We start from the raw sequence: 120,565 nt of genomic DNA, 5'->3' as shown, positions 1-120,565 counted from the left end.
GCACTTTCTTTGCTATAAAGTGTGTAGTCTTGGTCTAAGGAAATAATATACAAGATTTCATATTGGAAATCAGACACTGTGAACACTTGGATAGTGGTACTGGCCAGAACATTCGAGGTAGGAAAGATAATACATACTCATATATATGAATCCCCACGAGGATAAATCTCTCTCTCCTCCAGTTTAGAAAGGGCTCAGTGTCAGTAATTACTCTCAAGTGATTGATTTCAGCCCTCAAAACATGGTACCATTTCAAGGATCTACTTGTGCTGCTGAATAGGTCAAACATTCTACAGTGGTAGTAACTCGTAAAAATTCATGTAACAAAAGCTCATTCTAGGACCTATATATAGCTTTCCTTTCTACCATGATGTCTTCTTCATTCATGGGTCCATCGGGAAAACATTAGGTTAGCTAAGGAAAGCTAACCATTTATTCTTTCAATTACCTAGTTCAATACATTATATCTAATGATTCTTTAAATTATCCATGTTCAAATAAGTTGAGTAATTTCAGGCTCCTAACTGAAACCTGACCGAAACATTCCATTCCAATAAAAAAGAAAAAGAAATACTTCAACAATTCCACTAGGGAATTCTCCAAACATGTAAGAAGAAAAAGCAATCTAAACTTACTCCTTTAGAAATATGTGTATTTTTTAAAAAGATAAAACAGTTTATATGACTGAGATAAAATAAAGGGTCTGTCACACCAAGACACAACAATCAGAGTTCTTACTCAGTTATAAACTTTTCTAGGAGGAGGATCAAGGGAAGATGGCGGCGTAGGAGGATGTTGGGCTCACCACGCATCCTGCTGATCACTTAGATTCCACCTATACCTGCCTAAATAACCCAGAAAACCGCCAGAAGACTAGCAGAACGGAGTCTCCAGAGCCAAGCTCAGACGAGAGGCCCACAGAAGAGGTTAGGAAGGGGGGCAAGGCAGTGCGCGCTCCACGGACTGGCGGGAGGGAGCCGGGGTGGAGGGGCGGCCTGCCGACAAGCAGAGCCCCCGAGTCTGGCTTGCAAAAGCAGAGGGGCTGGACGGAGTGCATTCCGACAGCAAAAGGAACTTGACATCTGGAAGGTTATAAGCTAACAGCTCTGCTCGGAGAACGGGAAGGCTGGAGGACAAAGGGAGGGAGAGTTGCTGAGCCCCAGGACAATAGAGCTCAGTTTGGCGGGGAACAAAGGCGCTCGCCAGCGCCATCTCCCTCGCCCATCCCCCAGCCAAAATCCCAAAGGGAACCGGTTCCTGCCAGGAAACTCACTTGCACCACGCAAACAACCCAATGCTTCTGCGGATCTGCTTCTGCGAATCCATCCCTCTGGCGGGTCTGACTCCCTACCAGTGCCAGAGGGCCCCTCTCGAAGAGGATCTCCGAAGGAAAAGCAAGCTGAGCCTGCCCCTCCCGCCCCTGTGCACCTTGCCGATCCACCCCAGCTAATACGCCAGATCCCCAGCACTACAAGCCTGACAGTGTGCAAGTAGACCAGACAGGCCACGCCACCCCACAGTGAATCCCGCCCATAGGAGAGGGGAGGAGAAGGCACACACCAGTCTGACTGTGGCCCCAGCGGTGGGCTGAGGGCAGACATCAGGTCTGACTGCGGCTCTGCCCCACCACCGCAAGTTATTCAAGACAGCACAGGGGAAGTGCCCCACAGTCCCGGTTCACTCCAGGGACTATCCAAAATGACCAAACAGAAGAATTCCACTCAGAAAAACGCCCAGGAAATAACAACAGCTAACAAACTGATCAAAAATGATTTAAACAATATAACAGAAAGTGAATTTAGAATAATAGTCATAAAATTAATCGCTGGGCTTGAAAACAGTATAAAGGACAGCAGAGAATCTCTTGCTACAGAGATCAAGGGACTAAGGAACAGCCAGGAGGAGCTAAAAAATGCATATCAATGAACTGCAAAATAAAATGGAGACAACTACGGCTCGGATTGAAGAGGCAGAGGAGAGAATAGGTGAACTAGAAGATAAAATTATGGAAAAAGAAGAAGCTGAGAAAAAGAGAGATAAAAAAATCCAGGAGTATGAGGGGAAAATTAGAGAACTAAGTGATGCACTAAAGAGAAATAATATATGCATAATTGGTATTCCAGAGGAGGAAGACAGAGGGAAAGGTGCTGAAGGTGTACTTGAAGAAATAATAGGTGAGAACTTCCTGGATCTGGGGAAGGAAAAAGGCATTGAAATCCAAGAAGCACAGAGAACTCCCTTCAGACATAACTTGAATCGATCTTCTGCACAACATATCATAGTCAAACTGGCAAAATACAAGGATAAAGAGAAAATTCTGACAGCAGCTAGGGATAAACAGGCTCTAACATATAAAGGGAGACCTATAAGACTCGTGACTGATCTCTCTACTGAAACTTGGCAGGCCAGAAAGGAATGGCAGGAGATCTTTAATGTGATGAACAGAAAAATTATGCAGCTGAGAAACCTTTATCCAGCAAGTCTGTCATTTAGAATAGAAGGAGAGATAAAGGTCTTCCCAAACAAACAAAAACTGAAGGAATTCGTCACCACTAAACCAGCCCTACAAGAGATCCTAAGGGGGATCCTGTGAGACAAAGTACCAGAGACATCGCTACAAGCATGAAACCTACTGACATCACAATGACTCTAAACCCATATATTTCGATAATAACACTGAATGTAAATGGACTAAATGCGCCAACCACAAGACATAGGGTATCAGAATGGATAAAAAAACAAGACCCATCTATCTGCTGTCTACAAGAGACTCATTTTAGATCTGAGGACACCTTTAGATTGAGAGTGAGGGGATGGAGAACTATTTATCATGCCACTGGAAGTCAAAAGAAAGCTGGAGTAGCCATACTTATATCAGACAAACTAGACTTTAAATTAAAGGCTGTAACAAGAGATGAAGAAGGGCATTATATAATAATCACAGGGTCTATCCATCAGGAAGAGCTAACAATTATAAATGTCTATGCACCGAATACAGGAGCCCCCAAATATATAAAACAATTACTGATAAACATAAGCAACCTTATTGATAAGAATGTGGTAATTGCAGGGGACTTTAACACTCCACTTACAGAAATGGATAGATCATCTAGACACATGGTCAATAAAGAAACAAGGGCCCTGAATGATACATTGGATCAGATGGGCTTGACAGATATATTTAGAACTCTGCATCCCAAAGCAACAGAATATACTTTCTTCTCGAGTGCACATGGAACATTCTCCAAGATAGATCACATAGTGGGTCACAAAACAGCCCCTCATAAGTATACAAGAATTGAGATCATACCATGCATACTTTCAGACCACAATGCTATGAAGCTTGAAATCAACCACAGGAAAAAGTCTGGAAAACCTCCAAAAGCATGGAGGTTAAAGAACACCCTACTAAGGAATGAGTGGGTCAACCAGGCAATTAGAGAAGAAATTAAAAAATATATGGAAACAAACGAAAATGAAAATACAACAATCCAAACGCTTTGGGATACAGCCAAGACAGTCCTGAGGGGAAAACACATTGCAATCCAGGCCTATCTCAAGAAACAAGAAAAATCCCAAATACAAAATCTAACAGCACACCTAAAGGAAATAGAAGCAGAACAGCAAAGACAGCCTAAATCCAGCAGAAGAAGAGAAATAATAAAGATCAGAGCAGAAATAAACAATATAGAATCTAAAAAAACTGTAGAGCAGATCAACGAAACTAAGAGTTGGTTTTTGAAAAAATAAACAAAATTGACAAACCTCTAGCCAGGCTTCTCAAAAAGAAAAGGGAGATGACCCAAATAGATAAAATCATGAATGAAAATGGAATTATTACAACCAATTCCTCAGAGATACAAACAATTATCAGGGAATACTATGAAAAATTATATGCCAACAAATTGGACAACCTGGAAGAAATGGACAAATTCCTAAACACGCACAAGCTTCCAAAACTCAATCAGGAGGAAACAGAAAGCTTGAACAGACCCATAACCAGTGAAGAAATTGAATCGGTTATCAAAAATCTCCCAACAAATAAGAGTCCAGGACCAGATGGCTTCCCAGGGGAGTTCTACCAGACATTTAAAGCAGAGATAATACCTATCCTTCTCAAGCTTTTCCAAGAAATAGAAAGGGAAGGAAAACTTCCAGACTCATTCTATGAAGCCAGTATTACTTTGATTCCTAAACCAGACAGAGACCCAGCAAAAAAAGAACTACAGGCCAATATCCCTGATGAATATGGATGCAAAAATTCTCAATAAGATACTAGCAAATCAAATTCAACGGCATATAAAAAGAATTATTCACCATGATCAAGTGGGATTCATTCCTGGGCTGCAGGGCTGGTTCAACATTCACAAATCAATCAACGTGATACATCACATTAATAAAAGAAAAGATAAGAACCATATGATCCTGTCAATCGATGCAGAAACGGCCTTTGACAAAATCCAGCACCCTTTCTTAATAAAAACCCTTGAGAAAATCGGGATAGAAGGAACATACTTAAAGATCATAAAAGCCACTTATGAAAAGCCCACAGCTAACATCATCCTCAATGGGAAAAAACTGAGAGCTTTTTCCCTGAGATCAGGAACATGACAGGGATGCCCACTCTCACTGCTGTTGTTTAACATAGTGTTGGAAGTTCCAGCATCAGCAATCAGACAACAAAAGGAAATCAAAGGCATCAAAATTGGCAAAGATGAAGTGAAGCTTTCACTTTTTGTAGATGACATGATATTATACATGGAAAATCCGATAGACTCCACCAGAAGTCTGCTAGAACTGATACATGAATTTAGCAAAGTTGCAGGATACAAAATCAATGTACAGAAATCAGTTGCATTCTTATACACTAATAATGAAGCAACAGAAAGACAAATAAAGAAACTGATCCCATTCACAATTGCACCAAGAAGCATAAAATATCTAGGAATAAATCTAACCAAAGATGTAAAAGATCTGTATGCTGAAAACTATTGAAAGCTCATGAAGGAAATTGAAGAAGATATAAAGAAATGGAAAAACATTCCGTTCTCATGGATTGGAAGAATAAATATTGCCAAAATGTCAATACTACCCAAAGCTATCTACACATTCAATGCAATCCCAATCAAAATTGCGCCAGCATTCCTCTTGAAACTAGAACCAGCAATCCTAAAATTCATTTGGAACCACAAAAGGCCCCGAATAGCCACAGTAATTTTGAAGAAGAAGACCAAAGCAGGAGGCATCACAATCCCAGACTTTAGCCTCTACTACAAAGCTGTCATCATCAAGACAGCATGGTATTGGCACAAAAACAGACACGTAGACCAATGGAATAGAATAGAAACCCCAGAACTAGACCCACAAACGTATGGCCAACTCATCTTTGACAAAGCAGGAAAGAACATCCAATGGAAAAAAAGACAGTCTCTTTAACAAATGGTGCTGGGAGAACTGGACAGCAACATGCAGAAGGTTGAAACTAGACCACTTTCTCACACCATTCACAAAAATAAACTCAAAATGGATAAAGGACCTGAATGTGAGACAGGAAACGATCAAAACCCTAGAGGAGAAAGCAGGAAAAGACCTCTCTGACCTCAGCCGTAGCAAGTTCTTACTTGACACATCCCCAAAGGCAAGGGAATTAAAAGCAAAAGTGAATTACTGGGACCTTATGAAGATAAAAAGCTTCTGCACAGCAAAGGACACAACCAACAAAACTAAAAGGCAACCATGGAATGGGAAAAGATATTTGCAAATGACATATCAGACAAAGGGCTAATATCCAAAATCTATAAAGAGCTCACCAAACTCCACACCCAAAAAACAAATAACCCAGTGAAGAAATGGGCAGAAAACATGAATAGACACTTCTCTAAAGAAGACATCTGGATGGCCAACAGGCACATGAAAAGATGCTCAACGTCGCTCCTCATCAGGGAAATACAAATCAAAACCACACTCAGATATCACCTCACGCCAGTCAGAGTGGCCAAAATGAACAAATCAGGAGACTATAGATGCTGGCGAGGATGTGGAGAAACGGGAACCCTCTGGTACTGTTGGTGGGAATGCAACTTGGTGCAGCCACTCTGGAAAACAGTGTGGAGGTTCCTCCAAAAATTAAAAATAGACCTACTCTATGACCCAGAAGTAGCACTGCTAGGAATTTACCCAAGGGATACAGGAGTACTGATGCATAGGGGCACTTGTACCCCAATGTTTATAGCAGCACTCTCAACAATAGCCAAATTATGGAAAAAGACTAAATGTCCATCAACTGATGAATCGATAAAGAAATTGTGGTTTATAGACACAATGGAGTACTACGTGGCAATGAAAAAGAATGAAATATGGCCCTTTGTAGCAACATGGATGGAACTGGAGAGTGTGATCCTAAGTGAAATAAGCCATACAGAGAAAGACAGATACCATATGTTTTCACTCTTATGTGGATCCTGAGAAACGTAACAGAAACCCATGGGGGAGGGGAAGGAAAAAAAAAAAAGGTTAGAGTGGGAGAGAGCCAAAGCATAAGAGACTCTTAAAAACTGAGAACAAACTGAGGGTTGATGGGGGGTGGGAGGGCGGGGAGGGTGGTTGATGGGTATTGAGGAGGGCACCCTTTTGGGATGAGCACTGGGTGTTGTATGGAAACCAATTTGACAATAAACTTCATTTATTGAAAAAATAAATTAATTAATTAAATAAAAATTAGCTTTAATGGAAAAAAAAGAGAAAACTGATCTCTTTAGTCATGAAAGAAATACTAGAATTCATACTTACCTCATAAGTTAAGTGTATAAAAATTAAGCCACAAACAATATTAAAAGGCAAAAATGGACTGGAAAAGATTTGCAGCAAATAGCATAAGTATATAGACTTACGTGGATAATCTTTATGTATACAAGTTTAAGAAAAACATAAGTTCAACTATAAAAATAAAGAAAACAAATTACCAAAACTCAATCAATAGGGCAATAACCACTTGGAGAACTGTTCAACATCTGTAACAACTAAAGCAATGCAAATTGACAACAATTTTACTTGCCAAACTGGTACAAATTTGACAAATAATGATGTAGTAAGAAAGACAGTGATATATATCATAGGAGTTGGAATGTTCATTGTAATAACTGTGCTGCACATATATACATGGATAAAATAAAAGTAGCCTTTAAACATAAAAAAAAATAAACTTTTCTAATAAATCAAGCATACAAGTAACTGTAAGACACAGATGAAGCAGATGTGGAGACTGCCAACATAACTCCCCAGGTTCTCCCTTGTTGCAGTAGGATGCTCTCTGGCCCAGATATATATATACATGAAGGATATCACTTACAAAAATGGAGGTATTTTTGTCATGACATATCTCCCTTTAATATTCTAATACTTACAGAGTAAACATTCATATATTGCTGTAGGCTGTGCTTCATAAAACATAAACTCCATGTTCATTTACCATGAGCAAACTAGAATGACAAGGTAGATCCTGCTAACATTCCATTATCTATCTTCTAATAAATAACACTAGGAAGAGATCTAGTTAGCATATTTTCATGGAGATTTGACCAGGCCATTTGCTTCTGTTATTCCTATCTATTCTTTCCCCCTCCCATATCTCTTTCTTTGTGCCTCTCTCTCTACTTACCCTACCCCTTTTTCTTGACAATGAAACAGAGAATGGTTATAGAGCAGTTACTAATACTTTCCTTCCAATAACCAGAATTTTTAAAGAGTATAACATTATAAGAAAGGAAAACTAGGGGCGCCTGGGTGGCGCAGTCGGTTAAGCGTCCGACTTCAGCCAGGTCACGATCTCGCGGTCTGTGAGTTCGAGCCCCGCATCAGGCTCTGGGCTGATGGCTCGGAGCCTGGAGCCTGTTTCCGATTCTGTGTCTCCCTCTCTCTCTGCCCCTCCCCCGTTCATGCTCTGTCTCTCTCTGTCCCAAAAATAAATTAAAAAACGTTGAAAAAAAATTAAAAAAAAAAAAGAAAGGAAAACTATAAACTAATTTATATATCCCTCCAACACAGATACAAAAATCTAAAAGGTAATAACACAAAAACAGTGATTTATAAGTAAGATAAAATACCAGGATATGTTAGTTCTATCCCAGAATGCAAGCTTATTTAAACATTTGGAAATCAATCAAAGGAATTCACCATATCAAGCATATGGAGGGAGAAAATCATACTAATATTTTTATAGCTACAGAAAAGGCATTCTAATAAAAGGTATACTGGGTTGAATACTGTCCCCGTATCATGTCCACCCAGAACTTCAGAATATGACCTTCTTTGGAAATAGAATTTTGGTAGCTGTAATTAAGGTAAGGATCAAGATAACATCATACTGAACTAGGATGGACTTTAAATCCAATAGGTGTCCTTATAAGAGGCGGAAAAGGACACAAAGAGACTCAAGGAAAGAGGCTATGTGAAGACTTAGAGGCAGAGACTGAAATTATGTTGTCACAAGCCAACAACTGCCAGGAGTCACCAACAGATGGAAAAAGCAAAGAAAAATTCTCACCTAGAGTCTTTAATGGGCATGTGGACCTGCCAGCTCCTTGATTTTTGGACTTCTTGCCTCCAGAACCTTCAGAAAATAAATTCCTGGATTTTTAAGCTACCAAATTTGTGGTAATTTGTTACAGCAGCCCTAGAAAAATAGTATAGAAGAGAACTCATTCTGATAAATAGTATTTACACAAAAACTACAGGACACATCATAGGTAATGTGATATATAAGAGCTTTCCCCCGAGACCAGAAATATATCCACATTCTTCTTACAATTACTTCTAGTTTGTATTTTACAAAAGGTTTCACAAGCAAAGTATTTAGTATACTATTGCCTGTTTCTTTCAACAAGTGGTAAAATAAATGAATTTTAAGAAGTGCTAAGGAATACAACAAAATGGAAAGACAGTTTCCAAAGTGTTTTAAAAGCAAAAAAAACCATAAGCAACAAAAGTTGAACTGTTATCAAAGCAACACCAAAATCACAAGATTTTCAAAAACACAGACTATGTCTTAATATCAACTGAAACCTATGACATGAGGAATGAAACTCACATTGTTTTGAATTGAAAGTATAATATGATTTGCAAAACACTAAGAAGGTAACCAACTTATATAAAGCAGGATATCTCAACCTCAGCACTACTGGCATTTGGGGGAGTCTAAATCTTTGTTGTGGGAAGCTGTTCCATATGTTGTGGGATATTTGGCAGTAGTTCTGACCTATACTCAATAGATGCCAGTAGTAGCAAAGTTTAACCACCACATTGGGACAACCAAAAATATATCCAGACATTACCAAATGTTCCCTAAGGAACATCATTATCCTGGGTTGAGAATCACTATTTTAAGAGTAATTATGGATCTTCACTCAGTTCGTTCTTATGGAGCTCACATTACATGATACCTTCAAGCATTTAGTCTATACTAAGAACTAGCAACAAGTCAAACATGTCCTATTATAAGATTGCATCCAGGTGATATGATTTGCACCCAAATAATCAAGGAAGAAGTCAAACTTTCACTATTTGCAGATGATTTGATACTCTATATAGAAAACTCAAAAGACCACCAAAAAAACTGCTGAAACTGATACAAAAATTCAGTAAAGTTGCAAAATACAATATAAACATACAGAAATCTGTTCCCTTTCTATACACCAATAATGAAGCAGCAGAAAGAGAAATCAAGGAATTGATCCCAATTACAATTGCCCCCAAAACCATAAGATACCTCGGAATAAACCCAACCAACAAGGCAAAAGATCTCTGTTCTGAAAACTATAAAACACTGATGAAATAAATTGAAGAGGACACAAAGAAATGGAAAGACATTCCATGCTCATGGGTTGGAAAAACAAATATTGTTAAAATGCCTGTACTATCCAAAGCAATTTACACATTTAATGCAAATCCTATCAAAATATGACTAGCATTTTTCACAGAGCTAGAACAAACAATCCTAAAATTTGTATGGAACCACAAAAGACTCCAAATAGCCAAAGCAATCTTGAAAAAGAAAAACAAAGCTACAGGCATCACAATTCCAGACTCCAAGTTATATTACAAACTTGTAATGATAAGGATAGTATGGAACTAACACAAAACAGACACATGGATCAATGGAAGAGAATAGAATACCCAGAAATGGACACAACTCTATTGCCAACTAATCTTTGACAAAGCAGGAAAAGAATATCCAATGAAAAAAAAAGACACAACAAACGATACGGGGTAAACTGGACAGCAACATGCAAAAGAATAAAACTGGACTACTTTCTTATACCAAACACAAAAATAAATTCAAAATGGATAAAAGACCTAAATGTGAGACCCAAAACCATCAAAATCCTAGAGGAGACCACAGGCAATAACCTCTTCGACATCGGCTGCAGCAACTTCTTACTAGATCTGTGTCCTGAGGCAAGGGAAACAAAAACAAAAATAAACTATTGGGACTTCATTAAGAGAAAAACCTTCTGTACAGTGAAGGAAACAATCAACAAAACTAAAAGGCAAACTATGAAATGAGAGGGGATATTTGCAAATGACATATGATGAGGGTTAGTATCCAAAATCGACAAAGAACTAACAAAATTCAATACCCAAGAAGCATATAATCCAGTTAAAAAATGGTCAGAAGACATGAAGAGATAGCTTTCCAAAGAAGACATCCAGATGGCTAAAAGACACATAAAAAGATGCTCCCATCACTCATCATCAGGGAAATACAAATCAAGACTGCAATGAGATATCACCTCACACCTGTCACAATGGCTAAAATTAATAACAGAGGAAAACAACAGGTCTTGACAAGGATGTGGAGAAAATGGAACCCTCTTCCACTGTTGGTGAAAATGCAAACTGGTGTAGCCACTCTGGAAAACAAAGCTACTATAACTAAAACAGCATGGTACTGGCATAAATAAGTAAACAAACAAACAAACAAAACAAAAACAAAACATAGAACAAAAACAGAACAAAAACATAGACCAACAGAACATATAGTCCCTTTAAAAAACCTCACACGTACATAATCAACCAATCTTTGACAAAAATACAAAGAATACACAATGCAAGAAGGAGAATGTCTTCAAATAGTGTTGGGAAAACTGGATATCCAAATGCAAAAAAAAAGAAAAAAAAATGAAATTGGAACTTTATCTTACACCACACACAAAAATCAATTGAAAATGGAATACTTAACTTGTAAAACTCCTAAAATGGGAAATGCTTCTATGCACTGTATTTGGCAATGATTTCTTGAACATGACACTAAAAACACAGGCAACAAAAAACAAAATACACAAGTGGGACTGTGTCAAACATAAAAGCTTCTGCAGAACAAAGGAAACAATTAATTAAGTAAAAAGTCAACATACAGAATGGGAGAAATATTTGAAAGCTATTTGAAAACTATGTATCTAATACAGATAAATATCCAGTATATACAAAGAACTCATACAACTCAATAGCAAAACAAACAAACAAACAAACAAAAACCCAAATAATCCAATAATTTCAAAATAGGCAAAGGACTGGGGTGCCTGGGTGGCTCAGTCAGTCAAGTGTCCAACTTCGACTCGGGTCATGATCTCACAGTTCGTGAGTTCAAACCCCACATTGGGCTCCATGCTGACAGCTCAGACAAAGCCTAGAGTCTGCCTTGGATTCTGTGTCTCCTCTCTCTCTACCATATCCTGCTCTCACTCTGTCTCTCTCTCTCTCAGAAATAAACATAAAAAAAAATCTTCTTAATGGGCAAAGGACCTGAATAGACATTTATCAAAAGAAGAAATATAAGTGGCCAATAGGTACATAAAAAGGTGTTAAACATCAGTAATCATCAGGGAAATGCAAATCAAAATCACAATGATGTATTGCCTCACACATTACAGGGATTATAAAAAAAGACAAAAGAAAACAAATGTTGACAAAAAATGTGGAGAAAATGGAATTCTTATACAATGTTGGCTGGCAGGTAAATTGGTACAGTCATTATGGAACACAGTACAGAAGTTCTTCAGAAAAATTAAAAATTGAACTATGTTATCATCTAGAAATCCCCTTCAGGTATACATACAAAGGAAATAAAATCAATATATTTTCATTTCATAAAGATATCTACAGTCCTACATTCATTGCAGCATTGTTCACAATAGCCAAGATATGGAAATAATCCAATGTCCATCTAGGGATGAATGGATAAAGAAAATGTTTTATATATATATGCAATAGAATATCACAGAGTCTCAGAAAAGAAGGTAATCTTGTCATATGCAACAGCACATGTTACCTAAGGACATGATGAACCTGACGGACATCATGCTAAGTGAAACAAGCCAGTCAAAGAAGGACAAATGCTACATGATTCCACTTACATGAGTTGCTTAAATATCAAGTCACAAAAAAGACAGTAGAAAGCTGATTTTCAGGGACTGGAGGGGGAAATTAAAAATTGCTATTCAACAGATAAAAAGTTTCAGTTACACAATATGGGTGAGTTCTAGAGCTCAACTGAACAAAATTGTATCTATAGTTAATAATATTGTATTGGACACTGACAATTCTGTTTGGAGAATAGATCTCTTAAGTATCTTTACCACAATTAAAAAATAATCTGTATCTTTGACATCCTTGATGGTAATACTAATTTCTACAATTCCTTCTAAAATGCAGCATTAATTTGCTTACTATTTTAGTAGATTGATTAGGCTTTATTTGCTTCCACTTGGCCTTTCTTAGCATAATAGCTTTTACTATGCTTCTTACGTAACATGTCTGGAAATTATGCCAATTTGTTAGTAAATCTATGCTGATCTGTATCTCAAGCTATAGACATAACCAAAGAATGGACTTAGGAAACCACAAAGCACACTGTGAGATGGGTACAGCCAAAATTTCATTGGCCACCTGACCTCCATAAACGTCTGTTTTTGACCTGTGGCCCACAATAGCATTTTGATCCTCCAGAAATTTGTCAAAGTTCAGAGTCAGTATATAATAATCCCTCAAAATTCTGATTATTTCAGAGCTCCTCTAGAGAGAATAGGAAAAATATTTCTAGTATAAAATAGTGACAACACAGAAGGGTCTTCCCTCAAGAGGATCCAGCCTTCCGTTTGCTCAAGGAGATTTAGGTTGGTAAACTAGGTCAAGTCTCAGAATTTTTTGAGGGGCCACAATTCCCAATTATAGTGATTCAAGTCAGATTTCTGTTCACCAGACGTAAAGCATTTCTGCTTTTATATGCTCATCTTTCAGGGCTAGAAACACCATGATGACCTAACCACTGCCAAAGAACTCAGGGGCTCAAACCATTCTGACTCCTGCTTAGGCTCTGGTACCCACTTGAATAACAATACCTACCTTGTCTTTGCAACTTGGTACCACTATTTGGCATTTACCACTCAGGAATTCTATTAAAGAGCCCATGCAATGGCAGCTGTGCACACTGTTATTTCTGGCCTAGAGAGAATAGTCATCACAGAGCTATTCAGGGATATCAGGACTTTCTTCAAGAATCTATTTCTCAAAGTCTTGATAAAGGGAGTGTTCCCTGGGACGTGATTTGATGTGGGATCCAGGAGCAAATGGTCAAGAAAGAATTCTTGAGACATTTTCATTGCAAAAAAAAAGGTGGTTTTATTAAAGCTGGGGACAGGACCCATGGGCAGTAACAGCCATACTGGAATTGTGAGGAGTGATTAGTTATATACTCTTAGTTGGGCGGGGAGGTGGAGACAAAGAAGCTTCCAAAAGGATTTTCATATATTAAAGACGGGATCTAGAGGTCCGGCTATTGTAAAGCTAAGTTTGCTTTTTGCCTCTAGCAAAGCATTAACATTGAGACAGTTGGGAATTCCTGAAGGAATGTCATACTCTGCCTGTCTCTAGAATTTGTAAATGGGTTGCAAGTTGTTTTTTAATTTAATTTCATCTACATTTCCTTTTGCCTTTGTTCTCCACATCACCTGTACAGCCCTCCCACCCACCCTATGGTTTAACAGGTCTTACATGACAAATGATAAAGGTCTTACATGATAATACATGCTAGCATTCCAATTTGTATAAATGTTTGAATACCTTCAATAGTATAACAAGGAAATTCTAAAATATCAACGTAATTATATGTAGTCTGCCTTGGGGCACAGATTTCAGTGAGCCAACCAGGTAAATCATTATAGCTGATTCCAGACCCTTCAACTGACGCATTGATGCTAGAATCTCTACTTAATGAGTCCATGTAAAATGGTCCTAATCCTTTCCTTCTCTGCCAACTGACTCTTATCTTCTATCATTAGGTGACTGATTATATAGTGGGAGCTGAGGAAAATAAGGACAAGGGGAATTTTTCAAAAGGACTTTCATATGCTTAAGAGGACTCACAAGATACTGGAAGCCTAGCTGTGTCAAGCTGAGGCCCTTTTTGCTCTCCAGCAAAGTATTAACATTAAGACAGAGCTCCTGGAAGAATGTTATACTCTGCCTGTCTCAAGTATTTGTCAATGGGCTGCAAGGTTATAGGGAAATTTAATTTTATCAACATTTCCTTCTGCCTTTGTTTCCCACATCACCCACCTCCATTACCATTGTGGTAGTTCTACCAGGACAGGAAAGCCATGAAAATCAGAAGTTTCACTGCTACTACCATAAAGGGCTGACTTGATTTGGAGCATGGAAAAAAAAAAAAAAATCTCCCTGGTGTGTCAGAAATAGTAGTAATCCCTGTGGCAAAGGAATGTAAAAGGCCACAATCATAGCTAGGCTGAAGCTACTATTCTGATGAGAACAAAAAACCAACTGGCAGACTAACCAGAAATTAATAGGGAGACTCAGGGAATGAAACATTCAAAGTAAGATCTGATAAGTTCTAGCATTTATCTGGTGTCTTAGTTTCTTATTGGTGCTATAATGAATGACCACAAATTTAGTGGCTTAAAACAACACAAATTTATTATCTTACACTTTTGGAGGCCAGAAGTCCAAAATGGATCACTTGGGCTATGTTCCTTCTAAAGGCTCCAGGAAAAAATTCAGGAAAAAATTAATTCCTTGCTTTTTACCATTTCAGAATGATACAGTTTTGGAGTGATGGGTTCTGGAGCCAATGGCCAAGAAAGAATTCTTGAGACGTCTTTGGTGCAAAAAGGTGGTTTTATTAAAGCATGGGGACAGGACCCACGGGCAGAAAGAAAATCTATAAATATCATTTGTAAAAATATAGAAACTAAGATTTAATATTTAGAAAAAAAATAAAATCACCTAAAATTCCACAAACTAGAGACACTATGTTGTAAAGTCTAAATATTACCATATATATATTTATATGAATGTTTTATATTTTATAATTTTTAATTAATCATAAATATATTTTTGTTTCATTTATCTGAAGTTCTAATTTGTTTCATGTGTTTTAAAATCTTACAAACATAGATTTAAGTGTATATAGAAGTTCTCTTTCTTATTCATGTAGCAAGTAGCTTTTCATAGGTTATTATGATAACTATACTGTCCTTCTCAATTAGTGAATTTTTCCAAATATAAGGTGATGGTTTTTGTTCAGCAATATTTCTATAGCATGCTTTATGCTAACAGTATAATCTGAGGAAAGTTCCAGATACTCTGTAATGACTATACATATTTTGTTTGAGGAAAAAAACAAAGAGGAAAGTGTACTTTTTCTAGTTTTACTGTATTTGATTTAGGATCTACTTGGGAATGTGGGATGCTGAGGTTACTCTGTTAGGAGAGTATCATGACAGAGAGTGGCTGTCTGGCTTCCACACTGGTTACCATTCTTCCATCTGTGTGTAGGTGTCAGTGAGTTCAATTCCCAAAGTCACTTGTTGAAGATGGACTCTCCATCAAATCTCCCACAGGGGCTTCTTGGCCCCTAGATTTTGCTTACTATGTCATCTTGAACTTTGCACTATGAATGTTAATGAAGACTGTCATTTAACAGTGCCTACCTTGTGTCAGAAATTGTGCTACCGTTGTTTACAAAGTTAGGTAAAAGCTCCTTTTCTCAAAGGAATCATAGTTGATAATGAAGAACTAATATGCATAAGAAATTATAATATACTTTATTATAAAGATTTACAAGATAGTTCATAGACAGTACTCTGCTTAGGGCGGTCAATGAAAACTTCAGAGTAGCTGGCTTTTAATCTAAATTTTGAAAGATAAAGGAAGAGGGGAATAAACATTTCTGCCAGATAGTTTTGCCCATATAACCTCAAATATTCATGACATCTGAGGAAGCTAGACACCTCCCATTTTATAGAAAAATAAATACCATCAGCATAATTGGCTAGCCTTCCCTAGTTTATATAGCTTACACATGGCAGAACTACGTGATAAGCAAGTCTATCAGGCCTAGGAGCCAAAGATGGTTCCACTTTGTTATGACCAGGAATGATACAAATAAAAGTACATGAAAGAGCTGATAAATGTGAAAAATACAGCAATGTGTTCAGTTCATAAAGGGTCTTCTGTAATATGCAACTGAATTTTAAATATCCTGAATGATAGAACCAAAAGCTGAAGTTGGAAAGTAATATGACCACATTTGATTTTTAGATAGACAAATCTGAACGCAGACTATAGAATGGACTAAACTGAGCTAAGAGTGGAGGCAGATAGGTCATTCAGAAATGAAAAATACATAAACTTAAATAAAATGGACAGTGAAGATGAAGAAGAGGAAACAAAACAAATATTCAGGAGGTGTAATTTTCCACCTGGCATATAAGGTGAGAGGGGAGAAAGGGTGCCTCAAAGATTCCTGGATTAAGCATCTGAGAGAACAGTCAAGATATTTCCTAAGGCATTAAAAAAAAAGAATAAAATCATGAGTTCAGCCTTGCATATGTTGAGGTGCTTTCAGCATGTCCATTTATGTAACATAGTACAGTCCTGGATATATTATTCTAGAGCCCAGGCATAGAGCTATAGGTACAGAAATCTTTGTAAGTGGGGAGTAGTTAAAACAGCAAAGCACGTTTGAAATTAAAAAAAAAAAATTAGGTCTCATGAGTTATATTAATACTCAAAAATAAGCAGGAAAAAAATCCATGCATCAGTGAAAGACACAAAAAAGGTGTTAGAAATACAGGAGAAAATTGAGTTCTCTGCTATACAAATATTAAGATGCATTCAGCTTAAAGTAACAATGGCTTATTTACAGTCTCTTAAAAAAAAGTAAGTTTTTATTTTTCTCACGTTACAAGATACCAGAAGGTAGACCCTTGCTGATATCAAAGACCTTTTAGACTGGATTTTTTTTCCCCATCTGTTCGTACTACCGTCCTTAACATGTGGACACCCAGAGCTCAGGATTGCTGCAACTTTAAGCACTGCATTAATATTGAATGCAGGAATAAAAAAGCTAAACAAAGAGCCTTCTCTACATCAATCTTTAAATTTTAATCTGGGAAAGAAAATCTTCCACAGAAGGCATTATTCTGTATCTCATCAATTGTAGGCTACATGCGTGCCCCTCTTACACCAATCCATGGCCAAGTCACATAGATTATCATATTTCATCCCAGGGCTAAGATAAGAACCTACCCTCTCCCAAAATTGAGAAATCTCCACCAAATGCCTAAACAGATAAGCGGTCTCTTAAAATGGACTGGGGTGGAAAAGGCTTTGGGATAAGAAACATATATAGTAACTAATGACAGAAGAAATCTCCAAAAAAAAATGCATGCTCAATAGTACCAAATTTGGAGAATAAGTATGTAAAATAAAGAGTGAAAATGAATATTATATGTGAGATTTTTACATGCAGACTATTGTGTGCTGAATCCCTGGTGATATTTCTAAAAGGTCTTTCTGAAGTGCAAGCTTGTTTTGGCTTGTTCAATAAATAGAATGTATAAGTTAAATAAACTTAACCGTGAAGGGTTTGGGAGAGAAAGGAAAAATAAGAAGGCTCCCACCATTCCGTCCTTGACAGATCTGATTTCTGAAGGAGTGACTCTATGTGTAAGAGATCAAGGGAAGTGAAAAGTTGAGATGAAGGAAAATGGCTGATTGATGCATCTAGATCTTTGGGGAGTTCTAAAGTATGTTTGGAAGTGCTAGCCTTGAAGAGCGCAGAGCATTGGTTAGGAGCATGCATTTTCAAGTCCTAAAACTCTTGATACAGTCCTAGCTTTGCCACCTCATCTTTATAAGGCTCAGTTTCATTTGTGAAACAGGGATAATAAAACTGAATCTATCTTATGAAGTCATTAGAAGGCTTGAAAGAGATAATGTACTTAACACAATGCCCTAAATATTGAAGACACTTAAATCTGTTACCTGTGATGATTAAAACTGATTAAGTATTAATTATAATTTACTAACTTTTACTCTCAGATATACAGTAAATTACTAATTTACTAATCTTTACTCTCAGATACACAATATTTTGATTTTAGCTTGTCATTAAGTAATCTGTATATTAAAGTAGTCATGGACCAATGGTGATAATCATGTCATGAACCAAGTATTAAAATTATTGACCCTGTGTCCCTGAGTTCCATTTAAATTTAGAAAGCCCAATGTAAGAAATGATGGGATATGTTCAAGTAATTTTGTCAAGGTAACCTCTATAAGGCCAGTGAAAAGGTAAATATTAAGGGGCTAAGAAAGGTTCAGGTAAGAGAATATAGAATTAGTGTGGAAGTATTAATAAGGATGTGACAGAAGAGACAACATTTACATTGTGTGAGAACACTTAGGGGAAGGGTCAGGAAAATGATCAAGAAATCTTTGAGAAAAATTAAAATGAGGTTTAACTATGGAATTAAAATTAAAATAACCCCTTTGGCTCTATCTGCAAAATTTACAATCATATTTTTTTCTTTCAAATATCCCTTCTATATAGTGATTTGTGGCTAACCTTATTTCTTCCAAATTCTTCATTTTTCTCCTTTCAGTCAATTATATCTAACTTAATTAGCAAGGAAAACAGGAAAGCTATGTTTCTGCCAGTGATACTTACCCTTTTTAATTTTTATCATCCAGTCACTTGAAAAATCAGCTCTCCTGTTCCAGTCAATGGGTGGTCTAAATGATTCTGTGGTCACTGAGATTGTGTTACTGGCCTTTCTTGCTCTTGGGAGAAAAAGGGTGTTTGTTTGTTTGTTTTTATCTTGATATGTTCTTTGCTCTATTTAGTGATCATGCTGGGAAATCTTTTTATTTTGTTTTTGATAATTTTTGATTCTCACTTACATTCTCCTATGTACTTCCTGCTGGCCAACTTGTCCTTCATTGATGTGGGCCTCTCTTCTATTATAGTCCCCAAGACAATCAAAGACCTTTTAAGTGAATGCAAAGTAATTTCTTTCCAAGGTTGTATGGCACAGATATGCTTCATCCACATCATAGGAGGAGTGGAGATGGTGTTACTCATCGCCATGGCATTTGACAGGTGCACAGCAATCTATAAGCCGCTTCACTACCTGAACATGATGAACCCTAAAATATGTGTTTCATTTGTAATCACTGGATGGGTAACTGGGCTGATTCATGCTATGTCTCAGTTTGCTTTGATTATAAACTTGCCTTTTTGTGGTCCTAATGAAGAAGACAGCTTTCACTGTGACTTCCCAGGATCATAAAACTTGCATGCACAGATGCAGCCAAGTTTGAGTTTATTATTGCTGCCAACAGTGGCTTCATGAGCATGGGCACCTTCTTCCTGCTACTTCTTTCCTATGTCTTTATTTTGGTCACTGTCTGGAAACATTCTTCAGGAGACTTATCCAAAGCATTTATCACTCTGTCAACTCACATCATTGTCGTGGTTCTTTTTTCACTCCATTCATGTTTCTCTATGTATGGCCTTTCCCCACATTATCAACTGATAAATACCTGTTTGTTATTGACTTTGCTATCACCCCTGTCACGAATTCTGCCATCTGCACATTACTGAACAAAGACATAAGGCTATCAATAAAACAACTGTGCAAAAAGATAGCATATTCCAGAATTTGTTGACCACATATATTTTTGAAGCTTTAAAACAAAATACCCAATTGCATGCTGGCCGTCTCCACTTAGGTACTCCAAATGTAACATACCTTGAACAAACTCATCATCTGCCATCCTAATCCTGCTACTACTTCACTTGTGGAGTATAAGACCATTACCATGATGGAAAATGTAAATACATCACACTAAAAATTGATATTCTTACAGCAAACAGCATCATCGGACAAAAACGTTTTAAATTTGAATTTCTAGTTATTTTGCAAATGAAAGGATATAATAACATGGTTTCTGCTATTCATAAAGTCTAAAAATAATCTGTAAAATGTCATAATGAATCTCAAGCATTATCAAACCAAATTGTTACATATGTATGTGTGTATGTGTACATATATGCGTGTGTGTATATGTGTGTGTCTGTGTGTGTGTGTGTGTGTGTACACAGTGGCTTTAAAAGAAGACCGAGAGACAAAATCAGAAGGTAAGGAGTTTATTTAGAAGGGACTGCTAGGAGACTGGTTCGGAAGTGGAGACATGAAACACAGAAAACAAAGACAGCAGAGGATGTATTAACTAATATCCTACTACTGTGAACATTAGGGTACAATCCTACTGTGGCCCTCTAAGTGACTGTACATATTCTATGACATTTAATTGCTTCACTTGAGAGGGAAGCTGTTTACTTCTGTGTTGGGGTAGCTCTGAGGCATTGACTCCATGGCAGTTACAGGCTTCCCCACATAGTGGGTTAAGCAGTTATGACATCTAAAGAAAAGTCTTCAGGCAGAATATCTCTGCAGCTTATGGTGTAAAACAATCTACATTCTTGGGAATATTATGTGCAGAAGGATATATGCATGGCATCAAAAGCATCAGAAACAGTCCACATCTTCCCATGCTCAGAGACATTCATGCTCCATATAAATTCACTCCATCATTATCAAACACAGGAGTATTAATGAAACAAGTGTTAATGGGTTCTATACACTGCACATGTTCCCAGGAAGATATTCACTATCTTCTTCCTCCCTAATCCATTCTAGATTTCCCACACATTTGTCCAGTACTTCTGCTGATCTAGATAACGTGTCCAGATCCATATCTTCTTATCTAAGAAGTTGAAATCCATGATTACCATTCTCTTAATCAGGCTGTAATCACTGCAATTGCCCATTTAGAGTTACGACCAAGTATAGTACCAATTCTATTTTTCTGGGATAATGACAGTTAATTATACTTCGCATGATAGTAGCTGTTCTTTGCTGATCTATAAACACAAGGAAATCAAAATGACCAGTGAGCTACTAAAACTTTAGGTTTATTAAAATGCTTACTCTGTCCCCAGAAGAAACATTCACTCACCCCCCAGTGGAGGTCAAAGTTGTAGGTCCACAAAGCTCCAGTTCTCGAAGGAAGTGATGGTTAATGGAGCCACTTTCACCATCTACTTTCATTTTCCAAAACTGTGCATTCTAGAACGTAATACTTTATAATGTCCATTGGTTCAAAGTATGTATTGCATGTTCAAGCACAAAGTGTCTCCCCAAATGCACTTACTTATACCTTTACTTGCACCATTAAAAGGCTATTCTCATGTTCTATCATACTGACAGCTTCTGCATAACACAGCATATTATTGCACCAATGGATCACTTGTTTGTGTGCTCACTGTTGTACTTTCTAGGCTGTAAAGATATTTCTTTGCCCAAAGCAATGTTATGAAGGATATTAGACATTCCGTATGTCTTTGGATCACTTAATGGCCAAGGTACAGTTGTAAGGATAGTCAAAGCCATACATGGAAAACATGTTTATCCCAGTAAGAACTATCGGCTCTTCTTCCAGCGTGAAAAAGACCTCATGTAAATAACTAGTCATCAAGTTGCTGATTAAATTCATCCAGAGATAAAACCACATCAGGGTTCAGCATGTATCTGTGCTTCTGGAAGGACATTCAACAGTGGTTGTCACTATAACTGCCTTACTGAGAAGAAACCATACTGAAAGAATCCATGCAAAGACTTCATCTTTAACATTTAAAACTACTTCATTCAAGGGCTCAGGGGTACAGAAAGGAACCATGAAAAGACTTCATCCTTACTATTCAGAACTAACCACTTCATTCATGGGCCTATTATATAAGCACTAGAGTGGCTGAGCCAGGTGATCAGCTCTGCTATTTAACACTATTCTTGGAGTGTAGTAAGAACAGAAACATAAATAAGAATTTACTTGTATTTCTTCATGCTTTCTTCCAGCTACAGAAGCAATTATATCACATATCAATATGGCCCGTGTGTAAGTAACCACTATTCACTTTAAGTGACAATCCCAGTTATACAGAAATTTAAAAACTGATCCACACTTATGAGGACAAATATCATAGACTAGAGTCATTTGACAATTCCCAGCAAAATACAAGGTTAATTATGTTTTTTGTGTGTGTGTTTTTGGTGTTTTGCTTTATTTTGTTTTTTGCTTTCCTTAAACACATGAAATAAACAAGTAACCCATTTGGTATGAAATGGAGAGAATAAATGAAATATCAGCCGCAGAAACCAATATGTTAACATTTAAGAAAAGGTTGAGGTAGGAAATACGTTGAATGTACACTCATAATAATGAAAATACAATGATTAGAATAGTAAACAAAGTCCAGGACGGATTTAAGTTTTATCCTATAGTAAATGTGGATTCCCAAAACAGGAGTGAATAAATCCATATACACACAAATAATTAAGCATTTGAACAAACAAAATGGTTAGGTTCTTCACACCATACAAGACACGTGTTCAAAATAAATTGGATCAAAATATTTTTTATATTGTGTCATAAAACAGCTTTTTTTTTTAATACATGAATTTTATTGTCAAATTGGTTTCCATACAACACCCAGTGCTCATCCCAAAAGGTGCCCTCCTCAATACCCATCACCCACCCTCCCCTCCCTCCCACCCCCCATCAACCCTCAGTTTGTTCTCAGTATAAAACAGCTTTTAAAACTGTTGGTGGAATTCATATAGTTGTTCTATAAAATATGGAATTTTAAACAAGGCAACGCAAAGAGAAAACATGAACAAAGACTATATTTTGCCAGACTAACTTTAAATTTGTCAAAAACAAATGGAAAGACTTCTGCTTTTTAGTTCTGCATGTAAGAAGTTTGGAATAATTACTCTATCCTAACAAGTTAAAAGTGGAACAGACTGAAAAATCAACAACTCTTCTTGGGTTCAAAAGAGAGGGGAGGACATGGGGCAAACTGCTACCCCAAGATTAGAGAGACAGACAGGCAAATATGGGCCATCATAGCTTATTGAAGCAGATACAAACCTAAACCATGATTGATGAATTCCTGGAGGGTAGACAACTCTGAGAGTTAAAAACTGTCCAGGAGGACATACCCATAGAGAGCATCAATAATACTGTGAAATTTACTTTAGGCAGCTTGACCAGATTCACCTAATAAATATTTGAGAAAAACTTCCTCAGACTTTTGGCAGAGGGAGAGGAAAAGGAGCCATTTGGAAATATGCCAGAGCACTCTGATTTTCTCAAGAATCCCTGCCCTCAGGGAAACTAGTTAATCAAAATCTAACCTACTAAGTATAAGAGTCTAACTGACCTGGGAAGGCAAATAGCCAACTCTAACCCACTCCAGCCATCATGTCCCATCTAAGAGAAAAGAAAAAAAGTGAGAAACACTTGTGAAGTTTACAGTTCAGAAACAGACTCACTCAAAATCAAGACTTAATTATAGCACTACATAAGTCTTCCTCTCTACTCACACCTCACCACCACATTACCAAATGCCTATTTATAGCAGTTTCTCTTATTGAGTATGTCATGTCTACCTATCAAGAAGAAATCACAAGATATACTTAAAGGCAAAAGCAAAATTTGAAGAGACATAACAAGCATCAGAGCTAGACAAAGCAAGAATGTTGGAATTATCAGACCAGAAATTTAAAACTATGATTAATATATTAAGAGCCCTCATGGATAAAGCAAACAGCATTCAAGAACAGATGGCCAATATAATCAGAGAGATGGAATTCCTAATGGAAAAAAAGAAATATTACAGGTCAAAAACACTATAACAGACATAAGGCATAAAGAATGCCTTTGTTGGGCTTACCGGTAGACTGAACACAGATGAGGGTAGAATCCCTGAGCCAGATGATATATTAATAGAATCCTTGAAAACCAAAAGGCAAAGAGAACTAAGAAGAAAAAAAAAAACTAGAATGGAATACCTAAGACCTATGGGATGACTAAAGAAGATGTAGCATGTGTAATGGGAATATCAGAGAGAAAAAAACAGAAAAAGAAACAAAAATATATTTGAAACAGTAATGACTGCGAATTTTCCCCAGCTTAATGTCAGACAACAAGCCACAGATCCAGAAATCCCAAAGAAGACCAAGCTGGATAAATCCCCCCCAAAAATACACCTACGCGTATCATTTCTGAATTGAAGAAATCAAAGGTAAAGAAAAAAAATCCACAAAGAAGTCAAAGAAAAAATGTCACCCTACCTATTAAAAAAATAAATAAATAAATTACATCCAACTTTTCCTCAGACACCATGCAAAAGAGAATAGAGTACAACATTTAGAGTATCGAAAGAAAAAAAAGTAGAGCCCTAGAATTCTGTACCTTTCAAAACTATTCTACAACCGTGAAGGAGAAAGAGATACATTCTCAGAGAAATAAAAATTGAGTGAATTTGCTGCCAGGAGACTTGCCTTGAAAGAAAAGTTAAAATAAGTTCTTCAGAGAGAAGAAATCCCAGCAACTTATTTTATAGGTACTGAGAAACTGATTCTAACGCTTACATGGAGAGGCAAAGACCCACCATAGCCAACAAAATATTGAAAAACACAGTTCAAGGAGTGACATTACCTGACATCAAAGCTTACTATAATATTACTTACTCTGGGTATTAGTGTGAGGTTTTAGCAAAATTTCCTCCTTCTCTAATTGTTTAAATTCATGTTATGCAAAAATAAAGACTAAGTTTTTAAAAACGTACTATAAACCTATAGTAATCAAGACAGTGTGGAATTGGCACACACACACACACACACACACACACACACACACACAAAGATAGGTAAATCAATGGAATAGAACACATAACTCAGAAATAAACCTGCATAAATATTCTCAGCTGATTTTTTACAAAGGAACAAGACATTATAATGCAGCAAAGATAATCTCTTCAACAAGTGGTGGTAAAAAAAAAAAAAACCCAAATACCCACATGCAAAAAAGGAAAAAAAACAAAAAAAAAATCTATACACAGACCTTACACTCTTCAAAAAAAATTAATGCAAAATTGATAATAGACCTAAATGTAAAATGAAAAATTATAAAACTTCTAGAAAATAACATGAGAAAACTTGGATGATCCTGGATATAAGGATGCCTTTTTATTTTCTTACTGAGGTATAATTTATATATAATATTATGTTAGTTTCAAGTGTGCAACATTATGATATTTGTATATTTTGCAAAATTATAGTAATGTCCTTTTAGATACAACATCAAAGACACAACCAATGAAAGAAATAATTGATGAGCTGGACTTTACTAAAGTTAAAAACTCTGCTCTGCAAGAGACTATATCAACAGAATGAGAAGATTAGCCACAGACTGAGAAAAAATATTTGCAAAAGAGACATCTGATGTTGAACTCTCTATTAAAAGAGTTAAGTGGCTAAATGACTGAAAGAAAACCTGCCTAAGTGACATATCAGATAAAGGTTTAGTATCCAAAATCTATGAAGAACTTATCTAACTCAACACCCAAAGAATAAATAATCCAGTGAAGAAATGGGCAAAAGACATGAATAGACAATTCTCTAAAGGTGACACCCAGATGGCTAACAGACACATGAAAAGATGTTCAACATCACTCATCACCAGGGAAATACAAATCAAAACTAGAGTGAGATAACACCTCACACCTGTCAGAATGGCTAAAATGAACAACTCAGGGAACAACAGACGTTGGCGAGGATGTGGAGAAATAGGAACCCTTCTGCACTGCTGGTGGAAATGCAAACCGGTGCAGTCACTGTGGAAAACAGTATGGAGGTTTCTCAAAAAATTAAAATAGAACTACCCTACAACCCAGCAATTGCACTACTAGGTATTTATCCAAAGTATACAAAAATGTGGATTCAAAGGGGCACATGCACCCCAATGTTTACAGCATCACTACTGACAATAGCCAAAGTATGGAAAGAACCCAAGTGTCTATCGACTGATGAATGGATAAAGATGTGGTATATATACACAATGGAATATTACTCAGCAATCAAAAATAATGAAATCTTGCCACTTGCAACAACATGAATGGAACTAAAGTGTATTATGCTAAGTGAAATAGAGAAAGACAAATACATGATTTCACTCAAATGTGGAATTTAAGAAACAAAACAGATGAACAAAGGAAAAGGAAAGAAAAAATAAGATAAAAACAGAAAGGGAGACAAACCATAAGAGACTCTCAATTACAGAAAACAAACTGAGGGTTGCTGGCGGGGTGTTGGGTGGAGGGATGGACTAAACGGGTGATGGGCATTAAGGAGGGCACTTGTTGGGATGAGTACCGGGTGTTACATGTAAGTAATGAACCACTAAATTCTATTCCAGAAATCATTATTACATATATGTTAACTAACTTGGATTTAAATTTAAAAAAAGAAAACCTGTCTACATGAGACTAACTTCACCTAAGAACATACATAGTCTCAAAAGTACAGAAAAAGATACTCCATGCAAATGGAAACCAAAAAAGAGCAGTGGTAGCTATACTTATATAAGATGAAATAAACTTCAAGTCCAAATGTATAACAAGAGACAAAAAAAAGGTCATTATGTAATAATAAAGGGATCTATTTATCAAGAGGCTATAACAATGGATAGATCACTCAGACAAAATCAATTAGGAAACATTGAACATCAACCAAACTTTAGACCAAATAGACCTAACAGACATATACAGAACATTCATCAGAGGAACAGAACACAAATTCTCAAGTTCACATGGAACATTCTTCAGGATAGATCATATATCAGGTCATAGAACAAATCTAAACAAATTTTAAAATATTGAAGTCATACCAAATGTCTCTTCTAGCAACAATGATCTGGACCAGATCAATAATAGGAGGAAAACCGAAGAAATTACAAATACATGTAATTTAAACAACATAATCCTGATCAACCAATGGACCAAAGTAGAAATCAATGGAAAAATCAAAAACTATTTTTTAACAAATGAAAATGGAAATACAACATAGCAAAACCTATGGGGTGCTACAAAAGTAGCCCTCAGGGAAAATCTACAATGACAAATGCCTGCATTAAGAAAAAAGAAAGATCTCAAAACACCTCACTTTACACCCCCAGAGAACCAGAAAAAGAACAAGCTAAACCCAATTTCTCATAAGGAAAGAAATTATTAAGATCAAAACAGAAATAATAGGATAGAGACCAGGAAAATAATAGAAAAAATCAACAAAAATACAGAAATCCTCTTTTCTTCACAGTTTAGCTTTATGCGGTTTCAGCTGTCTGTGGTCAACCATGGTCTGGAAACAGATGATCCTCCTTTGATGACTCATGAGAATGTTAACAGCAGCTTCTGTCACAATGCCTATGTATATCATTTGTCCCACTCTATCTCATCACGTAGGCATTTTATCATCTCATCATCACAAGAAGAGTGGATAAGGTACAACAAAGTATTTTGAAAGAAAGAGAATACATTCACACAACTTTCATTACAATATATTTTTATAACTGTACTATGAATATTTTACTGTTGTTAATATCTTACTGTGCCAAATTTGTAAATTAAACTTTATCATAGGTATGTATTCACAGAAAAACACATAATACATAAAGGGTTTGGCAGTATCTGCAATTTCAGGCATCCACTGGGGCTCTTGGACAAATCTCCCACAGATGGGGGGGGCCTACTGTCAGATTTTTTTCCAGGTTTATTGAGAAATAAGTGACATACATCACTGTATATGTTAAGGTGTACAACATGATTGTTTGATTTTCATATATTGTAAAATGATTACAATAGATTTAGTTAATATCCATCATCTCATATAGACACAATAAAAAGAAAATTCTCTTTGTGATGAGAACTCAGGATTTACTCTCAACTTTCCTACATATCACATAGCAGTGTTAAAAGTCATAATGCTGTACATTACATTCCTACTAATTTATAATTAAAAGTTTGCACACTTTAACCACTTTCCTCCAATTCCCCTTCTCCTACCTCTGGTAACCACAAATCTTATACCTTTTTCTGTGATTTGGGTGTTTGGGGGTTTTGTTTTATGTTTCACATATAAATGAGATCATACAGTATCTGACTTTCTCTTATTTCACCTACCAAAATGCCTTCAAGGTTCATCCATGTTGTCTCAAATGGTAGGATTTCATTGTTCTATAGGGCTGAATAATAATCCGTGGTATATATATACACATATACCACAACTCTTCATCCATTCATTATTCACTGGACACTTAGGCTGTTTTTATGTCTTGGCTCTTGTAAATAATGTTGCTATGAATTTGGTGGTGCACATATCTTTTCAAGTTAGTTTTTATTTCCTTTATTATATTCCCAGAAGTGGAACTCCTGGATCATATAATAGTTCCATTTTTAATTTTTTGAGGAAACTCCATACTGTTTTCCGTAATGGGGTTACCAATTTATAATCCCATCAACAATATACAATGTTCCCTTTTCTCCACAGACATACCAGCATTTATTTCTTGTATTATTATTATTATTATTATTATTATTATTATTAATTATTATTGCCATTCTAACAGGCATGAGGAGCTATCACATTGTGGTTTTAATTTGCATTTCCACAATGACCAGCAATGAGCATTATTTGTGTACTTGTTGGTCATTTGTACATCTTTGGAAAAATCCCCACACAACTCCTTTCTCCATTTTTTATTGGAATATTTGGGTTTTTTGCTCTTGAGGTGTTCATAGATTTTGAACATTACCCTCTTATCAGATACATGGTTTGCAATTTCCCATCCACAAGTTGTCTTTACTCTTTGTTGATGGTTTCTTTTGCTGTGCAGAAACTTTTAAGTTTGATGTAGTCCCACATGTTTGTTTTTTACTTTGTTGCTTATGCTTTATGTATGATTTCCAAAAAATCATTACCAAGACCATATCTAGGAGCTTTTTTCCTAATTTTCTTCTATGAGTCTCATGGTTTCAGGTCTTACATTTAATCTATTTAGAGTTAATATTTAAGTGGTATAAGATAGAGACCTAGGCTCATTATTTTATACCAGAACACCCAGTTCCTCCAGAATTTATTGAAGACACTGTCTTTTTTCCATTAACTATTCCTGGTTCTTATTTCAAATACTAGTTGAATATATATGGCTGGCTTTCTTTCTAGGTTCTCAATTTTTGTCCATTAGTTTGTCTATTTTTATGCTAGTACCACATTTGTTTTTGAAGGCTACATAAGATAGGTGCCTGGGTGGCTCAGTCGGTTAAGCATCTGACTTCGGTTCAAGTCATGATCTCACAGTTCGTGAGTTCAAGCCCCGCATCAGGCTCTGTGCTGAGAGCCCAGAGCCTGGAGCCCGCTTCAGATTCTGTCTCCTTCTCTCTCTGCCCCTCCCCAGCTCACACTCTGTCTCTCTAACTCTCTCTCAAAAATAAACATTAAAAAAAAAAGAAGGCTACATAAGAATGTGCTCACAAGTACAAGCACTGTACTTTAATGCCAACATGTGGGTACAGAGGAAAACAGAGAAAGTCAGAGAGGACTAACAGGGTAGGGGGGATTGCACATGCTGAGAAGTGCCAGTTTCATCATGCCACTGGCCTTGGATTCTTTGAGGACTTACCCAGTTCTCTGACTGATCTCTCACTGGGAACTGCACCTCTGTGGAATGGTTCCTGGTAACAGACAGGGGCAGGGAGCAAAATGTGGGGGGGCAAGAACAGAAAATAAACCATGGACTGAATTCCTTCTTTTTTTTTTTTTTTTTTTTTTTTTTTTTTTTTATAGGAATCAAGAACATCTGATTTACCCTAGCACTTAGCACACTGCCCAGACTTTCAGGGGTAAGAGCTAGATTATTGCCTACAGAAATGAATGAATTGACAGGAGCAGTTATTCTGCACTCCACTCCCCCATTCTTACCCCCCCTCTTTGTTAGTGCAACTACATTCTAAGGGAAATCTTTAAAAACTTTTTAATGTTTATTTATTTTTGAGAGGGAGACAAACAGAACACAAGTTGGGGACAGGCAGAGAGAGACGGAGACACAGAATTCAAAGCAGGCTTCAGGCTCTGAGCTGTCAGCACAGAGCCCAAGATGGGGCTTTAACTCCCAAACCGTGAGATCATAACCTGAGCGGAAGTCAAATACTTAACCAACTGAAAATCACCCAGGTGCCCCTAAGGGAGATCTTTAAATCAGAGTGGGTATAGTGGAGGGTAAATCTTTGACATAATAAAACAGAGAAAGTCTGCTGTAATTAAGCCCTGCATACATCATGATCTGTTTCTAGTTTTAAAACTAGAACAAATTGGAAAGAGGAATTAAGATGGCAGAGAAGTAGAGAGAGCCTGGGCTTTTCTCATCCCTCAAAAACAGCTGTAGTGAGGTCAGATCACTTGGAACACCCAGGAAATCAATCTGAGGACTGGCAGAAGGATCTCCAAGATTGGAGGGAGACAGTGTGACAGGTGCAAAGGGCATGAAAGTGAATTGGGGAGAGAAAAATGGTGGTGCCATGGAGGGAAGGGAAACATTCCCATGAAGAGACAAAGGGAGAGAAACAGAGAGGGGTTGAGAGACTGTGGTGTCAGGTTAGCACAAGAGGAAAGCCTCTCTGGACCATGACTGGGGAGGGAGAGGTACTGAATGTGGCAAGTTTTTTGCAAACAGTGTGTGGAGCTCGAACTCTGAGGTTTTGGAAGTGTGTGACTTTCTCCAGAGTGGAGCTGCAGTGTGCACTCCTGTGGAGGAGGGAGCTGGCCCTGGAGTACATAGCATGGTGTAGGGACCTCTTGGGTTGCATTGGGAAAGGACATTCCCCTTCCTGGAGTACATTTGGAAGAGGGTATATTTCCTCTACAAAGACAAAAGACCCTGCAGGTGCCAGCTAAAGACCTTCCTTCAGCAGGAAACAGTAGCACAGAACAGATAACCTGGTTGCTGCTTTTAGCAGTGCTATACCATAGATCCTGGGTACCATGCAGGAGTAGGACTGTTTTTCTGGGACAAAAGACATCAGACACAGCAGAAAGAGGCTATACTCTGCAGGAGGCGGACAGATCCATGCAGTGCTGGGTCCTTTAAATTTTCAAGTTTTGGGGTGCCTGGGTGGCTCAGTCGGTTAAGCGTCCGACTTCAGCTCAGGTCACGATCTCGCGGTCCGTGAGTTCGAGCCCTGCATCGGGCTCTGGGCTGATGGCTCAGAGCCTGGAGCCTGCTTCCGATTCTGTGTCTCCCGCTCTCTCTGACCCTCCCCCATTCATGCTCTGTCTCTCTCTGTCTCAAAAATAAATAAACGTTAAAAAAAAAATTTTTTTTAATTAAAAAAAAAATAAATTTTCAAGTTTTGACTCCCATCCACACACCAAAGGTAAAATGCAGCAGAGCTGTCCTGCATGGTACACTGACAGCCCTCACTATTCTATGAGGGCTTCCTGAACTGTGGGGGGTGTGAGATCTCCTGTCCAGGGACCAGAGAGGGGGGTGGCTCCAGGTTCTCCTGCAACACTTTCAACAACAACTTCAGAGAGCGACACTGCAGCCCCAGTGGAGGTAACCAAACCCCACACCCCTGCGCCTGGCAACTGAACATTTAATGGGGCAAGACTGACTCTGAGCCAGCACAGCAGAGATCTTCATATGTAGATAAGAACATAAATAGATCACTTATGTGAGCAAATCAGAGCAGAAAACTTTCCTAACCTGGGGAAAGACACAGACATCAAAATCCAGGAAGCACAGAGGACTCCCATTAGATTCAACAAAAACTGACCAACAGCAAGGCATATCTTAGTCAAATTCATAAAATACTCAGGCAAGGAAAGAATCATGAAAGCAACAAAGGAAAAAAAAAGTCCTTAACCTACAAGGGAAAACATATCAGGTTTGCAACAGACCTACCCACAGAAACTTGACAGGCCAGACAGGCCAGAAAGGAGTGGCAGGATATATTCAATGTGCTGAACTGGAAAACCATGCAGCCAAGAATTCTTTATCCAGCAAGGCTGTCATTCAAAATAGAAGGAAAGATTAAAAGTTTCCCAGAAAACAAAAATTAAAGGAGTTCATAGCCACTAAACCAGCCCTGTAAGAAGCTTTAAGGGGGACCCTCTGAGGGAAGAAAAGACAAAAGAAAAAAAAAAAAAGACCAAAAGCAACAAAAATAAGAAAGGACCAGAGAACACCACCAGAAATTCCAACTCTATAGGCAACATAGTGGCAATAAATTCATATCTTTCAGTACTCACTCTAAACATCAATGGCCTAAATGCTCCAATCAAAATACATAGGGTAACAGAATGCATAAGAAAACAAGATCCATCTATATGCTGTTTACAAGAGACCCACTTTAGACCTAAAGACACCTTCAGATTGAAAGTAAGGGAATGGAGAACCATCTATCATGCTAATGGTTGACAAAAGAAAGTTGGAGTAGCCATACTTATCTCAGACAATCTAGACTTTAATATAAGGACTGTAAAAAGAGATGAAGAAGGGCATTATATCATAATTAAGGGGTCTATCCACCAAGAAGTCCTAACAATTATAAACATTTATACTCAAAACGTGGAACCACCCAAATATACAAATCAATTAATCACAAACATAAAGAAACTCAATAATAATACCATAATAGTAGGGGACTCCAACACTCCACTTACAACAATGGACAAATAATCTAAAAAGAAAATCAACAAGGAAACAATGGCTTTGAATGACACACTGGACTGTATGGATTTAACAGATATATTCAGAACATTTCATCCTAAAGCAGAGTACACATTCTTCTCCAGGGCACATGGAACATTCTCCAGAATAGATTACATATTGGAACACAAATCAGCCTTCAACAAGTACAAAAAGATCGAGACCATACCATGGATATTTTCAGACCACAACGCTATGACACTCAAAATCAACCACAAGAAAAAATTTGAAAAGATAACAAATACTTGGAAACTAAAGAACATCCTACTAAAGAATGAATGAGCTAACCAGGAAGTTAAAAAGGAAATTAAAAAGTACATGGAAGCCAATGGAAATGATAACACCACAGCCCAAAACTTCTGGGATGCAGCAAAGACACATGAGAGGGAAGTATATAGCAATCCAGGCCTTCCTAAGAAGGAAGAAAGGTCCCACATACACAACCTAACCTTATACCTTAAAGAGCTGGAAAAAGAACAGCAAATAAAACCCAAAACTAGCAGAATACAGGAAATAATAAAGATTAGAGCAGAAATTAATGCTATCGAAAACAAAAGAATAGTAGAACAGAGCAATGAAACCAGAAGCTGGTTCTTTGAAAGAATTAACAAAGTTGATAAACTCCTATCCAGTTTGATCAAAAAGAAGGGACCCAAGCAAATAAAATCAAGAATGAAAGAGGAGAGATCACAACCAACACAGCATAAATAATACCAATAATACAGAATATTATGAGCAATTATACACCAGTAAAATGGGCAATCTGGAAGAAATGGACAAATTCCTAGAAACACATAAACTACCAAAACTGAAACAGGAAGAAATAGAAAATTTGAACAGACCCATAACCAGTAAAGAAATCAAATTAATAATCAAAAATCTCCCAAAAAACAAGAGTCCAGGGCCAGATGGCTTTCCAGGGGAATTCTACCAAACATTTAAGGAAGAGATAACACCTATTCTCTTGAAACCGTTCCAAAAAATAGAAATGGAAGTAAAACTTCCAAATTCTTTCTATGAAGCCAGCATTACCGTGATTCCAAAACCAGACAAAGACCCCACTAAAAAGTTTCAGAGAGGGAGGGAAGCAAACCGTAAGAGACTCTTAAATACTGAAAACAAACTGAGGGTTGATGGGGGGTGGGGAGAGGGGAGAGTGGGTGATGGGCATGGAGGAGGGCACCTGTTGGGATGAGCACTGGGTGTTGTATGGAAACCAATTTGACAATAAATTATATTTAATATAAAAAACATAAATAAAATAAGTAAAATAAATAAATAAAAAGGACAACTATAGACCCATTCCTTGATGAACATGGAAGCAAAAATCCTCAACAAGATATTAGCCAACTGGATCCAAAAATACATTAAAACAATTATTCACCACGACCAAGTGGACTATATACCTGGGATACAAGGATGGTTCAATATTCACAAAATATTCAATGTGATTCATCACATCAATAAAAGAAAGGACAAGAATCACATTATCCTCTCAATAGATGCAGAGAAAGCATTTGACAATGTACAGCATCCTTTCTTGATAAAAACCATCAAGAAAGTAGGGATAAAAGAGATGGATCATACCTCAAGATCATAAAAGCCATGTATGAAAGACCCAATGCTAATATCATCTTCAAGGGGGAAAAACTGAGAGCTTTCTCCCTAAGGTCAGGAACAAGACAGGGATGTCCTCTCTCACCAGTGCTATTCAACATACTATTGGAATTTTTAGCCTCAGCAATCAGAAAACACAAAGAAATAAAAGGCCGGAAGGAGGTCAAACTTTCACTCTTCACATATGACATGATACTCTATATGGAAAACCCAAAAGATTCCACCAAAAACTGTTAGAACTGACCCATGAATTCAGCAAAGTCACAGGATATAAAATCAATCCAAAGAAATCAGTTGCATTCCTATACACCAACAATGAGGCAACAGAAAGAGAAATCAAGGAATTGATCCCATTTACAATTGCACCGAAAACCATAAAATACCTAGAAATAAGTCTCACCAAAGAAGTTAAAAATCTATACACTGGAAACTATAGAAAGCTTATGAAAGAAATTGAAGAAGCCACCAAAAAATGGAAAAAGATTCCATGCTCCTAGATAGGAAAAACAAATAATGCTAAAATGTCAATATTACCCAAAGCAATCTACATATTCAATGTAATCCCTATCAAAACAACACCAGCATTCTTCACAGAGCTGCAACAAACAATCCTCAAATTTTTATGGAACCAGAAAAGACCCCAAATAGCCAAAGCAATCCTGAAAAATAAAAACAAAGCTGGGGCATCACAATTCTGTACTTCAAACTGTATTACAAAGCTGTAATCATCAAGACAGTTTGGTACTGGCACAAAAAACAGACAGATCAATGGAACAGAGTACAGAACCCAGAAATGGACCCACAAAGGTATGGCCAACTAATCTTTGACAAAGCAGGAAAGAAAATCCAACAGAATAAAGACAGTCTCTTCAGCAAGTGGTGCTGGGAAAACTGGACAGCGACATGCAGAAGAATGAACCTGGACCATTTTCTGACACCATACACAAAAAAAAACTCAAAATGGATGAAAGACCTCAATGTACGACAGGAAACTATCAAAATCCTTGACGAGAAAGCAGGCAAAAACCTCTTTGATCTTGGCCGCAGCAACTTCTAACTCAACACGTCTCCAGAGGCACAGGAAACAAAAGCAAAAATGAACTACTGGGACCTCATCAAAATAAAAAGCTTCTGCACAGCGAAGGAAACAATCAGAAAAACTGACAACTGACAGTTTAAAAGTCAACTGACAGAATGGGAGAAGATATTTCAAATAACATATCAGATAAAGGGTTAGATCCAAAATCTATAAAGAACTTATCAAACTCAACACCCAAAAAACAATCCAGTGAAGAAATGGGTAAAAGACATGAATAGACACTTCTCCAAAGAAGACATCCAGATGGCCAACCGAAACATGAAAATATGCTCAATGTCACTCATCATCAGGGAAATTCAAATCAAAACCGCAATGAGATACCACCTCACACCTATCAGAATGGTTAATATTAACACCACAGGCAACAACAGATGTTGGCAAGGATGCGGAGAAAGAGGATCTCTTTTGCATTGCTGGTGGGAATGCAAACTGGTGCAGCCACTCTGGAAAAGAGTGTGGAGGTTCCTCTAAAAATTAAAAATAGAACTACCCTACGACCCAGCAATTGCACTACTAGGTATTTATCCAAGGGATACAGGTATGCTGTTTCCAAGAGACACATGCACCCCAATGTTTATAGCAGCACTATCAACAATAGCCAAAGTATGGAAAGAGCCCAACTGTCCATCGATGGATGAATGGATAAAGAAAATGTGGCATATATATATGCAATGGAATATTTCTTGGCAATCAAAAAGAATGAAATCTTGCCATTTGCAACTATGTGGATAGAACCAGAGGGTATTAGGCTAAGCGAAATTAGTCAGAAAAAGACAAATATTATGACTTCATTCACATGAGGACTTTAAGAGACAAAACAGATGAACATAAGTGAAGGGAAGCAAACATAATATAAAAACAGGGAGGGGGACAAAACATAAGAGACTCTTAAATATAGAGAATAAACAGAGGGTTACTGGAAGGGTTGTAGGTAGGGGGATGGGCTAAAAGAGTAAGGGACATTAAGGAATCTACTCCTGAAATTATTGTTGCACTATGTGCTAACTAACTTGGATGTAAATTTTAAAAAATAAATTAAAGAAAAAAGAAACCTGTTGCATTTCTATAAACCAATAACTAAGCAGCAGAAAAAGAAATCAAGGTATTGATCTCATTTACATTTGTACTAAAAACAACGTTACCTAGGAATAAACCTAACTAAAGAGGTAAAAGATCTGTACTCTGAAAACTTAAGAACGTTTATGAAAGAAACTGAAGAGGACACAAAGAAATGGAAAAGCATTCCATGCTCATGGACTGGAAGAAAACACATTGTTAAAATATCGATACTATCCAAAGCAATCTACACACTTAATGCAATCCCTATCAAAAAACCACCAGTATTCTTCAGAGAGCTAGGAAAAGCAATCCTAAAATTTGCATGGAACCACAAAAACCCTGAATAACCAAAACAATCCTAAAAAAGAAAAGCAAAGCTGAAGTCATTACAATTTCACACTTCAAGGTATATTACAAAGCTGTAGTCATCAAGACAGTATGGTGCTAGCACAAAAACAGACACACAGGTCAATGGAACAGAATAGAGAACATAGAAATGGACCCACAACTATATGGTTAACTCATCTTTGACAAAGCAGGAATGAATATTCAGTTAAAAAAGACAGTCTCTTCAACAATAGTGTTGGAAACACTGGGCAGCAACACGGAGAAGAATAAAACCATACTTATACCATACAAAAAAATAAATTCAAAATGGATGAAAGACCTAAATGTGACACAGGAAGCCATCAAAACCCTAGAGGAGAAAACAGGCAGCAACCTCTTTGACCTCAGCCATAGCACTTTCTTACTAGATACACTGCCAAAGACAAGGGAAACAAAAACAAACAGGAACTATTGGGACTTCGTCAAGGTAAAAAGGTTCACAACAAAGGAAACAATCAAAACTAAAAGGCAGTCTATAATGGGAGAAGATATTTGCAAATGAAAAATCTGATGAAGGGTTAGTATCCAAAATCTATAAAGAACTTATCAAAATCAACACCCAAAAAACAAACAACCCAGTTAAGAAATGGGTAAAAGACATGAATAGACACTTTTCCAAAGAAGACTTCCAGTTGGCTAACAGACACATGAAAAGATGCTCAACATCACTCATCATCAGGGAAATACAAATCAAAACCATAATTAGATACCACCTCACACCTGTCAGCATGACCAAAATTAACAACACAAGAAACAACAGGTGTTGGGAAGGATGTAGAGAAGGGGTAAACCCCTTGCACTACTGATGGGAATGCAAACTAGTACAGCTACTTTGGAGAACAGTATGGAGGTTCCTCAAAAAACTAAAAAGAGAAATACCCTACAATCCAGTAATTGTACTATTAGGTATTGTACTATTAGGTATTTACCCACAGGATACAAAAATACAGATTCAAAGGGGTATACACACCCCAATGGTTATAGTAGGATTATCAACAATAGCCAATGTATGGAGAGAGCCCAATGCCCATTGACTGGCGACTGGATAAAGAAGGTGAGATGTATACTCAGCAATCAAAAAGAATGAAATCTTGCCATTTGAAACGTGGATGGAGTTAGCTAGACCAATTATGCTATGTGAAATAAGTCAATCAGAGAAAGACAAATACCATATGATTTCACTCATATGTGGAATTTAAGAAACAAAACAGATGAACATATGGGAAGTGGTGGGGAGAGCAGGGAGGGAAATAAACCATAAGAGATGGTTAATGATAGAGAACAACGGATGCAGGGAGGTGGGTGGAAGATGAGCTAGGTGGGTGATGCATACTAAAGAGAGCACTTGTGATGAGCCCTGGGTGTTGTATGTAAGTGATGAATCACTGAATTCTACTCCTGAAACCAATATTGCACTGTATGTTAACTAAATTTTAAATTAACAAATAATAAAAATGTAATAAATTGAGATGAAACTTCAGATGAGTTTGAGATCTCACAGGTTCTCAGATAACTCTTTACATCTCATCATCATCTATATCTAAGTGTGGACCAGACTGGGAGAAGTAAAAACAGAACGTCATAAATTTGGTGTTGACTTTTGTCAGCTGCTTTTTCTAGGTCTCTTGAGATGATCATATGATTATCTTCTTTCATTCTATTAATGTGATTTATCGTATTGATTGACTTGCCTATGTTGCATCATCCTTTTGCATCCCAGGGATAAATCCAACTTGATCATGGTAAATGATCCTTTTAATGTGATACTGAATTTGGTTTGCTAGTATTTAGTTCAAAATTTTTCCATCTATATTCATCAGATATATTGACCTGTACTTTTCTAGTATTATAGGTATCAGAATTATGCTGACCTCTTAGAATGTGTTTGGGAATGTTCCTTTCTCTTTAATTTCTTGGAAGGGTATGAGAAAGGCTGGAGTCTTAATAATTTTGTTAACCAAAACCCCTACATATTCACTTCACATTTGGCCCCACAAGTATGTACTCAGCCCTGAGTATGGGGAATGATCTACATACAGGACTTCAACTAACTTAGTTTGCAACCTTCATCTTGAATATATATGAAGATGATGAAGATCGATGTGAATGATTCTTCTACTGTACCATATTCTGCCTAACTTGCTTAATGTAGGGTGAGATCATCAAACTTCTTATGTAACAGGCCAAAGACTTTGTGGGCCATATGGTGTCTGCTACAAGTATTTGACTGCTTTTTATAGCTCAAAATGCCATAGATAATACATAAACAAATGGTTATGTCTGTGTTCCAATAAATTAAGGAAGAGGCAGTGGTCCAAATTTGACCCATGGGCCATAATTTGCCAACACTTAATCTAGAATAACATTTTTAAGCTTTTTATTTGTCCAACAATTTAGCATGATCTCATAAGCCTTATGTCCAGTCAGATTCAGTGTGTTTTAAGGAAAGAAAAGCTACATAAAGATATTTATTTATTCCCTCATTTCACGCACTTTGTGATGAATTTTGGAATAGTTAATAGATAAAAAATGTTAAATGGGGACAAATCACAAATGCTGATGGGAATGCCCCCCTTGCATAAAGCATCTTGCTTTTTCTGGAAAAAAAAAAATATTGATACATAGGGTTGACTCTCTCCCACTCCGTAAATGAGGGCATCTGCAACAATTGTGGGAAACTTCTCACTCTTTCCAACTCAGTAAATCTAAGTAAGCTCATATTTCCACGTATCTTGTCCTAAATGAGTTATCACTCACACACCCGGGACATTGTGTAATATACAAGAGATATTCTAACATCTTCTATCCTCCCTTACCTCCTATCTCCAAATAACTCTCCTATTTTTCTCTTGAGCCAATTAACATAAGCATAGCCATCATTCCCGGGAGAAATCAATAAAAGGTTTGTTATTAGAAATCTCAGAATCATCAGTAGGTCACTAACACCTACTGCTACTAAATGAACTGTATTTTCACTGGAAAGAAACACATTTTGTCTGAGAGGTGATTATACTACAAAGCAGAAATCAAAATTATAGAGTTTCTACAAATGCTGCACACTCTAGAACAGAACAGGTAAGTTAGAAAAATATTCTTAATATTGAACAATACCACAGAAATCTCTCTCTTATACTTTGATTTCACGTTTTTCTTTTCTACTTGCATATTTTCCTCCGGTCTCTAGTTATTCTAATGCTTTGAACACTGTTCTATTTTAATCAAAATATATACAAAACCATATTATGCCTGAAGATACTTCAGAAATATCTGAAATGACTGACATTTATGATGTCCCTTTGCTGGTTTAGTATCTTAAGGCTCTTTGATCTGTCACCACTTTCTTCATCATTTTATGTGATACTTCACATTTCTCACTGTGGGGACCAAATATATTCAAGTATATCTTGCCCACCCAATTCCCACCCATTCTCCTAAGAGATTACATCAATGGAAATGATTCTCTGCCCTCATACAGGGAATGCTGGGGTGAGTCAGTTCGTTCCACTTGGCATATCTGATAAAGCATTTGATGATGTGAGCCAATGACTGAGTCAAGAATTAAAGGGAGAATGATAAGAATGAGTATGACTTAGTAGAACTGGTTTCCATCAGTTCTGAAGAGAACTGCTATTAGAAGCAATCTCAGATGGTTAAGAGTAGAGATTAAAAGACAAATTCATGAATATGGATTGGCAAAATGAATTTTAAACAGCTTTGCTTCCTGTGTTTTCAGTCTTAGGATGGTTATAATTCCTCTTAGAGGAGAGGGAATATTCAATCACTAAAGTCAAAAGACTTAAATTCTGATTTTCTGTACCACCTACTTGAAAAATTTCCCTCCTATGTTCTGAATGTTAAAGCCAAAATATCTGGCAAGGATAGCAACCAACTCTTAGGGGACTCTGCTTTCACAGAATTTCTGATTCTTTAAGTTCTTGAAGAAAGAAAAAGAACTAATTTTTTTAACAGGTTTGAATTAACTCTCCCCATGCTCTGAGCATGAACTCAGTATTTCAGGATAAACTAAATGTGAGAACTAATTCCTCATAAGTCTTGAACAAAAGATGGGGTCCTCTTTAGATGATAGCTATAGTTGTGGTAAACATAGCACAACATATAAATTTGTCAAATCACTAAGTTGTACACCTAAAACTATGGTAGCATTGTATGTCAACTATACTCAAATTAGAAAGAAGGAAAGACAGAAAGAAAAGGGAAGGAAAGAAAAGAAAAAGGAAAGAAAAGAACAAAGGAAAGGAAAGGAGAGGAAGTAAAAGGAAAGAAAAGGGAAAAGGAAAGGAAAAGGAATGGAAAGAAAAAGCAGGGTGATCACAACATAGTATTGTGCAGGGTTACTGGTAAGTCTGTTTTCACTACACATTTTTAGCTTTTCTCTTTAGACAGATTTCATCAGTCTTTAATATGTTTTAGCAGCTATAAAGAAATATTAGGAACCATAAATTTCAGTGGGCAAAGTAGAGTGGCTTATAATAGTGCTTTCCTGTTCTTGAAATAGCAAACACACCAGTATTCTGTAAAATGCCATTCAGTTACCAATCATTTGTATTCCTTGACCCAAAACTCATTCACATATATTAATTTTCTTTAAACAAGAAAGCATTGTAAACTTCTGGTTAAAATTAAGTGTAAAACACCAAGGTTTTCTTCATAGTACAGCCAGAAATTGTCATTTATTGACTGAGAAATGTTGGTTTAACAAGGACAAGTAAAACTATAAAACTAGTAACAAAATAATAGTGATAAAAATAATTAATCTAACTATCACATATATGCATACTCCACTCCCTCCATTTAACCTTAAACTTAACCTCATTTTTCCCATCTTCCAAACCCCCTCCCCTCAAGCAACTACCATGTTCTTCTCTATATTTATAGGTCTGTTTCTTCCTTTACGTAATTTTTATTGCATAACATATATTCTTTTGTAACCAATTTCTGTTATTTAGTAAGTTAGTGGAGATTTCAATAAATCTAAATTTGCCTCATTTATAATGGCCATACCCATGTTGGTATTAGTTCTAGAAATTCCCCTTCCTGCATATCTTCTCATATCCTATTATATCTTTTAAATGTACCTTTAATTTTTCACTTTAGGTTAAATAATGAATGGACCCAAGTATATAATATACATACACATCTTCAACCTTTATACTTATTCAAAGTGATAACAGATACTCCCCCTGAAAAAGTTGTTGGTAGCAATTTTACTCACCTTCAAATAGCATTTCAGCTGAACTAAGCTTCAAATATTTGAAGATAAGCTCTCATGACCTTTATCTTTGATGACTTTTGGGGGTCTTGTAATTTTTACATGCTCTTAGTGTATCATAATTAAATATTTTGCTTCAGTGAAAACACCATTATTTCTCAGTTCTGTATTTGAATTGCCACTCCTTAATCCTAGAACAGACTTTTCAAAAGCACAAAATCTCTCCCAATCCTAGAAAAGTACTGAAAAGCCTTTTCCTGAGTCTGCTGACAGTCCAGGGTTTAGAGTTTCACCGATTTAAAGTACATTTTAACTCTTTGCAATTAACTGGTTGCAATATTGCAACCACAATATTGGAAACTATCAGAGGACAAGCCTTTTTCATTTTAAGCTATGATTGCCCTAATATTCAACACTCTTTCACTCATTGGCTGGTCACAATTCCATGAATGATTAATGCCTGAGATTTCACAGGTAAGAAATAAAAGAATAATCAGAGAGTACATTCTGCTACAGTATGTGTGCACAAATATGATTAAGAGTATGAACATTCAAATTATGGCTATTTATGACATGTAAAATGTTTTCTTTAATGTATACGGAGAAGACTGAAGAAGCCCAAACTATTGCACAATGAGCATGGTAAAGAAACTCTCCACCAGGAGATGTTACTCTCTGCTCCTAATTCCTCCATTTACCTGATATACTCCCACATGACTTCTTTCCTTGACACTCTAGCCTAACTTTTGATTATTTCATTTCTATTTATTTTTCTTCCTTTAGCCTGCCCTTTCTGTATGTGTTCTAACTTCAAAATTTGACTTGTAACATATTTCCCACAAAATCACTGAGGGGCAAAAACATATCAATGTGAAATATCTATATTTCTCAATTCTTCCTTATTTTCTACCTTCAGAATACTTCAGCGTCTTCTCTACTGACTGAGTCAATGGATGGACCAAATGACACTGTGGTATCTGAATTTGTATTGATTGGTCTTTCAAATTCATGGGAGATGCACCTTTTTCTCTTTGGGTTCTTCTCTGTGTTCTACATGGGAATTATCCTGGGAAACCTCTTCATTGTGTTCACGGTAATTATTGACTCTCATTTACACACCCCCATGTACTTCCTATTGGCCAACCTCTCCCTTCTTGATCTAGGTCTGTCCTCTACCACAGTGCCCAAAACAATCTCTGATCTTTTCACTGACTGCAACATCATTTCCTTTCCAAAATGCATGATACAGATATTTTTTATTCACGTCATGGGTGGAGGTGAGATGGTGCTGCTCATAGCCATGGCATATGACCGGTACACCGCAATCTGTAAACCTCTCCACTACCTGACCATCATGAGCCCCAAAACGTGTGTCTCCTTTGTAGTGGCTGCCTGGATAGTGGGGATAATCCATGCTGTATCTCAGTTTGTTTTTGTCATAAACCTGCCCTTTTGTGGCCCTAATGAAGTAGATAGTTTTTACTGTGATTTTCCTCGCGTCATGAAACTTGCTTGTGTAGACACTTACAAGCTAGAGTTTGTAATCACTGCCAACAGTGGATTTATATCCATGGCTACCTTCTTCTCCTTAATTATATCCTATATCCTCATTTTGGTCACTGTCTGGAAACGTTCTTCAGGGGACTTGTCCAAAGCATTTGTCACATTGTCAGCTCACATCACTGTAGTGATTTTGTTTTTTATGCCATGCATGTTTCTCTATGTGTGGCCTTTCCCTACATCATCACTGGATAAGTATTTGTTCATTGCCAACTTCGCTATCACCCCCGTCTTGAATCCTGCCATCTATACATTAAGAAACAAAGACATGAGAGTGGCCATGAGAAGACTGGGCAAGCAGATTATGGATCCTACCAGTATCTAATAATGAATGAAACAGATCTAGATATCACATGATGCAGGCTTACCAAGGACACTGAAAGTTACATGTCTGTCATCATTACTATAAGAACTATTTGGGGAGATACTTCAACAAGGCCCACCAGTAGAAATTGATTGTGAAGTCACAGGTGACTTTATGTTGCTAACCACAGAAAATAAGTTGACTTAGCAGGGGAGGGGCAGAGAGAGAGAGAGGGAGAGAGAATCCCAAGCAGGCTCCAGGCTGTCAGTGCAGAGCCTGACATGGGGCTCAATCTCATGAACCAGGAGATCATGACCTGATCCAAAATCAAGAGTTGGACACTTAACTGACTGAGCCACCTAGGTGCCCCAAAAGATTTTATTTTTTAAGTAATATCTACACCCAGCGTGGGGCTCAGACTTACAACTCTGAGATCAAGATCGCATGTTCTACCAACTGAGCCAACCAGATGGCCTATGGTGTCACTTATGTTAATGCCCCATGTCACTAAACCAATACTTAATACCTAACTAACCGTAGTTTCAATACTCACCCCAGGAATGTAGGCTTTAACCACCCAAACTGTCAACACTAGTAGGTCATTTCCTAGTAGACCCCTTTGATTCCCCTTAGGATGGTGACATGCCTAAAGCAATGCATTCCTTGGTAATAATACATTCCTTTTTTTTACACCCCTTCTCTGTCTTTAAAAATCTTCCATTTTTGTACAGTTCCTTGGAGCCCCCTGTATTTGCTAGATGGGATGCTGCCCAATACATGAATCACTTAATAAAACCAATTAGATCTTCAAAAAAAAAAAAAAAATAAGTTGACTTTACTTACTTCCATTGAGAAGAGAGAGGAGAAGAGAAAACTGAGCTAATTTGCAGAAATAAACTTAACATTCAAATGCCATTTTCTGGAACTTATTAACTGCATTCATTCTCAATTATGATGATATACCTCAAACAATTGATAAATATATCTCATAGTAAACTAATGGATTTAATAAATAAAATGTGACTTTGAGTAAATCAAAATCAATAAATTCTGTTTTCTAATTCCTATTTTAATTTTAACTTAGAATAAGAAGAAAATCAACTATTTGTTACTTATGTCGAGGATGCTCTTTTAGCTTTTTGTTTAAATTTGACTGGTTGTAAGTAGCGAAATTCTTTAACATTATGAATATTTTTTTTAATTTTTTTTAACGTTTTATTTATTTTTGAGACAGAGAGAGGCAGAGCATGAACAGGGGAGGGGCAGAGAGAGAGGGAGGCACAGAATCCGAAACAGGCTCCAGGCTCTGAGCGGTCAGCACAGAGCCCGACGCGGGGCTCGAACTCACGGACTGTGAGATCATGACCTGAGCCGAAGTCGGACGCCCAACCGACCGAGCCACCCAGGCGCCCCTATGAATATTTTAAATAAATACAAGCCAGGATTTCTGAACTTTTGTCTATTATTCTAAAAATGAAGACTTTAAAAAATTCAGTTATCTTACCTAATTTTCATTAAAAAACCATAAAAGTAATAGCTGTTTCACAAAAGAATAATCACCCAAGGGTATATGTTTAGACACTCTGGTTTCTTTTAATATGGTCTGCTGGTCAGACAAAATATTCCCCCAAGAGTTTATATATATCTGAGTTTGATAGTCTTGGATAAATGTAAGCCAAAAGTTGTGAGGCATATTCAATTTAATTTAGCATTTCTACTTTTGGAATACTTTATTAAGTTACACATGACTTTTTCATTTATTTGTTTCTACTGCTCTGTAAGTAAAATATGCTCCATCAAGGCAACTACTGCCTATATTTTTTGTCCTGTGTTTCTCTAGGAACCTTTCCAATAACATCTCTGCTTCCTCCATGTAAATTAATCATGAATACTTCTTTTAATGCTTTGGTATTCATCTTTTAGGTATTTCTCCTTTGCTTGATCATTGCTAACTACTCCCTCTTTCAAATATTCCACTGGGCTTCCAAGAAACTACAGTCTCTTGCTTTTCCCCAACTCTTTGGGAACTCCTTCCCAGTATTAGTTTGCTGTGTTTGTCTCATCTGCTCCACCACCAAACTCAGTGTTAATCAGAATTATATCTCTGGCCTTTTCTCATGCCACATTCTATCCCTAGCTGGCATCTATTCCCTTAGCTTTAATTACCATCTCAGCTAGGGGCTTCAGAGCTGGGATATTATTTGAGTTCCTATTTCATAAATCTAACTGCCTACTGGCCTGATGCCTCAAGGACATCTCCCACTAAGCAGGTCTAAAACTAAACTGATCCTCTCTCTTTGAACCTGCTGCTCTTTCAGGTCCCCAGTCACAGTAAGTAACACCAATATTTACCCAGTTCCTCAATGCAAAATCTAGGAGTAATAATGAACTCCTCCTCCCTTCCCTGATGCTGAATATTCAATAAATCTGCAAATCCTATTAATTCCAACTTAAATGTTTCCTGGTTTTCCTCCAAATGTCACCATTTTTTTTGAACTACCAATTTCTATATATTTAACATTTAAACATAATGAATGGGTATTGAATTTGACAAAATGCCTTTTCATGTGCTCTTGGTCCCACCCCATCACATCCTCTCAGGTATTTCAAATCCTCAAAGTTCCATTTTCTTCCTTATACCTTTAATATTGCCTTCTCTACTAACTCTTTTTCTCAGTGTACAAGCTTAAGCACACCTTCATTACACTAAAAATGTTCCTCCAGTACCTCTTCCCTTTTTCCTTTATTGTAAAAAAATTTTAAACAGTAATATATACTTACACCTTCCGTTTCTGTCTACCTTCAAAGGCTGGTGTTCATTTTTATTTTGCTTTTTCATGCTATTGACCTCTTTTTAATTTAATTACCTCTTATAAACCCTATTTCCTAATACAATCACATTCTTTTTTTTCTAAACACAATTTATTGTCAAGTTAGCTAACATACAGTGTATAGTGTGCTCTTTGTTTCAGGAGTAGATTCCTACGATTTATCACTTACATACAACACCCAGTGCTCATCCTAACAAGTACCCTCCTCAATGCCCATCACTGTGCCCCGCCCCCCGACCCTCCTTCAATTCTAAGTTTGTTCTCTGTATTTAAGAGTCTCTTAGGGTTTGCTTCCCTCTCTGTTTGAAATTATTTTTTCCCTTCCCCTCCCCCATGGTCTTCTGTTAAGTTTCTCAAATTCCACATATGGCTGAAAACCTAGAATATCTGTCTTTCTCTGACTTATTTCACTTAGCATAATACCCTCCAGTTCCATTCCATGTTATTGCAAATGGCAAGATTTCATTCTTTCGCATTGCCAAGTAGTATCTCATTGTATATATAAACCACATCTTCTTTATTCATTCATCAGTTTATGGACAAATGTCACCATTCTTATCTAAGACTTCACATGTAATTTTTCAAATAGAATATTAAGTCACCTATGTGTCTTCCCACTCCAAATCTTATTTGCCTTCATTCAATTATCTACATTCAGAATTAGATTCTTTTCAATATAAAATCTAAGCATGTGACTATTCTCCTTAAGACCCTTCACATACTTGCCACTACTCTTAAATTAAAATACAGATCCCTTTTCATGATTTATCAGGCCATCCAAGACTTGGCCCCCATCCTCCTCTCTAGTCTCAGAGGACAACATGCTCTAGCCCTGCAATACCAGAAGCAATTTAGTTTTCATTTGTTTGCCTGAAAAAGTCATTCTCTCTCATCTTGAGGCTCTGCAGTAGCTAATTATTCTGCCTGAAACATTTGTCCTTCATGCTTTGCCTATTAACATCTATCCATCCTTCAGATCTCAGTTTCAACATCATATTGTTAGGGAAATCTTCCCAGAACCTGGGCGAGGAGAGCTCTTTCCATCGTTTATTATATACTCCCTAGTACCCCTTCTGTGACACAGCTATACTCATAATTTCTAATTTGATGTATGTCTTCCACATTATATTTTAAGTTCCTTGTGAGGAGGGGCTGTGTCCATCAGGGTTAGTACTATAAATAAGTAACAACTCTACAGAAATTGCTCAATAAATACTTATCATTAAATAAATGAATAAAGTCAACAAAGAGTAAAAAAAATGTACATGATTTACTGAAAACTGTTTGGGTTTTCTTTGTACACTCAATCAAAGATCACAGGATTATAGTATTTCCTTTTCTTTTTCCTTTTCTCAATTTTCTCTGCCTGTATGTCCTCAATACCCTACAGTGAAATCTACTAACGAGTTCCTTTTGTAGACTTAAGCCAATTCATATCGTGGGCCAATCTCAGCTGATGCACAGTGTAAATCAATAGTCTCAGCCCTGATGCTTCTAGGTCTCTTAAACCCTATATTAGCAACCCCTGCTCCTGTTGACCCAGCAGCCTTCTCTTCTGCCAAGCCCATGATCCATGCCCCAGTGGATGACTATCAAATTACAGCATGCTTTGTGTATGGCTGGGCAACTCGTTAAAACTTTATTTCTACCTAGATTCTCCTCATTTGTTTTACTATGCTGTTCTGCCTGGTATCCAGTGTCTGACTTAGAACACAGGCATATTAGGACAGGAGCATACTGACCTGAAAGAATGATTTTACCATGCACTGTGGTGCAGAAGAGTCCTTGGGGGGTTGGGAGACAACAGAAGAAACCTTCCTGTGACCTTAGAGTAGTTGTTCTTTTCTAGGCAACTAAATTGTTTTATCTCATCTTATATATACTATGATTCATGTAACTGACCATGCATCCCTATTTATTTTTTTAACATATCTTCCCAGATTATTATCCAGTTTTTATCCTTGTTTATACATTTTGGAATTTCAATACTTTTCAAAAAATAACATGAAACTATCATTCTGCAGCCAGAGAATTATGATTTTCCTTGTTTCTTAATAAGAAAAAATAAAATATAACTAAACACATAAAACTCTAAACAAAGATAGAGCCTTGACACTTGGAAGCCCCATGATAGCCTGGAGATCAGATTATTTCTATGTACATATCAAAGATAGATAAAGCCTTACTTCTTTACAGAGATACACTGGGCTTGTTTCAAAGCCTTGTCATAAGTCCTTTGAATGAGTTTCTCTCTCAGATAAACAGGCTCCTCTTACAAACAACTCAAAATAATTCCCTACATTTTTTCTTTTGTGTTTGTATCTGTTTTCCACTGACATCTTAAGAAATTTATCCAATAATAGACAAATTTTCCTTGTATCCAGTCAACTCGGGAAAATAAAGGTCAAATGTTTTCAAGAAGAACTTCATCCTCAACACTCTAAAGTTTGGAAACATAGGCAAACATACACAGGTAAACATTGTCTATAATTGATAAGAGGAAAATGATCAATTTATTCCCCCACTGTCATTTGTAAAAATTATCTTCACATATCAAGGGCTTTACATCTCTTTCTTCAAGTTTGGTACTATGACATGCTTCACACAAGATATGTCTGTCCACACAAGATATGTTTTCACACCCTCATCCCCTCATCTCAGTGCTTCCAAGTTATTCATCCCAAAGACCATGTAACCTATATAGGGATATTTTTATACAAACTAACATATTGCCTCAGAACCTTCTCTCTTCCCTCTGTTTCATTATCAAGCAATTTCTCTTTCACAATTTCTCTCATGGGGAAACCAACGTGACTCAAAGACTTAGTCCCCCGAGAGAAACTAATGATGGGCTGGGTGTTGACCTTCTCTGACACAACAGGTCATTCTCCTGTGCAGCTAATTAGCTTTATTTCCCATTTTGAAGAATCTTATATATCACTTTGTCTTTGAGGGAAGAGTATGTACAGAAATTAAGGCTAATCTCTCTCAATTTCTCTTCTCCTAAAAATGTACATCCTGTGGCTGAATAGACAGGTAGGAAAGATGCTTTCAATCACAAAATTGCACCTGTCGTCGTTGCACCTCTCTCTCTATCCTATTCAACACCGCCCCTTCAGTCTCTGCTCTTCTGTAAAATATTTGTGTCAGAAATTCTTTCCTTTTGAAAACATTTTTGTCCTTTTCTCCAAACCATCACTCCATTATTCTCAAATTTCAGTCATCAAATTGCTTTGTCTTATCAATTCTACACACACATGCACACACACACACACAACCTTTTGATATGTTCAATTTGTCTCCAATTTGAAGGTTTCTCAAGATTCATGTGTTTCTTACTTTTGTGCTCTCCAACTCATTTTATCTTTTTTTTTTTTTTAACTGTGTAAAACAGATATCTGGCCTCAGCTATTCCCACCCTATTTGAAAACCAAATTATCTATAAACCAGAGGAAGGAAATCTCAATCATTATCCTCAGGATTCTGGAGACTAGTGAGCAATATCCAGTGGGAGTGGAGGGGGTCTTTAAGGAATGAAAGGCCAATTTTATTTTAAAAAAAAAATTAAAACTCAGGGATGAATATGGACTTTCAATTAGGTTACAGTGATCCTATCAAATATAAATAATTCTAGCTTTTTCATGACTTTTTCTACTAAGGATGGGTACAGTATTATAGAGGGAAGACCATAGTTATAGTTCTGGCTCTGGAAATGTATTGCTGTGAACACACTGGCTAGCCATTTAACCTCACAGCTTGTCTCTCTACCTATAGAATGAAGTAACTGAACAAGATCCTCTCAAAGTTCTTTCCCACTTCTATACAAATCTACAATTCTGATCATCTTTATTTAATATGTATCTATATTTCCTGTTTAAAAATGGGTCTCCTGGGGCCCTCAATGACTGAAAAAAGTTTATATATCTAAAGAGGAAGAACAGAAAATTCTATGGCGACTTGGCTTCTGAAGAACTCCTGAGAGCTTCAAAAATCCACCAGGGTTTTCTTTTTTTTTTTTTTTTTTTTAATTTTTTCATGTTTATTTATTTATTTTGTGACAGAGAGCAAGCTGAAGAGGGCCAGAGAGGGATAGAGAGAAAATCCACACTGTCAGTGCAAAGCCCAACATAGGGCTTGAACTCACAAACTGTGAGATCATGACCTGAGCAGAGACCAAGAGTTATATCCTTAACTGATTGAGCCGCCCAGGCACCCCAGCACCAGAGTTTTCTAAAAAGTCAGAGAAAAGAAGTACATGGTCTTTTTCTCCAAACAAGCTCTCTTAGGTCAACAGGATTTCCTCAACAATGATACATGCTGATACATACAGATGTTTGTAACAGAAAGGGTAGAAATCTCTTCATTCAGGTAAATACTCATTTTTTATTTTTTTAATTTACATCCAAATTAGTTAGGATATAGTACAACAATAATTTCAGGAGTAGATTCCTTAATGCCCCTTACCCATTTAGCCCTACCCCCCTCCCACACTCTCTCCAGTAACCCTCTGTTTGTTCTCCATATTTATGAGTCTCTTACACTTTGTCCCCCTCCGTTTTTATATTATTTTTGTTTCTCTTCCCTTATGTTCATCTGCTTTGTCTCTTAAAGTCCTCATATGAGTGAAGTCATGATATTTGTCTTTCTCTAATTTCACTTAGCATAATACCCTCCAGTTACATCCATATAGTTGCAAATGGCAAGATTTCATTCTTTTTGATTGCCGAGTAATGCTCCATTGTATATATATACGCCACATCTTCTTTATACATTCATCCATCGATGGACATTTGGGCTCTTGCCATATTTTGGCTATTGTTGATAGTGCTGCTATAAACATTGGGGTGCATGTGTCCCTTCAAAACAGAACACATGTATCCCTTGGGTAAATACCTAGTAGTGCAATTGCTGGGTCATAGGGTAGTTCTATTTTTAGTTTTTTGAGGAACCTCCATACTGTTTTCCAGAGTGGCTGCACCAGCTTGCATTGCCACCAACAATGCAAAAGAGATCGTCTTTCTCCACATCCTTTCCAACATCTGTTGCTGCCTGAGTTGTTAATGTTAGCCATTCTGACAGGTGTGAGGTGGCATCTCATGGTGGTTTTGATTTGTATTTCCCAGATGATGAGTGATTTTGAGCATTTTTTCATGTGTCGGTTGGCCATCTGGATGTCTTCTTTGGAGAAGTGTCTATTCATGTCTTTTGCCCCTTTCTTCACTGGGTATTTGTTTTTGGGGTGTTGAATTTGATAAGTTCTTTATAGATTTTGGATACTAACCCTTTATCTGATATGTCGTTTGCAAATATCTTCTCCCATTCTGTCAGTTGCCTTTTAGTTTTGCTGACTGTTTCCTTTGCTGTGCAGAAGAATACTCATTTTTTTATGTATATATAACTGGGTTATCACCAGGAAGTATGAGCTTGTGGAGTAGATATTATTAAATTCAATTTCTCTATATATTTATGAGGGATACCATTATCTTATGAGAACAAATTGGTACCTATTTCTAGGAAGTTCCTTCATCAAATATTTCCTGGGATTTTTCTATGTGCCAGCCACTATTTTAGGTGGATGATACAGTGTTAGACAAAGTATAAAGGGTCCCTATATCATAAACTTTAATTTTATATTGATTAAAAGGTATAAATTTGTCTTTTAAGATTTTCTTATCCCTTCTCCTGTCACTCCTTTTATTCTCCTAGTTGCTTTCCAATAAATCTTCATTCTTCCTTGTTCTTTTCTGCCTGTTCCTTACACATGCTACTGACTGATTCCACCACATTGATTACACTCACAGCTCCACATTTCGTATTGTGATTGCCTCATTCTAGAATGATTAAAGATCATTAATAGATTAAATTATGATATAAATAGAAGTTTTGAGTCTTTAAGCTAATAAGTTCATATGTTGTAGGATTTTCCTGTTTAAAAAAGTTAATTATCACTCAAACTCAAGACATTTATTTCAGCAGTGTTAATCTAAGAGTAATAAAAATTTTCAAATCCAACAAATTAATTCAGACTTCAATTTATTTGTAAGATGCAATACCTACTTTCGTGATGAGACTCCTGAAGTGTTAGGTTTATATGTTTTATCTCAGTTTGAGAGAATAAACCACGTAATCTTAAGAAGTCAACTGATGCATCAGCACTCTTGTATCCCTTGGGTAAATTCCTAGCAGTGCTATTGCTGGGTCATAGGGTAGATCTATTTTTAATCTTCTGAGGAACCTCCACACTGTTTTCCAGAGTGGCTGCACCAGTTAGTAGATAAAGAAATTGTGGTTTATATATACAATGGAATACTACTTGGCAATGAGAAAGAATGAAATATGGCCTTTTGTAGCAATGTGGATGGAACTGGAGAGTGTTATGCTAAGTGAAATAAGTCAAACAGAGAAAGACAGTACCGTATGTTTTCACTCTTATGTGGATCCTGAGAAACTTAACAGAAGACCATGGGGGAGGAAAAGGGGGGAAAAAGTTATAGAGGGATGCAGGCAAACCATAAGAGACTCTTAAAAACTGAGAATAAACTGAGGGTTGATGGGGGTGGGAGGGAGGGGAAAGTGGGTGATGGGCATTGAGAAGGGCACCTGATGGCATGAGCACTGAGTATTGTATGGAAACCAATTTGATAATAAATTTCATATTAAAAAAAAAAGAAGTCAACCTAATTCTTCAACTGCAACTTTATGAAAGGGATGAAATGGGTGGTGTGTTTAGGAAGTCACCTTATGCTCAGCAGTGTAGAGGGTACTGCCATGAAATCTTCCAAGGATAATGTCATCAATTCCATATGCTCCCCAGATTCAATTCTCTTCCCCAAATTCTTTGTCCTTATGTCCCTGTAACGTGGGTGATTTAAATATGGATAAAAAGTCCACTGACAGTAGTATGAATGAACTGAAAATGGTAAAACATAAAAGGGGGTTCCAGTCCACAATGTGATTTAGGAAGATCCTGAACTCACCTCCTCCTCAGACACACCAAATCTATATCTATTTATAGAGCAATTCCTCCTGAAGAACTGAGGGCTCACTGAATACCTTGTGCACAACAAAAGATTGAAGGCAAAGAGAGAATAGCCAGAGAGCAGAGACAAAGACACAGTAAGGAAGGAAACTTCCACCCTAGATGCTGCATACCGCAGTGGGGAAGCATAGTACCCAAGGGACTAGAAGCACATTTGTCTACCCTAGGGCACAGAAAGAAAGCCATGGTTTAAAAGAGCAACCAGTATGTAATAGAGCCAATGTTAGAAATTCATCAAATGGCAAGGGAGCTGCTGGAACTCTCTCTGGGTTGGAGGAGCTAGCAAATGCCACAGTTTACACTCCCCTCCATTTAGAGTGCAGACCAGAGCAGGGTCTGGATGCCATACCCAGTCTGCCATCTCAGACTACACTGGGCCTCTAGTCCACCCCAGCCCCAGCCATCCCACCAAGGCATCCCCAGGGTGGTGCACCAGGACACTATAGCTATATAACTCCAGCAGTTGCACCAAGGTGACACAGGCACAAAGCTCCGTGCCCATACTACTGCAGCTTCAGATAGCTGGCAAAGGCACTCCTGGTACAGAGCACTCAGGGACTTCCCAGCTAACACCTACTTCAGCTCCAATCACCCACAAGGGCATCCCCAGGCTGAGCACCCTAAGACACCCCAGCTTGCAACCACTTCAGCATCAGCTATCCTGCCAGGGCACCCTCAGTGTAAAGACACCCTGGACGCTCCAGCCTCTGCCCACTTCAGCTTGAACCATCCTTCTAGGATACTCTCTTTGCACAGAGAGACCAAAGATCACACTGGCCCACACCTGCTTCAGTGTGAGCTGTCCTTCCATGGTTTCTTCTATGTAAAGAACCCCCAAAACCACCCTAATCAATAACCACTTCTGCTGTCCTTCTAGGGTGCCCCCTGCACAGAGTGCCCCAGGATATCCTGACCCACACCCTGCCTCAACTCTAGCCACCCTACCAGGTCACCCTCTGAACAGAGTCCTGGCTTTTACTCACTTCACCTTCAGTTATTCTGCCAATGTGCCCTCTGTGTTCGTACAGCCCTAGGACCTCCCAGCCTGTACCCACTTTAGCTTTAGCTGTCTTCCCAGGGTATCTACTGCAAGGAGAGCCTTGGGATCTACTGTCCTGTACCCTGCCTCAGTTCCAGCCACTATACCAGGGAACCCTCTGCACTCAGCACAAGACACCACAGCTTGGACCACTTCAACTTCAGCTGTCATACCAGAATGAGCTCTATGTAGAGAGTCCCAGGACCTCCAGCTTGCACCCATGTCAGCTTCAGCTATCCTGCCAGGGCACCTTCTGCACATAAAGTCCTAGGACATTCCTGATCTCAGCACACTTTAGCTTCAGGGGTCCTTCTAGTTCTCCCTTTTAATAGAACCTCAAGACTTCCCTAGCCAAAGCCCACTTCTGCTCCAGCCATCCCATCAGGGTAGCCCCAGCAAAAAGTGACCTCTGACCTCAGCCCATGCCATCCACAGCTTCAGCTAGCCTACAAAAGTCACCAAGCTCACACAGTCTACATAGGGAACAAATACACACAAGACTATTCCTTCAAGTTTAGAAGTAGCTTTTCCACCTAATTCAAAGAAACAAAAAAAGTCAATAAGTTAACACCTATTCTCCTCAATCTATCCCAAGATAGAAGAGGAAAGAAAGCTTTCAAATATAATTCCAGAAGGCCAACATTACCATGAAACCAAAGCCAAAGACATTACAAAAAAGAAAACTACAGGCCAATATCACCAATAAGCACAGATGCAAAGATCCTCAACAAAATATTAGCAAACTGCACTCAACAATACATTAAAAGGATCATTCACCATGATTAAGTGGAATGTATTCCAGGGATGAAGGATGGTTCAATATTCATAAATCAATAAGACACAACACATTAACAAAATGAAGGTTAAAACTCATACGATCATTTCAACAGATGCAGAAAAAGTATTTGACAAAATATATTCGTTCATAATAAAAACTCAATGATGTGGGTTGAGAGGAAACATATCTCATACATAATAAAAGTCCCATATGAAAAACCCACAGCTAAGATTATACTCAATGATTAAAAACTGAAAGCTTTCCTCTAAGATCAGGAACAAGACAATGAGGTACACTCTCACCACTTTTATTTAACTTAGTATTATAAGTTCTACCCACTGCAATCAGAAAGAAGCCATAAAAGGCATCCATACTAGTAAGGAAGAAGTTACATTGTCAGTATTTGCAGATGACATGATACAATACATAGAACACTCATCATATACTGCACCAAAACAAGTTCTAGCACTGATAAATAAATTCAATAAAGTTGCAGGAAACAAAATTAATATACAGAAGTCTGCTGCATTTCTATACACAATAACAAAGTAACAGAAGGAGAAATTAATAATATTACTTACAAGTGTACCAAAAAGAATAAAATACCTAGGAATAAACTTAACAAAGGACCTATACCTCAAAAACTATAAAACACTGATGAAAGAAATTGAAGAGAACACAAGTACAAAAATATTACATGGATTGGAAGAAGTAATTTTGTTGAAATATCCATTCTACCCAAAGAAAGCTACAGATTTAATGCAATCCCTATCAAACCACCAACATTTTTTACAGAACTAGAGTAAATAATCCTAAAATCTGTAGAGAACCACAAAAAGCCCTGAATAGCCAAAGCAACTTGGAAAAGAAAAACAAATCTGGGGGTATCACAATTCCACATCTCAAGATATACTACAAATCTGTTGTAACAAAAACAGTATGGTACTGGCACAAAAACAGACACATAAGGGGCAGCTGGTTGGCTCAGTCAGTTGAGTATCTGACTGTCGATTTCAGCTCAGGTCATGATCCTAGGGTCATGGGATCAAGTCTTGCATCGGGCTCTGTGCTGAGCACGGAGCCTGCTTAAGATTCTCCCTCTCTCTCCTTCTGTCCCTCTCCCCTGCTCACATGCTCACTCTCTCTCTAAATAACAAAAATAAACAAACAAAAATCAGACACATAGATCAGTAGGATAGAATAGAAAGCCCAGAAATAAACCCAGACTTATGTGCTCAATTAATCTATATAACAAAGAAAGCAAGAATATACAATGGAGAAAAGAGTCTGTTCCCTAACTGGTTCTGGGAAAACTGGATGGCTACATGCAAAAGAATGAAATTGGACCATTTTCTTACACTATACACAAAAATAAACTCAAAATGGGTTAAAGACCTTAGTAAGACCCCATAAAACTTCTTGAAGAAAACAGAGGCAATAATTTCTTTTACATCGGTCATAGTAACATTTTTCCAGATATGCCTCCTCAGGCAAGGAAAGCAAAATCAAAAATAAACTATGGGGACTACACTAAAATAAAAAGCTTTTGCACAGTGAAGGAAAAGATCAACAAAACTAAAAGGCAACCAATTAAATAGGAGACTATATCCCCAAATGATATATCAGATAAGGGGGTAATATCCAAGATATATGAAGAACTTATGGAACTCTACACCAAAAAAAAAAAAAAAAGCTAGTAATCTGATTTAAAAATCAGAACATCAGAATAGACATTTTTCCAAAGAATACATACAAAAGCCCAACAGATACCTGAAAAGATACTCAACATCACTCATTATCAGAGAAATGCAAATCAAAACCACAGTTATCACCTCACACCTGTCAGAATGGCTAGAACGAAAAACACAAGAAAAAAGTGTTGGCAAGGATGTAGAGAAAAAGGAACCCTCATGCACAGTTGGTGGGAATGCAAACTGGTGCAGCTACTGTGGAAAAACAGTATGGAGGTTCCTCAAAAACTTAAAAATATAAATACCATATGATCCAGTATTTCTACCACTGGACATTTACCCAAAGGGGGAAAAAACACTAATTTGAAAAGATATATGTACTACTATGTTTACTAAAGATTATTTACAATAGCCAAGATATGGAAGCAACCCAAGTGTTAATCCATAGGTAAATGGATGAAGAAGCCATTTCAATGAATGAAGCCAAAATGAATGATATTTTGCCATTTATGACTTCATGCATGGGTGGACCTACAGGGTATTATGCTAAGTGAAATAAGTAAGACAGAAAAAGGCAAATACCATATGCGTCACTTATATATGGAATCTAAAAAAAAATAAAAGAAAAACTAAAAAGTGGAAACAGACAATAAACAGAACTTGATGGTTGTAGGGATGTGGGGAAGGGCAAAATCGATAAAGGGAAACAAGAGACACAGACTTCCAAATGATTAATTCACAGGGATAAAAAGTACAGCAGAGAGAATATAGTCAATGGTAATTTAATAGTGTTGTATGGTGATTGATGATAGCTACACTTGCGGCGAGCATAGCCTAATGTATAGAGGTTTCACATAACTAAGTTGTACACCTGGAACTATATAACAGTAACATTTTGTGCCGACTACAACTTTAAAAAAACACTGTAAGGGAAATAAATGACCAGTAACTTCTGTGACAAAAGATTTTAATTGAGGCAAATTCTACATCTCTGAAAACCAGACAGGAAAAACCGGGGAGAGATTTCTTTTGGAAAATGAATATAATAAAAATCACTCATTTGTACTTGGTAATTGAAAAAATCATGTGCATGCGCAGTCAGGACACATGCTCATAAAATGCCTAAAAAGACGCAAAAATTCCATCCCTGGCTGATTTCTAGGATGGTACAAGAGAAAAGTACAGGTTAATGAAGGTTTTTTATATGGCCTACGAGTTTAGGGAGTAAATTAACTAATACTGGGAGAGGCTTTTTGTTTTTTTATCTTTTATCCTATATTTTTGTTAATCCAAACGTGTTTGGTCAAAGCTCTGTATCCAGCTGCCATTTGGATGATCCCAAGTTCAGTGGAAATGCTGAACTGCAATGAGAGTCTGCAATGACCAAAACTCAGAGGGTGGGAAATCAAGTGTCAAAGACCCAAGTTTTTCAACAAATAAATTTATGGAAAAGAAAAAGATTGGAGGAAAATCTACACTGAAAAGATTGGAAAGGCATGTCAAATGAAAAAGAAATGGGCAAGACAAACTATGTATTGTCTTGGGATGCATATTTGGAAGACAAAGCTGCAAAAAAAGAAATGGAAGGAAGTCTTTAACAGAATCACAGTTACTTTTGAGGGGAAAGCTGGTTGTGATTTGGACAAGTTACAGGGATTTCTGGGATGGACTATTTGACTTAGTTCTGTATCTTGACTTAGGTGACAATTACTTTATAAAATTTTATTAAGAAATAAACTTGTTTTGAACCATTATCTGTATCATGTTTTATTTTCTAATTAAAAAATAATGAATAAATAAAATCAAAGCCAAAGCATGATGAATGAGTGGTAGCACAAAACCTCCCACCTATAACCACCCTTGTCTAGAGACCTACATTCAACTATTGTTCATAGAGGCTAGTCCCACCAGTGCACCTGTATTTTTAATACTAAAACACAATGGGCAAGGGAAAGTGTGCTCTTCTGCCTGAGGGCATACAGCAACTGTATCTTTAGGGAGTCAGAACAACTCAAAAAGTTTTTGTCTGCTGCACAATTCTCCCCTGTGCAAAGAGTTACACAAAATACTGCAATCATAAAAGCAGTTAATTAACAGCACTAATTGTGCTTGGGTAGTGACCAAGTTCAACTTGGAAACTTGGTGCTGCCAGCCAGAAATCAGTCTGTTATGGGAATTCTCTGCTAGAATCATGTTGGTTTTCCCAGAGTAACTATGGGGAGAAGTGGTTAATGAGTCACCTGGGAGGTCACATCTCTTTCTGTAAATTACCATTTCCTTCCCCTACTTAAAAAAAAAAGGTGGTCATGAAGGCAGAAGAAAGCTCTTGAATAACAAGGAAAGCAAGTAATAAAAATAACAGGAAAGGGAAAATTGCATTAACAATTACAGCACTGCAGTGTCCCTCAGCCTTTGAATAACTTCTTCTAACAGTATAAACTAACAAGGTTCTGGTCGATCAGACTCATTCTATGTATTCCAATTTGGGTCTAGGTTTGTAGTCAACCAAATGAATCAAACTGTTATGGTCACTCCAAGCCTTCTGAGCTAACAAAGAACCATTGTTTAGTGTAATAGTATCATTAAATGTGGCCCAATCCAACATTATTTTACTTCTATCCTAGTCCAACACCCTTAGGATCCATTCCCATACATATGTTACAGGTGTAACTGTATTTATGTATGTATTACATACATGTATTATGTATGTAATACATACATATGTATGTAAAATATGTATTTTACATATGTAAAATCTTAGTTATTTTGGAGTGTACTGCATCTTGTCATAGATTCCACTTTGTCCCTGACTCACTGGAGTTTTCTAGGACTTGAGCCTGACTATAGGACTATGAACAATGTGAAGAGGTGGGAACAGGCACTGATAATTGTCAGCAATCCACTGTCTGGTAACCAACTCAGGAGAGGTCGTTATAGTTTTCAGATAAGCACAGACAAATTTCTTCAGATAGAAGAAAACTCTTCCACCAGGAAGAATAATTTAGAAAACTTATGAATTCAAGTTTTCTTCTTTTATTAGAATCTGCCAATATTCCCCATCTTGATTTTCAAAGGTTTACCCCTTCCCAGCCAACCCATAACTTTAAAGGACAGTATGAGATTGTAAATTCAATTTACCTTGTAACTCAGCAAGCCACATATCAGGATTTTCCCCCCTAAAATCCATGACCCTGCAGCTATAATAAAAGTATCTTTGAGGGCAATCACAGAGGCTTTCTGGTCCCTTACTTGGCCTTTAGATGGGAATTTAAAGCCTTGAACTCTCCCATTTTCTTTCCCCATGATCTCCAGTCTACTATAAACAACCAACCAAACCCATTATACTCCATGTTTTTACTGAATGATTCTGTAACAATGTCTTGATCATCCAAAGACTTGCCTTCTATGAACACTCAATTGCTAGTGTTTACAGGTGATAATTGATGTAATTGTTTTCCTACTGCATGGTAATGACTACCTATATCCCCTTTATTGCTGACAAGGTCATTAATACTTTTAAATCTAATCTGATCAGAAAACAAATTTCCAGAAATAGAAATAATATAAAACCAATTTAGAGAACTCATTCTCTTTTTTATTGCAATGTAATTGATGTATAAAATCATATTATTTTCAGGTGTACAACTTAATGATTCAATATTTGTATATATTGCAAAATGATCACAATAAGTCTGGTTAACATCACCACACACAGTTACTTTTTTATTATTTAGAGAGAGAGAAAAAGCGCAAGCTGGGGAGAGGGGCAGAGGGAGAGAGACAGAATCTCAAGCAGCCTCCACACTCAGCATGGACAGAGGACTCAATTCCACAACCCTTGGATCATGACCTGAGCTAAAATCAAGAGTCACTCAACCAACTGAGCCACCCAAGCACCACTTTTTAAATTTTAAAAAAATTTTATTTCTCATGGTTACATTTTTTGTTCTTGTGATGAGAATTATGATATATTCTCTTAGGAACTTTTAAATATACAATATGGTTTTATTAACTATACTCACTATGCTATACACTTATATCCCCAGGACTTACTTTAAAACTGAAAGTTTGTACCGTTGACTACCTTCACCCATTTTGCCTACACTCCATCCCCCAACTCCCTGCCTCCGGCAACTGCCAATTTGTTCTCTGTATCTACAAGTTTGTTTATTTGATTCCACATACACATGCATCATAACTATTTGTCTTTCTCTGACTTATTTCACTTTACATAAATCCATGTTGTCACAAATGGCAAGATTCCCTTCTTTCTCATTGTTGAATGATATTCCATCGTGTATATATGTCACATGTTCTTTATCCATTTATCCTTTGATGAACACAGGTTGCTTCCATGTCTCAGCTGTTGTGAATAAGGCTGCAGTGAATATGGGAGTGCATATATCTTTTCAGTATTTTAGTATTTAGTATTTCATTTCCTTCAGTATAGACCCAGAAGTGAAATTGCTGGGTCACATGGCAGTTCTATTTTTAATCTTTTGAGGAAACCCTGTACTGCTTTCCATAGTGGCTGCACCAGTTTACATCCCCACTAACAATGCACACAGGTTCCCTTTTCTCCACATTCTTACCGACACTTGTTAGCACTCATATTTTTGAGGATGGCTATTCTAACAGGTGTGATAGGTCAGGTATGAGATATCACAATGAGGTGATATCTCATTGTGGTTTTGACTAGTATTTCCCTCATGATTAGTAATGCTAGGCAGCTTTTTATGTGCCTGATGACCATTTGTATGCCTTCTTAGAAAAATATCTATTCAAATCCTCTGCCAATTTTTTAATCAGATTTTTTTTCTATTAAGTTCTGGGTTCTTCATATACTTTGGATATTAACTCTTTATTAGATACATACGTTGCAAATATTTTCTCCCATTGTGTAGGTTACCTTTTCATTTTTTTTCTTTTGCTGTAATGAGGCTTTTTAGTTTGACATAGTCCCACTTAATTTTGCTTTGTTGCTTGTGCTTTTGCTATCATATCCAGAAAATTGCTAAAAAGAGTAATATCAAGGAGCTTCTTCCCTATTTTTTTCTCCTACTTTTAGTGTCAGCCTTACATTTGAATCTTTAACCCACTTTGAGTTAATTTTTAGTATGGTGTAAGATAGGAGTCCAATATCACCTTTCTGCATGCGCTTCTTCAATTTTCCCAGCACCATGTGTTGGAAAGACTGTAATCATTTGCTTTATTTTGTTCACATCATACTTAGACCCAAAGTTAGGATACACAGAATGAAGCTGATTTGCCATAACCTCCTTAGTCTACTGTAGAAGATATTCGAAGGCTGAGGGAAACTGTTATGCTGCTCACTCATTTCCAACCACGTTCCCCATGAAATCCACAGAATACTCCATCAAGACTAGAAGAAATAAAATCAGAAAGGAAGTTCTAGCATTATGGAAAAGGTGTAGGTCAAGAATGTCAGCACTGCCTTTAAACTTGGCTCCCTGAATTCAATAGGGCTGATGAGGTAACTAGGGTATCAGTGGCCAAGTGGCAGCACTTAACTGCCAGACATAATATGGGTGTGGTACCATAAGAAGCAACAGAACTAAACCAATAATAAAATAGTTTGACCTGACAATACCTTTGGCATTAGATAATTAATCACAGTACCTCTATAACTGAAAAAAGATGGGTAGCCTAATAAAAGTCTTATTTGATTTGTATGAACAGAAAGTATTTCTATCTGGTCACCTGGTCACCAAGAATGTGACAAATAAAAGCAACAGAGATTCACACTGTCTCTACAATTTCCAGACTTTAGCCACTTGACAAATACAGGACTCTGTGAATTAAAAAAAGACTGGATCTCTTTGAAGAAGGACCTAGTACAGGATAAAAAGAAAATACACTGTAAATATTTCTCATTGCTTTTATTAAAGCTAGGATCATTTACCAGAATGATTATACATTAAGGAAGGAGAAATAACCAGACTTCTGGAGAATTTCTGGACTGTAACTCTGAATTTACGCTAACTTCTGGACACTAAAATACTACTGTGGTCCACCAGTCAGAGGAGGGCCTACTGGAGATGAAGTTAAGGGAATTTTGCTTGGTTCTATCTCACAGTGGGCCCAGCGGGTCCTAACCCTTTTGGGTCATTTCAGGAGTCCTAATATTCATAGTTGGAATAGACATACATGGCAAATGGAAGAATATTTGCATTGGTTCTCTGATACATGTGATATGAACTATTATGGTATCAGTGGTGTAGTGTAAGCCACTATTACTCTCTCTTCATACCAAAAGAGAAAACTAGACACAAAACCAAATTCCTGGAGCAGTTTCAAGGATTAGTGACACCATCATGGACTTGAAAGATATAAGACTGGTGACTCCTAACATATCCTTATTAAAATTACCTATGAGCCTGTGCAGAAGTCAAAGGATCTTAATGAAATACTTTGTCAACTCACAAAAGTGGTGATTTAATTGCAGCTTCTTTACCAGATGCATTTAACTGTCCTGATACCTGGTAGGCAGCTATTAATGTAGCAAAGAGTTTTTTTTTCTCTATACCTATTAGCAAAGATCATAAACAGTTTGCTTCCAGCACCCAGAACCAAAAACAAACCTTCACTGTCCTATGCTAGAGTATACCAGAATTCCAAGTCCTATGTCATAATCTAATCTGCAAGGAACTTCATTTCTTCTCTATTCCAAAGAACATCACCATGGCTCACCATATTGTTAGTCTGACAACTGGACCAGAGCAAGAAGTAGCAGCTACTCTAGATACCTTGGTAAGATATACATGTATATCATAGAATGGAAAATAAATCTCATAAGTATTCATGGGCTGTCACGGCAGTAAAATTTCTAGGAGTATAGTGGTCTGGGGACAGCCAAGATATCTTATACAAAGTGGACAAGTTGCTGTATCTTGTGCTGCTGCATCTACCACAAACAAAGAGGCACAATTTTCTGTGTGACTTAATATTTCGGAGGTAACATATGCCTCATTTTGGCATAATATTCCAATCTAATAACCAAGTAACTCAAAATATTTCCAGTTTTGGTCAGGGCATAGAACCAGAGAAGGCTTTACAGCAGCTTCAGACTATCTTGAAAGCCTCTCTGACATTTGGTCTCTCTGATCCAGCAAATACTACGAAGAATGTATAACATATAGGACCACTGAATGCTGCCTTTGGAGGTTCCCTATGGGTGAATCATAACCTCAGACCTTTAGACTTTGGGAGCACCCACATACCATCTTCTACAGATACTCAATATACTTTTGAGAAAGAACTTTTAGCTTGCTTCTAGGCTCCAGTAGAGACTGAACAGTTGAACAAGTGTCACCAAATGCGATGCAATCTGAGCTTTCCACCATTGTATGGATATACCAGTTTATTTATGCATCCACATATTTAAGGGTATATTGCTTGCTTTCGGTGTGGACAATTGTTAATAAAGCTCTATAACCAGCCATCGCATGTTTTTGTGTGGACATAAGTTTTCAACTCATTTGGGGAAATACCAAGTAGCATGACTGCTAGATAGTACATTAAGAGTATATGTAGTTTCGTAAGAAACTGCCAAACTGTCTTCCAAAGCAGCCATACCATTATGCATACTTACTAACAAAGAATGGGAGCCCTCACAAACATTTGGTGTCACAAATGTTTTGGATTTTAGCCATTCTAACAGGTATGTAGTGGCATTACATTGTCTTATTTTACAGTTCCCTAATGATGATGTTGAGCATCTTTTTATAATCATTTTCTTACCTTTACCTAGCTCATAATTTATTATGTTTACTCTTTTCCCAGCTAATTGAAGTCTAAATGAAATATAAAATTGTACATATGTAAGCAGTACATGGTATTTTGATATACATGTACACTATGAAATGATTACCATGATCAATATTAACATATCACCTCAGTTACCTTTGTATATGTGTATGCGTGTGTGTGAAGAGAACACTGAAGTTATACTCACCCTGTTAGTAAATTTCATTTATATAGTACAAGATCATTAACTACAGTCAACTTGCTGTATATTAGAACTCCAAGACTTATTCACCCTAAATAACTTGAACTTTGCTCCATTTGACCAACATCTGCCCATTTCTCCTATTCCCTGTATCTTGGAAACTGTTGGTTCTTCTTCTATTGGTTCAAAGTTTTAGATTCCACATATAAGTGAGATCATATAGCATTTCTGTCTTTCTGTGTCTGGCTTATTTCACTTAACATAATAACTTCCTGGTTCATCCATGTTGTCATAATATTCCATTCTCTGTTTGTGTCACATTTTTGTTACCTACTCATCCGTCACAAGTTTCCATATCTTGGCTACTGTGAATAATGCTGCAATAAACAGGGGAATGCTGTTATCTCAAGATACTTATAGTTCTATTTTTAATTTTTAAAGAACTTCCATACTGTTTTCCATGATGGCTATAGCAATTTACATTCCTACCAACAACATACAAGAGTACCCTTTTGTCTACATTCTTAAAAACACTTGTTGTCTTTTTGCCTTTTTTGTATTAGCAATTCTAATAAGTGTGAAGTGATACATCATTGTGGTTTTCATTTGCATTTCACAGATGATTAGTGATATCGACCATCTGTTTAAGACATTTGTTCATTTTTTAATCAAGTTATTTATTTCCCACCTGTTGAATTGTAGGTGTTTCTTACATATTTGGATGGATATTAACCCCTTGTCAGACTTATAGTTTGCAAGTATTTTTGCCCCATTCCATGAGTTGTCTCTACACACTGCTGATTGCTTTCTTCACTGTGCAGAAGCTTTTTAGTTTGATACAATCCCATTTGTCTATTTTTGTCTTTATTGCTTTTGCTGTTGGTATCAAATTTTTCAAAAACATGCCTAGACCACTGTCAAGAAGCTTTTCCGTATCTTTTCTTTTAGCACTTGTCCTAATTTCACAGTTTATGCTTTAAGTCTTTAATCAATTTTGCATGTTTTTTTTTTGGGGGGGGGGATAAGGTGTGAAACAAGGATCTCATTCTTCTGCATGTGATACCCAAATTTTCCAACACCATTTATTAAAGAGTCCTTTACTTACTGTGTATTCTTGGTGGCTTTGTCAAAGATTAGTTGACCATATATCTATGCTTTTATTTCTGGGCTCTCTATTCAGTTGGTCCATTTTCCTGTTTTTATGCCAATACCATACTGTTTTGATTACTATAGATGTGTAATATAGTTTGAAATCAGGCAATGTGATGCCTCCAGCTTTGTTCTCCTTGCTCAAGTATGCTTTGGCTATTCAGGATCTTTTGTGGTTCCACACAAATTTCAGAGGTTTTTTTTCCATTTCTGTGAAAAATGCCATTGGAATTTTGGTAGGATTGCATTGAGTGTACAGATCACTTTAGGGAATATAGATATTTTAACAATATTAATTTTTCCAGTCTATGAACATGTGATATCTTTCCATTTCATTTGTGTCTTCAGTTTCTTTCATCATTGACTTAATAGTTTTCAATGGACGGATCTTTCCTCTCCTTAGTTAGATTTATTCCTGAGTACCTCATATTGTTTGATGCTATTGCAAACAGTTTAATTTCTTTTTTAAATACTTGTTAGTGTATAAAAATGGAAGTGATTTGGGTATGTTAATTTTGTATCCTGCAACTTTATTGAATTCATTTATTACTTCTAATGGTTTTTTTTTGGTGGAGTCTTTAGAGCTTTCTCATATCATATCATGTCATCTGCAAATGGAGACAGTTTTACTTTTTCTTTTCCGATTTGGATGCACTTTGTTTTTCTTGTTTAATTGCCCTGGCTTAACTATGTCAAATAAAAGTGGCAAGACAGCATCCGTTGTCTTATTCCTGATCTTAGAGGAAAAACTTTCAGCTTTTCATTATTGAGTATTGTATTACGTGTGGTTTTGTCATATATGGCCTTTATTATATTAAGTTATATTCCTTCCATGCCTAATTTATCACCTTTATTATGAAAGGATATTTTGTCAAATGCTTTTTCAGTATCTATTGAGATGATCATATGATTTTTATCCTTCATTCTGGTAATATATGTCACATTTATTGATATGCATAGATTGAACCATCCTTGAATCCCAGAAATAAATCCCACTTGATTATGGTATATAATTTTTTAATGTGCTGGTGAATTTTGTAGACTAGCATTTTGCTGAGGGTTTTTACATGTATATTCGTAAGGAATATTGGCCTATAATTTTCTTTTCTTGTAATGTCATGGTCTAGCTTTGGTATCAGAGTAATGCTGTCCTAGTAGAATAAATTCAGAGTATTCACTAGTCTTCAACTTTTTAAAATAGTTTGAAAAGGACTATTAATTTTTCTTAAAATGTTTGGTAGAATTAACCAGTGAAGCCATCTTAACCTGGGATTTTGTTGTTGGAAAGTTTTTGATTATTGATTCAATCTCCTTTCTCATTATTAGTATATTCAGATTTTGTATTTCTTTTTGATACAGTGTTGGTAGATCACGTTTCTAGAAATTTGTCTATTTCTTCCAGGTCATCCAATTTGTGGGCATATCATTTTTGATAGGAACCACTGTCATTCTTTGTATTTTTGTGGTATCATTTTTTGTGTCCTCTTTCATTTGTAATTTTACTTGTGTTTTTTTTTCTTAATACTCTAGCAAAAGTTTTGTCCATTTTGTTTATCTCCTCAAAAACCAGCTCTTCATTCCATTGATCTTCTCTATTGTTTTTTTGTTTTTCTACTCTGTATTTATTTCTACTCTAATCCTTTATTATTTCCTTCCTTATGCTAATTTGGGCTGGGTTTGTTCCTTTTCTAGTTCCTCAATATGCAAATTTAGGTTGTGATTTTGAGATCTTTCTTTTTTCTTAACATGGACATTTATCATTATAAACTTTCCTCTTGGAACTGCTTATGTGCATCCCGTAAGTTTGGGTATCTTGTGTCTTATTCTTTTTGTCTCAATTTATTATTTTCCTTATGATAATTTTTTGCTTCCTTTTTGATTACTTCTTTCATCCATTGGCTGTTTCCTAGGGTGTTGCTTAATTTCCACAGATTTGTGAATTTCCAAATTTTCCTTCTGTTATTATAGTTTCATACTATTGTGGTCAGATAGGATACTTGAGGGGCACCTGGGTGGCTCATTCAGTTAAGTGTCTGACTCTTGGCTGCAACTCAGCTCATGATCTCACGGTTCATGCCCCACATTGGGCTCTGCGCTCACAGCACAGAACTTGCTTGGGATTCTCTTTCTCCTCTCTCTGCCCCTCCCCGACCCTCTTTCTCAAACTTAAAAAAAAAAAAAAAAAAAAGATGTTTGAAATTGTTTCAATCTTATTAAAATTTAATGACTTGTGGGGCACCTGGCTGACTCAGGCAGTGGAACATGCAACTTTCGGTCTCAGGGTTGTGGATTCAAGCCCCACACTGGGTGTAGAGATTACTTAAAAACAAAATCTTAAAAAAATTTTGTTGACTAGTTTGGGGGTTTAACATATGATCTGTCCTGGAGAAAGTTATGTGTATATTTGAGAACAATGTGTACTGTGCTGCAGTTGTATGGGAATTTCTGTACCTGTGAGATCCCTGTGGTCTACACTGTTATTCAAATTCACTGCCTTCTTATTATTTAGAACTGAATGATCTACACATTGCTCAGGAGAAGGTACTGAAGTCCCTGACTTTTATTGTATTGCTGTATATTTCTCACTTTATCTCTCTCAATATATCCTTTATGCTTGTAGGTGATCTGATGTTGGGTGCATATATATTTACAACTGTTATATCCTATTAATGAATTGACTCTTTCACCATAATATAATGACCATTTTTGTCTCCTTTGACAATTTTTAAGTCTATTTAATCTGAAATAATAAGCATTCCTGTGTTCTTTTCATTATCATTAATGTGAAATATCTTTCTCCATCCTTTCAATTTCAGCCTATGTGTGTCCTTAAAACTAGTCTCTTGTAGGCAGAATTTATTTGGATCATGTTTTTTATACATTCAGTTATTCTATATCTTTTTATTGGAGGTTTTAATCCATTTACATTTAAAATAACTATAGATGAGAACTTATTACTACCACTTTTCTGTTTTGTATTTCCTTTGTTTCTTTCTTTCTACTCACTGTCTTCCTTTATTATTTTATAGCTTTTTTGTAGTGTTATGCTTTGATTCCTTTCTCTTTATATTTTGTGTATCTGCTGTGGGTTTTGTGTTTACAAAAAGACTTATATAACACATCTTATAGTCCATTTTAAGCTGATAACAAATTTGATTACATACAAAACTTCTACACTTTTTTTGGTGTATACGTAACATTTATTGTGGTAAAATATACAAAAAAAATAAATTTACCTGCCATTTTGAAGTGTACAATTCAATGGCATCAAGCACATTCACACTGTGGTACAACACTCCCCACTATCCATTTTGAGAATTTTTTCATGATCCCAAGCTGAAACTTTGTATTCATTGACAATAACTCTTCTCATTACCCCTTCCATAGTTTCTGGTTGCCCCTACCCATCCCATACATATTTTATGATAGTGATTTGACAATTTACATCTTTTGTGTATCCATTAAATTATTGTACTTATTTTTATTATTTTTGTCTTTTTACTTTTATGAAAGGGTTGAAAGTGATTTATATACCACCATTATAGTTTACACACCACCACTATAGTATGGGTATATTCTGTATTTTAGTATATATCTACCTTTACCAGTGAGTTCCATACTTTTTTATCTCATGAATTAGCATCCTACACTTGATCTTAGCCAAAAGACTAACAAGAAATCATGAATTAATACCCTTTTGTTTCAGTCTGAAGAAGTACCTTTATAGCATTTTTTATAAGGCAGAACTGGTGGAGATGAATTCAAGCTTTGGGGAAACCTTTCTCTCCCCTTCATTTCTACAGGTGAGATTTGCTAGGTATAGCATTCTTGTTTGGATTTTTTTTTCTTTCAGCATTTTGAATATATTCCACCACGAACCACCCCTTCCCTGCAAGGTTTTAGCTGAAAAATTCACTGACAGTCATATGGTGGCTCCATTGTATAAAATGAGTCATTTTTTTTCTTGCTGCTTTAAAAATTCTCTTTGTCTTTGACTTTTGACAATGTGGTTATAATGCATCTCATTGTAAATGTTTTTAATTTCAACCTATTCGACTTTGAGTCTCATGATTGTGGATATCCATTTTCTTCCCTAGATTTAAGAAGTTTTCAGACAATATTTCTTTAAATAAGCTTTTTGTCTCTTTCTCTCTCTCTCCCTCTCTTTACTCCTCTCATCTTTCTCCTCCTTTTCCTCTTTGGTTAGCTCCCATAATGTATATATTAGTTCACTTGATGGAGTCCCATAGTCCCTTAAGCTTTCTTTACTCTTTTTCCTTCTTTTTTTCTTTTTCCTCCTCTGACTCAGTAAGTCCAAATGACTTGTCTACAGGTCACTAATACTTTCTTCTGTTTGATCTATTCTACTTTTGAACCCCATCCATGCTTTTTTCAGTTATCATATACTTAAGCTCCAGTATTTTTGTTTTTTCAATTCATATCTACTTCCATGCTAATATTTGCATTTTATTAATGCAGTGCTTTCCTGATTTCATTTAGTTGTCTATCCTGTTCTCTACCTAATGAGCTTCATTAAATGATTGTTTTGAATTTGTTAGGCAATCTACAGATCTCCATTTCTTTTGGATTGGTTACTGGAGATTTTTTGTCCTCATTGGACTGTGTCATATTTCATGATTCTTCATGTTCCTTGTAGGTTTGCTTTGTTTTCTTCATTTAGAGAATCCACTTTCTCTCCCAGTCTGTATGGACTGATTTTGACTGGGAGAGACCTTCACTAGTCAGCAGTGCTCAAAGTGAAGCAAGAGAGAGACCAATCCATTATAGCATGTGTTAGGACTGGAGGAAAGCATCAGTTCTGTGCTTTTTCCCAATCTCACAGAACAATTCCAGCTATAACAGCACATCCACCCCTTTCCTTTTTTGCTAGTGGAGCCAGAAAACTGAGCTTTTTCATTTTTTACCATTTGATATAAGTGAGATAGAAATTGGCTCCACAAATAGCACTCTGAATTTCCGGGGATTGGGCCCCCTTTGTTTCTTTCCTTTCTTCCTAGAAGAAAAACCTCAGTTCTGTGCTCATTTACAATCTCAAAGAGCATCAGCACCAGCTGTAACTGAATGGCCTCACCTTTTCTATGTTCTGAGCAGTCCCAAAGGACCAGGCTCTGCAGGTTGTTCAGTCCTCAGCATAAGGTGAGACAGGATCTGGCTGTGTTATGGGCCATAGGACAAGTCTCCATAGATTTAAAAGCATTCAAATCATACAAAGTAGGTTACTGATTACAATGAGAATCAACTAGAATCAATAACATAATTATATCTGGAACTTTTCCCCTGGGAATTATAACCTGTGTGTTAAAGAAATTTAAGTTGTTAAAGAAATTACAAATAAAATTAAGAAATATTTTGAGCTGAATCAAAAGAAAACAAGATCTATATAAATTTATATATGTAGTTAAGGAAGTGTTTAAAAGGTAATTAATGGAACTAAATACCTATATTAGAAAGGTATCAGATGAATGACTATGGTTTCTACCTAAAGAAAGGAGAAAAGGGTCAGGGAAGATGGCAGCAGAGTAGGAGGACCTTAGGCTCATCTCATGCCACAAATACAACTAGATAACTATCAAAGCATCCTAAATAGCCCAAAAACTGACCTGAAGACTGGCAGAACAAACTCCACAACTCAAGGTAGAGAAGAAGCCACATCAAACAAGGTAGGAAATGCAGAGACATGGCTTGAGAGATAAACAGATCATGGGTGCTGCAGAAGGGCAAGAGACAGACTAGCCCATAAGGAAGCACAGGGGGAAAATAAATCCCCATAGCAATCAGCTTGGAAAGCCACAGGGGCTGAATTTCATGAGTTCTTGCAACCAGCAGGGCTTAAAGCTTTGAGTTTTAAAGGTCAGTGGGTAGGGCTTGGATAGAGCTCAGAGGACAATGTACCCTTCTAGGAGAAAATTCAAGATGCTGATATACAGCATGGAAATAGTGATATGAAGAATGCCTGGGGCACACAGTGAGGAGGTTATCCACCTGTCTCAGAGCACATCCCAAAGAGGCAGCATTCACAGAGAGACCCCTCTAGAAATAAAGGAACTGGCAAGTATCATTTCCCTCTCCTACCCCTCAGCATAAGCACAGGACCACCTGCAGGAATGAGCACAGTGCTGAAACATGCTACCTAACTTGCTTACACCAAGTCCTGCCATTCCCCACCCCACCCACCCAATCTAGTGGAAGTGTCCCTCTCAGTGACACTTGCCTTAATCTCAGCTCAGGAGGCCACTCCTCCAGAAGACCAGCCAAAACCCCTACTAACACTGCATCTCCCAACTTGGGAATTTTTCATGGCCTCAGCTCTAATGGTGTTGTGGACAGATATCATTTCACAAACAGACCAGAGGAGACCTACTTAAAATGTGGCACATTTAGTCGAGGGACCACACACTGCACACAAGAAGTAAAGAGAGCCTCTGCAGACAACAGACCTGAAGTGGCCAGAACAAAGCTGCAGAGTACACACAGCACACACTGGAGACATTCTCAGAAGTACTAAGCACTGAGGAACAGGGGGTACCTCTCAACAGGGCACCACGGGACCTCTTCTTCATAAACAGGAGACATAGTGACCTTCTCAAGAACAGGAGACATAGTGACCATCCTAACCACAGACAGGCAGAGAAACTTAGGCAAAATGAAAAGACAGAGAAATTTATCCCAGATGAAAGAACAGGACAAAGCCATGGTCAGAAATCTAAATGAAACAGATATAAGTAACATATGTGAGAAAGAATTTAAAGTAATGATTATAAGGATACTCACTGGACTTGAGAAAAAAGTGGCAGACACATGTGAGACCCTTAACATAGAGATAAGGAATAAAATAGAAAAGATAAAGGGCTCCATAAATGGAAGTGAGAAACACTCTTGATGGAATGAACAGAAGGGTGGGAGAGGCAGAGGAATGAAATAGTGACATAGAAAAGAGAGTAATGGAAAGTAATCAAGCTGAACAAAAGAGAGAAAAAAGAATTATTCAAAAAAAGAACAGACTTTAGGTACTCAGGGACTCCATCAAACATAATAACACCTGTATTATAGGAGTCCCAGAAGAAGACAGAGAACAGAGGGCAAAAAATTAATTTGAATAAATAATAGCTGAAAACTTTCCTAATGTAAGAAAGTAAATATCCAACCAGATTCCGGAGGCACAGAGAATTTCCATCAAAATCAACAAAATCAAACTGACATCAAGACATAATTAAAATTGCAAAATATAGTGATAAAAAATCTTAAAAGCAGTAAGACAAAAGAAGTCATTAATTTACAAGGGAAAATCCATTAGACTAGCAGGATATTTTTCAACAGAAACTTTCCAAGCCAGAAGGGAATGGCATGATATATTCAACGTGCTGAATGAGAAAAGTTTACATCCCAAAACACTCTTTCTAGCAAGGCTATCATTCAGAATAGAAGGAAATATAAAGAGTTTCCCAGACAAACAAAAACAGATGGAGTTAATGTCCACTAAACTAACCCTGTAAGAAATATTCAAGGGGACACTGAGTGGAAAAGACAAACCAAAAGGGACAGTATAAAAGTTGGAAACACAACAGCAGCAAAAATGAATATTTCTGTAAAAAAATCAGCCAAGAAACTCACCAAAAAAAAAGGGTATTAAATATAATAACATACACCTAAAACATGGAGAGGAGAGGAGAGAAGAATGGATTCAAACTTAAATGACATCAACTTAATATAGGCTACTATATGCAGAAGTTATATACAAAACTAATGATAACCATATATCAAAACCACTAATAAACATGCAAAGAATAAAGAGAAATAAATCCAAATCTATCACTAAAGAAAATCAGCAAAACATGACAAGATAAAGGCAAGAAAGGATCAGAGACAATTTTCAAAACCAACCACAAAACAAGTAACAAAATGGCAACAGATACATACCGATCAATAATTACTTTGAATATAAATGGACTAAATGTTCTAATCAGAAGACATATGGTGACAAAATGGATTAAAAAATAAGATTCCTCTATATGCTGCCTACAACAGACTCATGTTAGACCTAAAGACACTTACTGAATGAAAGTGAGAGGAACAAAAAAATGTCTATCACGCAAATGGATATCAAAGAAAGCCAGAATAGCAATACTTATTTCAGACAAAATACCCTTTATTTCTATGATTTTTCTTTGGCTGTGTACTGTATACTTTATTGATGGTACAATGCAAGGTGGAGCTCCACAAGCCCCTCCTTTTCTTCAAGGACTCTTGGATGGAAACTGTGGAGGTCAAGAGATATTCAGTGTGTTGAGGGATGAGTTGGGGCAAAGACTCCCCAGCATCTGAGAGCCTTTCTCTTCCTGTTGTTCTTGCTGGGGCTGGTGGTCCAGGGGGCTCTTACTCCTTGAAGGCCATGTGGACGATAATGTCTACCACCCAGTCACTGTAGCCAAATTCATCATCATACCAGGAAATGAGCTTGACAAAGTAGTCACTGAAAGCAATGCCAGCCCCAGCATCAAAGGTGGAAGAGTGCATGTCACTATTAAAGTTGATACTCAGTGTAGCCCAGGATGCCCTTCAAAGGGCCTTCTAATGCCTGCTTCACAACCTTCTTGATGTCATCATATTTGGCAAGTCAAATCTATGACTGACATGCTGTGGGTGGGGGCATGGAAGGCCATGCCAGAAAGCTTCCCATTCAGCTCAGGGATGACCTTGCCTATAGCCTTGGTGGTGTCAGTAGAAGCAGGGATGATATTAAGGGCAACCCCTCAGCCATCACACCACAGCTTCCCAAAGTGGCAGTCCATGGTCTTCTGGGTGGCAATGATGGCATGGGCTGTGGTCGCATGTCCCTCCACGATGCCAAATTTGTCATGGGTGACCTTGGTCACAGAGGTCAAGTAGTTAGTGGTGCAGGAAGCATTGCTGACAATATTGAGGGAGTTATCATACTTCTCATGGTTCACGCCCATCACAAACATGGAGGCATCAGCAGAAGGGTCAGAGATGATGACTCCTTGGGCCCCACCCTTCTAATGAGACCCAGCTTTCTCCATGGTGGTGATGACCCTAGTGGACTCCACAACATACTCAACACCAGATTCATCCCATTTGATATTGGCAGGATCTCACTCCTGAAAAATGAAGATGAGCTTTCCATTGATGACAAGTGTCCTGTTCTCAGCCATGACTGTGCCATGGAACTTGCCAAGGGTGGATTCATATGAGAACATCAGGAACATGTAGACCATGTAGTGGAGGTCAATAAAGGAGTCATTGATGGTGACAATATCCACTTTTCTAGAGTTAAAAGCAGCCCTGGTGACTAGGCACCTAATACACCCAAATCCATTTATTCTGACCTTCTCCATCATTTCTCAGGGACACTGCTGGCACTACACCAGAAGAAGCAGCTTTCTGTTGAACAGGGAGGAGCAGAGAGCCCAGACAAAAAAGACTTTTAAATCAAAAACTGTAACAGGAGACAAAGAAGAACACTGTATAATAATAAAGGGGACATTCCAATAAGAAGTATAACAATTATAAATATTTATGCACCCAAGTTGGAAGCACCCAAATATATAAAATAGTTAATAACAAATGTAAAGGAAATAATACAATAATAGTCCTGACTTTAACACCCCACATACAACAAGGGACAGATCATCTAAACAGGTTGTCAACAAGGAAACAATGGCTGTGAATGACACACTGGAACAATTAGACTTAATAAACATACAAAGAATATTCCATCCTAAAACAGAATACACATTCTTTTCAATTGCACACGGAACTATCTCCAGAATAGATCATATATTAGGTCACAAAACAAACTCAAGAAATTCAAGAAGACTAAAGTCATACCATGTGTCTTTTCTGACTACATCCCTATGAAACTAGAAGTCAACCACAAAAAATATATCCAGAAAGAACACAAATACATGGCAGGTAAATAACATGCCACTAAACAATGAATGGGTCAACCAGGAAACCAAAAAACAAATTAAAAAGCACATGGAAATAATTAAAATGAAAACACTACAATTCAAAACCTCTGGGATACAGCAAAGCAATTCTAAGAGGGAAGTTTAGAGCAATACAGACCTATCTCAAGAAACAAGAAAAATATCAAATAAACAACCTAATTTTGCACATACAGTAGCTAGAAAAAGAACAACAAAACCTAAAACCAGCAGAAGGAAGGAAATAATAAAGATTAGAGCAGAAATATATAGAAACAAGCAAACAAACAAACAAAAACACAACAAATCAATAAAGCCTGGAACTGGTTCCTTAAAAATAAATCAAAATAATTGATAAACCTCTAGCCAGACTTATCAAAAAGAAAAAGGACTCAAATAAAATCAAAAATGAGAGAGGAAAAATAACAACCAACACCACAGAAATACAAATAATTATAAGATAATATGAAAAACTATATGCCAAAAACTGGACAATCTAGAAGAAATGGATAAATTCCTAAAAAACATATAAACTACCAAAACTGAAACAGGAAGAAATAGAAAACTTGAGCAGATCAATGATCAGCAAACAAATTGAATCAGTAATTTAAAAAAAAAAACAAAACCCAACAAACAAAAGTCCAGGATCCAATGGCTTCACAAGCAAATTCCACCCAACATTTAAAAGGCGAAAGATTTATACAATCTGAAGAGAAACCAGAGTATTCCACCCAACATTTAAAGAGTTCATACCTATTCTTCTAAAACTGTTCCAAAAAATAGAAAAGGAAGGAAAACTTCCAAATTCATTCCATGAGGCCAGCATTACCCTGATACCAAAACCAGATAAAGATACCACTCAAAAAGAGACCTATAGATATCCCTGATGAACACAGATGCAAAATTCTCAATAAAATACTTGCAAATTGAATCCAACAACACATTAAAAAATCATTCACCACAGTCCAGAGGGATTTATTTCTGGATTGCAAGGGTGGTTCAATATCTGTAAATTAATCAACATGATACACCACATTAATAAAAGAAAAGTGAAGAACATTATGATCATTTCAATAGATGCAAAAAGAATCCATTCATGATAAAAATCCCTCAACAAAATAGATTAGAGGAAAACATACCTCAACAGAACAAAGGCCATACATAAACTCAGAGGTAATACCATCCTAAATAGGAAAAAATTGAGAGCTCTTCCTCTACAGTCAGGAACAAATAGGGATGCCCATACTCAACACTTTTATGCAACATAGTAATGGAAGTCTTAGCCATAGCAGTAAGATAGCAAAAAGAAATAAAAGCATCCAAATCAGCAAGGAAGAAGTAAAACTTTCGCTATTTGTAGAAGACAGTATACTATATATAGAAAACCTGAAAGATTCCACCAAAAAGCTGCTAGAACTGACAGATGGATTCAGTAAAGTTTCAGGATACAAAAATCAATGTGCAGAAATCTGTTGCATTTCTATATACCCATTATGAAGCAGGAGAAGGAGAAATTAAGGAATCAATTCCATTTACAATTACACCAAAAACCATTAACATATCTAGGAATAAACCTAACCAAAGGGGCGACAGATCTATAATCTGAAAATTGTACAAAACTTATGAAAGAAATTGAAGAAGACACAAAGAAATGGAAAAGCACCCCATGCTCATGGACTGGAAGAACAAATATTGTTAAAATCTCTATACTATCCAATACAATCTACACATTTACTGCAGACCCTATCAAAATACCAATAGCCTTCTTCACAGAACTAGAAGAAACAACTCTAAAATTTGTCTGGAACCACAAAAGACCGTGAATAGCCAAAGCAATATTGAAAAAGAAAAGCAAAGCTGGAGGTATCACAATTCTGGACTTCAAATTATATTACAAAGCTGTAGTAATCAAAACCTTATGGTACTAGCATAAAAATATACATATAAATAGAACAGACTAGAAAACCCAGAAACCCACAACTATATAATCAATCTTCAACAAAGCAGGAAAGAATATCCATGGGAAAAAGTCCCTTCAACAAATAATGTTGCTAAAACTCAACAGCTACCTGCAAAAGAATGGAATTGGACCACTTTCTTACACCAGACACAAAAATACATTCAAAATTTATGAAAGACCTAAATGTAAAACCTGAAACCACCAAATTCTAGAAGAGAATGCAGGCATTAACTTTTTTGACATCAGCCACAGCAACTTCTTTCTGGATATGTCTCCTGAGGCAAAGGAAACAAAAGCAAAAATAAACTATTAGGACTACCTCAAAATAAAAAGCTTCTGCACAATGAATGAATCGAAAAAACTAAAAGGAAACCTATGGAATGGGAGAAGATATTTGTAAATGACATATCCAATAAAGGGTTAGTATCCAAAATATATAAAGAACTTATCAAACTCAGTACCCAAAAAACAAATAATTCAGTTAAAACGTGGGCAGAAGACATGAACAGACATCTCTCCAAGAATACACAGAGATGCCCAACACACACATGAAAAGATGCTCATCATCATTTATCATCAGGGAAATGCAAAACTACAATATCACCTCACACATGTCAAAATGGCTAAAATCAATAATACAAGAAATAACAGGTATTGGCAAGGATTTGGAGAAAAAAAGGAATACTCATGCATTGTTGGTTGGAATGCAAACTGGTATAGCCACTCTGGAAAATAATATGGAGGTTCCTCAAAAAGTTAAAAATAGGGGCATGTGGGTGGCTCAGTCAGTTTAGCACCCGACTCTTGATTTCATTGTAGGTCATGATCTACCAGTTCATGAGATCGAGCCATGTGTTGGGCTCTTCACTGAGCACAAATCTGCTTGGGATTCTCTCTCCCTCTATGCCCCTCCCCCACTAATGTGTGTGCACCCACTCTCCAAATAAACTTTTTTAAAAAGTTAAAAATGGAACTACCCTATCATCCAATAATCACATTACTGCGTATTTACCCAACGAATACAAAAACACCAATTGAAAGTGATACATGAACCCCTCTGTTTATAATAGCATTATTTACAATAGCCAAGATATAGAAGCAGCCCAAGTATCCATGGATTGATGAACAGGTAAAGAAGATGTAATATACATATATAGGAATATTACTCATCCATAAAAAAGAATGAAATCTTGCCATTTGCAACAACATGGATGGAGCTAGAGAGTAGAATGCTAGGTGAAAAAAATCAGTCAGAAAAAACAAATACCATATTTCACTCATGTGGAATTTAAGAAGCAAAACAAATGAACATATGAGAAAAAGAGAGGGAAAAATCAAGAAATATACTCTTATTTATAGAGAACTGATGGTTACCAGTGGGGAGGAGGTTGGGGGTATGGTTAAATAGGTAATGGCAATTAAACAGTGCACTTATGATGAGCACCAGGTGACGTATGTAATTGTTGAATCACAATAACATACATCTGAAACTAACAACACAGCTAATTGGAATTAAAAAATTAAATAATTAGAAAGTAGAAAAGGCAAATTAAAAACAAATAAAGAAGAATATAAACAATACAAACAGAAATTAATGAAATAGGTAACAGAAAACAACAGAAAAAAATAGAACCCAAAGGAAAGAAATAATAAAGAGCAGACCAGAAATAGAGACTCAAATGACAATAGAAAAGATCAATAACACTAAGAGCTTGTTCTTTGAAAAGATAAACAAAATTTTCCTTTAACTAAACTAACCAATAAAAAATAGAGGGCTCAAATAAATGAAATCGGAAATAAAAGAGGTTGCAACAGATACCATAGAGTATGATTATAAAAAAGTACTATAAACAAGTATACACCAACAAATTAGACAACCTAGAAGAATGGATAAATTCCTATAAACACATAATCTTCTAAAACTGAATCATAAAAAAATAGAAAATGTGAGTAGACCAACTTCTAGTAACAAGATGAACTGGTAATCAAAAACTTCTCAATAAACAGAAGTCCAAGACCAAACATTTTCACTGGTTAATTCTACCAAACATTCAAAGCAGATTTAATACCAATCCTTCTCAAACTCTTCCAAAACACTGAAGAGAAGGAAATGCTTCCCAAGCATTACCCTGAACCAACACTACACCAGGAAAACATAAAAAAAAACAAAAATTACACGCTGATATCCTTGATGAATATAGCTGTGAAAACCTTCAAGCAAATTAATTTCAACAATATATAAAAGAATCATACATAGTGATCAAGTGGGGATTATTCCAGAGATAAAGGTGATACAACATCCAAAGAAATCAATCGATATGATACAGGTTAACAAAATGAAGTATAAAAATCATAAGATCATCTCAATAGATACAGAAAAAAAAATCATATGACAAAATTCGACATTTATTTCTGATAAAAATCTCAACAAAGTGGGTATAGAGGGAACACACCTTAACATAATAACTGTCATGCATGACAAACTCACAGCTAACACCACACTCAATGTTGAAAAATTACAAACTTTCAGTTTTTCACTCTCATCACTTTTATTCAACAAAGTGTTGAAAGTTCTAACCACAGCTTATATACACAATGGAATACTACGTGGCAATGAGAAAAAATGAAATATGGCCTTTTGTAGCAACATGGATGGAACTGGAGAGTGTGATGCTAAGTGAAATAAGCCATACAGAGAAAGACAGATACCATATGGTTTCACTCTTATGTGGATCCTGAGAAACATAACAGAAACCCATGGTGGAGGGGAAGGAAAAAAAAAAAAAAAAAGAGGTTAGAGTGGGAGAGAGCCAAAGCATTAGAGACTGTTAAAAACTGAGAACAAACTGAGGGTTGATGGGGGGTGGGAGGGAGGGCAGGGTGGGAGGGAGGGCAGGGTGGGTGATGGGTATTGAGGAGGGCACCTTTTGGGATGAGCACTGGGTGTTGTATGGAAACCAATTTGACAGTAAATTTCATATATTAAAAAATAAAAAAAAAAAAAAGAAAGTTCTAACCACAGCAATAATGCAAGAAAAAGAAAAAAGGCCACTCAATTATGAAAGGAAAAATAAAACTGTTACTATTTATAGATCATGTAATACTATATATAAAACAACCCTGAAGCTTCCACCAAAAACCTTGAGGAACAGTTAAACAAATTCAGAAAAGTTTGAGGATACAAAATTAATACATATAAATCTATGGTGTTCCCTATACACTAATAATAAAATATCGGAAAGAAAAACTAAGAAATAAACCCCAACTCCAATTACATCAAAAAGAGGGGCTCAGGGGTGGCTCAGTTGGTCAAGCATCCAACTCTTAATTTTGGCTCAGGTCATGATCCCAGGGTCATGGGATCAAGTCCCACATTGTGGAGCCTGCTTAAGATTCTTTCTCTCCCTCTGTTCCTCTCCCCTGCTCACACACTCTCTCTCTCAAAAAACAAAACAATCAAACAAAATAGTAATCAAAACAATATGGTATTGGCATAAAAATAGACACACAGATCAATGGAACAGAATTGAGCACCCGGAAAAAAACCCACACATATACGGACAATTAATGTATCACAAAGGAGCCAAGAACATACAATGGAGAAAGGACAGTCTCTTCAATAAATGGTGGTAGGAAAACTGAACAGCCACATGCAAAAGAATTAAAGTAAACCACTGTCTTACACCATACATAAAAATCAACTCCAAATAGGTTAAAGATTTGAACATAAGACCTGAAACCACAAAATTCCTAGAAGAAAATATAGTCAGGCTTGACATTGGTCTTAGCAATGTTTATGAATCTGACTCCAAAGGCAAGAGAAACAAAAGTGAAAATAAACAAATGGGCATACATCAAACTAAAAAGCTTCTGCATAGCAAAGGAAACCATCATAAAAATGAAAAGACAACCTAATGAAGTGGAGAATATATTTGCAAATCACATATCTAGTAACAGGTTAATATCCAAAATACGTACAGAATTCACACAACTCAATAACAATAAATCAAACAGATTTTTTAAATGGACAGAGGATCTAAGTAGACACTTTTCCAAGAAAGACATACATACTACCAAAAGGCACGTGAAAAGATATTTGTATATCACTAAATATTAGAGAAGTGCAAATCAAAACCACAATGAGACATCACTTCACGCTTGTTAAAATGGCTATAAGCAAAAGACAAGAAGTAAGGGTTGGAGAGAACATAGATAAAAAGGAAACTTCATACACTGTTGGTGGAAATGTAAATTGGTGTGTCCAACATGGAAAATAGTAGAGATTCCTCAAAAAATTTACATCTACCATCTGATACAGCTATACCACTTCTGGGAATTCATTCAAAGAATATTAAAACACTAATTCAAAAAGATATATGTACCACTATGTGCACTGCAGCACTATTTTCAACAGACAATATAAGGAAGCAGCTTAAGTATCCATGGATACTTTATCCAATGGATAAAAAAGCTGTGGTATATATAAACAAGATAAAACTACTCAGCCACAAAGAAAAATGAAATCTTGCCATTTACAACAACATATATGGACTTCAAGGCTATTATGCTAAGTGAAATAAGTCAGAGACAAATACTGTATGATTTTACTGATCTGTGGAATCCAAAAACAAAAAAGTAAAACAAACAAACAAAAACAATATAAACCCAAACTCATAGGTATAGTGAAGAGATTGATGCTCACCAAAGGGGAAGAATATGGGGGGTGGGGGGTGAAATGGCTAATCGTATACTAATGAACAATAACTAGACTTTTGTTGGTAATCACTTTGTCATGTATACCGATGTCAAATTATAACACTGTACACCAGAAACATATATAATGTTATATATTAATTTTACCTTAATAAAAATAAGCTGAAAAATCTCTGGAATGCTGACAATATCTTTTTAAAAGGTACAAACTACCAATAGACAATGAAAGAGAGGAATATACTGAAAGTCATAGATATATTTCTTTTCTTATTATTATTTTGAGAGAAAGAAGAGCATGTGCAAGCTCAGGAGAGGGAGGGGAAGAGGAAAAGGGAGAGAGGGAGGGAGAGAGGGAGGGAGAGAGGGAGGGAGAGAGAGACAGAATCCCAAGCAGGCTCCACACCCAGCACAGAGCCCAATGCGGGACTTGATCCCATGACCATGAGATCACGATCTGAGCCAAAATCACGAATCTGATGCTCAACCAACTGAGCCACCCAGGCGCCCCTTGCAGATATTCCATAACGAGAGAATATTTAGGAACAGCTTTTCCAATAATGATGACAACATAGATTAATATGCACATTCCTCTAAAGACACAGACTACCAAGAATTGAATTTATAGTTGAAAACTTTCTCCTAGAGAAAACTGCAGGCTAAAATTACTTCTCTGGTAAATTTTACCAAACATTTAAGAAAGAAACTACAACATTTCTACAAAACTTCTTCAGTAAATTTAAAACAAGGAAATATATTCTAAAAGGCCACCATTATCCTGATACTAAACTAGATAAAGCACTGTTTCATAACCCAACATCCACTGCTGGTTTTAAAAACTAAATAGAAAGGAATTTCCTCAGCCTGATAAAAAGCTTGTATTAAATACAAGCTATACCTAGCATCATACTTAACAAAAAAATGAAAGCTTTTCTTATAAGAATAAAAACAAGTTAAAGATGTTCACCCTAACCACTTGTATATTCAACACTACACTATTTGACCTGGCAAGTACAATAAGGCAACAGAAATGAATAAAATTATCCATACTAGAATAAAAGAAGTAAAATGTGTTTATGCACTGAAAAAATGACCATCTATGAGGAAGATCCTACTTACTCTGTAAAAAACCAAGAGGAAGTGAACGATTTTGCAAGTTTTCAAAATACAATTTCAATAAACAAAATATCTATTATATTTCTATAATTAGCAATAAACAATTATAAACTAAACAAAAATGCCATTTAAAACAGCACCAAAAATTAAAATAATTAGGAACAAATCTCAAGAAAGATATGCAAGACCTGTTCACCAGAAACTATATAACATTGCTGAAATAAACTAAATAGGACTTCCATAGATCGCGAGATATACTGTTTCCATGGCTCACTCTTCATAAGGATTAAATAGATTCATCATGTAAGAATTATGTCACAGCTGTGATAACACTCATATCAATATTTGATGTCCCAAGTTTTCTGAATCCAAAATATCAAAGATAGAAACAAAAGGCTATCCCATGATTAGTGAGAAGTCATATATCACTTATGAGATCTTCCCGTAAATCACTAGCTGTCTGCATACTCTTTTGATTGCTGCTTTCATCTCCTTATTCCTGAACGTGTAGATGACTGGATTCAGAAAAGGAGTGATGACTGCATCAAAAATGGCAAGAAATTTGTCCATCTGGGAATTGGGATGTGGCCATGTATAGACAAACATGGTTGGACCGAAAAACAAAAGGACCACAGTGATGTGAGCTGACAGGGTGGAAACGACCTTGGATGAACCACCTGAGGAATGTTTCCAAACAGAAAACAGGATGATGATGTAGGAGATGAGGAGTATGAAGAAGGAACCCACACAGATAAACCCACTGTTAACAGTGACCATGAACTGCAATCTGTACGTATCTGTACAGGCCAGTCTGAGGAGCCGAGGAAGGTCACAGTAAAAGCTATCCAATACATTAGGACCACAGAAGGGTAAATTAACAATGAATGCTAGTTGAAACAGTGAGTGACTGACACCAAGGGCTCAGGCAGCAGCCAGAAACAAAATGCACATTCGTGGGCTCATGATGGTCAAGTAGTGGAGAGGCTTGCAGATGGCAACATATCTGTCAAAGGCCATGGCGATGAGCAGCACCATCTCCACACCACCAATGACGTGGATGAAGAAGATCTGGGCGATGCAGCCTCCAAAGGAGATGACTCTGTGCTTTCTGAAAAGGTCATAAATCATCTTGGGTGAGGTGACAGAGCAGGCTCCCAAGTCAATGAAAGAGAGATTGGCCAGTAGGAAGTACATGGGGGAATGTAAGTGAGGATCAACGGTCACAGAGAACACAATGAGGATGTTCCCAGTCATGCTTGCCACATAGAGCACAGAGGAGAACACCAGGAGGAGAAGCTGGATCTCCCATGAATGAGTGAGTCCCAGAAACACAAACTCAGACACAACCGAGTGATTCCCTCCATCCATTGATCCAGCCAACTGGGCTGCCAATGAAATAAGAACTAAGAAAATGAGGAGGAAAATGTGATTATGGAGATAATAGGTCATAGAATTACTAATGTTTCAATATTCTTATGAATGAAAAGGATATAGTTATCTACTTCCTCAAATATAAAAAAACAAAAATCAACACACTACCATCACATGTGTGAGTTAAGACATAATTTTAAACTATCACCAATACTCTTACTGCAACGTTCTGTTCTCAAGTGAACAGATTAGCCATGAACATGGACAGATGAGTACCATGACATTCATCACCTGTTTAAATCACTTTTGAGGGGCGCCTGAGTGGCTCAGTCCTTTGAGCATCCAACTTCAGCTCCAGTCATGATCTCATGGTTCGTGAGTTCAAGTCCCACATCAGTCTCTGTACTGACAGCTTGGAGCCTGGAGTATACTCCTGATTCTGTGTCTCTCTCTCTGCCCGTTCCCCCCACCCTCAGAAATAAATAAAAAACATTAAAAATTTTTTTATTTAAATCACTTCTGATATTGACTATTTCTCACTTCTAACATAGTCCATCTTGCTTTTATGTATGTCCTCATAATCTACTCCTCTTCCCAGAGTGCTCCCACAATTTTCTGATAAAAAGTAGGATGAGAGGAAAGCATGATTAACAAATCAATTGTCACCTTGAGTGAGAGAGTGACTAATATATGAGTTGAGACTAAATTAAGACTGGCTGTAGATTAAGATTGAATAAAGACACTGACTGGGGTATGTGAAATTGAACAGCCCACTAGTAAAACACTTGTTAGGTGGACTCTAAAAATGGAACAAGTGTTTTCCATCACATTTTATTATGTTCACTATCCTGGGTGCCTCTAGTTCCCATGCAATTTTTCATAACTACAAAGCCCTAAACTGGCCTCAACATTCAATAAAAATGTCATGCCACTAGGATGCAAGGCTTTTTCCAAACCTAATAAATGTGTATTTGAAAGATTTCACCAGATTCTGCTAAGGTGCATGCCTAAAGTGGCCACCAAGGGTGTAACATATTTTTGCAAACAGCTTTTCCCTACCCATCCATATGAAGGTATTAAAGATCAGCACTTGGAATAGCTAGGATTGTACATTTTAATTCATCAGTGTCTCATCCTCCCTTTGGTGTCAACCTTTACGTCCACTGACATCCCCACCCACACCCTTTAAAGTGCTTAGTACCACCTGCAGGTAACCTGTTGTTGTGTGGTATTTTCCTGCTTACTGTGAAATCTATTCAGATATTTTATCTTCAAGGCAATTTGTATTTTGTACTTTTGATTTAGGATTATAAAATAAGAACGTCAAACATTAATAAATCACATTTTAAGAAGAACAGAGGATCTTTCTTCTTGATCTTAAACCATAAAATACAAAATGTGACACTGGAGATTCAGTCCTTTAATATTTATAATATTTATATGTGAAGTGGATGGTGAGCAGGCAACAGTGTTCTATTTGTCTCTGTGTTCAGATACCTACCTCGATCATATCATGTAATAGAGAGTAATTTCCAAAAACAGTAATAAGGTTGATTATTTTAGGAATTGACGAGGTACAGTAGAACGGTATAATGACATCCTTCATTTTTACAACTACAATTCCAGACTTTCTCACACAAAGGAGCATCTAACTGATGCCCTCAGTCATCCCAGACTGCAAAAACACATGGAGACTATCACTGTGTCCTGCCCCCCATTCTGGGTCTCCACCACTAGCATGAATCTCTATTCTCATCCACATGTAGTGATTATACTGTTACCTCTTGAACTAACAGTCTACAGTCTCAAGGTGCACACTTTCTATTCCCAGAAAACTGGGGCCTAGAGTAGGGGGTACTTATGCTGCTCATCCAGGGAGGAAAAGACAGCTCCAGCTCAGAAAAGGACTGACAGGATGGATGTGCATGGGGAAGTGATAAAGGCACTGGAGAGGGAGTCAGGAAACTCAGTAATTATTGAAAAAGTCCTAAGGCCTTGATGAGGAAAAGCACATGTCCCCAGCATAATGAGATGAAAATTCTCATGGAACTATATAAAGTCTATTTTGTCCAATTGGTCATCATTCAGATGAAAAACATGAGACCCAGCAAAGTAAACAGAGTTTCCAAGATTCGCACAAGTGGCAATCTGGGGACCAAAACTTATGTCTCTTGATTCTTATTCCAAAAAGAAAAATCCTAGGGAAAACAATCAAGTAAAAGAAAGCAAAACTCAAAACAGTGATTTTTTTCTTGGTTAAAATCAAAGCTAACTAGAGACATTCATCCATAATGTCCATTATTCTATAGCAAACTAACAATAATTAAATATTACATAGAATGTGTACTCAATTAAAGATTAATTGACTAGTACAATAGGAAATTATACCTGGGAAAGTGATTATTCATTGCTATTAAATTTGTATACTGATTCTTTGTATTTTGGTGGTTATGTAACTAGTTGCTACAATGGTAAAAAACTTAATATAATGTTTCTAGGAATTCCATCCTTTGGTCTCTCTAAAAGATTTTTTTAAAGTAGGGGCGCCTGGGTGACTCAGTCAGTTAAGTGGCCGACTTCGGCTCAGGTCATGATCTCACGTTCCGTGAGTTCGAGCCCCGCGTCGGGCTCTGTGCTGACAGCTCAGAGCCTGGCACCTGTTTCAGATTCTGTGTCTCCCTCTCTCTCTGACCCTCCCCCGTTCATGCTCTGTCTCTCTCTGTCTCAAAAATAAATAAACGTTAAAAAAAATTGAAAGTAATCTCTATACCCAGTGTGGGGCTCGAACACATGACCCCGAGATCAAGAGTCGCATGCTCTACCAACTGAGCCAGCGACGCACCCCCATCTCTCTAAATTTTATTGTCCTCAAAGGTCAATTAAAATCCCAAATACTTCTTGCAGCTTTTGTTAACCATTTTCCTTGATACTGATTTATTCTTTTGCTAACTCCTGTAAGTCAAAGAAAACAGTTGGAAAAAAAACATGAATTGTACACATACAAATACAAATCTAATGTATTATACAACACATGTCAAGTGAATACTAAAATAAATATGTGGTCAGTTGAGGCGTGGGAAGGGAAATGTGCTATAGACATTCAAAGGTAGATGGTAGCTGGTATCAGCAAGAGCAGATGGATAGCAGATGGCTATCCTAAGAACACAGATATTGATCTGGTCCTTTGGGAATTATAATTGAATAAAAAGAGATACACAATATGTGGAAAATACCTTGAATTATATAATATGAAAGTAACTTTTAATAGTAACCATCATTATGCATGTAGATATAGCCCATACTATGAGAAGTTAGAGTAACAACCCCAGGCTATAGTAAGGCAATGCCTTTAGGTCAGTGATCTGTACTATTTTTTATTCTCTCATTTGTTGGTCTTCTTTTCCAATTGTTTTAAAAGACGCAAGGGGAAGTTTTTCATTTGAAAACTTACAGTAGCCATGACTAATAGTCTCCCCATGAGAAGGCACCTAAGGCCTTGTAGCATATTTCTTGGTAGGGGTCAGATAGCATTTAATCTTCAAGCCTATACTCAGCACTCAGTTTATTTTCTTGAAGTCTTGAAACAATCTAGGATGCAGAAAAAAAATAAAGCAGAGAGAAAAGAGAAAGAATGAAGATTTTAAATGTGGAGGGAAATAAGAAAAGAGGGAAATTAGGAAAGATATTTATGATAAAGGGAAAAAAAGAAACTGTTAGAAAAAAAAGAGAAAAAGCTAAACAAGTTTCAGATGGTATTAAATATGGCAGCCAAGGTTAGTAACAACACAGGTAAATTAAAGAGAACACCAGTCTCTCACCTTTAATTCACTGATTCAGGGTTGCTCCTGACTTTGACACTGGATAGGATTTAAGGTAGGCAGATGCTTCTATTACTTGCCTTATTCAGGCTCACAGAGTTTCTGTGAAAATCACACATGATAATAAATGGATAGACTGCCTTTTATACTGTATAATGACATACACAAGTAATTCACTGTAAAATATTTAACTGTTTTTTAATGATTTGAGTGGTCATATACTAAGCAGGAAAAAGAGGCATAGAGAACAACAGAAAATAGCCATGTGAAATTCTCCCCACTGTGTGTTTTCTCTGGGTTCTACTATCCCAGTAGGGTTATCTGTCCAGTCAGCTTCTCCTGCTGAGGGTCACAGTAACTTCCAAAGGTGGTGTTCTTCTACATAGTGGACTTATCGTACAGTGATAGGCTCACAGTCAAAAGTCCAGAAATCATTTCCAAATTTTCATCTCTATATTCTTCAATCCTAAAAACACAAAAATTCACACACTGCCTTTCACACATTATAGAATGATTAGCAGCTTGGGCTTTGATGGCAGGCATCACCATTCACTTGCTATGTGAGCACATCAAAGTTACTTGACCTCTGTGAGCTTCAGGATTCTCATTACTAATGTGGAGATCATAATACCTCTTTGCAGGGTGTTGTGAGAAATGAATGATATATATAAACTTACCTAAACTCAGTGCCTACCACATAGTATGGCACAATAAATGTTTTCTATTATATACTGAAGAATATGTACATGAGTGACTTTTTAAGTACAGAAAATCATTCCTCAAATTCTGAAACTTCCATTATTCTAAAGCATTGAAACTAGACCTGGTTTTAGGCAAAGCTTTCATATCCATACTTGCATTCAATCACTTGAGCATATTTCCCAAATAACAATTTTGCTTCTTAGTGGAAATACTAATCACTTTCACATCTGCTGTTCCCAGAATCCAAAGCCATAAATTTCAATTTAAAAAAAAAAAATTTTCTGACCACAGAGAACACTGGACATTTCCCTTGTCATTAGTGGTAAGAGGGAGAAGGGAATGGAGAAAGGGCCAAGGTGGGTGCTTTAAGAAATTTTTGAAGACTCTGCCCATCCAGGCTCAAATATGTGCTGATCTGCCAGCACAGACTCTGTGGAAAACAGACTCTTCTTTCAAACTGCCTTTTTCACACAAAATTCTTTCATTTTTACTTCTACTTTAATTGTACGAGTGGAGAAAGCAGGGGTACTTCAGGTAAATTATAGTCACATTCAAAACCAAAGTCTTAGGTATGTTATAGTCCCCATTCTTCTCACTTATTCATTTTGTTAAAATGTAAATGCTTAGTATGTGTCAGACCTCAAGATGGACCAATGTTGTACAAAGTCAATCCTTATCCAACCTGTATATAAATATACTTCAGGCATTGCATGACACATGTCATAGAAGTGTCCTCTAATACATGAGGAGAGTGGGAAAAGACAACTATAGTAATGAGAAAAGGCAGCATACCAGATGTGGCATTTGTGTATAGCTTTAAGAGTTGGTAAATATTACAATACACAGCATCCAAGACAGTCATTTCAAGCAGATGGTAAAATATGAAAAACAGGTAAGTTTGGTGCTCACTGGGTTAAGGGTCAAGCATGCAGATTATCTACAGAATAGATATTGGTTTTGGAGAAGAGAAAAAGTAAGATGAGAAAAAAATGGTGGAGATTAGTTTGTGCCTCACCTTAGGAACTAATACAGATATTCAAGAATTATTAAATAAATGTACAGAGTCAATGAAGAAGAGGATGCAAGGAATTGGTGATAAGGCCAGTAATTAGGGAAGATGCTCCATCTGAAAGTGTGATGGGTCATTTGAAGGAAAGAAACAATGGAAGCAGGAAGTCCTCTAAAGAGAATGCTGAAATAAAGCAGACCTTGGGGGGCTATACAGATGTACTAAAATTTAAGGTTTTAGCTTTAAGACTGTCAAAGAAAAAACGAAAATACTAAGAAATACACAAAAAATTGGTGGCCAGTTAAAGTTGGAGTGAACCTGAAGAGTGACGTCAAAGATGACATCAACTTTAGACCATGAATAGATAGGACAATGGCAGATTCATTTTTATAAATAAGGAAAACGGACACAGAATTTGTGAGGATGGAGAAAATAGATGATTTTATTTATATTAAACAATTAGAGTTTCAGATACTAGTAAGATATCCAGGTGGAAATATGAGTCAGGATGTATGGGAAGAAATATAGGTTCAAAATATAACTGTATAACAATCCATATGAGTAATAACTAAATGTACAAGAGTGAATAAGGTCCCTGAGGGAAAGAGTATGAAGGGGGAAAAAAAGCAAAGACCCAACCATGTAGAAATTCATAGTGAAAATGTGAAAGGAGATAAAGGAGCCAACAAATTGGACAAAACAATCACAGAGGTCAGAAGACAATAAGTGGTGAGCCAGAGAAGTCAAAATTGAAGAGACAAAGTGAAAGATGAAACAGAAGAAAGGGAAGGAGTAGAGAACTTTTATTACAGTGAAGAAAATGTGATGAGAGAGTAAATATATATATATAAGAAAATTGAGATACCAACTCACATAAATTTATTTGCTTTGTAAATGGGCAGTTTGGCATATCAGAAGCACACATTGTAAATATCAAGTGGGTTCATTAATGAATAAATAATATAATAAATGAGAGAGAATTGTCAAAGAAGGATGAATGAGGGGCGCCTGGGTGGCGCAGTCGGTTAAGCGTCCGACTTCAGCCAGGTCACGATCTCGCGGTCCGTGAGTTCGAGCCCCGCGTCAGGCTCTGGGCTGATGGCTCGGAGCCTGGAGCCTGTTTCCGATTCTGTGTCTCCCTCTCTCTCTGCCCCTCCCCCGTTCATGCTCTGTCTCTCTCTGTCCCAAAAATAAATTAAAAAACGTTGAAAAAAAATTAAAAAAAAAAAAGAAGGATGAATGAAAGGTCTTCATTAGGGGCTGGATGACAATGTTTTCGAAGAACCTACATGCCGCTGTGTTGTGACACACACTGTTAATATTCAGCAGCCTGAAAGCAATCAAAGAGCTGTGACCAATAGGAAGAGGGAGGAGCAGCTCAGTGGCAGGTGAGGCAGAAGCTTACAAAGGGATGAAGTTTCTAGGTCCTGAATAGATGGACCAGGTGGCTAAGCTGAACATAAATCATAGGCCATAAAGGAAGTCACAGAACCTGAAAAAATAACTAAAAACAACACAAAATTAAAAAACACAAGCTCAAACAGTTGGGAAACTTGAAAAGGAAGATAAATAGTCATGTGATAAACTTTGAGTCTTCTGTGATATTCTTCTGTAGCTGTATTCTTATTCTTTGAGGCCTAGATGTACACTTTCCCCTACTCGTATCCTCATCTGCCTATACAGAGCGACTCTCCTTCATGGGCTTGGTTCCTGCTCCATCCTCCTTCTCTAGGATGCCAGCAGCAACATGCCTCATGGAAGGCTGACATCAGAGGGGAGTTGAGGAAAGCAATTTTTACATTCCTGGAACACAGAAATCTTAGCTTGCTGATTTACTCACTAAAGAGTGTCCTTCTGTCCCTCCCACTTACCTGCTTTGCCAAGAAAATTGAGAGGATAGCATCATTAAAGATTCAGATAGATTCTAGTTCTTCCGAAATCAAAGGGATCCTATACAGGATCATTAAAGACACTCACAAATAGCTGTATAAAACAATCAGAGTGGCAGCTAATTATATCCCCAGGAGGTAGTGACCAAGTGATGCTGCAGAGATCTGGGATTGCCAAACTGAAATTACTTGGCCTGGGGAATTATTGCTTATAGTTGTTTCGGTTTTCCCAATGAAGCCCAGCAGAAAAGCTAACTGTTAATAAGAAAACAATGAGAGGCGTTTCGCCTTGTAACACATAGGCCTTTTCCATTTTTTAGAGTGGCTTTAAATCTTTATCTTATGATGACTAAAGGTGAATTCCAGAGCAACATTAAAAACTGCCCTTTACAATTTTTAATCATTTTATCATTTCTATGTTGACTACCATAATACTATTCAACTTAAACAGAGAATATATCAAAAAGTATGAAGAATACATGGAGATAAAACCATATTATATGGCATGAGAAAAGTAGAGAGAATATGTAAGAAAATGAGATTTAAAGCGATTTCAAATATAATGATTCTATACATACACTATTGAATGCTCACTGCAAAGCAGGTGTTGCCACCTAATCTGAAATTATATTTCACTTAAAATTATAGAGATATTAAAAGTCTGGTGTATATACGAATTTAGAACAGTCCCAAAATTTTCTTCTCTTTCTCCTACAGCTAACCTCCTTAAATTATAGAAAAGTCAGTATTGCCCAACATATTCATGAAGCACATATGATCCTGAATCCAAATTTGAAGTACAGCAGCAAAAATAAAACTATGTTAACCTCAATTATGTAAATAAATGCAGACTTTCAGACTAAGAGTCCAAACTTGAGATGCTTTTTTCCTCTTCCTTTATGCCAGAAAAAAACATAAATGCAAACTCCATCCTTAGGCTAGGAAATATATCTACAATTCCAAACCACAAAACATGAAGAAAAAAAAACTTATGTGCAACAAAAATTGAAACAGGGCAAGAGTGAACACCAAAATAAAAATCATGCCTCCTAAAATCTTGAGCTAGGCACCAAACTCAGCAATCTCAAAAAGAGGTGGATACACTTCGAAAACAACCAGCGATCTTTCCTTTGAACAGAAACATGGGAGTGTGTGAACCCTCACTCCACAGAGTAACCGAGGAAAGAATCTTAAAGAGAAAGACACAGATACAGCATCTTTGGCGTAAGGAGGCCATTTGTGGAGGAATGAAAGAAAACTCAAGGCAAGAAGCAGGGGGTGGGGTGGGGGGAAGCAGCCAAACACCTGACTGTTCCCATTATGTAATGAAAAGGATAAATCTTAAGACACACGACCAAAATTAACAAGTATGGCTGCTCTGTGCCAGGGAGTAGTTAGCCAAGGAATCCATGAGAGAGTCGTCCCAACAGGTGAGAGTGTATTTGCAGACAACATTCCAAACTCAGATGCCTTCTATCATATCCATTAAATCCCTTAGTTCCTCCTTCACACTATTCTTTCACATTTCTAGTATATTTAATTAGTATATGAGATTAATAATTCAGGTGCCTGACTGGCTCAGTCTGTAGAGCACAGGATTTTTTTTTAATATAGTTTATTGTCAAATTGGTTCCATACAACACCTGGCGATCATCCCAACAAGCGAGAGCACATGACTCTTAATCTCAGGGATTTAAGTCTGAGCTCCACGTTGGGTGTAGAGATTACTTAAAAATAAAAACTTAAAAATTAATCATATTATGTATTATAATAATTTTATTATAAAATAAAGCAGGTGATGACCTATATGAAAATACTTCAGGGGCCCCCGGGAGGCTCAGTTGGTTACACATCCACCTCTTGATTTCGGCTCAGGTCATGATCTTGCAGTTTCTGAGTTTGAGCCCCACATCAGGCACCATGTGTGGAGCTTGCTTGGGATTCTAGCACTCTCTTTCAAAGTAAATAAACTTCAAGAAAATCTTCAAGGAGAAAAGGGAAAATGGCAAAAGGTATATACAACAAACATAATAGAAGGTTTTATGCCATGAAGTAGTGAAAGGAACAAAATTTTCTATACATTTTTCAAGATATAACTTCTTTCTAAAATGACAGAAAATATACATGGGTTATGCAAAGAAGTAACTGACCGAAAATACGAAATGGTAAAAAACAAATCGGACAAATTCAAGAAGCACAGGCATACCTCATTTTATTGCACTTCATTTTATTGCACTCGGCAGGTATTGCACTCTTACAAATTGAAGTTTTGTGGCAACCCTGCATTAAACAAGTCTATCAGTGCCATTTTCCAACAGTATTTGTTTACTTCATGTCCCTGTGTCACATCTTGGTATGCTCACAATATTTGAAACTTTTTCATTATTATTATATTTATTAGGGAGTTCTGTGCAATAATGCTGGAAAATAGTACGGAGGTTTCTCCAAAAAGGTAGAAAAGGAACTACCCCATGACCCAGCAATTACAGTACTAAGTATTTATCCAAAGGACACAAAAATACTGATTCAAAGGGGCCACATGCACCCCAATGTTTGTAACAGCACGACCAACAATAGCCAAGTTATGGAAAGAGCCCAAACGTCCATCAATTGATGAATGGATAAAGAAGATATGGCGTGTATATATATATATATATATATATATATATATATATATATATATATATATATACACACACACACATACATACACAGTGGAATATCAGCCATCAAAACAAAGAAACCTTACCACTTGCAACAACGTGGATGGAATTAGAGTGTATTATGCTAAGTGAAATAAGTCAGAGAAAGACAAATAGAGTATGATTTCACTCATATGTGTAATTTAAGAAACAAAACAGATGACCATAGGGGAAGGGAAGGAAAAATAAGATAAAAACAGAGAGGAAGGCAAACCATGAGAGATCCTTCAGTACAGAGAACAAACTGAGGGTTGCTGGAGGGGAGTGGATGGGGGCATGGGCTAAATGGGTGATAGACATTAAGGAGGGGACTTGTTGGGATGAGCACTGGGTGTTATATATAGATGATGAATCACTAAATTCTACTCCTAAAACCAATACTATACTGTACATGTTAACTAACTTCAATTTAAATAAAATCTTGGAAGAAAAAAAAGAAATAAAAAATACAGATTAAAATAAGATCTAAGAAATGAAAAATTAGTGTTCCTTAGCGTTCACTATAATTGGTAAAGAAAAAAATTCAAAAGAAAACTTCTCTGAAATGAAAGAAGCATTGAACTACAGTCTAAAGAGCCTGTCATGGGGCGCCTGGGTGGCTCAGTCGGTTAAGCGTCCGACTTTGGCTCAGATCATGATCTCACGGTCCGTGAGTTCGAGCCCCGCGTCAGGATCTGTGCTGACAGCTCAGAGCCCGGAGCCTGTTTCGGACTCTGCGTCTCCCTCTCTCTCTGCCCCTCCCCTGTTCATGCTCTGTCTCTGTCTCAAAAATAAATAAATGTTAAAAAAAATTTTTTTAAAGAGCCTGTCATGACCCAGGGGAAAAAATGTTATTGCATGGGCCACATCAAGGCCAATCCAGTTGAAGTTACCAGACTTCACATACACAAAATAAACAGCCTACAAAATAACAAAACAAGCAAACAAACACCTTAGGAAACAGAGTTCCCTTGAGGTCTTATAAAAGAAAACCATCAAAGAATAAGCTCCACTAATCAAAAAGTGACTAGAGATGACATATTCAATTATAAAGCCTAATATTAAACAATTCTGGGGATTATGGTTAAAGAACAGAATACAAACATTACAAACTATGGCAGTATTAAAGAGTAATTAACTTAAACAAAAATTAAAAAAAACATTTCTACTGAAAAACTGTTTTTCCTCACCTTTTGTAGTCGAAGAAAATCAACACATCACTTTAAGGATAATTAAGTATGTTGAAGTATAAGGATAATGATTAAAAGAACTAGGAATACTAAAATCAAATCAAATTGAGTGAAGGGAGATGGAGAAGGGGGTAAAGGGTTAAAGTTTAATAGTTTCTTTCTCATAGTGAGAAGTCAATGGATACTGTCTGTGGAGGTAATGCAAAATTAAAGAATTAACTTATAAACAGTGAATAATTAAAAATGAACTATAAACCTTCAAAACTGTTAAAGCATTCACACACAAAAGAAATAAAACATCACATGGAGAAATCTTAATGACAGGATTAAATGGATGCGTAAAATTTATGCATTTACTAATATTTACTGAGCACCCTGTAAAAGTGTGTTAATTTCCAAATATTTGGGATTTTCCCACATGTCATTCCATTCATCTTTAACGTAATTCTGTTATTGCCAGAGAATTAATTTGTATGATTTCAATTTTTAAAATTCTGGTAAAGTTTGCCTTATGGTTCAGAATATAATCTGTCTTCATGAATATTGCATGTACACTTGAAAAAATGTGTGTATTTTGCTATTGTTGGGTAGATTGCTCCAGAAATGATTATTGGGTCCACTTGGTTAAGAGTGTTACCTAGGTCTTCTGTATCCTAATTCATTTCTCTACATACCTTTTCCATCAAGCATAGGTGTGGACTTTTCTATTTGTCTTTTCAATTCCACCCATTTTTTACTCATGTATTTTAAAGCTTTTTCATTCAGGACATGAAAATTTATGATTTTTATGCCTTCTTGCTAAATTTACCATTTTATGATTATGTCATGTATATTTTCTTCCCTAGTAACGTTTTCTGAAGTGTACTTCAGAAAAGTAATTAATATAAGCTATTAATATAACAACTCCCATTTTTTTCACCATTTGTATGATACATTGTCCATCCTTTTTAACATATATATCTTTATATTTAAAATGGGTTTGTTGTAGACAGCATATAGTAGGAATTTTTTTCAATCTGATAACACGTCTTTCATTAGTATGCAGCCCCTATAGTTAATGAAATTATTAACACGGTCACTTAGGTCTACCATTTTATCATTTATTTTGTTTTCTCTCCCCATTGTTGTTCTTCCCTTCATCCTTTTGGGTCTCCTTTTGGGTTATTTGAATATTTTTTTAATTTGATAAATTTTTATATTTACTTTTTTTATTATTATTATTATTATATCCCGGTTACCGTTGCTGCTGCTGTTAGTGCTACTCTGGAGATTACACATACCTAATTTTTGACAGCTTATATTTAATATTGTGCCACTTCAAGCAAAATGTAAAAGGCCTACCATAGAGTTCTCTACATTCTCCCCATTTTATGTCATGGTTGTCATATGTATTATACCTAAAAGTTCCTTGATCTGAATATCCCACATCTGAACATCGATGATTCAATGTGATGATTTTTACCTTTAATATTCATACATATTTTAGAGAACTTAAGAGGAATATTGTAATATTATATTTTTATATATACCATTCCTGACCCTCCTGAAATTCCACTCTCTTCTGGCCTTTATGGGATTTTTTCTGAGTAATCTGTTAACATTTATATCATTTCCCTTCTATATAATGTGTCCTTTTTCTCAGACTGCTTTCTGTAATTTTTTTCTTTTTTTTTTTTTTTTTTTTGGTCAGTATTTTATGAAGTTTCACTGTAATGATTCTGGCCATGTTTTTCTTTGAGTATATCCTGCTTCGTTTTGCTGGGCATTTTGAGTCTATACGTTTATGTCTTTAAATATATTTGGGAAGTTTTCCACCATTGTTTCTTCAAACATATTTTCTATACTAATCTGTCTCCTCTTCCTCTGGGACTTCGTGAAAAGAATGTTAGACCTTTCCCTATTGTCCCCAGACCTTGAGAATCGTTCATTTCCTTCCAAATTTTCTTAATCTCTCTTCTTCACAGTGGATCATTTCTACTGATTCATCTTCCAGTTCACTGTCTCTTCCTTTTACCATCTCCATCTGCTATTGATCCTATCCTGTAATTTTTTCATTTCAAATACTGTATTTTAAAGTTCTAAGTCTTCCATATCATTTTTCTTTATACTTTCTATATCTCTGCTGAGAGATTTATTTGTATTCATGTAAGCCATCAGTTTATCTTTCCTCAAAAATGATAGCAGAAATAGTTGCTGTAAAGTATTTGCCCCTTCCAGCATCTTGGTAGTCTTGGGGCATCTGTTGATTGTTCCCTTCGGAACAGATCACACTTTCCTCATTCTTATGTGTCAAGTCATATTAGATTGTATCTCAGACATTTTGAATATTAAGTTGTGACATTCTGGGTAATGTGGAATCCTCTGGAGAACTGTTTGTTGCTGTTTGCTTCTTTTAGGAGGCAATAAATTGGATTCAGACCAGAAGTGCTGCTGTACCTTCAAATGGTAGGAGATCCAGTGTCAGCTCCGCTTTCAAAGCCTTAGCTATGCTGTTTTGAGTATGCCTCACTCATGGGACACCCATTGGTTTGCCTGGAATTCTGGAAGTAGTTTGTACCATAGATAAGTTCTCAAGGGTCTTGTTATCCTATTTTCGATAGGTCTCACATGTGCACAGCTCAGAAACCAGCACAGGATGTGTACTGCTGCATACACTGAATTAGTGGAACTCTCTCTCCGGGTTGTTCATCTCCAAGAATCTTCCCACACTTTTTGAACTGCAGGGCCTATTTTCATCAGCTGACCAGAAATATGGGGTTTCTCTTAGAGTGTCAGCTGCTTCAATTCGGCTGAGCTGCAACTCCATAACTGGGTCCTTTCCTTGGGTAAGGCAGCAAGATAAAAGAGGCAGAAAAAATATGGAAAACTTATTTCACACTCTTCAGACCACAGGGGCTCTCCCTCAGTTCCCTTTTCCAAAAGGATGTGGTATCATCCCTCAGAATTTGAGCTGTCTGCGACACTGTCACTGCTCTGTAACAAGAGCTGCCTTGGATGGGCAAACAGAGAAAAGAGAGGGAAAGAAAGAAAAGAAAAGTATTTCCCTTATACTCACCAGTTTGCAGGGACCACTTTTCACAGTTCCCTGGCCAGAAGTCTTGATTTTCACTTAACGTATTTTCTGCCTGTATCATACCAACCATAGCTCTGCATTGGGGATCTGTTATTAGTGATAAGCCATGAGAGAAAATATCCAAAAAACCTCACCTGCCCATGGGTTGTTTCTTCAAGGCTAATTCCCCTCTACAAAACACCAGATGTTCTTTACTTTTTTTCCTTGTCTCAGGTGCTTAATTTGCATTTTTGCAAGACTGTTTAGATCTAAATAATGGGAAAAATAGGCTGTGCTGAGCTTATTATATTCGGACACCACAATGGATTCTTACAAAACACTATTAAAAAATTATACATTTCTATTTGGCTAATTTCTCTAATTATAACTCATCTAGATTTTTGGATAAGGAATACACACATGCATACACACACACACACACACACACACACACACACACACACACACACACACAAAATGGAATATTACACAGCTATAAAAAAGGATGAGATCTTACTATATGCAACAACATGGATGGATTTGAGCATATTATGCTAAGTGAAATAATTCAAACAAAGACAAATATCATATGATTTCACTCATATGTGGAATCTAAAAATCAAAACAAATGGATGAGGAGAGGAAGATGGCAGCAGAGGAGGAGGACCGTAGGTTCACGTCATCTCACGAACACAACCAAATAACTATCAAACCATCCAAAATATCCCAGAAATGAACCTCAATACTGACAGAACAAACGCTTCAACTAAAAGGAGACAAGAGGACATATCGAAACAAGTGTGAAGTGCAGAGAAATGGTTCAGGAAAGAAGAAACAGATCACGGGGGCTGGAGAGGGAGAGAGCCATGGCCACAGAGAAGGGTGAGAGAAAGAGGAGTACATAGGGGAACACACAAGCAGAATGTTTCTCCAAAGCCATTGGCCTCAAAAATGAGAGGGGCTGGATCTTGTGAGTTCTTGCAACCAGTGTCTTAAAGCTTGATGTTTTAAAGGTCTGGGGCGTGGCTAAGATACAGACTGGAGGCCACTGCACTGCTCCTGCACAGCAGGCATGTCCCCTGGGGGCAGACAACATGCAAACAGTTATCTAAGGAGTGCCTTGGGCACACAGTGTAGAGATTATTTGATCTTCTTGGACCATGTCCCTGAGGGGCAGCATTCAGAGACACCTCTCCAGGAATAAGGAAGCTGGCTGGTGCCATTTCCCTCCCCCACCCCTCAGCATAAACACAGAGCCACCTGTGCACAGCAGCACAGTGCCAACACTGGGTGCCTAACTTGCTTACGCTAGGCCTCACTCCCCTGCACACTGGTGGCACTGCCCTTCTCAGTCAAACCTGCCTTAGTCCCAACAGGCTCCTACCCCAGAGGACCAGCACAAATCACTGCCCAAACCATGTATCCCAACCAGACATGTCTGCAAGATCTCAGTTCTGGTAGAGGTGATGTCAGGTCTCATGTCACAAGCAGACCAGAGCACACCTAGTTGAAACTCCCCACATTCAGGCGAGGGACCAAATACTTCTCACAGCAGGCAAGGAGAGCCACGGCAGACGAGTGGCCTGAAGGACACAACAGTCCAAACACAACAGCAAAGCACACACAGCACACACCAGAGACACTCCCTGAAGCACCAGGCCATGGGCACTATATGACTTCTTCCTCAGAAGTCCATTACTTTCAGGAGCAGGAGACATAACTGTTTTTTTCTAACACAGAGAAGAAGGCAAAGTCTTAGACAAATTCAAAAACAGAGGAATTTATCCCAAATGAAAGAACAAGATAAGGCCACTGCCAAAGAAGTAAGTGAAACAGATATAAGTAACATGCCTGATGGAGAATTTAAAGCAACAATCATAAGGATACTCACTGGGCTTGAGAAAAGAGTGGAAGACTTCAGGGAGACCCTTACCACTGAGATAAAAGAGTGTTTAAAAAATCAATCAGAGGGACGCCTGGGTGATTCAGTCAGTTAAGCATCTGACTTTGGCTCAGGTCATGATCTCACTGTTGGTGGTTTGAGCCCCGTGTCAGGCTCTGTGCTGACAGCTCAGAGCCTGGAGCCTACTTCGGATTCTGTGTCTCCCTCTCTCTCTATCCCTCCCTGACTAGTGCTCTGTCTCTGTCTCTCAAAAATAATAAAAATGTAAAAAAAAACAAAAAATTTTTTTAAATCAATCAGAGATGAAGAATGCAATACAGGAGACTGGAAACACGTGTGATGCAATGAAAAGCAGTCTGAAAGAAGCTGAGGAATGATTTAGTGACCTGGCAGACAATGAAAAAAAAACTAATGAGGCTGAACAAAAGAGAGAAAAAGGAATTATACAAAATGAGAATAGACTTAAACTCAGTCACTCTATCAAACATAAAAATATTCATATTATAGAAGTAACAGAAGAAGAACAGAACAAAAAGGGGGCAGGAAATTTATTTCAAGAAATAATAGAAAACTTCTCTAATCTGGAGAAGGAAACAGACATTCAAGTCCAGGAGGCATAGCAAACTCTCCACCAACAAAATCAACACAGGCCAACACCAAGATATACTGTCACTTCGTTTGCAAAATGTAGTGATGAAACAATCTGAAAAGCAACAAAAGAAGTCCTTAACTTATAAGGGAAAACCCGTAAGGCTTTGGAGATTCCTCAATAGAAACTTGGTAAGCCAGAGGAAGTGACATGATATATTCAATGTACTGAATGGAAAAATCTGCAGCCAAGATTATTCTATCAGGCAAGGCTATGAGTCAGAGTCAAAGGAGAAATAAAGGGATTCCAAGACAAAAACTAAAGGAGTTTGTGACCACTAAGCCAACCCTACAAGAATCACAAAATTTTAAAATAAAATACTCACAAATTGAATCCAACAATACATTAAAAAATCATTCACCACAATCCAGTGGGATTTATTCCTAAATTACAAGGGAGATTGAATATTTGTAAATTGATCAACATGATATCCCACATTAATAAAAGGAAGGAGAAGAACAGTATGATCATTTCAATTGATGCAGAAAAAAACATTATCCATTCACGGTAAAATCCCTCAACAAAATAGGATTGCAGGCAACATACCTCAAAAGAATAAAGACCATACATAAAAATCCACAGCTAATAAGGGAAAAAACTCAGAGCTTTTCCTCTACAATCAGGAACACAAAGGGATGCCCACACTCATCACTGTTATTCAAGACTGTACCGGAAGTCCTAGCCACAGCAATAAGAGAGCAAATATTGCTGTGTTGTGTACCTGAAATTAATGTACCATTGTGTGTCACCTACACTCAAAAAATTTTTTAAACAATTTAATTAAAATAAAGCAAATTAAATTACATAATTTAATATATATATAATTTTCTAGGACATATATTTTGGCGTGCTTCCATGAATTCCTAGACACAATTCCAGATACAGGGTAAGCACAAGTCCATATATGTAGTAAGAAAAAAAAATAACTTTAGAGGACATATGAATAAAGCAAAGAATGAATTATTGGTTCATGAATGTGCATATGTATGTGATCAAAAGAAAATCAGAGAATGTCATCAGTTTATGCTTTTCAAACTTGTTCCCACAAAGGTTTATATCACCAATAGAAAAAATATTGAGTGATCACGAAGCAATTATCTAAGAGAAAGATTAGTGAGAAAGGGTCATGAAGGCAGAATGCTATCAAGTAGGAGAGATTAGTAGCCCTGCAGTCTGCAATCAGATTGTTTTTAAATACTTCAAGAACAATCTGAATGCAAAATTTTCCAGCTAAACAACATAACTATGCCCTCCAAATCATAAAGAAAAAGTTGAGAGATTATAATAGAACTGAAAAACCTGGATTAGGTATGTACATTTTCCAACTCACAAGAAATAAGCAAAAGAGCTATTATTGGTAATAGTGGAGACTATCAATCACCAGTGAATAATTAGCATCTTGGTTACCTCAAGAGGTAGATCATAAGAAAATATATGGATAAATTGAAAAACAAATGATAAACTGAAAACGTGACTTTTAAACAAAGTATGAGCAAATATACTTAAATTTCTTAAGTATTTAAATAGTGAAGCCAAGAAAAGATTTCAAGTAGCATATACATGTGCAACTCCATGTGAATCAACCTGTTTTGAATTAAGGTTTATCTCTCTAGGTCTTCATTATCTAAGGGAAGAAGAGCATTTATAAGAGTGTGGTAACATTAAAATCAATTGCAGAACCACTAAAGAAACCAATTCTACAATTTCAGATACCAGCTACACAATGATCAGGATAAAAATCTTACACCATTTTTTATGAAATCATCCTAAAAATCATTAATGGTCTGAAAGTTCTCTTCACTGCTGCCTTCATCTCTTTATTCCTGAACGTGTAGATTACTGGATTCAGAAAAGGAGTGATGACTGCATCAGACAGGGCAAGAAATTTGTCCATTTGGGAACTGGGATGTGGCCATGTATAGACAAACATGGTTGGACCGAAAAACAAAAGGACTACAGTGATGTGAGCTGACAGGGTGGAAACGGCCTTGGATGAGCCACCGGAGGAATGTTTCCAAACAGAAAACAGGATAAAGACGTAGGAGATGAGGAGTATCAAGAAGGAACCCACACAGATAAACCCACTGTTAACAGTGACCATGAACTGCAATCTGTACGTATCTGTACAGGCCAGTCTGAGGAGCCGAGGAAGGTCACAGTAAAAGCTATCCAATACATTAGGACTGCAGAAGGGCAAATTAACAATGAATGCTAGTTGGAACAGTGAGTGACTGACACCAAGGGCCCAGGCAGCAGCCAGAAACAAAATGCACACTCGTGGGCTCATGATGGTCAAGTAGTGGAGAGGCTTACAGATGGCAACATATCTGTCAAAGGCCATGGCGATGAGCAGCACCATCTCCACACCACCAATGACGTGGATGAAGAAGATCTGGGCGATGCAGCCTCCAAAGGAGATGACTCTGTGCTTTCTGAAAAGGTCATAAATCATCTTGGGTGAGGTGGCAGAGCAGGCTCCCAAGTCAATGAAAGAGAGATTGGCCAGTAGGAAGTACATGGGGGAATGCAAGTGAGGATCAACGGTCACAGAGAACACAATGAGGATGTTCCCGGTCATGCTTGCCACATAGAGCACAGAGGAGAACACCAGGAGGAGAAGCTGGATCTCCACTGAATGACTGAGTCCCAGAAACACAAACTCAGACACAACCGAGTGATTCCCTCCATCCATTGATCCAGCCAACTGGGCTGCCATTGAAATGAGAACTATGAATGTGACAAAGAAATTGTGATGATCAGGAATGATACCGGTATTAACAATTTACGTTGCATTACAGAAGAGAACTACCTGGTAATCCAATGCTTTACACTTCATAAGTAATGATGATAATGATGATGACATAAGCACAACTCAGGAGATTATAAGTGGAACTGTCAGGAAAATCTCTCAGAGCCTAAAATTAATAGGAGAAGTAGGCAAGAAGAAAAGCTTCACGGGGGCCTGCAGCAAGAAACAGAATATACAATCAAGACAGTATATTTACTTACAAAAGAAAAAGAGGCAGTAGGTGGAAATAAATTTATTTAATTATGCACAAAGGGAAATTCAACAATTATACAAATTATATCTGACCTTACTTTCCCATGTCAACACACTTAATCTCCCTTTTATGATCATTTTCAATTACACTCAGAGAGTAGGGTTGTGGGGAAACTGATTAATCAACGGATCGGCATCTAGGAGTGAAAGTCTTCTGAAACATGAGATGGCAATGAATTAAGGAGAAATGCATGGTAGACAAGGATGTAGATGGAGATTAGGGACAATGAAACGGGGGAAGAAGAAAGCACCACAACCAGGCAAGAGTAGTAAAACAGGGAGAAATGGACCTTAACAAAGACAGAATTTCATTCTTTGTCACTATGTCAGATCAGGTTCACTGCTTTTCTGAATCTTCCTTTTTTTTTTATTGTGGTAAAAACCATGTAACATTAAAATGTACCTTAGAAACCCTGTGTAAGTGTATAGTTCAGTATTATTCAATATATTCATGTTATGAAAAAGATCCCCAGAACTTTTTCATCTTGCAAATGTGAAACTCAATACCTATTAAAAAACTCTTCTTTCCACTCTCCCTTCAACCCCCTCTAACCACCATTCTACTTCCTGTTTCTATGATTTTTGACTACTTCAGATACCTCGTAGATATAAAATCATACATCATTTATCTTTCTCTTATTCCCTTTACCACAACATCCTCAAGGTTCATCAACTACATCTTCCCATTTTTTTCATTTTATTAAGTTCAATCAATGGGTATCTCAGTCGGTTAAGCCTCCAGCTCTTCATTTCAGCTCACATCATATTTCACAGTTTGCAGGATTGAGCTACGATCCTGTAGGCTTGGGCTCTGTGCTGGCAATGTGCAGCCTGCTTGGGATTCGCTCTCCCTCTCTCTCTACCCCTCCCCCACTCACTCTTGATACATAAGAGAAAAAAACTTTATTTTTGTTAATGTTTATTTATTTTGAAGGAGGGAGAGAGAGAGAAAGCGCCCATGGGGGGTGGGGGGGTGCACACAGAGAGGGAGAGAGGGAGACACAGAATCTAAAACTGGGTCCAGGCTCTTCTCTGTCAGCACAGAGCCCTACAATGGACTCGAACTCACAAGCTGTGAGATCATGACCTGAGCCGAAGTCAGATGCTTAACCGAATGAGCTATCCAGGCAACCCAATAAAAAATTAAAAATAAAAATAAAAACTTTAAGGAAAACTTCAATCAAAATCATACAGAGACCTCTACTGGTCACAAGACTCAATACAGTTCCCTCTGGTGCCTACACCTGGCCCGGTGAGAATTTTATCCAGACCTAATACAAACAAATATTTGGGATTTCACCCTAGGTTTTGCTAAAGCATGGGTCTATACACCACAAGTGATGTGAAATACACCTGCAAAGAGCTTCTATCCGTCCACTCACATAAGGCGCTTATGGCCAGCACTTGGAAACAGTGAAATAATCAATTTTTCTTCATCAGTGACTTAGCCACACCTGCCCTGTCCCCTTTTCCACTCGGTAGTATCTCCATCCTGTTAAAACATTCACTACTTTCTTTTATTGTGACCTGCTCTGGTGCTTGACATCATTGTGCTCATTCTGTCTGAAATCCATGCAGATATGTTTTCTCTCCAAGGTCATTTGTACTTTTAAGCTTTCAGCCCATTTTGAAATGAAAAGAATATAAAACTTCAGTAACATTACAGGAGGGCACCAGAGCTATCTCCTTGGCTTGATCACCTGTACCTAAAGCTGACACTAAAAGGTTGGTAACTGGGGTGCCTGTCTGGCTCAGTTGGTAGAGCATGTGACTCTTGATCAGGGTTGTAAATTCAAGCCCCATAGTGGATGCAGAGAGTAATTAAAATTAACACCTTTAAAAAGAAAGTGGGGTGGCTGGTGACTTTGAAGTTTTGAGTATGCTTTGTATTTAGGAGGGGAAGGAATGAAAGTAGGGGAGAAGATTCCATTACTCTGTGTCCAAACACCCACCACACAATGAGGTAGAGGGTAAGCTCAGAAAATGACTGCTGAAGTTTCACTCTTTTAGAAGGTGCTGGATTGCAGTACAGGTTTACTGACATTCTTCTCCTCTTGCAGGCACAGTGCCAAGAATTTGAAGAAAATTCTCCAAAACAAACAAACAAAAACAAACCAAAAAACCTCCACTTGATACTCTCATCTATCCTAAAACATCCTTCTGCCCCAAAACTTACAAAAGCACTCACTGTGATCTGACCCCAATTCTAGCTCACCAATACTGAGCTGAGTCTCTCATATGTACCTAAATCAAATGATTTTGCTGTCAGTTCCTGAGTCCACAGTCCATACTCTCAGAACACACACTCTCTATAGCTTCAAGCTCTTCCATCAGAAATCTCAGCCTGGGCTAAAGAAAAGGGAACCATCTTTGTGAGAGACGGACTGAAAGAAGAGGAATGGTGGGATAAATATGCATGGGTGACTGACAGAGGCACTGGAGACATGGCCAGAAATACTCAGCAACTGAGCGAAAAACATGAAGACTTTCATGAGGAAAGCATATGCACGTGATGAAATCAGACCAATATTTTTGTCTAAGAGCCTTTTCCACAGTGACCATTACTCAAATGAAAAACCTGAGATTCAAACATCTAAACTGAATTGCTTATAGTCACACAAGTGCCAGAACTGGTGACCAGAGCCCACGTCTCTGGATTCTTGATCCAGAAGTCACAGGTCATGTAGAAAATGACCTAAGAAAGAGTAAAAACTGAACATTAAAAATGTGATCTTCTGGGGCACCTAGGCAGCTCAGTCAGTTAAGCGTCCAACTTCGGCAAAGGTCATGATCTCACAGTTCACAGGTTCGAGCCTCGCACTGGGCTCTGTGCTGACAGCTCAGAGCCTGGAGCCTGCTTCGGATTCTGTACCTGCCTCTCTCCTGCTCCTCCCCTACTCGTGTTCTGACTCTGTCTCTCAAAAATAAACACACGTTAAAAAAAAATTTTTAATGTGATTTTCTGAATTAAAACTGACACCAAACACCAGCATTTACACAAACTACCTATTATTTGCACTACATTATTTGGCATGACAGTAACTACATATAACTACGTGACCAATTAAATATTAGAAGTACACTGTATACAGAAATGAGATCAGTCATTACTACCATACTTTGCTCACTCTTCTCATCTTGGTGCTCATTTGGAAGGACACAACAGTGGTAAATTATGTGAAGGAATATTGGTTATCACATCATCCTTCCTGCCTCTCTATACTTTACTCTCCTCAAAAGTCAAATAAAAGTTCTCAGTTTACACAGCTTTCCTTAAGAGGAAAGCTATCAAGACATAAATTGCACACATAATAGCTACAATATAAGGCATCATACAATATATGCCATACAAACAGTAGAGAACATCACTAGCTGAATATGTGAGGGGGGAAAACTAATAGAAATTCAAAGGAAGGACCAGTATTATCTGGCAAGGTCAAGGATTTCGGGAAGAGGTTGGACTGTGGGGTGTCCTTTTAAATATGAGTGAGAAAGACCTTAAACTGTAGTCTTTGCTTTTAATCATAATGCCTTAAGGGTTTTATTTGAATTGCCCAAAGCTCCTAACTAGGTGTGTAAGTCGGTAAATATTTCCAGAATGGAAGGTTGGTTAATAACCCCTGCACTCTCCAGGAACCAAGGACTCCCATGTTGTTTCTCCGCCATCTTTTGAAATAGATTCCACACGCAGAGAAGAATATTTCTTAGCTCTTATCTCAAAATTGACAATAACCATAACTAATAGTCTCTCTTCAGAGGCACCCCCCCCTCTACAAAATATACTTTGCTTGGGGGTGTAGGAAACTTGTGTCTGCAAGCCTACACCTAACATGCAACATGTCACGAAGCTTGGCAATAATCTGAGGCAGAAATAGGGGAGAGAGGAAGTATGAAGAAATATGAAAAGAGAGAAAGATACAAGGAAAGGAGAAAATAGAAGAGATACACACTGTGATAATGAAAGGAAAAGACAGAAAAGAAACCATACAAGGACAGAGGGGAAAAGTTCAGATAAAATTAAATAGGAAGATCCAATTCCCACCTGTGATGGAGTGATTAGGTTTGAAAAGGCAAACTCCTTCAGTACTTGCCCAGCAGACTCAAAATCGCTTGTGGATATCACACATGGCAATGAATGCAAAGGTTGCTTTTTACAATGCAGTGTAAATGGAAATTATCCACAAGTTCTAACTGCTACTCTAATTTGAGAAGCTTACAATAGAACTGTGAGTAGTGAGGCTTACAAGTCTACCCAAAGCCTGTTTCTCAATCCAGACTCCAGACTCCACTGCCACTTGCTCTAGGAGCTTGGGAAAGTCACTTAACCTCTCTGAGCCTCAGTTTCCTCATTTGTAAAAGGAGATAACAACACCTCCCTTGCAGGGTGTGGGGAGAACTAGGTGATATAGGTAACATACACCTAGTGCAGTACCTACCACATTGTAAAGGCACAACAAATGGTACCTAATATGTATTAACTATATGTCCCAGTTGTCAGTTCCAAGAATTAAAATTGTTTTAATTTTTAATCCATTATTCTGAGATAACGAAGAGGAGTTGGTTTCACTTCAGGCTTTCGTGTCTATGCTGGTGTCAGGTAGCTTGAAAGGATTCATTAGGGATACTTCTGATAGAATAATTTTGCTCGTAAGTGGAGACACTGCTCAGGGCTTGGTTTGTAAGAAGTTTATGTTCTGACAAATCATAAGTCAGGCTGTGTCATTTCCACAACCACTCCTCTCCCTATAGCCAAAGCCATGAATAAGTTCTCACAGAAAGTATTCTGAAGACTTTCTTGACCACCTCACATAACACTGGTCATTTGCACCTGCACTGGGGTGGAGTGCTTCAGGGATTTCCAAAGGTGTGCTCATCCAGATAAAAATTTGCACAAACTTACTTACAAAGAGGAGGCAAACCCACAAATACCGGCCTTTCAGGAAATAACACTTTTGCTCCCAACTCACTTTTGTTTTTCAAGATCCATTTAGCATCTTTAGCCACAGTATTGCTGACTGCACAAGTGGAAAACACAAGGACAGTTTATGCATGTCAAACAATCAGTTATGGATGCAGATGGCCAATGTAGTCCTAGTTCTGTGCATTCCTATTCTTCTGTGCCTTCATATTTATTTTACTAACTAAAATGTATTTATGAGTATGTATTGTTGTCAATCACTTGGAAAGACAATGCCTATCTCACATTGTAAGTCAATATCCAACAAACACAGTAAGATGAATGCCACAGCCTTCATAATACCTGAGTAAAGTGAAAGAAGGAGAAAGCCACAGCTGGTGTGATCAGAGAAGACAAAATAGAAAACACGGCATTGAGCAGACCTTTTATAAATAGTAAACATTACAATACATACAGAGAGTTTGAAGAATCCTTTCAGATGGGTGGTACAATATGAGAAACGACAGTTAAGCTCAAGGTACTCTGAGATGACGGCGAAGAGGGCAGGCTGCCCAAGAGGACAGGAGCTGTGTAAAAGAACAGTAGAATATAAGACGAGAAGGAAAGTTGAGGCTGGTTTTATCTGACCTAAGGCTCTAACTGCAGATGGTGGGGTACTGGTAATAAATAAAGAGTAACAAAGACTCAGGAGCAAAGAATTAATGATAAAACCTCTGCTGGAGGAAGATGATTCATCTTCTAGTATGGCAGACACGCTAGAAGGAAAGGACCAAGAAGAAAGAAGCCCAGTTAAGAGACTGGTATAATAGAATGGATCGGACTTAAGAATCTTCATTATATCAACAACACCATTTCTTACAACTGAGAAATTGGGCACCTGGGAGCATCTGACTTTGGCTCGGGTCATGATCTCAAGGTTCATAAGTTTGAGCCCTGCATCAGGCTCTCTGCTGTTCAGAGCCGGCTTTGGATCCTCTGTCCTCCTCTATCTGCCCCTCCCCTGCTCATACTTTTCTCTCTCAAAATTGAATATTAAAAAAAAGAAAGAAAAAAAGCAGGGACAAATATTTGTTCCTGGATTTTTTTTTTTTTACTGTTATCCCCCTCACCTACCTGTTTTGCCAAGGAAACTAAGAGATCAACATCACTAAAGATTCAAGTATGGTCTCCCAACCACATCCTATTCAGAACCATTATAGACATACCCAAATAGCTGTAAAACAACGGCACAGCAAGAGTGGAAGCTAATTCTAATTACGGCCCCAGAGGGCAGTGACCAAACAATGCTGCAAAGATCTTGGATTGCCAGATTGAGATCCCTTAACCTGGGGAATTATCACCTATGATCATTTTGGTTTTCCCAGTGTCGCCAAGGAGAGAAGCTGTTAATGAGAAGAAATAAGAGTTGGTAATTTTCTGACAAATAGACTCTTTGCATAATCAAGAACTATTTGGAATCTTGACTTTTACTGTGACTGAAAATGTATTCCACAGGAAAATTTAAAGTGGATTTTTCCATTTTTAATCATTTTATGATCATTTTAGTAGGGCGTATTCCATTTTAGAAATGTGGAAATATAGAACAGTATTTTTTAAAACCTTGAGGACACACTATTTTGAGTTTAAACAAAAAGAAATACTATTTTCAAAGGTGAAATTAAAGTGATTTTGAAAATCAATCCTCTTGCATATTATCTTGTTCACTCTTTAGCACAGCAGAGTAAGCACTATTATCACATACAAAATTTTCTTTTTCCTTTTTTCTAATTTTAATTTTAGTTAGCTAACATACAGTGCAATACTGGTTTCAGGAGTAGAATTCAGTGATTCATCACTTACATACAGCACCCAGGGCTCATCACAACAAGTGCCCTCCTTAATACCCATCACCCATCTACCCCATCTCCCATCCACCTCCCTCCATCAAACCTCATTTTGTTCTCTAAGAGTAGTTTGTGGTTTGCTCTCCTCTCTACTCTCCCCTCTCCCACCTTCCCATATGTTCATCTGTTTTGCTTCATAAATTCTTATCATTTATTTTTTTAATATGAAATTTATTGTCAAATTGGTTTCCATACAACACCGAGTGCTCCTCCCAACAGGTGCCCTCCTCAATGCCCATTACCCACCCTCCCCTCCCTCCCACTCCTAAATTCCAAATATGAGGGAAAACGTATGGCATTTGTCTTTCTCTGATTGATTTATTTTGCTTACCATAATATATTCTAGATCCATCCACATTATTACAAATGCCATGACTTCATTCTTTGATGGCTGAGTAACATTCCAGTGTGTGTGTGTGTGGGGGGGGGGGGGTGTATGTATGTATGTATGTATTTACCACATCTTCTTTATCCATTCACCAGTCGATGGACATTTGGGCTCTCTTCATAGTTTGGCTGTTGTTGATAATGCTGCTATAAACATTGGGGTGTGTGTATCCCTTTGAATCTATATTTATGTATCTTATGGGCAAATACCAAAGAGTGTAATTGCTGGATCATAGGATAGTTCTATTTCTAGTTTCTTGAGGAACCTCCCTACTCTTCCCCAAAGTGGCTGCACCAGTTTGCATTCCCCCCAACAGTGCAAGAGTGTTCCTGTTTCTTCACATCCTCCCCAACACCTGTTGTTTCTTGTGTTGTTACTTTTAGCCATTCTGACAGGTGGGAGGTGGTGGCTCTTTGTGGTTTTCATTTATATTTCCCTGATGATGAGTCATGTTGAGCATCTTTGCATGTGCCTGTTAACCATCTCGGTGTCTTCTTTGGAAAAGTGTCTATGACATGCAAGATTTCAATTTACGTAATAAACCAGATTATATAGCTAAGAAAGGTTAGTTTCATCTTTGAACACAGAACCACTAATTTGTTCCTGTTCTTCTCTTCAGCATACTCCTTTGCCACAAAGTACTGAATACAAGTACAATGTTACCCAATTTTTTTAGAAGACAAAAAGTATCAGGTAAGACCACCAACACCACAGAGATAATTGACTATCACTTTTGAAAATAGAGAATTCTAGCTTAAGACAGCTGAAAAGAAAGTGTTTCCTCTCCTCTTCCTGCTACAGCAAGGTAACAAACAAGGCTCTCACCAAACCTCAAACTTTATAACCCTTCCTTCTTGTGCACTCAAGAACCACTGCAGGGGAGCCTGGGTGGCGCAGTCGGTTAAGCGTCCGACTTCAGCCAGGTCACGATCTCGCGGTCCGTGAGTTCGAGCCCCGCGTCAGGCTCTGGGCTGATGGCTCGGAGCCTGGAGCCTGTTTCCGATTCTGTGTCTCCCTCTCTCTCTGCCCCTCCCCCGTTCATGCTCTGTCTCTCTCTGTCCCAAAAATAAATAAAAAAAAAAAAAAAAAAAAGAACCACTGCAGCTTCCCCCCCCCCCCACTTTGGTATCATCCATGCTTCCCTGTTTTGTCATTCCCCTCAGTTTTCACCATACATAGATCTCCCAACGTACTAAAATTTTTTTTAAATTTTAATGTTTATTTATTTTCAAAGAGAAAGAATGAGTGCAAGTGGTGGGTTGGGGGGGGAGGCACAGAACCCGACGTGGGGCTCAAACCCACAAACCACAAGCTCATGACCTGAGCCAAAGGCAGACGCTTAACCAACTGAGCCACCCAGGTGCCTCTAGAAACTCTTAATCCAACTTTCCTTTAATGCTCCATTTCTCTAAAGACCTTTCCAACAAAATTCCTCAAATGAATTGCCTCTGTTCTCTTCTCCAATTCCTCTCCCAGATTTTCTTGCAAATTCACTACAGTCAGAAAGTTTTTTGAAATGTTTTTAAAATTTATTTAGGTTGCGGGAAGAAGGGGGGGAGAAGGAGATAGAGAATTCCAAGCAGGCTCCACACTGTCAGCACACAGCCCAAAGCAGGGCTCAAACTCATGAACCGTGAGATCATGACCTGAGCCGAAATCAAGAGTGGGGTGCTTAACCGACTGAGCCACCCAGGCATCCCAGCACTCCAATCAAAATTTAAGTCCAGAACTTGCACTAAAACTTGTCTTTCAGTGTTCCCATGACCTTCTTATCAAAATCTAATGATCAAGTCTCAATCCTCATCTTTTAACCATTCATTATCTACTCCAACCTTCAGGTACATTTTCTTCACTTGGCTTATCAGGTACCACACAATCCTGGTCTTTCCTTTTCATCACTGGTGGCTCCTCTTTACTCTCCATAAGTTGTTATCCGGTCTCTGAGCTCTTGATGTCTAAGAAAACCAGGGCTCATGTCTTTTCCATCTATTTTCATGCTCTAAATTTTCTCATCTAGTACCATGCCTTTAAAGAGCATCTGTGTATCAATCTCTTGCTCCTATTTCTACCCTATATATCACACTTGCTTATCCAGGTACCTACTTTACATTTCCACTTGGATATCCAATAAACATCTTAAATGTAATGTGCACAAAATTGAGCTCAGGCTTGTTAAAGTTGGTTACTATGCCTTCATCTCTCCAGTGGTTTATATCAATCAATAAATGAACAAACAAACAAACAAACTAGAGTCACTTCTCTAAAATCCAGTATCCTCCACCTGGCAAATTGTGTTAGCTAACCCTTCAAAAGCTCACCACATCTTACCATTTGCATTGCTGCTCACGCCGACATTCCCCTCTCCCCTTAATTCCTGCAACACACTACTTAATGTACCATTGCTTAGGCCACTGCACCACTTTCTGTAGACTATTCTTAGAAGTACAACGAGTCATAAAGTTAATTCTAAATCTAAGTGGCATCATGTCACCTCTCTGCTCAGAATCCTCCAATGGTACCCCGTTTCCTGTTAACAATGGTTTACAGAATCCTACATGATTTGGCCTCACTTTACCGATGCAAATATTCTACTATTCTCCTCTTTTTGCACTGACTGGCCTTCTTGCTGTTTCTTGAATACAACCAAGCACTTTAGGCCTTTGCACTGACTATACCCTCTGCCTGGGATGAACTTTCCTCCTGACATTTACAATGATAATTCACTTTCCTGTATCAAATCTTTACTCAAGGACACCTTCCCACTGATGCCAACACCCTAAGTGCCCTGATGGGAAGTGCAACACACTGCCCACAACTCTGCACTTTCAGATGCACTTTAACCTTCCCTATTATATTGCTATTGCACTTATTTCCTGTTAACTTTCTTTAGAACTTGTTTATTTTGCTTAATATTTATTATCTGGATAGGTGCACAAGAGTCGGAATTATATATAAATATATATATAACTTACATATACATAAAAATGAAAAAATTATGTAAATAAACTTTATGTATATTTATTTATGAATAGTTTTATATATGTTTAATGTTTTACTTATTTTATATATATTAAATGTACAAATATATATTTGTTTTGTATATGTATATATTTATATATAAATTATATATTTTTAAAAGTTTATATTATATATAGTATATTTATAATATACAAACATAATACATATAATATATATAATTTATTATATTTATATATCTAATTATGTAAATATTTTTTGTATATACTTTATAGACATTACATATTTTACTTATATATTATGTGTATATTTATCATATATTTATGTATATAATTTATACATAATAATAAAATATGTAATTTATGTACATAAATATGTATGTATTTTATATACGTTTAATATTTTCTGTATTAATATATATTAAATATACATTAATACATGTTATTATGTATTTTATATATAAATTATATATTTATATATATTATGTTTCACACATTTTATATGTATATTTTTATCTATTTAATATATATTAATATATAATATATATTACATGTACATATTTTAATTTATTGAGATATTCAAAATGCATACAGTAATGCCTGGCACTCAGTTGGCACCTGATACTTGCTGCATGAATGAAAAATTGAAAAGGGAAGGTGGAGGTTAAATTATAGGGAAAGAATGAGAATCACAACTGGGTTTCTTGGTTTCATGCCTGGATAGATGATAGTCTAAGGAAATGGAGTTTTCAGTGCTGATCACAAGTACCATTTTGTGTCTCTTCAGTCAAAGGATAAATGAGAGATGCCATTAGATATATTACATAGTATTCTGGATCTCAGAAGACACCAGGACTGTATTTTATATAATAATGTAGTATCAAATGGTTATACATCGGAAGGGAAATGATTACTCACCAAACAGTGCTGAGAAAATTAGCAAGCAGATTTGAAAACTTTAGATCCCATCCTATTATTTCCACCAAAAATAATTTTAAGGTGGATAAATTATTTTAGAAATACATGTTTATGAATATTCATTACGTGTTCGAATGGAAAAGAACTAAGAATAAAACTTAGCCACAATAAAGAAAAAAATAAAAAGTCAGAATTTGAAACTTCCACAGATGGGGCGCCTGGGTGGCTCAGTCAGTTGAGTATCCAGTTTCCACTCAGGTCATGATCTCGTGATTCACGGGTTAGAGCCCAGCATCAAGCTCTGTGCTGACAGCTCAGAGTCTGGAGCCTGCTTCAGATTCTGTGTCTCCCTCTCTCTCTGCCCCTTCCCTGCTCATGCTCTGTCCTCTATCTCTCAAAAAAAATAATAAACATTAAAAAATTTTTTTGGATCCTGGGAAGATGGTGGCGTAGGAGGACTCGGGCTTACCGTGCGTCCTGCTAATCACTTAGATTCCACCTACACCGCCTAAATAACCCGGAAAACCACCAGAAGTCTAGCAAAACGGAGTCTCCGGAGCGAAGCTCAGACGAGAGGCCCACAGAAGAGGGTAGGAAGGGCAGAGAGTCGGTGCGCGCTCCACGAACTGGCGGGACGGAGCCGGGGAGGAGGGGCGGCCTGCCGGCCAAGCAGAGCCCCCGAGTCTGGCTTGCAAAAGCGGAGAGGCCGGATGGAGTGTGTTCCGACACCAAGAGGGACTTGACATCTGGAAGGTTATAAGCTAACAGCTCTGCTTGGAGAACAGGAAGGCTAGAGGACAACGGGAGGACAAGTTGTTGAGCTCCGGACGACAGAGCTCAGCTTGGCAGGGAACAAAGGCGCTCACCAGCGCCATCTCCCTCGCCCATCCCCCTGCCAAAAGCCCAAAGGGAACCAGTTCCTGCCAGGGAACTTGCTTGCACCACACAAACACCCAACTCTGTGCTTCTGTGGATCCATCCCTCTGGCAGTTCTGACTCCCTCCCAGTGCTGCAGGGCCCCTCCCTAAGCGGATCTCCAAAGGAAAAGTGAGCTGAGCCTGCCCCTCCCACACCCGTGCACATTGCCAAACCACCCCAGCTAATGTGACAGATCCCCAGCACCACAAGCCTGGCAGTGTGCAAGTAGCCCAGAAGGGCCACACCACCCCACAGTGAATCCTGCCCCTAGGAGAGGGGAAGAGAAGGCACACACCAGTCTGACTGTGGCCCCAGCGGTGGGCTGGGGGCAGACATCAAGTCTGACTGCAGCCCCGCCCACCAATGCAAGTTATTCAAGACAGCACAGGGGAAGTGTCCTGTAGTCCCGCACCACTCCAGGGACTACCCAAAATGAAGAAATGGAAGAATTCCCCACAAAAGAATCTCCAGGAAATAATGACAGCTAACGAACTGATCATAAAGGATTTAAACAATATAACAGAAAGTGAATTTGGAATTATAGTCATAAAATTAATCACTGGACTTGAAAACGGTATAAAGACCAGCAGAGAACCTCTTGCTACAGAGATCAAGGGACTAAGGAACAGCCAGGAGAAGCTAAAAAATGCTATCAATGAGCTGCAAAATAAAATAGAAACAACTACAGCTCGGATTGAAGAGGCATAGGAGAGAAAAGGTGAATTAGAAGATAAAATTATGGAAAAAGATGAAGGTGAGAAAAAGATAAAAAATCCAGGAGTATGAGGGGAAATTTAGAGAACTAAGTGATGCACTAAAGACAAATAATATACGCATAATTGGTATTCCAGAGGAGGAAGAGAGAGGGAAAGGTGCTGAAGGTGTACTTGAAGAAATAATAGCTGAGAACTTCCCTGAACTGGGGAAGGAAAAAGGCATTGAAATCCAAGAGGCACAGAGAACTCCCTTCAGACGTAACTTGAATTGATCCTCTGCACAACATATCATAGTCAAACTGGCAAAATACAAGGATAAAGAGAAAATTCTGAAAGCAGCTAGAGATAAACGTGCTCTAACATATAAAGGGAGACCTATAAGACTCGTGACCGATCTCTCTACTGAAACTTGGCAGGCCAGAAAGGAGTGGCAGGAAATCTTCAACATGATGAACAGAAAAAATATGCAGCCGAGAATCCTTTATGCAGCAAGTCTGTCATTAAGAATAGAAGGAGATATAAAGGTCTTCCCAAACAAACAAAAACTGAAGGAATTCGTCACCACTAAACCAGCCCTACAAGAGATCCTAAGGGGGATTCTGTCAGTGAAATGCTGCAAGGACCACAAAGTACCAGAGACATCACTACAAGCATGAAACCTACAGACATCACAATGACTCTAAACCCATATCTTTCTATAATAACACTGAATGTAAATGGACTAAATGCTCCAACCAAAACACAGGTTATCAGAATGGATAAAAACACAAGACCCATCAATTTGGTGTCTACAAGAGACTCATTTTAGACCTGAGGACACCTTCAGACTGAAAGTGAGGTCATGGAGATCTATCATGCTACTGGAAGTCCAAAGAAAGCTGGAATAGCCATACTTATGTCAGACAAACTAGACTTTAAATTAAAGGTTGTAACAAGAGATGAAGAAGGGCATTATATAATAATTACAGGGACTATCCATCAGGAAGAGCTAATAATTATAGAGGTCTCTGTACCAAATACAGGAGCTCCCAAATATACAAAACAATTACTCACAAACATAAGCAACCTTATTGATAAGAATATGGTCACTGCAGGGGACTTTAATCCTCCACTTACGACAATGGATAGATCATCTAGACACAGGATCAATAAAGAAACAAGGGCCCTGAATGATACATTGGATCAGATGGACTTGACAGACATATTTACAACTCTGCATCCCAAAGCAACAGAATATTCTTTCTTCTCAAGTGCACATGGAACATTCGCCAAGATAGATCACATACTGGGTCACAAAACAGCCCTTCATAAGTATACAAGAATTGACATTATACCATGCATACCTTCAGACCACAATGCTATGAAGCTTGTAATGAATCACAGGAAAAAGTCTGGAAAACCTCCAAAAGCATGGAGGTTAAAGAACACCCCACTAAAGAATGAATGGGTCAAGGGGCGCCTGGGTGGCTCAGTCGGTTAGGCGGCCGACTTCGGCTCAGGTCATGATCTCATGGTCCGTGGGTTCAAGCCCCACATCGGGCTCTGTGCTGACAGCTCAGAGCGTGGAGCCTGTTTCGGATTCTGTGTCTCCCTCTCTCTGACCCTCCCCCGTTCATGCTCTGTCTCTCTCTGTCTCAAAAATAAATAAATGTTAAAAAAAAAATTTTTTTAAATAAATAAATAAATAAAAGAATGAATGGGTCAACCAGGCAATTAGAGAAGAAATTAAAAATTATATGGAAACAAATGTAAATGAAAATGCAATAATCCAAACGCTTTGGGATGCAGCCAAGGCAGTCCTGACAGGAAAATAAATTGCAATCCAGGCCTATCTCAAGAAACAAGAGAAATCCCAAAAGAAAATCTAACAGCACACCTAAAGGAAATAGAAGCAGAACAGCAAAGACACCCCAAACCCAGCCGAAGAAGAGAAATAATAAAGATCAGAGCAAAAATAAACAATACAGAAGCTAAAAAAAAAAAAAAACCTGTAG

General features: G+C 37.3%; 3 protein-coding genes, 1 long non-coding RNA gene and 2 pseudogenes across 4 annotated transcripts; 3 read left to right on the top strand and 3 right to left on the bottom strand.

Moving 5' to 3' along the window:
* Positions 1–19,080: 19,080 nt before the first annotated feature.
* LOC122222564 lies at positions 19,081–20,025 on the top strand (annotated as a pseudogene).
* A 23,343-nt stretch (positions 20,026–43,368) lies between these two features.
* On the top strand, positions 43,369–44,304 carry LOC122221226 (olfactory receptor 4F6-like). The gene has a single exon (XM_042940539.1). It carries the CDS (start codon positions 43,369–43,371, stop codon positions 44,302–44,304), a length of 936 nt encoding a protein of 311 aa, XP_042796473.1.
* A 20,052-nt stretch (positions 44,305–64,356) lies between these two features.
* LOC122222251 lies at positions 64,357–113,737 on the top strand. The gene is made up of 3 exons (XR_006203673.1): positions 64,357–64,432; positions 99,587–99,635; positions 113,664–113,737. It is a non-coding gene; the product is annotated as an uncharacterized LOC122222251 (long non-coding RNA).
* On the bottom strand, positions 75,174–76,153 carry LOC122222245 (annotated as a pseudogene).
* On the bottom strand, positions 84,960–85,898 carry LOC122222246 (olfactory receptor 4F3/4F16/4F29-like). Its single transcript, XM_042942535.1, is given in 1 exon segment — positions 84,960–85,898. A coding segment is annotated over 1 exon segment (939 nt).
* On the bottom strand, positions 104,548–105,486 carry LOC122222247 (olfactory receptor 4F3/4F16/4F29-like). The gene has a single exon (XM_042942536.1). The coding sequence runs from the start codon at positions 105,484–105,486 to the stop codon at positions 104,548–104,550; it is 939 nt and encodes a 312-aa protein (XP_042798470.1).
* Positions 113,738–120,565: the final 6,828 nt, after the last annotated feature.

Source organism: Panthera leo, chromosome B3 (genome assembly GCF_018350215.1).
Source record: "Panthera leo isolate Ple1 chromosome B3, P.leo_Ple1_pat1.1, whole genome shotgun sequence".
Taxonomy (NCBI): domain Eukaryota; kingdom Metazoa; phylum Chordata; class Mammalia; order Carnivora; family Felidae; genus Panthera; species Panthera leo.
This window is presented reverse-complemented; position numbering and strand designations above follow the sequence as displayed.

Bases quoted from the DNA above. Each gene is read 5' to 3' on its own strand.
- LOC122222247 (XM_042942536.1), bottom strand. From the start codon at position 105,486: ATGGATGGAGGGAATCACTCGGTTGTGTCTGAGTTTGTGTTTCTGGGA.
- LOC122221226 (XM_042940539.1), top strand. From the start codon at position 43,369: ATGGATGGACCAAATGACACTGTGGTATCTGAATTTGTATTGATTGGT.